Source organism: Lynx rufus, unplaced genomic scaffold (assembly GCF_022079265.1).
Source record: "Lynx rufus isolate CCGP_SWC_20201006 ecotype Redwood Valley unplaced genomic scaffold, mLynRuf1.p SCAF_28, whole genome shotgun sequence".
NCBI lineage: Eukaryota > Metazoa > Chordata > Mammalia > Carnivora > Felidae > Lynx > Lynx rufus.
In genome coordinates this window covers 396,679-506,262 of record NW_025814843.1, presented here as the reverse complement: position 1 = coordinate 506,262, position 109,584 = coordinate 396,679, and the positions used below count along the sequence as shown (strand labels likewise).

The 109,584-nt window shown below is 45.0% G+C and overlaps 2 protein-coding genes, 1 long non-coding RNA gene and 1 pseudogene across 5 annotated transcripts; 2 read left to right on the top strand and 2 right to left on the bottom strand.

The window, feature by feature from the left end:
• Positions 1–23,350: 23,350 nt before the first annotated feature.
• DHRS7B (dehydrogenase/reductase 7B) lies at positions 23,351–84,767 on the top strand. Of its 2 annotated transcripts, none has more exons than XM_047089836.1 (7): positions 23,351–23,402; positions 63,479–63,657; positions 68,187–68,296; positions 76,528–76,744; positions 77,379–77,471; positions 80,669–80,821; positions 83,463–84,767. In XM_047089836.1, exons 1-7 carry the CDS (start codon positions 23,383–23,385, stop codon positions 83,666–83,668), a joined length of 978 nt encoding a protein of 325 aa, XP_046945792.1. In that variant the 5' UTR covers positions 23,351–23,382; the 3' UTR covers positions 83,669–84,767. The 2 variants fall into 2 exon arrangements, with proteins under 2 accessions (XP_046945792.1, XP_046945793.1); XM_047089837.1 differs by lacking the exon at positions 23,351–23,402 and adding an exon at positions 33,356–33,778.
• LOC124519529 (60S ribosomal protein L31-like) lies at positions 74,340–75,892 on the bottom strand (annotated as a pseudogene).
• A 1,732-nt stretch (positions 84,768–86,499) lies between the features above and the next one.
• LOC124519532 (uncharacterized) lies at positions 86,500–89,368 on the top strand. Its single transcript, XR_006964129.1, has 2 exons — positions 86,500–86,995; positions 87,396–89,368. It is a non-coding gene; the product is annotated as an uncharacterized LOC124519532 (long non-coding RNA).
• TMEM11 (transmembrane protein 11) lies at positions 88,920–103,228 on the bottom strand. Of its 2 annotated transcripts, none has more exons than XM_047089843.1 (2): positions 103,129–103,228; positions 88,920–89,831 (listed from the first exon to the last, which is right to left on the bottom strand). In XM_047089843.1, the coding sequence occupies exons 1-2, from the start codon at positions 103,188–103,190 to the stop codon at positions 89,315–89,317; spliced, it is 579 nt and encodes a 192-aa protein (XP_046945799.1). In that variant the 5' UTR covers positions 103,191–103,228; the 3' UTR covers positions 88,920–89,314. The 2 variants fall into 2 exon arrangements, with proteins under 2 accessions (XP_046945799.1, XP_046945800.1); XM_047089844.1 differs by lacking the exon at positions 103,129–103,228 and adding an exon at positions 99,740–99,764.
• Between the last annotated feature and the right edge of the window lie 6,356 nt (positions 103,229–109,584).

The window sequence follows — 109,584 nt, the reverse complement described above, 5'->3', positions numbered from 1 at the left end:
ATGAAAATAGATAGCCAAATTTGGCCCACAGACTCTCATTTCTTGACCTCTGAGATGGAGAAAAACATTGTCACAATGAATGAGAAGATAAGAAATCCCAGTAGAGAAACAGAAACTGCAGAAAGAACCCATAGGAAGGGCGCCTGGGTGGCTCAGTCGGTTGGGCGTCCGAGTTAGGCTCAGGTCAGGATCTCGCAGTTTGTGAGTTTGAGCCCCACATCAGGCTCTGTGCTGACAGCTCGGAGCCTGGAGCCTGCTTCAGATGATGGGTCTCCTCTGTCTCTGCCTCTCCCCTGCTCACACTCTGTCTCTGCCTCTCAAAAATGAATAAAACGGTAAAAAAATAGAGAGTGGGTTAAACAAATGATGGTGAATTCATTTGTTGGAATACTACTCATCAATAAAAAGAAATGAATCACAACTACCCACAACAAAGATGAATCTCTAAAACCTTTTCCTGAGTGAAGGAAGCCTTACACAAAAAGCAGCATAGTATATGATTCTATTTATACGCAGTTCTAGAAGAAGCAAAATAAATCTGTGCTGAAGAAAACCCTCAGAATAGTGGCTGCCTCTGGGCGATAGTAGGCGAGCGTTGAACAGAAAAGGCATGAGGACGCTTCCGGTTTATGGTAAATCTTGCTATATTTTGACTTCTTTATACGTGTTTTTGTCAAAACACAGAATATGCTACCCGATATTTGTGCATTTCATTGTATATAATATGTTCTTTTTTATTGTGGCAAAATACATGTAACACAAAATTTGCCATTTTAACCATTTTTAAGTGTACAATTCGGCGTCATTGATCACATTCATAAGGTAACAGCCATCGCTACTGTCTTTATTCCCAAAACTTTTGCATCACCCCAAACAGAGATTCTGTAGCCACTAACCAACCAATGACTCCCACCTCCTCGTCCCCCACCTCCTGGTAACTTCGAATCTACTCTGTACGAATTTGCCGGTTCTACATGTCAGGAGGTTAGCTCCGCTGGGAGAGAGAGAGAGAGAGAGAGAGAGCGAGCTGAGCTGCCAGGTGTTGGAGCAGATGATTAGAGCAGCAAACCCAGAATGCAAGCGTTAAGCTTTAACCACTTACTGAGACGATCCAGGCGAGAATCTAAAACTGGAGAAGGCCGACTCCCCCCGTTCCACTCATGAAACAGTGTACCTGTTGAGGAGCAGGGGGATCGGCACAGGTGTGGGGGGTCATCTTACTGTGGAGGGAGTCCCAACAAAAGGCAGTTTTATTTTTATGAGGCCTGAATTCAGAGGCAAGGCGAGGGAGAGGGGTCAAAGTGGGAAAGTATTGAGTACTGAGCTCGGGTGGAGAAAGTGCCTTGGAGGTTCCCCTAACCTCCCTCCCCCATAAAGAGGCCTCACAGAAGCACCTGGAGATCTCTGCCCAAGGCCTCAGATAAAGAGATCTGACAGCGAAGGCACGAGGGCCAGGAATGCACACGGGCAAGGAGCGGGGCCAGCCAGGGGGCCTGAGTCCTTGACTGCAACTCTCCTCAGAGACTGAAGGGCGCCTGCCCATGCCCAAGGGCGCCTCCCCGTGCCCAGTGTGGGGAGAGAACCTTGACCCACACCACCCCCCTCCCACTACTTCACCCCCAACCACGCCAGTGAGGCCTGACTGGGTAAGCCTTTGTGATGGCCTGTGGTCAGGCCTCAAGGTCACCCCAAGGTTTCCAACCCTTCAGCAGTGTTTTGTGGCTTTCAGAAGAAGGATTTTCTTCTGCCTGTGATCTTCTCGTTTTCTGCGTGTCTTATGAGTTTCTTGCTCCTCAATTCTATGACTGTATTTTAGGTGATATAGTTTAGTTATTTATTTAAGTTAAGTAGTTAATTTATTGTAGCGTATCATTTGTATGTAGTGTATTTCCCTCTTCTTTCTTTTTCTGTATGTTTTTTAGTGGTTATCTTTTCGACTACAGTTTACATCTTAAACTTATTAGCAACCTAATTTGAAGAATACCGACTTTGGTTTCCATAGTACACATGTGCTCCCTTACTTCTCCCTTCCTCTCTCTTTATACTGTTGTTTTCACAGGTTACGTTTTTATACATTGTGTACCCATTGACAGATTTATAAATATTGTTTCAGGCATTTGCCTTTTAATCATAGGCGGGGGGGGGGGGAGGGAGGGGAGGGGGGAAAGAGGAGTTACAAACCAAAAGTACAATAACATAAGTCTTTATACTTAACTCCGTGGTTATCTTGTTTTTTTCTTACTTCATATGGCTTCAGGGTACTGCCCGTTTCCCTTTCATTTTAGCCCAAAGGGCTCTCTTTAGCATTTCTTATAGGGCAGATCTCCTAATGACTTTGAATTTCCACATGATTTTTTAAATATTTTTTTAAAAGTATTAATTTATTTTGAGAGAGAGAGAGAGAGAGCCCGCACGTGAGTGTGGGAGGGGCAGAAGGGGAGGGAGAGAGAGAATCCCAAGCAGGCTCCATGCTATCAGTCTAGACCCTGACTCAGGGCTCAATCCTATGAACTGTGAGATCATGACCTGAGCTGAAATTGACAGTCGGACCCTCAACTGACTGAGCCACTTAGGCGCCCCTCCTAAGCATAGTTTTCCCAGATGTAGAATTCTTACTTGATGGTTTCATTCTTCAGCGCTTTAAGTATGCTATCCCACTGCTTTCTGGTTTCCATGGTTTCTGATGAAAAATAGGCTGTTAATCTCATTTAAGGTCTCTGGTGCACGCTGAGTTGCTTTCGGCTGCTTTCAAGATTCTTTATCTTTGGCTTTGAGAGACTTATTACATTACATGTCAGTGTCAATCTCTTTGTATTTATCTCTTTAGAGTTCACTGTGCTTTTTGGATGTGGAGACTCATGTGTTCCTTCAAATTTGGGAAGTTTTGGGCTGTTCTTTCTTCAATTTTCAGATGTGTCTCTTTCTGAGACTCCCTTGGTGCATATATTGCCACTTTTGCTGGTGTCCTGCAGGCTTCTCAGGTTCTGTGCTTTTTCGTTCATTCTTTTTTCTTTCTGCTCCTCCGACTGGATAATTTTAACTACCTTATTTTCAAGTTTGCTGATTCTTCTGACTACTCAAATTTACTGTTGAACATTTCTAGGGAATTTTCATTTCAGTTATTGTACCTTCGAACTTTGGAGTTTCTAGCTCCTTTTTATAATTTTTCTCTCATTTACATTTCCTACTTGTTCGTACATTATTCTCCTGATTTCCTTTACCTCATTGAGCACATTAAAGACAGTTGATTTCATGTCCTCAAGTAATATAACCAATGTCTGGGCTTCCTCAGAGATAATTTCTGTCAAATTCTCCCCCCCCCCCCCCCGGGAATGAGTGATATTTATCTGTATGCTTTGTAATTTTTTAATTTATAATTGGACATTTGAGTATTCAGTGTGGTAACCCTAGAATTAAATGCTTTGTATGATTTGTAATTTTTTATTTCTAATTTGACATTTGAGTATTATAAGGTGGTAATCCTAGAATTAAATCTTCTCCCTCCTCAGAGATTGTTTTTGTTTCTCGTGGAGGGCTGCACTTGTCTGTTTGTAAAGTGACTTTTCCAAAATATTTTTTAAACTTTGTATTCCTTATTGTGTGTGGTCACGGAAGTTTTTGTTCAATTATTTCCGTGATCAGCCTGTGACCTGATAGAGATTTCCTTCAATGTCTGCATCAAAGAATAAAATAAGATAAACTAAAAGATGATCTCTCTTTAAAGCTTCTGATAAATGCCAGCTGATGGAGCAGCCTCTCCAGTCATCAACTACTCCCTTGGTTGCTGTAAATGTCTGATCACGTTGTGGAGTTCTGACATTATTGATTCTGATGATTTTTCCCAGCGTAATGGCTCTTTCAGTGGACCACATACCAAGCTCTGAATCTTCCTATCCACCATTTTCTAAGATGTTACTCTGTATGTAAATTCTACATGAAAAGAAAAAATGTAAAAAAAAAAAAAGATTCTAGTTAATGATGTGCACGGTAACGTATTTAGAAGAAAGTATATGATAGCTGAAATTTACTTTTAAATATATAACAAAATATACTGGCATAATGAATGGATAGAGAGATGATAAACATGTGATAGACTAAGTATATCGTTCAGGGTTCAACTAGAGAAGCATAACACGTAAAACATATATATTAAGAGATTTATTGCAAATAATTGGCTTACATGATAGTGGGGGCTGGCTGGGAAAGCCTGAAATCCAGGAGCAGACTGTTGGGAATAGCAGACTAGAACTCATGGGTGTGGGTTAAAGCTTCTCTTCTCAGGGAAGCCACAGGCCTGGTTTTAAGGCCTTTCAATAATCAGGCCCGCCAAGAGTATTCTAAGTTATTATGAGATTATTCTAGATTTAATCACATCAACCAGATGCATTCAGGCAACACCAAGATTAATGTTTGATTGAGTGTTTAGGAACGGAGTCTAACCAGGCAGACTCATGGAAAAGACCATCACAAGAACATTTGGGTGAATTTGGATATATCTGAGAACCTTGAGCTCATATTTAACCCAGTCTTCCTTGCTTGAAGGCCATGTAATGACCTCATTTGAGGTAGCTGCTTTGTAAGGGGTGAGTGATCTTCTTCCAGGGACTCCCTCCCCCCCATCTCTCCTCATTGCCTTCAGACCCTAACTACAGTCAGATCCCAGTGTGCCCCAAGGAGACAAGTACAATGTCTGATGCCAGAAGAAATATATTACGCCCTGGAAGAACTACAAGATGATGAAAGAATTATAAGATTTTACTAACTTATATGCCAAAACCTGGGAAATGCATGGAAATGGATTTTAAGGGCATTGGATCAAGGGGAAAAGAATTTTTTGTTTGATTAGACAGAATTTAGGGATATGGATTCAGTTGCCAGGATTTCTGGATTTGAAACATTAGCTTGAGTATCTGGAGGTGGCTTTAATGGGTTGTTTCATTGGCTGATTGAGACCCGAAATCATCTCAGCCTATATTCAATGAGGCTTCAGTTGTTCCTAGTTTAACACTGAACGGTTGTTCTCACACTCACGTGTGCCTATGAGAACGCAAGCTGGTGGTCTTCATTCCTGAAGATTCTAATGCAGGAGGTTTGTGGCAGGAGCCAACAATTTCCATTCACATATGTATGAAGAATACATATTCTTGATATGTATGAAGAATAAATGTAAACATATAAATATATATATCACCTATTTATCATCTCTCTTTCCTCTGTCATCTCTCACCTGCCAGCCAGTTGTTGAGAGAGCCAGACCCCTTTGTATGTTTTACACGGAAAGTAAAAACTTTCATTCGGTGCTCAAAACTAAGATATGAGACTTTGTCTTCAATATCTTTTTCTTTATCGTCACCGTATTACAGAAACTGGGACATAGAAAAGTTTGATAACTTGTCTGAGGTTACCCACAGCTAGGCCAGGGAAGCAGGCAGTCTGTTCCCTAAGCTCTCTTTGACTCTCCCTGCCATGTTCTGGCCACCACTTGACTTGGAAGTCCCTGCTACGCTGAAGGTGTAGCTGGCCCCAAGTGACTTACTAGCCCCTGTTTGTTTGTTTGTTTGTTTGTTTGTTTGTTTCTAGCTGTGCCCTAGTTATTAGGAATACAGAGGATGAAAAATGCAGTCACTTCCCACATGAGTTTAAAGTCTTAAATGGCGGCATCGGACAGTCAGACATTGATTATAGAGCATGGTGGAAATATGCTAGCAGAGGGCGCTGGTGGTCCAGATGAAGGGCGCCTCACGCAGCCTTAGAGGTCACAGAAGGCTTTCCAGAGGTGAGATACTGGAACCGAGTCCTGAAAACCAAGGATTATCCAAATTATCCAGACAGAGAGAGAGGGAAGGATTGTCCCATTAAAACTGTTCTGTTTATTGGGGCACCTGGGTGGTTCAGTTGGTTAAGCCTCTGACTCTTGATTTCAGCTCAGGTCATGATCTCATGGTTCATGAGATCAAGCCCCATGTTGGGATTCTCTCCCTCCCTCTCTCTCTGCCGTTCCCAGCTTGTGCATGTTCTCTCTCTCTCTCTCTCCCCCCCCAAAATAAATAAATAAACACTTAAAAAAAAAAGAAAAAAACTATTCCAGTTATCTATTGCTATATAACAAATCATTCTAAACCTTGGTGGCTTAAAACAATAAGAATCATTACATTCTCTCATGGTTACGGGAGTTGATTGGCACGGTTCTGTGTCAGGATCTCACCCAGTTACAGGGAGATGGCTGGAATCCTGGGCTGGATTCCAAGAGCGCACATCCCAAAGAAGCTGGGAGGAACTGATCTCACGTTGACTTGGAAGTGGCGTGGCCTCGTCCCTCCATAGTTACCAGCCCTCCCAGATTCAAGGGGAGACAAGGTCACCTCTCTTCTCATCACTCAGATGTAATTCAAACACAAACAACCCTAGACCATAAAATAGGTGCAATACAGCTCAATAAAGAACAGACTTTCCCATAATGACTCCTTCCATGCATTTTGGACTTTTTTTTTTGGAGGGGGTTTTTGGGGGATGTCCCTACTTTGCTGGTGCTCTATGCATGTGCTCAAACTATATGTTAGGCGTTCCAGGCAGAAGGAGCAGCGTATGAAAAGAGAAGAAATAGAAGAACAAGGTTAAGTATACTTGAGTGAACAAGTATTGACAGGTGAATGGGGAGATATCATGCTGGAAGGTTGTTAGGGGACAAAGGATGAGTGGCCTCGAGAACCCATAGAATAGCATGCATCCTTTTGTTCTTAGTATTCTAGGCACTTTTCATGTATTAATTCATTTAATCATTCAACAATCCTGTAAAGTGGGTAATATGATTACTTTATTTTACAAACGAGGAAAACCGGTTAAACATTTCTTCAGGTTCGTGTGACTAGTGGGAGGCAGGGATAGGATTTAAGCCCAGGAAATCCCGCCCCAGAACCTGCTCCTCTAACCACAATCATTATGTCACTAATCAAAGGAGTTTGTAGTGCAGCCCAGAGATGATAGGGAGTGATTTATCAAAAAGTGAAATTTGAATAAAATGAAAGTAGAGCGTTCCCACTAAAACCTTCTGACCTGATTTCAGATCCTATGGGAATACTGACTCAAGAATGAAGTGTTAACATCCATCAACAAGAACAATACAGGCCCCAAATGACATTGCTCAGGTCAAAGCCCCGAGTCAGTAAACCAAGACTTAATACTTAACCTAAATGCAGTTTCCGCCCCCCAGGAATGTAACCTTTAACCACTCAACATGGGAATTCCTGGTCAGCACTAGGAAGTTTGCTCATAGACCTCTTCCATTCCCTTTGGGAGGGTGACCTTGCCCAAAACCATGAGTTCTCTGCTAATGATTTCCTTTTTTTCTGCTCCCCGCTTTACCTTTAAAAACTCTTCCAATTCTGGAGCCCTTTGGCATTCCCCTCTACTTGCTAGATGAGATGCTGCCCGATTCACGAATCAATAATAAAACCAATTAGATCTTATAAATTTTACTCAGTTGAACTTTTCTTATTTAACATGCTTTACTTTTTTGCAGCATAATACACATACAGTTGTTATAATAAAGTGCACTAATCTTAAGTGTACATATGAAAAATATTCACATACGTATGCATGTATTCCCAAATCAACATGTAGACTAATTCCTGTACCATCAGGCTTTCTCAGCCCTGCTCCCCATCACAATACCAGCCCCCAGGGAACCACTATTTTAGCCTCTGCCGCCTCCATCGCCTGTTCCTGGACTTCATGAAATGGTACTCAAATTTCTCTTTGTGAAAGATCACTCCTCGCTATATCTGTGATATTCATTTTGCCTGTAGTCAATTCTTTTCCGTTGCTTTGCTAACAATGCATTGAATGATTACACCACAAATTGTTGACGAAGGTTTGGGGTCGTTCCTGCGTTTTGGCGATTACTGATAAAGTAGCTGTGCACATTCTGGTACATCTCTCTCGGCAATACACCTACCAGTGGAATCACTGGGTGGCAGGGTGGGCTACATCTTCACTCCCTCAATTCCGCTGCCTTGCCCGCGGCAATCCCTGGCCCAACATCCAAAGGCCACGGGTTACTTTCTGAACCCTAGGACCTTTCAGCATCAGCACTTAGGGAAGACGGGAGGTAGACACGGAGCTCAGCACCCCCTCCTCGGGACGCCGGGGCTTGTCTCCTCTCGGGTACGGACATCTCATTGGCCCTCCAGGCTGCAAGGCATCATGGGAAGTGTAGTTTTTATTGAAGATAGAGTGACCTGCTAAAAACTAGGGGACTTTTACTCCAATATCGATCGAAAGGATCAATATTTATTACTGTTACAATGACAAAAAGGGATTTTAAAGGAAGGAAAGAGCAGGGATTCAGGGAACAGAAGTTAACGGACAACCTCACGGGACAGGATGCTAGAAAGTATCAGCCAAACTTCCTCCACCCATTTTTTTTTTCTTTTTGGACTTAAAGTCACTTCTCGCAAAAGCCCTAGAGACAGAGCCTGATCGGTCCAGACATGACAGAAGCCCAACCTTTGATGAAGACCTCTTGATTGGAAGAACTACCGATCTCTAGACTGATGGACAATTCACAGACGGGTGGACTGACTCCCGCACGTGACCACAGTCGGTAAAGGGAAGGAGAAAACAATTCCTTGCGAGTGGATCCAGGGGGAAAACACTACCCAGACCTAAATCGAAACCACTCCTGTGTCTCCGGCAACACGCTTCCTAACGCTCTCGGAGAGAATTTTGCAGTCATTGACACCCGACCAGCTACAGAGCTGGCTGGGTGGCCGGGGGAGCTGCCTCCCATGAGGGGGTCAGAAGTTGCATCTCTCCTCTTTTAATTTAAGGTGGAAAAGGAGAAAAACCAGTATCTCATCGGAATCCAAATGTGACACGTGATTCCCCAACAATTACCAGGAAGACGGTATCCATTTCACACAGAGCCAGAAACTGCGCAAAGAGAAAGTCAGAATTTACATGAATTCCAGGCAGCAAGCATTTTCTTATCCCTCAGTTAAGAGGCTTGCCACTGTCTGTTGGCGTTCAATAATAAACTAGTTGACATTTGGACCGCAGAGCACTTTACAACCTCAAAATAACTCTAGTATTATCCAGATTCACTTTATAGATAAGTATCCCTATGGCTGACACATTAGTACCTGAATTACAAGGGGGAAACTAGGCATTCGTAAGCACAACTTAAGGTAAGATGCTTTAAAGTTTCATATCTTTAAACTTTCCTCAACAAAGGATTAATAGAAGTGGGTAGAAGGAGGGATAAATAAACAGAGTATAGAGGACTTTTTTGGGCAGTGAAAATACTTTGTGTGATATTATAGTGATGGATGTATGTCATTACAGTTTTGTCCCAACCCACAGAACGTACAACACCAAGAGTGAATCCTGTTGTAAACTGTTGCCTTGGGTGGTTATGATGTGTCAATGTCAATTCATCTTGGTTAAAAAAAAAAAAAAGTATCGTTCTGGTGAGTCATATTGATAATAGTGGAGAGAGTGTATGTTGTGGGGACAGGAGGTAAGTGGTAAATCTCTGTACCTTCCTCTCAATTTTGCTGTAAACCTAAACTACTCTTTGTAAAATTGTCTTTTTAAAATGCTTATTTTATTTTGAGTGGGGGAGGGGCAGAGAGAGAGGGAGAGAGAGAATCCCAAGGAGGCTCCTTACTCAGTGGGGATCCCACCACAGGTCTCGATCTCATGACTCTGAGATCATGACCTGAGCCGAAATCAAGAGTCGGACACTTAACTGACTGAGCCACCCTGGCACCTCTGAAAAATAGTCTTTTTTATGTTTATTTTTGTATACATTTATTTATTTTTGATAGAGAGAGAGACAGAGCCCAAGTCGGGGAGGGGCAGAGAGAAGGAGACACAGAATCCGAAGCAGGCTCCGGGCTCTGAGCTGTCAGCACAGAGCCCGACGCGGGGCTCAAACTCACAAACTGCGAGATCATGACCCGAGCCGAAGTCGGATGCTTAACCGACTGAGCCACCCAGACGCCCCTGAAAAATAGCCTTTTTAAAAATATTATTATCGCTTAATATGTGCCAAAAAGGATGAGATACACAAATTCAATTCCTGTCCTTGAGAATCTGTTGGTTGAAGTGGAGGGAAGACCAAGGGTGGTTTGGATAATTAACACAAATATATGGCTAATTTAAAGTATAACACGTCATTCAGTGACATTGTTCTCTCTCATCCTTGTCCCTGCCTGTCCCGGTGGCTGTGTCTCCCTCCTTTGGATTCCCTCTGAGCTTGGTCTCATGTGCATCTGTGTTTTGATTGGGCTTTTGCTCAGAATGCTCACTCTTCTCCCCCCACCCCCCATCGTGGTAGAATTTACTTCTCTCCTGCTGACTTTGAACTTGACGTTCCTTTAGTTACTAGAAGTTGGGCAGAAGTGAACGTGCGCCATTTCTAAGCTGAGGCTTTAGGAGATGTGGCAAGTTACCTCCAGGACACTTGCACGCCTGCCATCTGCCGTGACAAGAGCTTGTATTTTTCAGACTGGGCCCAGAAGGAAAGACATGTGGAGTTTACCGGAACCTGACTGACAGGCTGAAGCCGTCTGACCCCCAGATCCGCGAGCAAGAAAATGTTGCCGTTGTTGTAAACCAGTTAGAATTTGGGAGGTGGCATATTTGTTTGGTAGTAAAATTAGGCAGCAAAATTAGGCAGTTTCATTTTGCTTTTTTTTTTTTTTTAATTAAAAAAATTTTTTTTCAACGTTCATTTATTTTTGGGACAGAGAGAGACAGAGCATGAACAGGGGAGGGGCAGAGAGAGAAAGAGACACAGAATCGGAAACAGGCTCCAGGCTCTGAGCTGTCAGCACAGAGCCCGACGCGGGGCTCGAACTCACGGACCTCGAGATCGTGACCTGGCTGAAGTCGGACGCTTAACCGACTGCGCCACCCAGGCGCCGTGCTTTTTTAACTTTATATAGAAGTCACTGAGATATATAGTGACTTTGCATATTGGAACATAGATTTTCTTCTTGAGTTTCTTGAGATCTGTGCCCCACTGTATCTAAGCAACCTTCCACTGATGAGTGCTTGGGTTGGTCCAGCCGAGCTTGGGAAACTGAAAGGACTCTGTCTTGGAAGGGCTTCGTCTCTGCTGTTTTTCTGCTAGGCCCCATTTACTCATGTTCTATATTCTATCTGGTGATTGAATAAACCCAGGAAGCCATGTTCCCATTCCAAGGAGGAAGCAAGAAAGTTAATCATTCTCTGAGTTTTGTCCTAGGCCTCCAAACACCTGATAACATCTAAGAAGAACCAGATCCCAAACATGTTCCAGTACATTGACTTTGAACAAACCTCGGCCACACTGGCACCAATGCCCCCTACCTTCAATGATGCGTGAAATAACACCTGTTATTCACCCATCACTCACCTTTGATTGGACACTACCCTGGATTCCTGAAGGAACACACACCCTGGACCCCTTTCCCATGTAAACCCCTCACTCGTAGTGATGATGAGACTCATTCTTCTCTCGTTTCCGAGTCTCCCACTCAGTCTGCTATAACCTGTCGCTGATGCTATTCAATAAACTTTGCTTTCACTTCCTCCTGAGTCGCATTTGACTTCTATCCTGTGCAAATCTACTTCCAGGCTGGTCCTGCGGGGCCCCCTCTGAGTCCTCAGACCCGGCCTGCCTACATCGCAACCTTTTGCTGTCACAAATAAGGAGGCACTGAATAGTCTTGTACATATGTCATTTTGCGTATGTGCAAAGGTACCTTTAGAATCTTGGAATTTCTGGTAAGGAGGGAATATGAAAATTGAAATGCTGAAAGATATTGCTCAATTGCCCTACGTAGGAGTTTATCAGAAACAATGACATTGATCCTCAAATGAAAACCGGACAGGATTAAGAAGACACTTTAGTTTCTGTATCATATGTGTTCCCATTCTCATCTTCTTTCTCGGAGAGTCCCCTTCTACATCTTCTTTTCCTCTTTTCCCTTAGTTCACCAGATCCTGGGTATCAGGCAGGACGAGCCGGGTTATGCTGTGTAAGAAATGACCCGTGTCTCAGTGGAAAGTTTGCTTCCTGGTCACGTACACGCCCATGGTGAGTCTGTGTCTTGTGCAGGTCTCAGCCTATTAATGACCAGTTTTGTGATTCTTATTATGATCGCAAGGTGCCCTCCAGCAAAAGCCATCAGGAAACCTTGAAAAAACAGAGGCTTATTCCTTACAAGACCTGGAAATTATACAACACATCTGGAGTCACACAGTGAGGTTGAGGGAAGAGACAGAAAGAGGGAGCATGGGCCTTGAGTTCTCCTTTTATTGGGGCCAAGGGGGCGGGGTTAGAGTTTCACAGGTTCACTCCTTATTGGCGAGTTGAAGACATAAGAGGGAGAATTTAAAGTGTGGGGAGGAGGGGCCCTGAGTGGCTCAGTCGGTTAAGGGTCCAGATTTCAGCTCAGCTCACGGTTTGTGAGTTTGAGCCCTGCAACGGGCTCTCTGCTGTCTGCACAGAGCCTGCTTCAGATCCTCTATCTGCCCCTCTCTCTCCCCCTCCCTTGCTCTCTCTCTCTCTCAAAAATAAGTAAAAACATTAAAAAAAAAAAAGAAGTGTGGGGAAGAGAAAAGACAAGTGGCCCAAATAGTTATGAAATCAATCAAGATTTCTAAATCAAAGGGCCCCCAGTGGGAGGGAAGTGGCCTGGCTTTTTATGTTGTCCTGTGGCTGGCAGTGTGTTTATTGGCCTTTGAAGTGGATGCCTCTTTGTAATAGACGCCTTGGCAATCAAACCTTAAGCCAAGCACTTGCACTGAGAGAGGGAGAGCCACCCTCAAGGCTTATGCTACAGTCTGCTAAGGTCCCCACCCCTCACTCTCCTCACGCCAGGACCCACACTATTGGAGATGCCTCTATGTGGGACACTGCTCATATTAAGGCAGGAAGAAAAGGGGCATGATACACCGCACACTGATTTCTACAGTTTCTGCTTAGGAGTGATACATGTCCCTCGGCCCACATTTCATGGTTGATGCAAATATTAGGGCCACTCCTGAGTTCTACAGAGCAGAGATGTTTAATCCGTCTTCAGGTGGGGTTCCACATATGAGTAAACAATAATTCAATCTACCATGGCCCTATTCTCTTCTTACGTTGCAACGTACACCTGGGGCCCACGCCCTCTCCCTTTCCCGAGGGTGACCCTAGGAACTCCCACGGTCTCTGCTCTGTCTCAGGCCTGACAAACCGACAAATTCAGTGCATGCTGGGCTGCTCTAGTGGGCTCCCTTGCCAGAACCTCAAACCCAACACATCTAAAATGGAGCTCATTTTATTCCCTGTGCCCCAGCCAAGCCTGCTTCTTCTCTTGTGCCTACATCCCCCTGGGTCATGCTTAAGTCACGTTTGCCTCTTTTGACTCTCCTGTTCCCTCCCCTTCCATCCAGCACTTTGCCAAGTCACACTGAGTCTTACACGTACCTTGTCTCTGCATTCCAGCCACTCTCTGTTCCATTTCTATCTGCGCTCAGGGCCTTAATTTTGAAATCTGTTCCCTTCATTATTACTAAACCACCTGGAACATGGGAGGTATGCACAAAATATTTATTAAATGATGGATTAACTTTCTTTATTTTAAAAATTTTTTAAAAATGTTTTTATTTATTTTTGAGACAGAGAGAGACAGAGCATGAGCAGGGGAGGGGCAGAGAGAGGGGGAGACATAGAATCCGAAGCAGGCTCCAGGCTCTGAGCTGTCAGCACAGAGCCCGATGCGGGGCTCACACTCACGGAGTATGAGATCATGACCTGAGCTGAAGTCGGACGCTCCACCAACTGAGCCACCCAGGCGCCCCCCCCCTTTTTTTAATGGACTAACTTTCCATAAATCTGTAATTGTTTTCAGCAAACTTGCAATAAGTTCGGGGCTGGGGATGCACCTGTGAACAGTGTTACTCGTGTGTTCTAACTGGGCTATCCGCCTCCTCTCTCAACCCTCTTCAGTCATGTTTCAGAGAGAGGTTGTGGAGATCTTCCTGATGCGGTATGCAGAACTGCTCAGTTGCCTGCTACAAAGCCAGTCGTGGCTCCCCACCTCCAGCTGGACAGAGTCCAATCTGATCCTGTCTGCTCTCCAAATTCTCATTTTCACCTGCCTGCACAGTAGCCAAATCAGACGACTAATCATCCTCTGTGCCCTTGCTAATGTCGTAAGAGCGCAACGGACGTATCCAAAGACACGCAAATATCTACTTTTCCACGAAGCCTTCCTGGATGCCCATCGCCACTCATCTCCTTCAAAATTTCCACAGCAGTGTGATTGAAACTCTTCTATACTGCATGCCATTTTCTCCTGTTACAGCTAAGTGTGTTCATGTCTTCTCCCTCCCTCGGATGGTGAGTTTCTTGTGTGCTAGAGCTGTGTCTGCTGTATCCTTATACCCAGCAGTACCCTACACGGAGTGAACAGTCCATAAGCATTTGTTGAACGGATGCAAAGGAAAGAGGAAGTAAGAAAACGAGGTGCTTTTCTCCACAAAGGTACCTTGATCCAGGCGGATGCCTGGTCGGTACTCTTCCGAGCACTTACAATATACTTCAGGACTTCAGGCCTGGGCTCGAAGAGCTGAACCCACAGGCTGCTGGGCTCTCATTGTGTGATCCACCACCCGCTCCTGGGTAGGTAATGGTGAGGGCTGTCACCTCCCATTTCACCTTACAGAGCCTACGGTTCAACCCGGAAACGTCGCAGACTGTGTGGCGCCATGGCTGATGGGGCTGCACGCGGGCGGTAAGGGTGCAGATAGCTTTTCATAGATCCTTAAACAGAAATTTGGAGAATCACACGTGTTTTCAAAAGCCAGAAATACCTTCTCCACGGCGGAAAGGCTCAAAGCTGCAAAACGGCCGATGCTGCAGTTTTGAGTCCCCAAGACGATTCCGTTTCCTTCCTGGGAGGAACCTTGAGATCAAAGCTTATTTGTCCGCCTCAAAGAGGGATGTGACCACCTCAAATATACAAACACACCCAGAAATCCATGGCCTCTGTTTTATCTGCACCTCTGTGCTAGGGCAACAGGGGAAGGGCCAACTGACCGAAGATATCCACCCTCCTGACCAGAGTTATTTACACACAATTCTAAAAAGAGGAGCTTAAAGGGTAGGGTAGCTGGCAAGAAGGTAAGAACGGCACAGACCGGTCACGCCTCTCGAGAACATCAGCAGCACAGCCGCCTCCCAGGAGAAAATGGAAGCTTGGAAGCGCAGCCCGCGCCAAGATGTCTCCTCCCGCGCCAGCGCGCCGCTCGCGGGCGCCACCTGCTGGAAGAGTTCGGAACACACCCTTCTTCGGGCCCTGCTTTCCTGATGGACGAGGCTGGTAACCCCCGGCCGCAGGGCAAAGCGTTTGTCCCCTGCCTGGTATTCAACAAGGTCCTCAGTTTTAAGACTTCTGGCTCTATGGCCCTGTGAGCCCACAGAGTCACAGAGAGACGCTGACGGGAGAAAGATGTCTCTCCTCATACTATCTACCTTCCCATCCCCCCACCACCTCTAGGGCAGCGGTCAGTAGATTTCCCCATGAATTCTGGAATTGTAAACCACACACGTGCATCACATTTTACTAAAATCATTGATTAGTTAAAGGGAAACTGAAAAAATATTCCATAACTGTTGTGATCCCATTTGGGGAATTTTTTGTTTTTTAATTTTTTGAACACACCGGGAAGTTCAGAAAGTGGAAGCCCTGGGGTTGAGTACAGAGGAGAAAGGCAAGTGAGACTACCTCCCATCGAATCAGGATTGACACGTTGCAACCATTGAATAGATATGTTTTGATTCACACGAAACCCAAACGGTTCTGGTGAACTAAAATGGAATTGGTTTTGAGGCAGGGTGTGTGTGTGTGTGTGTGTGTGTGTGTGTGTGTGTGTGTGTGTGTGTTGCAGGGAGGTGCTTTAGTGTCCAGGGCCCAGAATCAGAGAACTCAGTCCCTGGACTAGAAGAGAAGACCGCTGGAGAGCTGTGCTCTCTCACTGGAAAAGCTAAGTGGCATAACTATTTCCAGGGATGTGCCCTGGAGTAAGACTCCCCAGGTTCAAACTCCGGTGCCTGAAGGTTGTTTTTTCCATTTGACGTTAGCACATTGCCTGACACACAGATGTCTTTGACAGGAGTAGAGGTATTTGGTGGAAATAATGGTGTGGAAGGAATGTTTTTCAAAGTTAATGTGCCCTTGCCATGACTCATCTAGTGCTGTTCCATAGAACTCTCTGAGAGGGTAGAAAAGTTCTGTATCTATGAACACTTGAGATGTAGCTGGTGTGACCGAGGAAGTGAATTTTTCATTTTATTTTAATTGATTTACATTTAAATAGCCATGTGTAGTTAGTGGTTACCGTATTGGACAGTGCAGTTTTAGCCCCAAATGCCACCAGCTTCCTGTAGAAAAATCAATTGTATGAAAATGGTTTTCCATCTGACACTCAGCCTTTCATGAATGTTCCTCTTGAATGTTATATCTGATTAAAATTTTGAAGAAACACAGTGTCGGTATTATTAGTTGGAATAGGCTATAGGATCCTACAGGAATTTTTACTTAAAAAGTTTTATATCCAGGGCACCTGGGTGGCTCAGTCAGTTAAGTGTCTGACTTCGGCTCAGGTTATGATTTCACAGTTTGTGAGTTCGATGCCTACATCAGGCTCTGTGTCTCCCCCTCTGTCTGCCCCTCCCCTGCTCATGCTCTGTCTCTCTCTGTCTCAAAAATAAATAAACATTAAAAAAATAATGTTTCTTATAGATCCTTCCTCCCAGGGAAGAAATATAGGCTTTCTTATTTCCGACGGTCACAATCTCTCTTCAGCAGCCACCAGCCCTTGCTTTTCTCATAAGTTTCAGTGAGTAGCAATAAAACTCCCCTTCCTGCCAGGAAGAGGAACATTTCCCAGGAACCACAAACAATAGAACATGTTGTACGTGTTCCAGCTTTCTGCTTTCTGTTCTTAGACGGGCAACGTTAAAAAGTGCATTGCCTTTCTTCTGCTACCACTTCCCAGTTGTCCTTCTGACCATTTAGTATCTTTGGCGTAACATTTACACACACAAGTTCATCTCCAAGGGGGAGAGGTCATATGATAACTGCAAACTACCAATTCAATCCCAAGTGCTTTGGGAAGGTGGTGGTCTTTCCTTGCAGCTCAATTCGGTGGAGGAGTTATGGAAGGGTCCTTTGTATCTCCCCCAGCCTTCAAGTAGCATCATACAAAGCACAAATCAGAAGGAAACATTATATATATACACATATACATATGTGTGTGTGTGTGTGTGTGTGTGTGTGTGTGTGTGTGTGTGTTTTGAGAGAGCAAGTTGGGAAGGGGCAGAGAGAGAGGGGGACAGAGGATCTGAAGGGTGCCCTGAGGTGCCCCAAAGGAACCGATTATATTTAAAAAAATACATGGGGTGGGGGGCAAGGGGTCATGTTAGAGTTCATGTCACTGATAGAAAATTTCTCCTTAGAGCTATACAAAATCTGTGTGATTACCATTGAAACATTTTTTTTTTCTTTTTCTGCTCTCATCAGAGGAAGATATGGGTATGTATCCTTGTATTCTTGCAACAATTCCACCACTGACAGCAATGAAAACAACAGCCACAATTTACTGAGCACTGACTTATGTGGCACTTTACAGGTGTTATTGCCTTTGGTTTCATACTTTATTATCTTCATTTTAAGATGAGACTGCTGAGGTGTTAAGAAATTCAACATTTGTCATGTGTGTGTGTGTGTGTGTTTAAATTTTAAACTTAATTTTTTTATTTTTTAAATGTTTATTTTTGAGACAAAGAGTGAGAGAAACAGAGCACGAGCGGAGGAGGGGCAGAGAAAGACGGAGACACAGAATCTGAAGCAGGCTCCAGGGTCTAAGCGGTCAGTCCAGAGTCTGACATGGGGCTCGAACCCACAAACCATGAGATCATGACCTGAGCCAAATCATGCAGTGTAGAGCATGATTATAGTACAACATCAAAACCAGGAACCTGACAGTGCATGTGTGTTTGTGTGCGTGTGTGCAGTTCTGTGTCATAGGAGTAGATTCATGTAACCACCGGTGCATTCAAGATACAGAATTATTCTATCACCACAGGGATCTCTTACTAGCACTTTATAGTCAAAATCATTCCCCTTTCTCCCATTCTTTTTTTTTAAAGATTTTTTAAAATGTTTTTTTTTATTATTTTAGAGAGAGAGAGAGAGACAAGAGAATGAGCAGGGGAGGGGCAGAGAGAGGGAGACACAGAATCCAAAGCAGGCTCCAGGGTCTAAGCTGTCAGCACAGAGCCTGATGCAGGACTCGAACTCATGGACTATGAGAGCATGACCTGAGCTGAAATCGGGTGCTTAACCAACTGAGCCATCCAGGCGCCTCCCCCTCCTAGCTTTCTCCCATTCTTAACTAACCCTGGCAACCACTAATCTGTCATTCCAAGAATTAATGTTATATTAATGGAATCATAAGTAGATGACCTCTTGAGGTTGGCTTTTTTCACTCAGCATAATACTCCTGAGAGTCAGTCAAATTATTGCATGAATCAACAGGTCGTTCTTTTCCCTTGTTATGTATTATTCCATGGTGTGGATATACCATAGTGTGTTTAACCATGAGGGCATTTTGGTTGGTTCCAGTTTTTGTCTATCACAAATAAAGCATCTATGAACAATTGCATTCAGGTTTTCAACTTTCTGTAAGTTTCTATTTCTCTGGGATCAATGTAATTACCAGGTTTTATGTTCAGTTTTTTGTTTTGTTTCAAGAAACTATCAAACTGTTTTCAGGAGTGGCTGTACCATTTTACATTCCCATCAGCAGTGTATGAGAAGTCCACTTTAATTTCTTCTGTATGTCCTTTATTTCCTTGCCTTACCTTATTGCACTGGCTAGAACATCTAGTACTAGATTAAATAGCATCAGTGAAGTTGAATGTCCTTGTCTTGCCCAATTTTAGAGGGAAAGCTTTGGTCTTTATTAGGTATAAGGACAGCTGTGGGTTTTTCATAGATGCTGTTAATCTGATTGAGAGTTTCCTTTTATTCCTAGTTTGTTGAATTTTTTTTATCATTAATGGGTATTTGATTTTGTTAAAATATTTTTCTGCGCCAATTGAAATGATAATATTTTATTTTCTTCATTAACCTCTTATGGATTGCATTGATTTTCAAATATTGAAATAGCCTTGCATCCCTGGGATAAACTTCACTTGATTATGATGTAGAATTCTTCTTACATATTGCTGAATTGCTAGTGTTTTGCTGAGAAGTGTTTCCTCTATATTTATGAGGGATGCTGGTCTATAGGTTTCTTTTTTTTTTTTTTTTTTTTCTCTTTTGGTACTGTTTCTGTCTGGTTTTGGTATCAGGTTAATACAGACTGACTTCACAGAATGAGTTAGGAAGTGTTCCCTCCTCCTCTATTCTCTGGGAGAGATTTGTAGACTGGTATTACTTCTTTAAATGGTTGGTATAGGGGCGCCTGGGTGCCTCAGTTGGTTAAGCGTCCGACTTCAACTCAGGTCATGATTTCATGGTCCGTGAGTTCGAGCCCCGCGTCGGGCTCTGTGCTGATGGCTCAGAGCCTGGAGCCTGCTTCCGATTCTGTGTCTCCCTCTCTCTCTGCCCCTCCCCTGTTCATGCTCTGTCTCTCTCTGTCTCAAAAATAAATAAAAACGTTAAAAAAATTAAAAAAATAAAAATTAAAAAAAAATAAATGGTTGGTATAGCTCTCCAATTAAACTATCAGGGCCTGGACATTTCATCTTTGACAGGCTTTTAATTATTTCTTTAATAGTTAACAGGCTATTCAACGTTTCTATTTCATATTGGGTGAGTTATGGTAGTTTGTACTTTTTAAGAAATTGGTCCATTTCATCTAAGTTGTCAAATCTATATGTAGAAGTTGCTTTACTACTCCCTTATTATCCTTCTGATGTCTGTGGGTCTGTAGTGATACCTGCTTCATTACTGATATTAGTAATTTGTGTCTTCCCTCCTTTTTCTCAGTCTTGCTAGAAGTTTATCAATTTTATTTATCTTTTGAAAGAACTAGCTTTTTGTTTCATTAATTTTCTCGTTTTAAAATTTCATCGATTCCGGGGCGCCTGGGTGGCTCAGTCGGTTAAGCGTCCGACTTTGGCTCAGGTCATGAACTCGCAGTTTGTGAGTTCGAGCCCCGCATCAGGCTCTGTGCTGACAGCTTGGAGCCTGCTTCGGATTCTGTGTCTCCCTCTCTCTCTCTGCCCCTCCCCTGCTCATGCTCTGTCTCTCAAAAATAAATAAGTGTTAAAAAATTAAAAATAAAATAAAATAAAATAAAATAAAATAAAATAAAATAAAATAAAATAAAATAAATTTCATTGATTCCTGGAGCACCAGGGTGACTCAGTCAGTTAAGCATCTGATTCTTGTTCTCAGCTCAGGTCATGATCTTACAGTTGTGAGACTGAGCCCTGCATCGGTCTCCACACTGAGCGTGGATCCTGCTTGGGATTCTCTCTCCCTCTCCCTCTGCCCCTCCCCTGCTCACACTTTCCCTCTCTCTCAAAATAAGTAAATAAGCATGGTTTAAAAATAAAATGAAATATTATTGGTTTCTGCTATCTTTGTTATTTTCTTCTGCTTGCTTTGGGGTTATTTTGCTCTTTTTTTTTTTTTTTCTAATTTATTTTTAGCTTGTTTGCTCTGACACTGTTCCCTTTTCTAATGTAAGCACGGTGTTATCCCTCTCAGCACCACCTTGGCTGTGTCCCACAGGTTTTCATATATTGTATTCTCATTTTCGGTCATTTCAATTTATTTAATTTATTTTTTTACTCTATATAATTTCAATTCTTTTAAATTTGTTGAGGTTTTTTTTTTTTTTTTTTTTTTTTATGGCCCAGAATACAGTCTATCTTGGCCTATGTTCTGTGAATGCTTAAAAAGAATGTGTTTTCTGTTGTTATGGGGCGATGTTCTACACATGTTGATTAAATTCTGTTGGTTGATGGAATTGTGGAGCTCTTTCATGACATGTGGCATGGGAGTTGGCCTTGTTGAGGCCACTTGCTGAGCAGTGGTACTGGTCCTGACTCTTCATCTAGTTCCCTCTAAGACCAGCCCAGAAAGGAAGGAGGGGATACCTCCTCACCATCAAGAGGGGGTGGAAGTTCAGGTTCCCCACATGGAACCGTAACACCACATTGGGTGAGAGCCTTCTGCTCAATGGAAATGAAAGTCCAGCTGTCCACTTGGCCTTCTCTGACATCATATCAGCAGAGGGAGGAAAGCGGTAGTGCTGTCCCTTTATTGCTTACCTTGAGAAGAAGCCTAAGCTTTCCACTTAAGTTTTTTCTGGCAGGAGTGGGTGTGAGGCTAAAGTATTTTTCAGAGGTTTTGGCTGGAGTAGAGCCATTGTTGAAATTTTCTGTCTTCCAAAGCTGCCCCTTTCCTGGTCTTTCTAGTTAGAGAGAGCAGCGGTCTTTCCTTGGGGGCTTTGTCTTTGCACGTGGGCATCTCTAGGTTCCCTGCCCCTCTGGTACCAGTCTGGGGTAATGAGGCAAAACCAAAAACAAACCCCAGGGACTCACCACCATGTTGTTCCTCAGGTCCCAAGGTCCCTAGCCAGTCTGCCTTTTCTCCATTTTTCAGACACTGTTTATGCTTTTTAAATATATATTGTCCAGCATTTTTAGTGGTTCTTACCAAGAGGAATAGTGTGTCTATTCTGTCTTCCTAGAAAGTCCCTGTCCCATTTTCATTGAAAGCCATGGTGCTGTGCTAGCCTGGGGTCTATTTGTATAACATCCTGGCTGGGAAGTTAGAGTTCTTCACTTGGCATTTGACAGAAGATCCAACTCAAATTGGCTATAAAAACATTGGAATTTATTTTCTTGCTTCCAGAATGACTCCAAGCAGGACTGAAGTGTATGAAGGGATGGATGATAGCTTGGAAAATTAACCCTAGAAAACTGGCTCAGTCTTGCAGTAAGGACTCAGGATCATATTGGGTTTATTACTGGGACATTTGCACTTTCTGAACTAGCAAGTAGGAGTCTAGAGTTTCCAGAACAGTGGGCAGGGGACAGACGGGTCTACAAATTCCTGTGAAAATATCTAAGGAAAGCATATTATACACATTATTTGAAAAGATTAGCTAACATTTAGTTGAAAATATAATTTTCTGTTTCTAGATTGCCTGAGTACTTGTGAGGCTCTCCATGAAATTATTAGTTGATGAAAATGAATGAAAGCAATGTACACAGCAGTATCTACAGCATGCTGTTTGTACAAGGGACAGTGGGGAGAATGCTGAACGTATGTGTAATTGCTTGATTATGCATAAGAGAGCTATGGAAAGACAAACACATCTCGTGGCATTGTTACCTAGTGGGAAGAGAGCTGGGTACCTGGAGAACAGGAAGGGAGACTTCTCAACTTATACACTGTTGCCGTCTCTTGAGTTTTGAGCTATGAGAATTCTCAGCTTCTCTCTCAACATCCTCTTTTCCACAGTTCCACTTCAAACAAATTCAGATCTTTTAAAAAATCTACTTGCAAGAATTACTTATATCTTGTGAATAAAAATCATTTTCAGATATATGTATTGCAAATATCTTCTCCACTCTATTGCTTGCACTGTACTCTCTCTTGTCTTAAATTTCCATGTCTTAAATTTAAGGACGCCAGCTTATCAGCCTTTCCCTTTCGGGTTGGTACTTTTCTGTGTCCTGCTAAAAAGGATCTCCCCGTCCCACGGTCACAATATCACGCTGTTGTTTTCCAGAGTTGTACCTTTCACAGTTAGGTGTAGTCTTGAATTATTTTTTTGGTCCGAGGTAGAGGTCAAGGCTCATTACCCGCCCCCCACTCCCCTGCTGTCATTCAAGTGATCTAGCACTATTTACCTAAAGTAACTTTCCTATTGCATTACGGTGGCTCCTTTGTGGGGGAAAAAAACGCGACTACAAATCTGTGGGTTTGTTTCTAGCCTCTCCTTTTCCAGTGATCTCTTCATTTATCTTTGCTGTTTTAGTTATGTCTTTATAGTTTATAATAAGTCTTGATAACTGTAGCAGATATTCTCCACTGTCCCGACCACGCCCTCCACCCCCGACCCCAACACGCTAACCGAAAGAGCGCTCGAAACACAAACCACGACCTTCCGAATTTCCCTCCAGAAGATGGAAGGAAGGCAATTACGTACGCTTCGCCTCTCTGACCTCAGAGTCGGGCGGATCCGGCCTGCACCTTGAGGGAGGCAGCCCGGCACGCATGCGCAGCCTGAAGGCCGGGATTGGACAGAGCCGCATGGGCAGGGCGAGGGAGGTCTCGCGTCGCTTCCGAGGCGGGAGGATGAACTTGATTGACCATGGTCACTGAGGCGACCAGGTAGGGGCTAGGGAGGAAGCGACCCTGGTGGCGAGGGGCGGAGGGGCGCGCCCGGAGCTGAGGCGCGCGGGCCTATCCTGAGTCGAGTGCTCTCTGGGCCCCGGGCGAGGGGGAGGGAAGCGGGCGTGGAGGCCGCGGACCCCGAGGGGCCTCTGGCTGCTCGCCGCCCCTCATTCTGAAGGAAGGCTCAGCTTATACTGGCACTTATACTGGAGTTCCGCCTCTGGCACTTTCTCTCTGGGCCGCCGGCGCCTTCGCGGAGGTCCCAGCGGCGGTGTGTGCGGCTGGAAAGGGCTGTAGTGAGGCCGCGGACCCGCCCGGGCTTCGCCGAGCGCTAGGTGTGCGCCCCCGGCTCGGGCCTGTCCCTTTCCCGGATTCCGCACCCACGGACGTGGCGCCGCGCGGCAGGGCTCAAGCCCTGGAGGCTGGTGGCGCTGGAGCCTGGTGTTAGAGACCTAGGGTTAGCCGGGGAGATCCCGTTTTTCGCACGGCAGGGGAGAGTATCGCAGCAGGGGACTCTTACTTCTTACTTGTCCAATCCTTGTCGTGACGCATCCTGACTGTGCACCTTAGGGCAGGTGTCTTAAACTCTTGGCGCCTGTGTACTCAGCTGTAATTTTGGGAATAATACGCCCATATTCGTGAGGTTGTTGTGAAATGTAAATGAGATTGCCTGTAGAATGCCCCCCCCCCCCCCGCCAGTGTCTGGCACATAGTAGTTACCCAATAAATGGTACCTGTAGAATTCTCTTTTAAGTTCCCTTTGGTATAGTGATTTGAGAGTTGAGAAGTTAATTTTGGTGTAACTTCTGAGCTTCATATATACCTGTGTTTAGTGAGCTAATAATTGATTCTTGCAGTGGAATTACCGGGAAGTGCTTTTCACGTCCTCCGACCGGTATGGAGGTGGGGGTGGGGGCAGGGTTGGTTGGTGAGGAGAACCAAGAGGAAGTCAGTTTCTAAAGAAGTGGCAGGTGGAAAAAGGTGTCCTTAGCTTGGCGATCCAGAGATAAAATTAGTAAAATGATCGAATTCTTCAGCAGGATAGGGAGGGGAACTAGCTTTTTGAACACCCACGTAAATGTTTTCTGTTGTAGATAATCTCTCTTACTCCTCACCGCAAAAGAGTAAAGTGGGTGGTCTCTTCATATGCTTTCAGTGAAGTTATGCAACAAATAAGTGGAGGAGGCAGGGTTTTACAACTAGGCCTCTGTGTTAAATCTAGTCATTCTGGTCCGGGGGTTGCCTTTGAAGAGGTCCTTGTTAAAGAAGTTATATTCAAAAGGTAATCTGGAGCCTTGTCATAATATAGTTTTATGAACATACAGAGGTCCCCCAACTTTTTCCCAGGGTAGCTTTTTATTTCTCCTGAGGCTTATGATGGGAAGGAGTGGAGGTGGGAGGAAGAAGCAGGGTCATGACTGGGCCTTGGTGGGGGGTGATCAGTAAGACTGAGTGCTCCTTCTTGCGGGGATTTTTCTGGGATGGCATTCTGCCGTCCCCCAAAACGATATGATGAGGCTTCCAGATTAACAGTTGATGAGAGTTTATGTAGTCCCAATAGGGGTTCCTTTAAAAGGAGACATTATAAAAATGGATATGCATAAATTACATTTTGCTGAATTAATCTTTTTCAGTAGACAGAATTTGTTCCACCTGATTTGTTCCATTGTTTTCCTTTGCAACATTTGAAGCTTCATTAGAATGATTCCTTTTATTCCTGGGTGGGGGGTTTCTTTTATTGTAGCAAACGCAGGACTTTGGAAAAAAACCACATTTATAGCATTGAAAAGGATCTTTGTTGTGATTTTTTTTTCTGGATTGTAGATTGATTAGGAACCTGGTAGAAACACTGAAACAGTAGTTACCATATGTTTATTTTATGGCACATACCGAGCCATTTACCTAAGAGGGAAGTACTATTTTAGCTCCATTTTTACAGATGAAGAAATTGAGGCTCAGAGAAGTCAAGTGATGTGTTTAAATTTGGAGACTCTAAGAGAGAACAGAAATAATGTTTAAGGGGGGGTCTTTTAGGGTTACTCGGATGCCAGACAATATAAGAATGAAGGGACATTTTCTCATGAAGGCATGGAGTTTCCTACTGGGAGAGAAGGGCACTTATCTCAAAGGCAAAAGCCTGGTGTTTTATCTGCATGTTCTGGGCCAACGTCAGCACAGCTGGACTGTGGTTCTTTAGACTTTGAAGCCCAGGTCTGGAACCTACTGCCTTGCAGTAATGGGTTGCTGATGTGCTTTGCTTTGAAAGAGGCCGACACTGTACACAGGAGTGTGCAAGGCATATAGATGCGTGATCACTTCACATCCAAAAAGATTCCTGGCTTTATAAACAGATCTATTTACGCTTTTCTTTTTTTTTCTTTTTTAAATATTTTTAAATTTACATCCAAGTTAGTTAGCATATAGTGCAATAATGATTTCAGGAGCAGATTCTTTAATGCCCCTTACCCATTTAGCCCATCCCCCTTTCTTTTCTTTTTTATTTAAAATTGTTTTCTAGATTTTTAAAAGTCTTAATTCCAGTATAGTTAACATACAGTGTTATATTGACTTCAGGTGTATGATACAGTGATCCAACAATTCTGTATATTACTCGGGGCTCATAAGGTAAATGTACTCTTAGTTCCCTTCACCTATTTCACACCTCTCCCGCATACACCTCCCCTCTGGTAACCATCTGTTTGTTCTCTATAGAGTCTGTTTTTTGTTCTCTCTCTCTCTCTCTCTCTCTCTCTCTCTCTCAGTTTGTTTATTTATTTTGAGAGAAGGAGAGAGCAACCATGATTGGGGAGTGGCAGAGAGGGAGAATCCCAAGCAGGCTTTGCACTGTCCACACAGAGCTGGACTTTGGGCTTGAACTCACAAACTGGGAAACCGTGACCTGAGCTAAAACCAAGAGTCAGACGCTTAACTGACTGAGCCACCCAGGCACTGCATTCGTTTGTTTCTCTTTTTCTCCTTTGTATGTTTGTTTTGTTTGAAACAAACAAAAACATGGTGTCTTTTTCTGACTTATTTTGTTTAGCATTATACTCTCTAGCTCCATCCGTGTTGTTGCAAATGGCACGACTCCATTCTTTTTTATGGCTGGATAACACCCCATTGTATATATATCCCACATCTTTATCCATTCATCTCTTGATGGACACTTGGGCTCCTTCCATAATTTGGCTATTGTAAATAATGTTGCAATAAACATAGGGGTGCATATATCCTTTTGAATTCGTGTTTTCATAGTCTTTGAGTAAATAGCCAGTAATGTGATTACTGGATCATAGGGTAGTTCTGTTTTTAATTTTTTGAGGAACCTCCATGCTATTTTCCACAGTGGCTGCACCAGTTTGCATTCCCACCAACAGTGCAAGAGGGTTTTCTTTTTCTTCATATCCTCACCAACACTTGTTGTTTCTTGTGTTTTGATCTTAGCCATTCTGACAGGTGTGAGGTAACATCTCATTGTAGTTTTGATTTGCATTTCCCTGATGATGAGTGATGTTGAATATCTTTTCATGACTCTGTTGGCCTTCTGGATGTCTTCGGAGAAATGTTTGCTCATGTCTTCTGCCCATTCTTTAATTGGGCTATTGGTTTTTTGGGTGTTGTGTTTTATAAATTCTTGTATATTTGGATACTGACCCTTTATCAGATATGTCACTTGCAAATATCTTCTCCCATTCAGTAGGTTGTCTTTTAGTTGTGTTGATTGTTTCCTTCACTGTGCAGAAGGTTTTTATTTTGATGTAGTTACAATAGTTGTTTTTGTTTCCTTTGCCTCAGAAGACATATCTTGAAGGAAGTTGCTGTGGCTGATGTCAAAGAAGTCACTGCCTGTGCTCTCTTCTTCAGAGTTGTTTTAGATAATACGTTCCTATAGTATACTTAAAATATTGTATTCAGACTTGCCACTGTATGTTTGTATAAAGCAGCCGTGTTTGTGTTTTAGTCAAGAGCATGGAATGAATGTACCTTCCCTAACATATGCATTCCTCTCTTTCTCCATGCTTTAAGAATAATAATAGTTAACATTCATTGAGTGTTATGTGCCAGAGTTTATGCTAAGCATTTTATTGAATTATTCAATTCTCACAATAATCCTATAAAGTAGGGACAGTTATTTTTATTTATAAAGGAAGAAATGGGCTCATAGATGGTAAGAAATTTATACAAAGGCACAGAGCTAGTAAGGGCAGAGCCAACTCAATGTACTCCAAAAACTAGTGCTTATCTATGTATTTCATTCATTCCTTCTTTGAGCAGATATTTATTGAATATAGCTACTCTCTACCAGCAGTGTACTAGGTGTTGGGGATATAGTTATGGTCAAAACAGACACAGTCCTGTTGTTGGGTTGCTTATAAGTCTAACAGTGGAGATGGAAAGAGAATTACAAATTAAGTATCAGTTGCAGTTGTAGTACGTGCTCTGGAGGACAGTAGAGGGTGCTAGGGGAATGTATAATGGGGCCATTTGGCAGTGGGAGGGAATGAGGAGAGACAGGGAAGGTTTTGCTGAGGAAATATTTAGCTGAGACCTTTAAGGACTGAGTTGGATTACATTGGGCAAAGAGAAGGGTGAAGAGCTACCAGGGAGAGGGAACCTGGATTGGGGAAGGACTGTGGCTCTTGGAGTCAGCAAAAAGGAAGGGCCTCACCATGATGGTGTGGCCCTCCACCCTGTGTTTCTTACAACTCCAAATCCAGCAGGTCGCAATGCCTCGAGAATGGGAGCAGCTTGTGTCTTGTAGTTACTGAAAGACCTGTGTGGCCAAAGGGTGGAGGATGTTGCCCAAGTCAAACACACAAGGGAGGTAAGGGTCTTACCCTAAGAGCAGTATTGCTCCCCAGTCTTGGATTATTTATAGTCAGCTCCACAAACCATATCTACTTTCCAGTTCTGATTGGAGTCCACCCTCCTCCTTCAAACATGTGGTTAGACCTCTGGTTGCCTACAGGATGGATATTGGGGATGAGAGGAGGGATAAATACCTAAATATGAGATGTGATTGGCATCGGTAATTTGCCCTATAATGCTAAATAAAAACTGAGTGCCAATGTTTTGTTTCATCATATTGTCTCTGGTTTGCAAAATGATTTAACGAACATTTTATAGCCTCACTATGGTCCACACCCTGTGTTAGCCACCTATGGTACAAATATATAAGGACATTCTTTTCCTTCACCATGCATAATTTACTTAATGTTTATTTGCCTTCCATTTAGGATGCTACAGTTGTTTTATCAACATTATTTTTGGACATACATTTACTTTGCATTTATTATGTGCTGGACGCTGTGCTATGGATATAGCATGAACAAATAGTCATAGTCTCAGTTGTCATGGAGTTTAAGCTCCCAGTCGGGGCTGGAGGGCAGAGAGAGAGGGAGTCAGGAAGATGAGGTTGAAGAGGTAGCAGGGGTCAGACCATGCAGGCCTCATAGGTCATACCAAGGATTTAGGCTTATCCTAAGAATGGTGGGAAGCCATTGAAAAATTTCAGTCATGAGAGTAGCATCAGTGGGTCTGTGTTATTAAAAGATCACTTTGGCTCCTCAGTGGAGGCAAAAGTCGATGGATTTGAGAACTATTTAAGAGGTAGGATCAATAGTGCTTGATAATATGTTCACTCTGGGGTGAGAAGGGAGAGGGAGGTGTCAGGGCTAATTCTTCATTTTCCGGCTTGTGCTTCCATGATAGGAAACCGTGAAGGAAGAACATGCGTTCAGTTTTGGAAAAGGTGTCTTTGAAATAATCCAAGTGGAGGTGTCACAGAGGCAATGATATAGGAGTATCTGGCACTCGGATGACATTAATGGGCTAAATCCCTAACAAACTCTTGTCAGGGAGGAATTTTTTTTTCTTGTATTGTGGTCATCAAGGTTGGGAAAGTGGCAGTAAGGTAGCCCAGTAGAGAGTAGAATTTCTACACATTTATGTGGGGAAAATAAAATCTGCCTACCTAAGAAATGATCTTCACAAATATGTAATGAAAGAAACTAGTTTTATTACTGAATGAGCATTAACCCAGACTGGGATACATCACAAGTAGTGTGCTAATGAGATTACAAAAACAAAAAAGAAATTCTACCGTTTACAATCCATTACGTATAAAGTCTCAAGACGAATGGTAATCTTTAAGAAGACTTGACAGTGGCATTTGATGTACTTGCTTTCATAGTTCATCCTAAATTCAGCTGGTAATTGTGGTCATCTGTACTAATTAATTGCCTTTATCTGAAGGTAAAATAAAACATCTTTGATTTCTTTGTGCAGGTAATAGAGGTGTGTAGGCTAAACTCCTACCGTGATGGGGAGCTGAGGCACTGTCTTCCTAGATATTTACATTTATTTATTTAAAATATAATTTGTTGTCAAGTTAGCTAACATACAGTGTATATAGTGTGCTCTTGGTTTCAAGTGTAGATTCCCGTGATTCATCGCTTACATACAACACCCAGTGCTCATCCCAACATGTGCCCTACTCAGTGCCCATCACACATTTTCCCTTCTCCCCTGCTCCCACCATCAACCCTCCGTTTGTTCTCTGTGTTTAAGAGTCTCTGTTTGAAACTATTTTTTCCCCTTCTCTTCCCCATTATCTTCTGTTGAATTTCTCAAAATCCAGATATGAGCGAAAACATATATCTTTCTTGGACTTATTTCACTTAGCATAATATCCTCCAGTTCCATTCACGTTGTTGCAAATGACAAGATTTCATTCTTTCTCATTGCCACGTAGTACTCCATTGTGTATATAAACCACAATTTCTTTATCCATTCATCAGTTGATGGACATTTGGGCTCTTTCCATGATTTGGCTATTGTTGAAAGCGCTGCTATAAACATTGGGGTACAAGTGCCCCTGTGAATCAGCACTCCTGTATCCTTTGGATAAATTCCTAGTGGTGCTATTGCTGGGTCGTAGGGTAGTTCTATTTTTAATTTTTTGAGGAACCTTCACACTTTTCCAGAGCGGCTGCACCAGTTTGCATTCCCACCAACAGTGCAAAAGGGTTCCCATTTCTCCACATCCTTGGCAACATCTGTTGTTTCCTGAGTTGTTAATTTTAGCCACTCTGACCGGTGTGAGGTGGTATCTCAATGTGGTTTTGATTTGTATTTCCTTGATGATGAGTGACGTTGAGCATCTTTTCATGTGTCTGTTGGCCATCTGGATGTCTTCTTTGGAAAAGTGTCTATTCATGTCTTCTGCCCATTTCTTCATTGGATTATTTGTTTTTCAGGTGTTGAATTTGGTAAGTTCTTTAAGAGAGATGGCTTCGGGGCGCATGAGTGGCTCAGTCAGTTAGACATCTGATTCTTGATTTGGCTCAGGTCATGATCTTATGGTGAGATTGAGCCCCAAGTGAGCCCCACTCTGGGCTCTGTGCTAGTCTGTTTAGGATGCTCCCTCCCTCTCCCCTTCCTTGCTCACACTCTCTAAAATAGAATAGAATAGAATAGAATAGAATAGAATAGAATAGAATAAAATAAAATAAAATAAAATAAAATAAAATAAAATAAAATAAAATAAAATATAAAATAAAATAAAAGGCTTCTAGGACTCTCAGGAAAATTATTCCTGAGTTCTGCAGCTAGCTTATTTAGCCTTTAAAAAGATTTGCATACATATCAAAGGGACAGAAGAAAACTTTATAAATACTAGCTTTTAAAAAAAATGTTCTAAGAAAAAAGAGGGAGAAAAAAATGATCTCGTTCCCTTTTGGCAACAGGGAAAGGTCAGTTTCAAAAATTTACTTATACTTACAGTGTAGTAAAATGTTGGAGTGGAGCACACACAGAAGGGGGATTATTCTGAAGATGACTTTTAAGTGAGTTCCATGTAGGTGAGTATAGGTAGGATGCCCTCAAATGGCCAAATCTAGCCCACAATTTCTTATACATTGATTTAAAGAAAAATGTGGATCTGGATCCTGCTGGTAGTTTCCAGCCAAAACTATCATTTCTCAGTCCTACCCACTGTTAAAAAACAAAATTCAAGGTAAGTAAAATTTAAAGATCTTATTAGCTTGGGACGCCTGGATGGCTCAGTTGGTTGATCATCTGACTCTTGATTTCAGCTCAGGTCATGACCCCAGGGTTGTGGGATTGAGCCCTGCATCAGGCTCCACGCTGAGCATGGAACCTGCTTAAGATTCTCTCTCTCCCTCAGCTCCTCTGCCCCCTGCTCACTTGCGCGTGCTCTCTCTCTCTCAAAAAAAAAAAAAAAAAAAAGAAAAAAAAGAAAAAAAGTAAAGGTCCTATTAGTTTTATTCAGTGACCCATGAATCAGGCAGCATTGCATCTAGCAGACAGAGAGGAGCTCTGAAGAACTGTACAAAATGAAAAGACTTTTATAAGCAGAAGGGAGTGGGAACAAGGAAGTTATATTAGCAAAAAGTGGTTTGGTTTTGGCAAGGTTACTTTCCTTTAGGGGAGCTAGGGGTCTGTCAGACAAATTACGTCACTAATGTTCACCAGATGATTCCTGATTGGTTTAAGATTCCATTTCTGGCAGAGGCTGAGACTGTAATTAAGACTCGGTTTGGTGATGTGGGGCTTAGCTTACGTGACTCCATTTTGGGTCTGTTGTCTTATTTTTAACCCCAGTCATCCACATATGAGACCTTTCTTTTGTCGGTAATGTTATGATTTTAATGCAGAAATGAACTCTCCATTAATCTATTCTGGAAAACCATAAACATGAGGATGAAAATTGAGCCTGAATGGCATGTAAATTTAGCTTGGAAGCTTCTTGCCACCCACCAAGGTAGGAAATTGAATAAATGATTTTAGATTCTACTTGAGCTCTCCCTCTTATCTTAAGTTGGTGGTAACCTGAGACTTGTCTACTCATCTGCTTATGGAGGGAGAGGTCTGCTGATAGCAGCTGAATTAATGGAACATTGCTTACAGTAGTTTGAACTTATTGCTAAGGTCATGTTTGTACTAGGAACACGAAGTTTTGAAGAGAGAGGTAAGTTTTTCCAGGTTTATGTGAGTAGTACTTAGTTGTTCAACTGCAAGGTATATTAGGAAACCGCTGTTGCTTCACAATTCTCTGTGAGTATGGTATTATCGTCCAGATTGGCTTAAAACATTTGCTAAACTGAATCAAGGAAATTGTACTGAGTTCCTATTAGGCAATTAGCTTGTTTACATTCCATTCTTGCATAAAAGCTTTTGTATTTTGTTTGGGTGATTTCAGCTGAGTATAGGGATTTATTCATCTCCTAGACAGTGTTAAAATTTTTCCTGTTTTAGGCTCCAACCAAAGGATTATTAATATTATTATTTATACCTTATTTGATGTACTTAATAGTTAATGTGAACTTTAGAATCTGAATACCTGGTTCAAATCTCTATTCTGCCACTTGTTAGCAGTGTGATTTCAGGTGCTTTTCTCATTTAGCAAATGGAAATAGCTATCATACCTACCCCATAGGATTGCTACGAGGATGAAATGAGATCATGGGTATGGAGTATGTAACCCAGGACGTTGCAAACCTTAAAAAGTTAGTAATTGTTATTAATATTTTTCTTCATACAATAGCCAATTATGGTAGCAAGCTAAAAGTTACTTTTTTAAAGTATAATTTGGACACCTGTGTAATATTGTTTCACTCTATTAAAGTCGTGTGTTAGAAGGAATCACAGAATAGGTAAAAGATTATGTTAGATATAGAAACGTACTTCTGGTTTGAGGAGTTGGGATACGTAGTAATTTGTACCACATTTTCAAGGGAATGAAGGATTGTGACATTAGATTGTATAGCATTCTGTAACACATAAAAAGCATCTGAAAGCAGCACTGTTCCTCTTTTCCTGTCCGTTTCCAGATCTTCACGAAGGGTGAGTGTTTTTCTCTCCTCTCAACCTGGAGATTTACAAATTGTGACAAAGAGTGGTTCTCACATACCTGTGCATGCACCTCCCAAGGGCCCAGTCTGGTAGGTTGCACCAAAGTGGTATCGTTTTTGCTCTCCACTGACTCTTTGGGATGGTGATTGCGGCCTGACGTTCTAGCTCCTGAAAACTAGGAGGGAGCCCCAGGTGCTGTTAGGGCTCAGTTGGCTCATTTCACACAGGCTGTCCGTTTGTTCGTCATTCATTCAGCAGTATTTACCGAACATTCACTTTGTATCTGACACAGGAAACAGAGAGATGAATTGAGGGGCTTAGGCCACCAGGGAGAGACCACATGTGGGCAGATCACGTACAACCAGGTGTTCCAAGAACTCTGGCATGAGGTATCAGACAATTCTGGGCTTTCTTCTTCATCTCATTTCATACTTTCAGGTTGAGAAACACTCACATGAGGTAAACATGCAACAGCAGAGGATGTTTTAGCAGCCAGGGTAAGTAATTCCAATGGACCTCTCTCATCACTTTGTAGTGTACAAGGAACTGTTACCTCTTTATTCCTTAGCTCATAACTATCTCAAGATGTGTGTAGAATGAGGATTATTTCCTTCTTTTATTGGTAGGGGAGCTGGGATCCAAAGGGGATGATAAGTTCCATTGTGGAACAGAAAGTAAATGGTGGCAACATTTTGACTCCAAACCAGTCGCTCCACCATTGTAGTAATTACAGTGATTTGCATTTCATTTGTAATTCTGGACTGCCTGCGTTTAAGGAATCTAGACTTCTGCAAATCCAGGTGTACTAATTCATTCAGGTTTAAGAGGTGAATATTTGCATGGAAGAAGGACTTGCCAGCAAAGGTAGGTATTCTAACTTGTGTCCAGATGGACTCGAGGGGGTTTGTGGATCTCTTGATATCATTTACACAGTTTACCTGTATAAACTTGTACTTTAGCAGATTCAACAGTAATAAGGCTTTCAAAGGACTCTGTACTGAGAAAAGGTGGAGAATTTTAAAAATTTAGTATACAAGTTTAAAAACTATGGTACTTAAGTTTTTCTCAGACAATATTTCCTAGACAGTAAATGCTCCAAAAAATTGTTTAAAAAAGTAAAATTTAAATGCCACTTTGTAGGAAACTGTTATGTTCCTTACTGTGTGGTAGAATATTGTACTATGTAGAAGTGTCTCAATTAATGAAAAGGGGGATAAAAGAGAAGGAAATTAAAATAGTTAATTTGGCCACCCATGAGTGCTGGACATAGCAAGGAAGATTAATTTACCCATTTTGTCTGTTGGTTCTTTTCACCCTGACATTACTTAGCAACTTTCTAAGTAGGTAACCCAGCAATTGTAGAGATAAGTGCTATCATTTCTAATCCTTCCTGCAACTGTGTGAGACAGGTATTAGGCATATTTTGCAGATGAGGAAATTGGCTGAACTATTAAGTAACTTGTCTAGAGATACTTACCTAGTTAGTCTGATTATTGGTATTTGAACTTAAGTCTGCCTGGTTCCAAAGACAGTGTGCTGTATCATATAAATAATTTTAAGTTATTATTCACACCTCTCATTTATATCTCAATGGAAAAATGGTAGCTGGAAACTTGATCTTAGGTAAAAATCAAGACAGACTTAAATTTAAAGAGAAATTATTTGTTGGGGGAAAAACACTGAATCGTAAGAAACAAAATTTGGTTTTGAATTGTATTAGAAAGAAGGCATGGTTGGACAACTGTAGCAACTGAACCAGTCCAGGGATACTGGAGAAAGTGAGGAAATGTGAATTCTTACAACAAGAAGCAGTTTCGCAGTGATCTAGTCTCTTTTGTCTTTCTTCCCATAAACTTGAAATTTATTTTTTCCCCTCAACATTTTAAATTTAACTTGGCCACACATCACATCTTACAAGCCGTCTCTTTTGAAAGTTTTTGATTATGAAGTATTTGATCATGAAGACATTCAGATAGGATATTTGAGAGAAATAATTTCCATTTGATTAGGTTTGTGTTATCATCAGTTTTAATTTCTATCAGTAGAAAAAATTCTATTAAGTCCTTGGGATGGGCTGGGAAGACTTCTGGTATGGTGAAGAGGTTACAAATTTGCCCTCCCCAAACTAACTTTAAACAGGACAAAATTGTCAAAAAGAAGCATTTCAGAGGTCTGGGAATTGACTAAAGACAGACAATTGAGAAGCATTTATTCATGCAAAAGCACTGAACATTAGGTAAGACCAGTGAGAATCTGTGGCATTCTTGTCTGCACTACTCCCACCCCATACCCCCAGCTCAGTTAGTTCAGTAGTTCCACCAGGGTGGGGCAGGTGGTGAAGACCAGCTGTCTCACTGTCAGAGGAAGCTAACTATTTGGAACAGAGAGAAAACAAAAAACCATGCCCAGCATCTTTGTCAATAAAGCTAGTAATCTTGTTGGGAAGTGAATGAGGAAGGCCAACAGCTTACTTAGTCTTAGGTTGTGGCCCTGGTTGGGCATGCAGTGGACCAGTAGACTAGTTAGAAATTTGACAAGTCCTATAAGTGAGACAGCCGTAGATGGGTTTGATAAACCCCCAAATACCCTGGATGACTGGAAAGCTACATGTAGGAGCATAGTTGACTAGGGAGGGCACAAGCTATCTATATACATCCCTGGATGACAGTGTGCAAATACAGAGGAGTTAAAGAAAGCTTAATGGAAAGTAAAAGCTGAGGAAGACTTAAAATGTGCCTGAACTTTGAAGGTACTTCCCATACGACACACAGATTTATCTGCAAAGGGTAGAAGCTGTATTGCTTTGAGGTGTTTGGGCACAAACCCTGACATGTACTGTTGACCATTACGATACTCAGATACAGAGTCTACCCTCAGTAGGAAGCCAAACATAAAAATAAAAATGAGAAGAAGGAAAAAAAAAAAAAAGAAAAACTGGGCAGAGATATCAGTGGCCACACTGAGTGAAACAAAATCTACAGGTTTAATACAGGCAAGTTATTAAACAAATTTTAAAAGTCAGCTACTCTGGCAGTCTCCAGAAGGGAAAATGAGAATCTGGAGTCGCTAACAATGTGGTATCTAAAACAGCCAATGTTCAACAAAAATTTATAAGACATGTTGAAGAAACAGGAAAGGGTGACTCATACCTAGGGGAAAAAAGCAAAAAGAGCAAAGGTTGAAGACAGATTAATAGAGCCTCAGAAATCTGTGTGTCAGTATCAAGTGCTATCATTTGGGAGTCCCAGAAGAAGAGAGAATGGGACAGAAAAAATATTTGAAGAAATGATGTCCCCAAACTCCCAAATTTGATAAGGAACATTGTATTAATTTCCTATTGCTGCTGTAATAAATTACCACAAATGCAATAACTTCAAACTCAATAAATTTATTATCTTATAGTTCTGGAGGTCAGACTAAAATCAAGGTGTCAGCAAGGTTGTATTCCTGCTGAAAGCTCTAAAGGGAATCTTTTTACCTGCTTTCTAGCTTCTAGAGGCCATCAGCATTCATTAGCTCAGGGCCCCTTCCTCATATGACTCTATCCTCTACTCCTATTGTCACATCTACCCGTATGACTCAACCCTCCTGCCTCCCTCTTATGAGGACTCTTGTGATTATATTGAGCCTGCCCAGATAATGCAGGATAATCTTCCCATTTTGAGATCCTTAATTTCATCATATCTGTAAAGTTCCTTTTACCATGTAAATAAGGTAATATACTCCTAGGTTCCAGGGATTAAGATGTAGACATCTTTGAGGGATTTTTATTCAGGCTACCATAAACATCAGTATATGCATCCAAGAAACTCAGCAAACCCCAAGTAGGGTAAACACAAAGATTCACACCGAGATACATCATAGTAAAACTGTTGAGAGGCAAAGATAAAACTTAAAAGCAATAAGAGAAAAATTACTTTTTCACATACCGGGAACAACCATATGATTAATGGCTTAACTTCATCTTAAAGAATGGTGTTGGAACTTTTGGTTTCTTATTCAGCATGTAAGGAGCTTAGAAGCTGCCCTTCCAATCCCGACAAGCAAAAAGCTGAACAAATGGAAAAATCAGCCAATGCTTAGGATCTCTCAGAATCATGAGATCACAGAGCAAACTGTTGCCACCAAAATTGGTGAGACAGGTACAGAGAATCACATTTATTGGAGTGGTAAGAAAGTCTGAACTGTAATTGACAAATTGCTGGAGGCTCCGTGTGAATAAGTCTGAGAGTTAAAAACTGTGGAGGGACCCAGTCAGAAGAGGGCCCCACAGTTTGATGAGTTTTAACTTAAGAAGCTCCACAAGGCCCTCATACTGAATATTGGAGAAAAATTCCCTTGTGCTTCTGGTATGAGGAGGGAAAAGTAACTGTTTTGAAATATGTCACAGCATTCTGTTCTTAACAAGACCTGCCCCCAGGAGAAACTATTTTATCTAGAGAACTTACTTAGGGAAAGGGAAATCCTCAACTCCCATCTCCCTCTAGTCATCCTGTCCTATCTAAGGAGGGGAAAAAACCCCGAGAACCACTGACGAAGTTAACGGTTTGGGAGATGAGCTCACCAAAAGACTAGATAGAACCACAGAGCCATAGTATGCTTCCACTGCCTCTACATTTCTCAAGGCCTATTTACTGCAGTTCTTTTTAACCAGCACATCATATCTGCCTTTCAACAGAACATTACAAGGCATACTGAAAGACAAGATAGTTTGAAGACACTGAACAGCATTAGAGCTGGAGTCAGATATGGCAGAGAAGTTGGAATTATCAGACTGAGAAAGGAAAAAGTAAGCAACATGCAAGAACAGATGGGTAATGTAAGCAGAGAGATAGAAAATCTAGGCAAGAATAAAAAATGCTACAGATAGAAAACACTCTAAGAGAAATGAAGAATGTCTTTGATGGGCATGGCTGTGGAAAGAATATCTAAGCTTGAGCATGAAAGCATGAGAGCTTTCAAAACTGAAAAGCAAAAAGACAGAAAAATATACAAGAACTGTGAAATAACTACAAAAGATGTAACATACGCATAATGGGAATACCAGAAGGAAAGAGAAAGAATCAGAAGAAAGATTTGAAGCAATAATGATTGAGAATGTTCCCAAATTAATCTGAGACACCAAACTATAAATCCAGGAATCTCAAAGAACACTAAGTAAAGTAATGTCAAGAAAACCTCACAACACCTAGGCATACTATTGTTAGACTTCAGAAAATCAGAGATAAGAAAAAAAATCTTGGAAGAAGCAGAAAAAAAAATATGTATATATATATTACCCATAGAGGAACAAAGAAATATATCTAATTTCTCCTTAGAAACTGTGTAAGCAAAAACAGAATGGAGTGAAATTTTCAAAGTGTTAAGAGAAAAAAGCTGAGAATTAAAAAATATATATTTTTAAAATTTTTGTTTACTAAAATATTTTTAATTATTTTTTATTGTTTTTGAGGGACAGAGACGGAGCATGAGTGGGGGAGGGGCAGAGAGAGAGAGGGAGACACAGAATCTGAAGCAGGCTCCAGGCTCTGAGCTGTCAGCACAGAGCCTGACATGGGGCTCAAACCCAGGAGCTGTGAGATCATGACCTGAGCCAAAGTTGGACGCTTAACCGACTGAGCCACCCAGGTGCCTCAAATTTTTGTTTATTTAAAAAAAATTTTTTTTAAACATTTACTCATTTTTTGAGAGAGAGAGAGAACGAACAAGGGAAAGACAGAGAGAGAGGGAGATGCAGGCTCCAGGCTCTGAGCTGTCAGCACAGAGCCCAACGTGGGGTTCGAACTCACAAACAATGAGATCATGACCTGAGCTTAAGTTGGACGCTTGACCAACTGAGCCACCCAGGCACCCCAATTTTTGTTTATTTTTAAAGTAATCTCTATATCCAACATGGGGCTCGAACTCACAATCCTGAGATCAGGAGTTGCATGTTCCACTGACTGAGCCAGCCAGGGTCCCTAGAAGGCCTAGAATTCTATACCCTTGGGAGATACCTTTCAAAAGTGAAGGAGAAATAGACTTCAAACAAAAATTGAGGGAATTTGTTGCCACTAGACTTGCCTTGCAAGAAATGTTAAAAGAAGTTCTTCAGAAAAGGAAAATGGTATAGGTCAGAAACTCAGATCTACATCAAAGAAGGAAGAATGTCGGTGAAAGAATAGTGAAAGTAAAATAAAAACTTTCATTTTTATTATCCTTAATTGACCTAATAGGTAACAGTTTGCTCAAAATAATAACAGGTAAGATGTATCAATTGGTGTGTGTGTATGTATGTGTGTGTGCTTATGTATAAGTGAAATGAATGACAGCAATGATAGATGGAAGAAAGGAATTAGGAATATTTTGTCACTTGCATTATCTGTGAAGTGGTATAGCTTTGTTTGAAAGTGGCCTTGGGTTAGTTACAAATATATACTGCATTCTGTAGAGCAACCACTCAAAAAAGCATAACTGATATTCTAAGAAAGAAGAGAAAATGGAATTATATAAATGCTCAGTTAAAACTCCAAAATGTAAGGGTGCATGGGTGGCTCAGTTGGTTAAGTGTCTGACTCTTGAGCTCAACTCAGGTATTGATCTCAGGGTCATGAGTTCAAGCCCGTTATTGGGCTTTGCACTGGGTGTGAAGCTTACTTAAAACAAACAAAAAGTCCAAAATGTAGAAAAAGTGTGGAAGACAAATATAGGAGCAAAGAATGATTACAACAAAGAGAAAACAGTGACAAATATGATAAATATTAATCTAACTGTATCAATAATCCCTCTAAACATCAGTGGTCTAAAAATCAAGACCCAACCATATATTGCCTTCAAGAAACTCATTTTAAATATAAAGACACATATAGATTAAAAATAAAGGGATAGAGAAAGATATATCATGCTGACTAATCAAAAGAAAGCAGGAATAGCTATATTCATTTTAGACAGAACAGACTTCAGGGTAAGGAAAGTGATCAGGAATAAAGAGGGGCATTACATAATGATAAAGGGGTCAATACTCCCCAAAGACATAACATTCCTTAATGTGTATGCACCTAACTGCAGTGTGTCAAGGTACATGAGGAAAAACTGGTAGAACTACAAATAGATGAATCCATTATTACAATTGGAGACTTCAATACCTCTCTGAGGGGCGCCTGGGTGGCACAGTCGGTTAAGCGTCCGACTTCAGCCAGGTCACGATCTCGCGGTCCGTGAGTTCGAGCCCCGCGTCAGGCTCTGGGCTGATGGCTCGGAGCCTGGAGCCTGTAGCCTGTTTCCGATTCTGTGTCTCCCTCTCTCTCTGCCCCTCCCCGTTCATGCTCTGTCTCTCTCTGTCCCAAAAATAAATAAAAACGTTGAAAAAAAAATTTAATACCTCTCTGATCAGAAATGGACAGATCTAGCAGGCAGAAAGTAAGAACATATTTGAAGTTAATAGCACCATCAATCAACTATATATAATTGACATCTATAGAATATTTCTTTAAAATTTTTTTTAATGTTTATTTATTTTTGACAGAGAGAGAGAGAGAGAGCATGAGCTGGGGAGGGGCAGAGAGAGGGAGACACAGAATCCGAAGGAGGCTCCAGGCTCTGAGCTGTCTGTACAGAGCTCGATGCGGGGCTCAAACTCACAGATTGCGAGATCATGACCTGAGCTGAAGTCGGACGCTCAACCGACTGAGCCACCCAGGCGCCTCAACATCTATAGAATATTTCATCCCAAAACAGAAGATTACAAATTCTTCACGTGGAACATTCACCAAGATAGATCGCATTTTGGGTCATAAAACACAAAATTTAAAAGAGTAGAAATCATACAATGTCTGCTTTCAGGCCACATTGGAATTAAAGTAGAAGTCAGTAACAAAGATAGCTGGAAAATGCCCCAAATACTTGGAGATTAAACAACACACTTTTTTTTTAAGTTTATTCATTTATTTTGGGGGTGCCTGTGTGGCTCAGTTGAGCATCCGACTTCGGCTCAGGTCATGATCTTGCTATCCATGGGTTCAAGCCCCACATTAGCCCCACATGTGCTGACAGCTCAGAACCTGGAGCCTGTTTCAGATTCTGTGTCTCCCTCTTTCTCTGCCCCTCCTCCAGTTATGCGCCCCCCCCTCCATCAAAAATAAACACACATTAAAAAAATTAAGTTCATTTGTTTTTGAGAGAGAGCGAGCATGTACGAGCAGGGGAGAAGAGAGGGAGAGAGAGTCCCAAGCAAGCTCTGGTCTGTTAGCACAGAGCCGGATGCAGGGCTTGATCCCATGAACCATGGGATGACCTACGCTGAAACCAAGAATTGGATGCTTAACTGACTGAGCCACCCAGGTGCCAGCACACTTCTAAATAACAAATGGCTCAAAGAAGAAATCTGAAATTTAAAAATATTTTTAACTAAATGGAAATGAAAATCTAATTTACCAAAATATGTAGAATGTAGTGAAAACTGTGCTTACAGAGAAATTTATAGCATTGAATACATATATCAGAAAAGAAGAAAAATCTAAAATTAGTAATTTAAACTTCTACCTTAGGAAAAAGAAGAACAAATCAAATTGAAAATAAGAATAATGATAATTAGAGTAGAAATCAATGGAATTGAAAATAGGAAATCAGTAAAGAAAATCAACAAAACCAAAAACTGATTTTTTGGAGAGATTAATAAAATTGATAAGCCTCTAGCTAGGCTAAGGGGAAAAATAAGACATTGCTAATATCAGAAGAGAAAAGGGATATCACTACAGATTCCATGGACATGAAAAGGATAATAAAAATATTATCAATTCTATGCCCACAAATTTGATAACCTAGATGAAATTGACCAATTCTTTGAAAGACACAATCTGTCAAAGCTCGTACGAGAGGAAATAGACAATTTGAATAGACCTTTATCTGTGAAAGAAATTGGATTAATAATTAATGTTCCAAAGTAGAAAGCACCAGACCTGAATGAGTTCACAGGTGAATTCTGCTAAACATTTAAGGAAGAAATCATGCCAATTCTCTGCAGTCTCTTCCAGAAGATAGAAGCAGAGGGAATACTTCCTAATTCACTATATGAGATCAATATTACCCTGATACTGAAACCAGACAAAGACATTACAAGAAAATAAAAGTACAGACCAATATCTCTTACGAACATATATGCAAAAATCCTCAACAAAATATTACCATATCGAATCAAGGATTGTATAAAAATAATTATACACTATGACCAAGTGAAATTTATCTCAGCCTGCAAGGCTAGGTGAACATTCAAAAATCAATTAAGTAATCCATAGCATTAACAGACTAAAGAAGAAAAATTATGGGATCATATCAATGGATGCAGAAAAAGCATTTCACAAAATATAATACCCATTCGTGATAACAACAACAACAACAACAACAACAACAACAACAAAATCTCAGCAAACTAGGAATACAAAAGAACTTCAACTTGCCTGAGAACATCAAAGCCTCCCTGCTGAGGTCAGGAACAAAGCAATGATGTTCCTTTTCACAATTGCTTTTCAACGTAGTACTGGAAGTCCTAACCAGTGCAGTAAGATGAGAAAAGGAAATAAAAAATATACTGTTTGAGAAGGAAGAAGTAAAACTGTCTTTTCTTGCAGATGATATGATTGTCTATGTGGAAAACCCAAAAGAATCAGTAAGAAAACAACTGGAATTAATAAGGAATTATAGTATGTTAAGAATATAAAGTTAATACATAAAAGTCAATCACTTTGCTGTATACCAGCAATGAATAGTGGAATTTGAAACTAAAGACAATATCATTTATGTTAGCATTCTCCCCTTCCCCAAACAAAGTACTTAAGTATAAGTCTAACAAAATATATACGAGATGTATCTAAGGAAAACTACCAAACTCTGATATATGAAATAAAAGAACTAAATGAGTAGAGATATATTCCATGATCACAGATAGAATGACTCAATATTGTCAAGATGTCAGTTCTTCTCAACTTAATCTATAGATTCAACATAATCTCAATAAAAATCCCAGCAAGTTATTTTGTGGATGTTGACAAACTGACTCTAAAATTTATATGGGGAGGTAAAAGACCCAGAATAGCCAACTTGATAACTGAAGAACAAAGTTGGAAGATGACACTATGCAACATCAAGACTGACTATAAAGCTACAGTAATCAAGACAATATGGTATTGGTGAAAGAAGAGAAAGATCAATGGAACAGAGTAGAGAGCCCAGAAATGGACCCACAGAAGGTATGGTCAGCAGGTCATTGACAAAGGAGCAAAGGCAATACAATGGAACAAAGATAGTTTTTTTCACAAATGGTGCTGGAACAACTGCACATCCACATGCAAAAAATGAATCTAGACATAGGCCTTATACCCTTCACAAAAATTAACTCAGACTGGACCATAGACCTAGATGTAAATCACAAAGCTATAAACCTCCTGGAATATAGTGTTGGAGAAAACCTTGATGACGCCATTTTAGATGCAACACCAAAGGCACAATCCATGAAAGAAATACTTGAAAACCTAGGGCTCCTGGGTGGCTCAGTTGGTTGAGTGTCCGACTTGATTTCAGCTCAGATCATGATCCCAAGGTTGTGGAATCGAGCCCTGTGGTCCGTGGCCTGCTTGAGATTCTCTCTCTCTCTCTCTCTCTCTCTCTCTCTCTCTCAAAAAAAAAAAAAAAAAGATAATATGGACTCTGTTAAAATTAAAAACTTCTGCTCTGGGAAAAACAGTGTCAGGAATGAGAAGACAATCACAGATTGGGAGAAAATATTTGTAAAAGACGTATCTCTGATCAAGGACTGTTATCCAGAATACACAGAGAACTCTTAAAACTCAATAGTAAGAAAATGAACAGCTCAAAATTTAGGCAAAAGACTGAACAGACAGCAAAGAAGATATACAGATAGCAAGTAAACATGCGAAAACATGTGCAACATCATATGTCACTGGAGAAAGGCAAAACAACAGTGAGATATCAGTACACACCTATTAGAATGGCCAACATCCCAAACACTGACACCACCAAATGCTGGCAAGGATATGTAGCAACAGGAACTTTCATTTATTGCTGGCAGGAATGCATAATGTCACAGCCACTTTGGAAGACAGTTTGACAGTTTTTTTCAATAAAACTAAACATATTCTGGGGCGCCTGGGCAGTTCAGTGGGTTAAACGTCCGATTTCGGCTCAGGTCATGATCTCATGGTTCGTGGGTTTAAGCCCTGTGTCGGACTCTGTGCCAACAGTTCAGAGCCTGGAGCCTGCTTCGGATTCTGTGTGTCTCTCTCTGCCCCTCCACCGTGTTCTCTCTCTCTCTCTCTCAAAAATAAGCCTTAAGAAATTAAAAAAAAAATTAAACATACTTCTACTCTATGATCCAGTAATTGCACTCCTTGGTATTTACCCAAGCAAATTGAAAACTTATGTCCACACAAAAATCTGCAAACAGATGTTTTTAGTATCTTTATTCATAATTGCCATAACCTGGAAGCAACCAAGATGTCCTGCAGTAGGTGAATAAACTGCGGGACATACGGGAATATTGTATTTTATTTATTTATTTTTTTTGTGGTACAAAAGAATGTTATTCAGTGTGAAAGGAGAGTGAGCTACCAAACCATCAGAGGACATGGAGGAACCTTAAATGCATATTGCTAAGTGAAACAAACCACTCTTAAAAGGTTGTATACTGTATGATTCCAACTATCTGACATTCTGGAAAAGGCAAAACTATGGAGACAGTAGAAATACAATGGGTACCCAGCGTTGGGGGAGGGGGATGAATTAGCACAGAGGATGTTTAAGGCAGTGAAACTATTCTGTATGATACTGCAGTGTTGAACACATGTCATTATACATTTTTCAAAGCCCACAGAATATGCGCCGACAGTGAAGGGTAATAGAGACTGTGGACTTTGGTTGATAATGATGTGTCCATGTAGGTTCATCAGTTGTAACAAATTTACCACCATGATGGGAAATGGTGATAGCGGAGGAAGTTGGGCATCTGTGAGGATAAGGGATATAGTTTTATTATGAACCTAAAACTGCTTTAAAAAATAAAGTGTATAAATTAAACAATTGAAAAGAGAATGGTAGTCACAGAACAGTGGAGTTACATGTTCAAAGCAAAGAGTCAACACCAAATTCCATATTAAAATTTATATTTAAAACTATCCTTCAAACATGAAAGTAAAGATATTCTCACATAAACAAAGACTTGAGATAATCTATTGATTACAGACTTACCTTTCAAGAAACACTAAGCCAAGTCCCTTAGACCAAAAAGAAATGACTCCAGACTGTATATCTGCAGGTAGAAATAAGGAGCCCTGGAAATGACTAACTTTGGGTAGCTATAAAAGACTGTAGAGGCGCCTGGGTGGCTCAGTCGGTTGAGCATCTGACTTCGGCTCAGGTCATGAGTCCGCAGTCCGTGAGTTCGAGCCCCGCATCAGGCTCTGTGCTGACAGCTTGGAGCCCTGGAGCCTGCTTCGGATTCCGTCTCTCTCTCTTTCTCTCTCTCTCTCTCTCTCTCCCCCTCTCTCCCTCTCTCCCTCTCTCCCTCTTTCCCTCCCTCCCCCTCCCCCACCTATGCTCTGTCTCTGTCTCTCTCTGTGAAAAATAAATAAACTTAAAAAAAGTTAAAAAAAGACTGTATAAATACATTTTCTCTTAACTTTTGTAAAAGTCATAAGATCGTATTAAAGCAGCAATAATTATTAACACTTGGGTTTATAACATGTTTAGATGTAACATGTGTGGCAATAAATTCGCAAAGGAGAAAGGCGGTAGCCAGAATCGGGTGTTTGAAATGAAGATTGTAAAGGGCTTCTCTTTGGCTGTGGGAGTGGCTGAAGTGGGTGGAAGACAAGATAATAGAGGACAGGGTCACGGAACTAAGGCATGGGCAGGTGGAAGCCTGTGTATATGTGTATATACAATCTCCAGGAATTATGATGACAGAAAATGCCCTGAAGAGAGTAATAGTGAGTGGCTAAAATCTTTTAAGTAACGGTGGGGTGGGGGCAGTGACCAAAAGGAAAGCGGGTGATTATAAGGAGGGGCAGTGAGTGACCTAGTGTGACACAGAAGAGTCACAGCTGGGCAGTTTTAGGGAGAAAGAAGGAGTACTAGGGAGGAGCTAGTTCATGAGGGACGTGGGGGAGACAACAGCCACCACTGCAGAGGTCTGCAGGGGAATCTGTCCTCAGGACGAGCCAGACATTGCTAGAAGAGGAAGGTGAAGGAACTATTCAGAGTTGAAGACACAAGTGGTTTTGCTGCTGATTGACCGAGAGGACCAGGTGTTTAATATCGGGAAGAGTGGGAGACGGGATCAGAAGGGAGTGCAGAGTGGTTTGGGAGCCCAGGGTTGTCTCAAGGGGTCTGGGCTTCCTGTGGTGACTGGTGTAAACGGATAAAAATTATGATGAGATTGGTCTCAGTAGTTTCTGGGCAGATGGGGGTGGTAAGGTTGGGCATTGGGGTTGGGGTGGAGGCCTTGCTGGGAGCTTCTTCTGGACTCCTGTTGATGGAATCTAGAAAAGATTCCTGACCCCGTGAATAGAGGTTGGCAGACAGCCCTTGTCACTGCCCAGGGTGGCGCATCTCTCTTGGTAGACAACTGTAGAGATCTTCAGGGGCTTCAAACTTTAGTATCTATTAAAATCATCAGAGGAGGATATCAAGAGTCCAGATTCCCAGGTGTCACCCTTTCTGGTATTACTGATTTCAAAGGTCTACACTGGGTGGGGCCTTAGACCTGGATTTTAACTGGTGCTTCTAATGCAAGTAGTGATTATCAGACTACGATGAGTAATGTGGCTTGGAGCCAGCTCATAGGAAGCCTGGAAAAGTCTGGTGATTTACTCTGTAGTCACCTGGTCTCAAGTCCCAGGAATGGTGTAAATCAAGACCCCACCCACCATGCTGTCCCACATAGATGCCACTGTAACTTAACATTGATCAGTTTGTTCCTTTTGATGTTCTAGTTGATGGTTTTTATTAGCTAATTTTATTTTACAAAGTTGATACTTTCAGTGTAGCTAATTATTCATTTTTCCAACTTCATTCTGGCAAAGTTGAGTATGAAGTAGAAATTATGGAAATGCTCTTGTGTATCTTTATACACAAAACTAGAATAGTACAGTGAACCTCCATATACCCAGTGCCCAACCTCAATAGCCATCAGCATTTTGCCATGGAATGAAAGAAATAACATGTTCCATTTCTTGACTCATAAATTTGACTTTAAAATTTGTTGTTTTCACCTCATTCTGTGGCTAAGCTTATTAACGCTTATATCATCAGGAAAAAAAGCTTCGTTATGTAACAGCGTATATTTAAATGCAGTTTAAAAGATAGCCCTTATACAGTTACGCGCTGTGACAACAAATACGGTGAATGTGTAAAAGATGTCAATCTGAAGGATTTTTTCCTTTTAATATAGACTCTGGAATTTGCCAAGTATTTTCTTAAGACTAAAAAGGCTCTGAGAGAGAAATAAGGGGAAAAAATCTGTTGGGGGGTTGGGTGGGTGGGGGGAGTGGGAAAGCAAAGAGTGAGTGAAAGAAATAGTTTGTTTGACTCCCTACGGTGGGCCTGTCCTGAGGAGACATAGCTGTGTCTCAGGGAGCTATTTGCTAGGACACTATGAAAATAAGGTGATAGGGCACTTGCTGGGCTATTTTTAAATGAAATCTTAGAAGCTGGCTATGGAAAACCCCTCTCAGGTTATTATGCTTTCCTTCTCCTTTTGCCCTTTCAGTTTGTGAAGTTCCTTTTTTTTTTTTTTTTTTTTTAATGTTTTCTGGCATAAGAGTCCATGCTTTACAAGTTTTAAGTAGAAGCATTGTAAAAACTGCTTCAGAATAAAGGGCGTTTCCTAACTAAGTTTCACAATAATGTTTTTCAGTTCTAAAAATAACTTGGAATTCAGGGTGAAGTATCATCCTCCGTAAATTACAGTAAGGCAGATTGTCTGAAAGATGGTGGACAGGGACAGAGGATTTATCCAAATCTGTGAGGAAACTAAGGCAGTAATTTGTTAGAATTTAAAATAATCTGATTTCAACCACGAGCCTACTTGAAATTGGACAGCATTTAGTGTTTAATCCTTAGTGAATGACATACCTACTTTTCTTTTTTTGTTGTGATAAAATACACATAGTAAAGTTAACTGTCTTTTTAAGATTGTATTTTCAAGTAATCTCTACACCCAGCATGGGGCTCGAACTCATAACCCTGTGATCAAGAGTTGCCCTCCCCACAGACCGAGCCAACCTGGCACCTCACAGAGTTTACCATCCTGACCATTTTTAAGTGTACCAGGTCAGTGGTATTAAATACATTCGTAGTGTTATGCCACCCTCACCACCATCCATCTCTAGAATTCTTTTTATCTTGTAAAATGGAAACTCTGTACCCATTAAAATATAACTCCCATCCCTTCCTGCTCCCACCCCAGTCCCTGGCAAGTGCCATTCAACTTTCTCTAAGGATTTGACTGCTCTGAATGTCTCATATAAGTGCAATCATAAAGTATTTGCCCTTTTGTGACTGGCTTATTTCACTTAGCATAATGTCTGCAAGGTTCATCCGTGTTGTAACATATTGCAGAATTTCCTTCCTTTTTATGGCTGAATAGTATTCCATTGTATGTATACTATATTTTGCTTATCTGTTCACTGGTTGATGGACACTTGGGTTGCTTCCGTGTTTTATCTATGGTGAATAATGCTTCTGTAAGCATGGGTGTACACTTACCTCTTTGGGATTCTGTCTGATTTTTCGCGGTATATATCCAGGGGTGGAATGGCTGGATCATATGGTAAATCTTTTTATGTTTTTGAGGAACCTCTGTACTATTTTCTCAGCATGTCTATCATTTTATGTTCCCACCCACAGCACACAAGGATTTCAACTTCTTTACATCTGTCCAAACACTTGTCATTTTCTGGTTTTTGTTTTTGTTTTTTGTTTTTTTTGGTAGTAGTCGCCCTAGTGGATGTGAGGTACTATGTCACAGTTTTCATTTGCATTTCACTAATAAATAGTGATACTGAGCATCTTTTCATGTTCTTACTGGTCATTTTCATACCTCCTGTTGAGAAATGTCTATTCAAGTCCTTTGCCCATTTTTGAATCAGATTGTTTGTTTTGAGTTTTTTTTTTTTAAGTTTATTTACTGATTTTTGAGAGGTGGGGGGAGGGAGACAGAGACAAAGGCAGAGAGAATCTCAAGCAGGCTCTACACTGTTAGTTTGGAGCCCAAACTGGGTTTGAACCCATGAACCATGAGATCATGGCCTGAGTCAAAATCAAGAGTCAGGAGCTTAACTTAACAGGCACACCTGTTTTGTTTTGAGTTTTATGAGTTCTCTATATATTGTGGATATTGATCCCTTATTAGATAAATGGTTTGAAAATATTTCTCCCATTCTGTACATTGCCTTTTATTTTGTGGATAGTGTCTTTTAACGCACAAAATTTTTAAATGTTCATGAAGTTTAGTTTGTGTAGTTTTCTTTTGTTGCCTGTGTCTTTGGAGTTGTATCCTAGAAATCACTGTCAAATCCAATGTTGTGAAGCTATTGCCCTATGTTTTTTCTTCAAAGAGTTTTATTGATTTAGGTCTTACATTTAGGTCCTTGATCCATTTTGAGTTAACTTTTGTATGAGGTAAGGGTCCAACTTTGTTCTTTTGCATGTGAATATCAGTTTTTCCCAGCACCGTCTGTTGAAAAGACTGTCCTTTCCCCATTGACTGAGGTTGGCACCCTTGTCAGAAGTAAGTTGATGATATATGGAAGGGTTTATTGCTGGATTTGCTGTTGTATCCCCCTGGTCTATATGTCTATCTTTATGCCAGAACCACATTTTTTTTAATGTTGATTTATTTTTGAGAGAGAGAGAAACAGAGCATGAGTGGGGGAGGAGAGAGAGAGAAGGAGACACAGAATCCAAAGCAGGGTCCAGGCTCTGAGCTGTCAGCACAGAGCCCCACGTGGGGCTCGAACCCATGAACGATGAGATCATGACCTGAGCCGAAGTCAGACACTTAACTGACTGAGCCATCTAGGCACCCTAGGACCACATTGTTTTGATTACTGTAGCCTTGTTTTGAAATCAGGAAATAGGCGTCTTCCAGCTTTGTTCTTTTTCAAGATTGTTTTGGCTATTTGGAGACATTTGAGTTCCCATATGAATGTTAGGATGGGTTTTTCTATTTTGGAAAAATGTCCCTAGGATTTTGCTGGGTATTGCATTGAATCTATAGATCACATTTTAATAATATTAAGTATCCTACTCCACGAATATGGGATATGTTTCCATTTATTTATATCTTGTTTAATTTCTTTCAGCAGTATTTTGTAGTTTTCATTTTATAAGTCTTTACCTCTGTGGTTAAGTAAATACTTAAGTATTTAATTTTTCAGCTATCTTGTAAGTAGATTTGTTTTTGTAATTTCCTTCTCAGATTAGTCATTGTTTGGATATAGAAATGCCAACTGATTTTTCTGTGTTGACTTAATATCTTGCTACTTTGTAGTATTTATTTATTCTTACACCTTTTCTGTAGTCTTTAGTGTTTCCTATGTATGAGATCATATCATCTGCAAATGGAGATAATTTTACTTCTTCCTTTCCAATTTAGATGTCTTTTATTTCTTGCCTCATTCCAATACTATGTTGAATAGAAGGAGTGAAGTGGGCATCCTTGCTTTGTTCCTGATCTTAAAGGAAGAGCTTTCAGTCTTTTACCATTGAGTATGATGTTTGCTGTGGGTTTTTCATATATAATTTTTATTAATTTGAGGTAGTTTACTTCTGTTCCTATTTTGTTAAGGGTATTTCTCTTGAAAGTGTGTTAAATTTTGTCAAGTGTTTTTTCTGCATCAATTAAGATGGTTATGTGGTTTTATTCCTCCAGTTGATGTGGCATATTTTACATTGATTAATTTTCATATGTTGAACCATTCTTGCATTTCAGGGACATCTCAGTTGGTCATGATGTATATTTTTAAAAATATGCTGCTGAGTTTTGTTTATTAATATTTTGTTGAGGATTTTTGCATCAATTTTCAAAAGGGATATTGGTCTGTAGTTTTTTTTTTTCTTTTGGTTTTAGATTTTTTTCTTTATGTGTTTTTTTTCTTGGTATCAGTGTAATGCTCATCTCATTGAATGAGTTAGGAAGTGTTCTCTACAATATTTTTGGAAAAGTTCAAGGACTTGTATTAGTTCTTCTTTAAATGTTTGGTAGAAGTCACGAGTGAAGCCAACTTTTCTTTGTTGACTTTTTTTTTTTTTAATCACTGACTCAGTCTCCTTAATAGTTACTGGTCTATTCAGATTTTCTATTTCTTAGTAGTTGAGTTTTGGTAGTTTTGTGTTTCTAGGAATATGTCCATTTCATCTAGTTTATACAGTTTATTGGTGTATCAAGTTCATAGTACTCTCCTGTAATCCTTTTTTATTTCTGCAGAATCAGTAGTAATGTCCTCACTTTCTTTTCCGATCTTAGTAATTTGAGTCTTTTCTCCGTCTCTCTTTTTTTTTTAGCCCAGCTAGCTAAAGGTTTGTCAATTTTCTTGACCTTTTCAAAGCACCAACTTTTGGTTTCATTGATTTCTCTATTTTCTATTCTGTTTCATTTATCTCTGTTCCAATCTGTCTTATTTCCTTTCTTTTGCTAGCTTTGGCTTTAGTTTGTTCTTTTTTCTAGGTTTTTTTTTTTTTAATTGTAGTTAGGTCATTGAGATCTTTCTTGTTTTATAATGTATGTATTTACAGCTATGAGTTTCCCCCTTAGCACCATTTTTGTTATCATAAGTTTGATGTATGTGTGTATGTATGTATGTGTGTGTGTGTATAATATTTATTTAGCATAATAATATTTAATATATAATACATATTTAAAAACACACACATATATATGTGTATTTTTTAGCTTTATTTATACTGAGAGAGAGAGAGAGAGAGAGAGAGAGCGAGCGAGCACACATGAGCAGGGGAGGGGCAGAAAGAAAAGGGAGAGAGAGAATCCTAAGCAGGCTCCATGCTATCAGCACAGAGCCTGATGTAGGACTCAATCTCACAAACCATGAGATCATAACCTGAGTGAAATCAAGGGTCAGACACTTAACCACCTGAGCCACCCAGGCACCCATGGTATATTATATTTTTGTTTTTATTTATCTCTATTTTCTGGTATCTCTTCTTGTTGATTTCCAATGTTATCCTGTTGTGGTTCACAGAAGATACTTTGTATGATATCTATCTTTCAAATATTAAGACTACTTAGAGAGGGGTACCTGGGTGGCTCAGTCGGTTAAGTGTCCGAGTTCAGCTCAGGTCACGATCTCACAGTCCGTGAGTTCGAGCCCCATGTCGGGCTTTGTGCTGACAGCTCAGAGCCTGGAGCCTGCTTTGGATTCTGTGTCTCCCTCTCTCTCTGCCCCTCCCCTGCTCATGCTGTCTCTGTCTCAAAAATAAATAAAAACATTAAAAAAAAAAAAAAAGACTACTTGGAGAATTTGTGCCTAACATATGTATATCCTGAAAATTGTCCCATGTGTACTTGAGAATAATGTGCATGCTGTTGTTGTTAGCTAGTGTTTTATATGTCTTTTAGACCTAGTTATTGTGTTAAGTCCTTTATTTTCTTGCTTATCTTTTGTCTGGTTGTACTTTCCATTATTATGAGTGGGATATTTAAGTTTCCAACTACTATTGTAGGACTGTCTGTTTTGCCTTCAATTTTGTCTGTTTTTACTTCATATATTTAAAGTCTGTTTTGTCTGATATTAGTGTAGCCACCCCTCCTCTCTCTCTCTCTCTCTCTCTCTATTTGCATGGAGTATCTTTTTCCATCTTTTCACTTCCAACCTCTTTGTGTCTTTGGGTATTAAGTGAGTCTCTCGTAGGCAGCATGTAGTTGAATCATGTGTTTTTATTTATTCTGCCAAATTCTGTCCTTTGGAAAGTTTAATCCATTCACATTTAAGGTAATTACATAAGGAAGGACTTACTTCTGCAGTTGTGCTATTTGTTTTCTGCTCTCCTCCCCTTATTTCCTGTATTACTGTCTTCTTTTACATGTAGTTGATTTTTTTGTAGCGAAACGTTTTCTCTTCTCATTTCCTTTTGTGTATGTTCTATAGTAACATACTATAACTATAGTTCTATAGTGGTTGCCATAGGGGTTATGTTTAACATGCTAATGTTGTAACACTGTAATTCGACTTTATACCAGCTTAACTTTAATAACAGACAAAAATTCTCCTTTATAGCCCTTATCCCTTTTGGTTGTTGGTGTCACAAAATTACGTCTTTATACATTGTGTGTCCCAAAGACTAAACTAATAATTTAAAATGCGTTAATCTCCTAAATTATATAGGAAACAAGATTCAGAGTTACAGAACAAAGTTACAATAAGATTAGCTTTTAAACAAAACTTTTTAAAAATGAATCTTTTATAGCATGTAGAAAATAGAAAGTGGAGTTACAAACCATTGTAATAATTCCAGTTTTTATAGTTTTGCATGTATATAACTTTACTGAAATCTTTATTTCTCCATATGACTTTGAAGTACTGTTTAGTGTCTTTTCATTTCACCTTGTAGGAGAGGACTTCCATGAACATTTCTGCAGAGCAGATCTACTGATAAACTATCTCAGCTTTTGTTTATCTGGGAATGTCTTCATTGTCCCCTCACTTTTGAAAGACGATTTTGCCAGATACAAGATTTTGGTTGACAATTTTTTCTTTTAGCACTTTGAGTATAGTGCCCACTTCATTATATTTGTCAAAGTTTGTGATGAGAAATCTGTTGATCATCTTATTGAGGATCTCTTATATTTGACAAGTCTCTGTCTTTGCCTTTAAGGAAGTTTGATTACGATATGTCTTGGTATGGTTCTCTTTGAGTTCATGTTACCTGGAGCTCCTTGAGTTTTTTGGGTGTTTTATTCGTGTCTTTCAGCAAAGTGGGGAAGTTTTCAGCCACTATTTCTTCAAGTATTCCCTCTGCCCCTTGCTCTTTTCTGTTTTTGAAGCTTCTATAATGTGTATGTTGGTCGGCTTGATGTGTCTCGTGATTCCCTTATAACTCCGTTCACTTCTATTCAATCTTTTTTTTCTCCTGTTTCTTAGATTCAATACTTTCCATTGTCCTGTCTTCAAATTCGGTGATTCTTCTGCCTGCTCGAATTTTCCTTTGAATTGCTCTAGTGAATTTTTCATTTCAGTTATTATTCTTTTCAATTCCAGTGTTTCATTTTGCTTTCTTTTTCTGTCTCGTTATTGATATTTCGATTCTTTTCATACATTATTTTCTTTACTTTCTCTACATCTTTTAGTTTTTTTTTTTTTTTTTGAGCATCTTTAGACAGTTGTTTTAATATCTTTCTTTATAAAGTAAACCTATCTTTAGGTCTTTTGCAGGGACAGTTTCTGTTGTCTTTTTCCCTTTGAATAGACCATGGTTTCCTATTTCTTTGTGTGCCTTTTGACTTTTTTGTTGAAAACAGGACATTTGAATCTAATAACGTGGTAACTCTGGAATCAGATTTTCTCTTTTCCCTAGTGTTTCCTCTTTTTTGTTAGTTAATTAATTAATTAGCTTCCCTGTTTTTGTAGGATGTGTCTGTGCCAGGGATCAGCATGATATAGAAACTTAAGGTCTTCTCAGGTCTTTTCCAAGCCTGGCTTTCTAAGAGCCTAGTTTTCTAAAAGCCTACTTTCCTTGGACATGCGTGGTCACTTTCTAATTTTACCCACACATTCTGTTGCTTTTGAATGTCCAACTCTTTAATTAATGGCTCCCAAAAGGAGAAAAAGAGGAAAGTGAAGGGAGGATAACATGCTGGCAGCTCTTTAAATAGCCGGTCGTCACCTCATCCAGAGGTGGAGATGCTTGCTCCAATGGAGGGAGGTGCAACCACAATGGTGGCCCACCTCTGTGATCAGAAAGCAGCAATCAGCAGTCAGGCCCAAATCCATAATGCTGGGAGCAGAGGGTCTTTTTTGCCCACCCTCATTCCAGCAGGCTGTGTTGCGCCAGGATGTGGTGCACAGCTGCATGTCCCTGAGGTGGAGCCTGTGTAGCTGCTACTGTGTTTACAGCTGAAATTGACTGAAATTAACTACAACTTACCAGACAAGGCTTCTCAGAGAATTTGCAAGCCTTCAATAGATTCCAGAGTTCTAAAATACACAGTTATACCAAACATTCTGCCGGGGCGATTATTGAGGAGGTTAGCAGACAGATTCCTGGTGCTTCTTACTCCACCACTATCCTAGCATCCTTCTTCGTCTTTTTGTTCTTCTTCTTCTTTGTTTAAAATGTTTTATTTTATTTTTATTTAAAAAAAAATTTTTTTTTCAACGTTTATTTATTTTGTTTTGGGACAGAGAGAGACAGAGCATGAACGGGGGAGGGGCAGAGAGAGAGGGAGACACAGAATAGGAAGCAGGCTCCAGGCTCTGAGTCATCAGCCCAGAGCCCGACGCGGGGCTCGAACTCACGGACCGCGAGATCGTGACCTGGCTGAAGTCGGACGCTTAACCGACTGCGCCACCCAGGCGCCCCTATTTTATTTTTAAGAGGGGGGGAGGGGCAGAGGCGGCTCTGCGATGAGAGCGGAGAGCCCAGTGCCAAGCTCGAACTCACGAACCGTGAGATCATGACTTGAGCTGAAGTCAGATGCTTAACTGACTGAGCCACCCAGGTGCCCTGTCCTAGAATCCTTCTAGTGTACATTTTATTTGTTTTTTTACTGTTTGTCTCTCCCATTGATACGTCATCTCCATGAGGACAATGATTCACTTTGTGTTTGTTCACTGTACCACCGACCCTGGAAAAATCGACACACAGTAGGTGCTCAGTAAATGTTTGTAGAATGAATCTATACTGTAGCAGATAGGGAGGGCAATTGTGCTCAAGTTTGAATACAAATATTGTGAGTTACTGTGTTGTTTGATTATTTCTGAAGCTCATGCCCAGGCCCAGTTCCTGTTAGATACTCTGGTTTGAGCCCTACCAGCTCCTTTTAAACACACTGGATTCCTGACTTTATGTTTACATGGCACCTTGTTTGTCATATTCATATCGTTGTATGTAGTTTTTTAAGGTAATAATCTAAAACTCAGGAGTCACAAACTAGCAGCTGCCCTGGGCCAGGTTGTGTGTTGTGTGGCCAGCACAGTGGTTTGAATTGTTTTGACTTTGAATTAAAGCTTCAGGTGAGGCTTGTCCTTTAGACAGGCCACCACTATGTGGTTTTACAATGATTGTTTCTTTCATTATCACAGTTCTAATCACTTAATTTTTCTATTTCTTTGTTTGTCGTCAGCCTCCTCATCTAGGCTGTGATCTCCACGAGGTCAGAAACCATGTCTACCTCATTCATTGCCTTACACCCCAGTCCTAGCTGAGTCTGATACAGGATGGTGCTTGATAAATGAGGTGTGAATGAACATAAAGTAATCCATCTGGTCTCTTTACCACACGTACTTAAACACGAATAACCCTCGAAGCCGCCTGCTTGCCTGCCATTGCCTAGTTCCTTCCGCAGATCTTCTCCAGGAATTTCCTTTCTTCGGTGAGTTTAGGGGTCAGCACCATGTGTGTTCAGAACATTAGCATGTACAGGATGCTCCCTATGTGTTTTCTCATTGGAATAACCATCCCCATTTTGAAATTACAGTACACGTTTGCAGATGGTAAATTTGCCCATGTCACACAGCAAGTACACGACGTGGTGGACTCGAACCCAGCTCCCCAAGTGCCAACTTGGTGCCTTTTCTGCTTCACCCTCACAGTGAACTTGCTGTCTGGTTTCTGTCAGGGCCTCTCGTGTGTTTTCTAGGAAACTGGGTGAGATCACTCCTGCATCTCCCAGTAATACCTGATTCATTTTATAAAGCATGTTAGACACCGAAATTGTTTTGTTTTTTTTTTTTTATGTGTGTGTGTGGCAAGGTCCTAGGTAGGCATCATGAGTGCTGTTTTTAAAAAGCAGAACTAAGACTCCGGTTTCTAATAAACGTGCCCTGTCCTTGTGTAGGTAGCCTGCCCTGCAGGGTCTGGAGCTGTGCTTGGCTCCTCTCTTCCCGCCCTCCCTGGCTGGGGCTGCTGTGCAGCGTGTGTGCTCAGCGTCTCACTGGGGAGCAGGGCTCGCTTCAGCGTGGTTGTTCTTCCCGGGAGTGGGCGCTCAGGAGCCCGGTCTGAAATAGTCTCAGGCCTCCCTTTTGGTTTTTATCTTGACTAATGCCAGCCGGCACTCCTTTAAACTGGGGGCCCTAAGGCCGGCATCCCAAAGTACACCCTCCAGGTCACTTGTCAGTGGCCCGTTCCGGCGCTTTAGAGAGGGCTTGCTGACCTGAAGTTGTCCTCTGGCCTATACTCTTAGTCACTCTGTCCCAGGTCAAAAGACCAAAGAAGACGCTGGCACCAGGACCCGCCACTGGCAAAGTAGCTGTCATTTGAGGTAGGATATTGTTTTTTCTTTCCAGTTGAAGACAGCCTTAGCTGCTGCTGCTCATATGCTTAGACCAAAAAAGAGCAGCTTTCTCTGCTTTTACTTTCTGAAAATAGATACGTATTTTCAGATATGGGTCATAAGCATGACCCATAGCTTATGTCACCTTTGGTAGATCAGCTGTTTAGAGCTGGTCGTCAGTTATGAAATATAAGAGCGGGTGTAGGTTTGTGGGAACGGGATCCTAACTGCTTTTGGTGATACTAAGCCACTCCTTGCCGCATGATTTCAGCGTCCTGCCTTCCAGTTGGAACTCCTCTCTGCCCTTTAGCCCGATTTTCTTGTGCATAACATGGCACATTATTCCATGACTAATCCTTCTTTCAGACCTGAAATCATTTTTATTCTTGAACTGTGGAGAGCTTTTGGATACCCTCTTTTGATTTTCAGATGTGGCTGTTAATGGTTTAATTTCTATGTGTGGTTCTGAGTAGATTCCCACAACTTGTTTTTATTGATGGTTCAAATTATTTTTTATAATTGCTCGAGAGAAGAAAGGAATCTCAGGAACAGATTGCATCTGTGAAATGCAACGTAGAATTGCGGCTAAAGGATGAGGAATGGAATAACGCTAAAGTGACATTTCTGCGCAGAGTCGATTTCTTGGAGATCGTCTTGTTTCTAGTTTGAGGTTCCAAAAGGAATGTCTCAGTAGAATAAGGGAACAGCTGAATTTCAAAGTCACAGTGAGAACCCATGAACTTTCTGGCTGCCCAGGCCCATGTAACACTCACCCACGAGGAACTTTTCTACCTTTACCCTCTTTTAACTTAGGTCTAGAGCTCCATAGTCTGTGGTATGTGAAAATACAGGTGGACGAGCTTAGTGCGTGAATGCCTAAACTCTCTAACTTCTACATGCTGGTTGATGTGGCTTATTACTGGAAGGTCATGCTTCAGGTCACTTCCCTGTCAATTAAGAGAGTAGACATGACTGTGAGTGCATACGCTTCTATTAGGCAGTGCACTCGCACATCTAGACCATGTGTGATCTGTGGTTCCTATCCAAGGGAGGCTATCTTGCCTTTTTCCTTTTCTGACCTCACTCTCTTTTTGTGACTTGCCCTACTTTCTGCTCTGGCTCACAGCGATGCTGGGCTATCCCTTCTATCTACGAGCTGATCTCCAAATGCTAGAAATTGTGAGCTAGATTTTTTTTCCCCACTCTCTTTTATGCCGTCAGTCCTGCCTTCCCAGTTCTGTCTGAAACTAGCAGTTGAGCATTTTGGTATAAAAGGCAAAACTTGTAAACACATTAAAATCCTTTTTAAATGTCATTTTCAAAGTACACAGGCCCCCTTTGACTCCGTTTTACAGAAGAGATTTACTTCCTAATCTGGAAATGTGGCCAGCCAGGACACAATTCCTTTCTTCCACTTTGAAGTTGTCTCTTTGCTTGGAGAATGCCCCCGGACACCACAGCAAGGTGGTAGGGCTGAGTTACCTCCATGCCTTGCTCTCTTGAACATCCTGAGTGCTGAGGGTGAGACAGGGAGGAGCCGGCCCAGCTGATGCTCAGAGACTGGAGAGGCCTGGTGGCCCAGCGGCCCATCAGTATGGCCACGTGCACTGCAGAGTGGAATGCGAGGGGGAAGGTCTTTCCGAACTTGAGAAACTCCCGGAGAGTTGGGATCGTCAATATGACCGCCTTCACCTGGTCAGGAAAGTGACCTGAATACCTACCCTGAAACTGAATGTGATGCTGTCAAATAAATGGCTTGCTCTGGAATGTCTTTTGCCACCATCATCATCCTGAGTGAGCTGGGCGCAACTGGTGCTGATTTCTAATTTACTTTGCATTCTGACTCTAACGACTGGCCAGACTGAATGCAGATGTGCGCTCTCCCCACAGAAAGCCGGCCCGTGGGCCGAGGATGGATCCCATTAACGTGGTGCCATATTTGCCGCAGGCAAAGTGGTCCCCAGGGCCAGGAGACCAAGGCTGGCATGCGATGTTGTGTCAGGTGCTCAAGGAATCCCAGAAGTGTACCAGACGGTGTGTAGTTTTCTCTCTTTTCTTCGTGACCTAGATTGGATGGCTTGAGTTTTAAGTAGGTGCATGAAAACGCGGTTTGTTGGGAGCGTCGTTGTCCTCTGGGGGGAACCTCGCTAGATGGGTTTTCATCCCGCTCCTCCCCAGGCGCGAGGAAAGGGTGGCAGGGGCGGTTGGAATTTGTCTGCTCTCTCCTTGCTGTGTTGGCCTCGGTAACTCTTCTGGCAGCCACATTTTCTAATACAAACCTTGGCATATGGGATCCTGACTTCTGACAGAGTTGGGGTGTCTTTTTTCCTAGTTGTTAATGTAATTAAACCAAAGGGTTTATGAAGATATAAGAATTAAACTCCGGTGAGCTCTATGTTTAATGAGTTTCCTTCATTTGGAAGAAACCAGTTTTCATAAACCAGGGACTCTTTCAGACAACCTTGGGAACCTGACTGCGGTGAGACCAGTTCCTGGGTCAGGAGCTTTTAGTTGGTTGTGGGTCATGATGATACTGACGGCAACTACATTTACCGGGCACTTCCCCTTTTCTAGAGACTGTGCACGCTTTTCCACGTATTAATTCATCTGACCTCAGAACAACAACCTGCAAGGTGGGCACTCACATGCCCTCATTTTGCAGATGAGGATACTGAGGCCCAGAGTGGTGAGGTCCCGTACCCAGGCTGGTAAGTAAGTGGCTGAGCCAGAACGGGAACCCAGACAGGCTGCTCGAGGGTTCATCCTTGTAACTCCTGCACTGCCGTCACTTTGCCAACATTAGTGTTTTCCATGTGGTCTCTGCAGCCTCTGAATTTGGGGGGCAACAGGCCCCCCATAGCCTTCAGTGGAGTTCTGGTTCAGCCCCGGGTTGAAAGTCTGAAACGGGCAGGCTTCACAAGACTCTGGTCTCCAGGGTCTGTGGAGGAGTATGCAGACCTGTTTCCACCCAGCTGACCTAATGGAGCTCTGGGCCCCCTCCCACGGGCCGAGGCCTGTTTTCCCTTCATGAGTCCCTTCTTCACCTCCCTGGTCATCCTGGGCAGTGGCCGGGTCCTGGGTAATTCTGGGCCAGGCAGGGTGGTCCACCTGGGGACCTGCCTGATACAAGGATCTGGGATTACAGTGGAATCAAGCTCTTCCTAGACGGTCGTCCTGCTGGGTTGAAAGCTCTCTACCCCAAAATTTATTACATGAAAGTTCTGAGCTATAATTACCTTGGGGTCTACCTGTGTTTTCTAATTGCTATAGTCTTCTGGTAAAGCTACACTAACAGATTAGCAATCATTCCTGCCCCCTGAGAATTCATCCCTCCCATCCTTGGGAAACACTCCTACAGCCTCGGTCTTCAGGGGTGGGCCCCGTGAAGATCCCCAGGCAGCACTCACAAACCCATGAAACTGCAGAGGCACTGGTACCTGCTCTAAGTACCTGCTTCTGAGTACTTCCCAGGTGCCAGACAGAGGGTCCTAGGGTCCTAGCATTTCCCCCTGGGACTCGGCCTGACCTGTAAGCTCCAATACCTGGCCTCGGCTTCCAGCCGTGGGCAGGGGATGGTGCCATTAGTACCCTGGAAAAGAGCTGGGCACTTTAGAAGCCACTTTAATTGCCAGTCCATCCAAGTGTAGGCCTGACACAGTGTAGGGTGAGAGGGAAATGTAACCACTTAGCAGACAGTAGTTGGGGATTTTTCAGAAGTAGAATAAGTGGAGGTTGATGGGAAACAGTCATTTTTACAGGTGTTTGCTAAGAATGGTAATTTTTTATGGTGACCAAGAAATTGGATATATTTGGAAGGGCAGATGAAAAAAATAAACCAAATACTAAACTAGTTGAGTTGACAGTTCAAATCCGAGCAGAACTCTTTTGCAGTCGAGCAGTTTAACTTACATCAGGACAACTCACCCTGATCCTAAGGTTCGGGATCAAAGCCAACTCAGCCTATAAGTGGATCAGTGTTGGGGTTCAGTGGGTTCCTGGCTTCATGGTGTCCACGGAGGTGATGTTGTTTTGGGAATGGAAGCAGAAATGTATTTTTTTTAATATATGGAGTTGAGGACATGGGGCATTCAGCAGGTGAGTGATGGTTTTTATGTAGTTACTCCCAATCTGATGAATAATTAAAAGCTTTAGACTGGTTTGCAGGAGCTCTGCTTTTGGTTTCCAGTCTCTTCCTTCCTGGACAGGATTATTATGCTGATAATATCCCGGTCCTGGAGGTGGACTGGTGGGCCTTTTGTGTAATAGACTCAGCCTGTGTGTCAAATCGCCTTACAGGGCATCTCTTTCAAAGTGACAGACATGGTGTTGCTCCTCACTATTCTTGACCTTCCTTTAATCCTGTGTCTCCCTCCTGTCTTAGCTTGCTTTCGGCATAGGGGCATGGATGAGTGACAAGGAATCGAGGAAGGTTGGGGGAGCAAGGAAATTTGGGGGAGTTGTGTAAGGAATGGATGTGTTTCCTAAGAACTGACTGCCACTGATGCACAAATACTCCTGTGGCCCCCTGATTTCATCCGGCTGGCGGTGGCTCACCAGCAAATGTTCAGCGGGAACCTGGCTCGGTGCACGGCCGGACAGCCCACTTCACAGCCTAAGTCTGTGCCTATGCCTGGCAAAGGGCAGCTCCCCTGTGCACTGAATTCCCTTTGGGTGTCTGTGAGGCCTGTGGCCAGGAGGATGTTTGTGGGCCATCGCAGAGAACATCCAGAGGACACCCCATCCAGAAACATCTATCTGGTTAGGGAGGAGTATATAGATTGGTATAGTTTCCTCTTTCCCTTTTTTTTTTTTTTTTAATTTTTTTTTTCAACTTTTATTTATTTTTGGGACAGAGAGAGACAGAGCATGAACGGGGGAGGGGCAGAGAGAGAGGGAGACACTGAATCGGAAACAGGCTCCAGGCTCTGAGCAGTCAGCACAGAGCCCGACGCGGGGCTCGAACTCACGGACCGCGAGATCGTGACCTGGCTGAAGTCGGATGCTCAACCGACTGCGCCACCCAGGCGCCCCTCCCTTTTTTTTTTTTTAACATTTGTTTATTTTTGAGAGAGAGAGAGAGAGACAGAGTGGGAGCAAGGGAAGGGCAGAGAGAGGGAGACACAGAACCTGAAGCAGGCTCCAGGCTCTGAGCTGTCAGCACAGAGCCTGACGTGGGGCCTGAAGCCACGAACCGTGAGATCATGACCTGAGCTGAAGTCGGATGCTTAACCGACTGAGCCACCCAGGCGCCCCTTCTCTTTCCTTTTTAAAAAATGTTTTCTAGTTTCACAAATAGGGGTTGAAAATGATAATGGGCAAACCTAAGTTCCCCTAAATAGGCTTCTGAAGGGGATTCAGGTGAGCGTTGACGGGCCAGAGCCTCCTGGAAGACTCATAAGTAACTGGGTGCTGTGCCGAATGGCTCCCTCAGGTTGTTCTGGGGTTGCTGTGCGCCTGAGGGGCATCGCGAGGTCTGTGGCTTTGCTGTTTGCTCATGTCAGCCAGAGTGAGAAAGCAAGTTCCACGATGCTGAGCAGTCAGCATAGAGCACGGGGCCTAGAAAGACATTTGTTGCGTTCAGAACTAAAGTCCGCGCAAGAGAAATCTGGGCTCTGTATCAGTCTAGGGGGAGGAGGGCTGGCAGGTCCCTTGAGTTTTCCTATTTTGTCACAAATTCATTGGATTTGGGTTCTTTCAGGAAGAGTCTGCTGAAGGTGAGGGTCATGGATTTTATCACCTCTACGGCCATCCTGCCCCTGCTCTTTGGCTGTGTGGGAATCTTCAGCCTCTTCAAGCTGCTGCAGCGGATGCGAATGAAGGCCTACCTCCGGAACGCTGTGGTGGTCATTACAGGCGCTACCTCAGGCCTGGGGCGAGGTGGGTCCTGGGGGCAGTGCTGTCAGGAGGGGCAGGGAACTTGGCCCAGACTCGAGGAGCAGCTCGGCTGCATAGGTGCAAATAAGTGACACAGGCTAGGTGACTGGGGAACAAGAGTATGTCACTGTCTCTGGTCCACTTGGAAGAAGCAAGAGCTTAAGTGCAATGAGAAATGGTCCCTGACTTTCAGCATCAGTGTTGGGGGGTAGAATCCACGAGGAAGACTGTGGCGAACCAGACACTACGTGTCTCATCTAAGTGGGCAGCTGCTGGTTGTGGAAATAGGGATTTTTATGTGAAGGCTCCCTATTTTCAAATATGACAACTCATTAAAAAAACATTTTTATCTCTGTGAGGGCCAAACGAAATGTGCCTTTTCCTGGATTCAGCCAGCATCCCTAGTTCATGGCCTTGGTGTCCCCTTCTCCTCACCTTCCTGTCACTGGGGCTGTGCCTCTAGCTGAGCATGGCCTCGGCGGGACTGGAAACAGAATAAATGATACCTCAGCTGTGCCTCACCTGGGTTCTCCAGGTTAGTTCCATCTACTTTGGTGAACGCGGTGAGCCTCTCGGCCCCAGGAACTTTGTGCCGGGACACAGGCCCAGAGTCAGTCACCGCCCCCTGCCTCGTACGGATGAGTCTGTAGAGCTGCCGCCATTTCCCTTGCACACATGTGCATTGACTTTGGCATAGTACCAAGGACAAATGCAGGCACGTCCTATGGAGCTTCCTCCTTCTCAGCACCTGCACACGGAGCACACGACACCAGTATATCATCTGCATGGGGGCTCAGTTCCATGGAAGAAGGCCGAGAGGCACCCAGAGTCGTGGTAACCCCATCCCTGCTGCATCTGTCGGTTGGTACCATAGCACAGCCAGCGCTGATGGAACATCTCTGATTTATAAGGCTCTGGGCAAAGTGCTGGGACAAATAAAAGACAGGGTGCCTGGTCTCAGGTAGTTCACAGTCTGATGGAGAGGGGCAAGGACTTACCTCAGCATATTGACATTTCAGTAACGGATGCTCCCGTTGAGGCCCGGCAGACGAATGTGCTGGGTTGTGCTTTATCTCCCTGAATCCTTGCAGCTAAGATTCAGAGACTTGCCCTAGGACTTCTAGATTCAAACCCCATGTCTGACTCCAGGACTCCGTCTTGTATCACCTGTGGGGGGGATGGCCAGGGAAAGGAAAGCACGGGCCAACAGGGAGGGTGTTGCAGATGGGACCAGAGCAGGGAGCAGCATGGTTGTGCGGGGGTGGGAAGCACTTGGCGGTTGCAGGAACATAAAGGAGCAGACGGGGTCTCGTCTGCTGGGTAAGTGGCTTGCGGGCAGCCAGGGGGAGCCTGGGAAAGCTGCAGGTAGGTTCATCCGCATGCTGCTATGATGTTTTAGATGAGATCTCTGGGGGTGAACTCTGGGCCTGTCATTAGATATCTAGACCTGCGTGGGGACAGCTGCCTCCAGGCCCTTTGCCACAGTCGGTTCTCTGACCTTACTCAGCTACTATATATAGGGTAGTCAGCAGCCACTTCTCTTGATCTCAGAGAGAAGCATTTTTTTTTTAAGTCCTTGAACAGTATTTGAGAGTTGGCTGGGATGGAAAGGTAACTTGCAGGTACTCTGATATGGGAATGTTGGAGAAGGACACTGTCCTCTTTATCATTCTGCGGTTCCTCTTCTGGAAACCAAGACTGGGAAGGGAATAGAAAATATAACTGAAAGGAAAACAATACGTGTGTGTGTGTGTGTGTGTGTGTGTGTATCTCCTATATTAGGTCAGCCTTTTCCCAAATTCCAAATCACCCTGCTTATATTGTGTCCTATGTAACATGTTAGGGACAAGAGTCCATGGATCTCTCTCCACTCCAGCCAGTCAGAACGGGAACAGATTCTCACCCAGCCGTTGCAAGTACAGGCGCCACTGTTGGTGACGCCCAAGGAGGTGCTGCTGCACCTTAGCTTTCGGAGGAGGACGGCCACGGGTTGCCCTTGGTGGCTCTGCTCTGCCTGCCTGCCGTGTCAGCTGCTCTGAAAGTCTGAATTGTGATAGTCTTCAGATAGCTTTCTGTATTCCTCCCCTATTTTGTATATTTAAGCTCCATGAGCTTATCCTTGTAAAACAGTGAGACCATTGACTAAAGGAACAGAATGTTCTGCATACCCACTTTAGCCAGCGTCAGCCCTGAGGTTGTGAATAACTATCTTGATGTAGGAGGCCCAGAGTGCCTGCAGCACTGGGGAATCATCTGGCAGCCCTAGCTAGATAAATGGTGCTTTGGGACTGTTTTCCTTTTTCCCTTGACCCTCCTGCCTCCCTGTGTCAGCTTTTTCAAGAAATGAAAATGGAATCCTTGCAATCTGTTGTTTTCATTTCTGTCACTCCCTACACCGACTTTAATTTCCTCCTTTTTTTGGCTTTGCTGGGAAGCAAAGCTTAAGCAGCATGTACGTGACCATTTTCCAGAAGCTGTTTATATGCTAGTGTGCCTCTCCCCACCTTTGGTTCTGCGTGTCTGTACCCTGTGGTGGCACCTTACGACACGTCCATTGTGTCAGTCACGTCAGGATGAAATGGGGTGAGGAGGCTGGCCATGCCAGAGATTCCTCATCTTTTGGAATGATTTTGTAAACCAGACGAGCAGATCTAGCCTCAGGAATGCTGCTGTCTGGCTTTGAGGGCAGCCGCCACCCCCACCCCTGTGAGGCGTTTGCTGCTCTGCTGAGAAAGCACAGCAAGGCAGGCTCGGCAGGAGCTGTGATCCTGACCAGACCATGTGGGGACAAGCAGAGTGAGGGCTGCAGCCCTGTCTGGGTTTGTGCCCTTTGTCAGGATGAGCCAGTGAACAGACCAACCAGATCTTCAAAGAAGGTGATATAGCGCACCTGAAAATCCCTTGGTTTAGTCCACTTAGCACTTCCTTCCAGAAAAGTCCACCTGGAGACATACTAGGAGGTGCTGGTCTGAGGATGGTAAGTGAAAGCTCTAAGAGTAGCTAAAGGAGGAGCTGTAGAGTGAAAAGAGAGGGCTTTGCACAACAAGACAATCTAGATGTCAAAAGAACTTTCTCTGTTTTCCTGAAGGATGCTGGAGTTTCTTTTCCCTTCCTGTTTTGAGCCCTTCTAGCTTTTGACATTTTTGTGGGTGAAGGACTATCAGACCGGTACACCCTGTCTGGACTGACAACCTCCTCCTATCCCAACCGGGAATTGACAGACTTGATCTCTCAATATCCCCCACAGTCTAGTCCTGGTTCTGGAGGTCTCCCCTCCCTACACTTCCCCCTGGGCCTCAGGGGACTTACCTGTGACCCTTGCTGGGCTAGTCTTAGAGATGCCACCCCACCGCAGCTGGCCACAGAGCCTGCCTCAGTCAGAGGCCCCTCTCCCAGAGTCAGGGGAGCTGTGTTGATGAGGGGAAGCCAGGCCCAGGAGATGAAATGGAGAAAAGCCCTGCCAGCACCTGGTTCCTGCTGCCGGAGGCCCTGGGCAGCCACCACTCCTGCCCCTCCCCAGCCTTGGCCACTCTGCTCTTTTTTCTTCATTCTTGAGCAATCCCAGCATCCTCCTGGTCAGTCTTTTTGCTTTGCCCCAGTGTGTGTTGGGTCTCTTTTCTTGCCACCAAAAGAACGCTAATAGAGGTACCTTGGTCTCAGTTGATGTCCTCATCACTTGTTGCCTGGAATGTTGTAGTGGGTTCAGCAGAGCCTGATCGCCACAAGTCCTCTTCTCACCCAGCCGGAGGCAGCCTCTTAGACACAGCCTCCCTTACTGATCCTTTGCTGTTGTAGGCACCCGGCACGTTCAGCTCTTCTGACTTTGTCATTTCCCAGCCTAGCAAGGCTGACATTCTGTGTCCCAGATGTGTCTGTCCATGGCCCCTCAGGTGCTTTGCAAACTCTGCTCCTTTAGCCTTAAGCGCTTTCCAGAGAAACAGCCCCTCAAGGCCTCAGGACTGGGGTAGGGCCCCCCATCCCTTCTCAACAGAGTCCTGTGCCCCCTGTGCTTGTAGGAACCATCTACCCCCCGTAGATCTGTACCTGTTACATTGAAATGATTTGGGAAACAGCTTAGATTGTGCCAGAATGCAGGCCTCGGCAAACCACGGTCTCGCAGTAGCTGGTGCTGCCTGGTCGTTGAGTGTATCACTTGACCTCTTGGAGCTTCCTCAGCTGTGAAAATGAGGATAATGCTCACAGGGTTGTTCAGAGGTAAAGATCATTATGGAAAGTTCTGAGCATGGTACCTAACAAATCTGTCCACCAGTCTCGGCCTTCCACTTGGCTTGTGGATGTCTGTTGTACCACTGACCCTGAGCTCTCTCAGGACAACAACAGAGCTCATTTATTATTGGGGCCTTAACTCCTGGCTTCATGCCTGGTCCACAGCAGGGGCGAATACACATGTGTAGAGCATGTGAAGAAACAAATTCATATTCTGAAACATCGGGTAAGTTTGGACTGACCTGCACCGGGGAAGAAAGGCATGGAATCTCCTCAGCTGACAAGGTTCTTTCTTCTTCCCTTAGAATGCGCCAAAGTCTTCTACACTGCAGGTGCCAGGCTGGTGCTCTGTGGCCGGAACCGGGAGGCCCTGGAAGAGCTCACCAAAGAACTTGCTGCTTCTCTGGCCACCAAGGTGAGCCCAGGGGTGTGTTTGCCGTGGGCACGAGGTGCAGCGCATTGTCTGCAGGCATCTGAGGAGATAGCGGCCACTTGGGCTGCTGCATGTGCAGGGCACCCACGTGGTCACTCGGTGCCAGGGTAGGCAATGGGTCCCCACGGCCTGCGGAGGGAGAACGGTCAGACGGTTCAGATCCCCTCTCTGCCACTTACTAGCACTGCTCATTTAGGCGGTTCCCTCCGTGAACGCTTCCCCTCCGCCTTTACCTGGCTAATACCTAGTCATCTCTTTATGGTGGGGGGTCGGGGGAAGGTTGGCCATGACTTCTAAAGTTTTAATTGTGGAAAATGTACGTAACATAGTAACATGCATAGAAAGATGTACATTTAAATAAAATATTCACGTCATACTAATTATTTTAACCATTTATAGGTATACAACTCAGTGGAATTAAACACATTCAGAGTATGTGTAACTATCACCACTTTCTATACTTAAAACCTTTTTATCATCTCCAACAAAAATTCTATACCTATTAAACAATAATTCACTCTTCCTCCCCTCTCCCCAGTGCCTGGAAACCTCTATTCTACTTCCTTTCAATGAATTTGCCTCTTCTAGATGCCTTGTATAAGTGGAAAATACAGTATTTGTCCTTCTGTGTCTGGTTGTTTCACTAAGCCTTATGTCTTCAGGGTTCACCCATGTTGTAGCATGTATCAAAATTTCATTCCATTTTCATTCCAGTACTCCATGTCGGAGTGATATTCCAGTGTACGTATATACCACATTTTGTACATTTATACCACATTTTATTTCTCCGTTAATTTGTTCATGTGCATTAGGGTTGTTTCACCTTTTGGCTGTCATGAATAATGCTACTGTGAAGGGACCTGTGCACATATCTGTTTGGGTCCCTGCTTTCACTTTTTTTGACTCTGTACCTAAGAGTGGAATGGCCAGGTCATAGGTAGTTTTATATACAAGCTTTTGAAGAATTGTCAACTGTTTTCCACAGCAACTATACCATTTTACATTCCTACCAGCAGTGTACGAGGGTTTGCTTTTTCTACATCTTTGTCAACACTTGTTACTTTCCATTTTTTACTATTTTCTTAAAGTATACTCATCCTAGGAGATATAAAGGGGCATCTCATTGTGGTTTTGAATTGCATTTCCGTAATTTCATATGATGTTGAGGACCTCTTCATGTGCTTACTGACCATTTGTATGTCTTCTTTGGAGAAGCGTTTTTCAAGTCCTTCTCCCATCATTTTTAATCAGATTGTTTTTGTTGTTGAGTTTAGTTTTCTGTATATTCTGGATATGAATCCTTTATTAGATCTGTGACTTGCAAAGATTTTTTTCTCATTCGGTAGATTTTCTTTTCACTTTCTTAACAGTATCCTTTGATGAAGAAAAGTTTTTAACTTAATATAATTATTTTTAAAGTTTGTTTATATATTTTGAGAGGGATTGTTGAGTGCATAAGAGAGAGGGAGAAAGGGGGGCAAAGGGCAGAGAGAGGAGAGAGAGAATCACAAGCAGGCTCCACAATGTCAGCCCAGAGCCCAATGCCGGGCACAGTCTCATGGTGGTGAGATCATGACCTGAGCCAAAATCAAGAGTCAGATGCTTATCCGACTGAGCGACCCAGGTGCCCTAGAAAAACTTTTAATTTTAGACAGAGCTCAATTTATTTTTTTTGTCACCTGTGTTTTTGGTGTCATATCCATGAGGTTGTTGCCAAATCTAATGTTACGAAGATTTTCCCTGATATTTTATTCTAAGCAGTTCTATAGTTTGACACCAACATCTAGGTCTTTAATCCACTTGATTTAATTTTTGTGTATGGTGTCAGGTAAGGTTCCAACTTCATTCTTTTGCATGTTCATATCCAGTTTTCCCAGCACCAGTTATTGAAAACATTGTTCTTTCCTGCTTGAAATGTCTTGCCACACCTGTCAAAAATCACATGACCATGAATGAAAGGTTTATTTTTGGGCTCTCTATTTATTGGTCTGTATATCCGTCTTTATGCCAGTACCACACTGTTTGATGGCTGTAGCTTTGCAGTAAGTTTTGAAACCAGGAAGTGTGAGTCTTCCAGCTTTGTTCTTTTTTTTTTTTTTCAGTGTTGTCTTGGTTACTCAAGGACCTTTGAGATTCCACATGGATTTTAGGATTTTTTTCTATTTCCTCCAAAAAAAATGCTACTATTTTGATAGGGATTGCATTGAATCTGTACATCACTTTGGGTAGTATCGACAACAATGTTAAGTCTTCCGGTCCACGAATGTGAGATGTCTTTCCATGTATTTAGGTCTCCTTTAATTTCTAGCAGCCGTGCTTCGTAATGTTTATTTAGCATACAAATCTTTGACCTATTTAGTTAGATTTATTCCTAAATATTTAATTCTTTTAGGTGCGATTATAAATGGATTTTCTTTCCTAATTTCCTTTTCAGATTATTCATTGCTAGTGTGTAGAAACATAGCTGATCTGTGTGTGTTGACCTGGTACCCTGCAACTATGCTGAACTGACTTATATTAGCTGTAATAGCTTTCTCTGGATTCCTTGGGGTTTTCTAAATATGGAATCACATTCATCTATGAATAGTTGTCTTCTTCCTTTCCAGTTTTGGTGCGTTTTATTTCTTGTGTAATTGCTCTGATTAGAACTCTAGTACTGTGTTGAATAGCTGCAGTGAGAGCAAGCATCCTTGTCTTGTTTTTGATCATAGGGGGAACACTTTCCATCTTACACCATTGAACATATATTAGCTATAGGTTTTTCTTAAACATCTTCTACCACATTGAGGAATTCCGCCCCCATTCCTGGTTTTCTGAGTTTTTATCATTAAAGGGTGTTAGATTTTGTCAGGTCTCTTTTTTGCATCAATTGAGACAATCCTATGGGGTTTTTTCCTTTGTTCTATTAATGTGATATATTGATTGATTTTATTACGTTGAACCACCCTTGCATTCCTAGGATAAAACCCACTTATTTGTGGTGAATAATCTTTTTAAAATGCTGTTAAAATTGGTTTGCTAGTATTTTGTTGAGGATTTTAACATCTATATTCATAAAGGATGTTGGTCTGTAATTCTCTTGTGATGTCTTTATCTGAACTTGGTATCAGAGTAATGCTGGCCCCACAGAATGAATTAAGAAGTATTCTCTCCTTCCTCTTCAGTTTTTTGGAAGAGTATGAGAAGTGTTGGTGTTAGTTCTTTAAAGTTTGGTGAAACTCACCAGTGAAGCCATCTGGTGCATGACATTTCTTTGTGGGGAGGTTTTAAGTTATTGTTTTAATCTCTCTACCTGTTTGTTATATGTCTGCTAAGATTTTCTATTTCTTCTTGAGTCAGGTAATTTGTGTGTTTAAAGGAATTTTTTCGTTTATTCTAGGTTATCTCATTTGTTGGTATACAGTCATTCATAGTATAATCTTTTTTATCTAGGTAGGGACCCACTTCCATTTCTAATTTTTTTTAATGTTTTTTTTTTTTTTTAAGCAGAGAGAGACAGAGCATGAATGGGGGAGGGTCAGAGAGAGAGGGAGACACAGAATCCGAAGTGGGCTCGAGGCTCTGAGCTGTCAACACAGAGCCTGACGCAGGACTCGAACCATGACCTGAGCCAAAACTGGATGCTTAACCAACTGAGCCACCCAGGCTTTCATTTCTAATTTATTTCCATCCTATCTTTCTTTGTCTAGCTAATGGTTTTTCAGTTTTGTCGATCTTTTCAAAGAACCAACTTTTGCATTCATGATTTTCTTTATTTCTACTCTGAATTTTTTTTTTTATCTCTTCTCTAATCTGTATTATTTCCCTCCTCTGCTAGCTTTGGGTTTAGTTTGCTCTGTTCTAGTTCGCTAAGGTGTAAATTTATGTTACTGATTTGAAATCTTTTTTTTTTTTTTTTAATGTAGCCAACTACAGGTATAAATTTCCCTCTTAGCCTTGCTTTCTCTGCAACCCATAAGATTGGCTATGTGGTGTTTTCATTTTCATTTGTGTCTAAATACTTTCTAATTTTCCTTGTTATTTTTTATGAGTCAGTGGTTTTAAAGTGTGTTAATTTCTGCTTATTTTCTAGTTTACCTTCTGTTACTGATCTCTAGCTTCGTTAAACTGTGGTTGAATAAGACACTTTAAATGATATCTATCTTTTTAAATCTGTTGACATTTGTTTTGTGGCCTAATATATGGTCTCTCCTGGAGGATGTTCCATGTGTGCTTGAGAAGAATATGTATTAGGCTGTTGTTGGGTGGGATGTTCTGTATACATCTGTTAGGTACAATTGGTCTATAATGTTGTTCAAGTCCTCTATTTTGTAATTGATCTTCTGATTGGTTGTTCTATCCATTATTGAAAGTGGAGTTTTGAAATATCAAAATATTGTAGAACTGTTTGTTTCTCCCTTCAGTTCTGTTGATTTTTGCTTCATATATTTTGAGTGTCAGTTATTAGGTACATAGATATTTATAACTGTTATATCTGTCTGCTGTAATGACTATCTTTTTATTCTTACAGGCTTACCTTATTTTATTGTGCTTCACCAATATGGTGTATTTTACAAATTGAAGGTTTATGACAACCCTGTGTCAATCTAGTCTATCAGAGCCATTTTTCCAACAGCATTTGGCCACTTCATAGCTCTGTGTCACATTTTGGTAATTCTCACAATATTTCAAACGTTTTCATTATTATTAATTTGTTATGGTGATCAGTGATTACAATGCACTGAAAATTCAGATGATGGTTGGCACTTTTAGCAATATTTTAAAATTAAGATATGTACATTGTTTTTAGACATAATGCTATTGCACACTGATAGACTACAGTATAGTGTAAACATAACTTTTATATCCACTGGGAAACCAAAAAACTCATTTGACTTGTTTTATTGAGGTAGTTGCTGTCAGTGGTCTGAAAGCAAACCTGCAATATCAGGTATGCCTACATCCAATATCCTTTTTTGTCTCTTGTAACCTTTTATGATTTAAAATCTGTTTTGTCTGATATTAGTACAGCCACTCCAGCTCTCTTTCGGTGATTATTTACATGGAATATCCTTCTTTCATCCTTTCACTTCCAAGATAATTGTATCTTTAGATTTAAAATGAGTCTCTTAAAGACAGCGTACAGTTGGATTTTTTAAAGAAATTCCAGATTTTATCTGTCTTCTGATTAGAGATTTAAAAGTATTTATATTTAAACTAATTAGTATTAAGGAGGAACTTCTGCCAGGTTGCTTTTTGTTTTCTGTATACTTTACAGCTTTTTTGTCCTTCATTTCCTGCATTTCTGTCTTTTGTGTTTAGTTGATTTTTTTGTAGTGAAGTGTTTTTGATTTCCTTTGTATTTCCTTATGTGTATATTTGACAGCTGTTTTGTTTGTGGTTTCTGTTTTAAAAAATTTTTTTTAATGTTTATTTATTTTTGAGAGAGAGAGAGTACGAGCACGGGAGGGGCGGAGAGAGGGAGACACAGAATCTGAAGCAGGCTCCAGGCTCCAAGCTGTCAGCACAGAGCCCGATGTGGGACTCAAACCCACGAACTGTGAAATCATGACCTGAGCTAAAGTCAGACGCTTAACCGACCAAGCCACCTAGGCACCCCTTGTTTGTGGTTTCTAAGGGGATTAATAGCATACAAAAATTCTACTGTGGTACGGCTCTGTCCAAACCCATTTTCGTTACTCATGTCATAGATTACATCTTTGCATGTTACTTGCTCATTACCAGATTAATAATAGTTTTTAAACACATTTGTGTTTTAAATTATGTAGAAAGTAAAAAGTGGAGTTACAGACCAAAATTACAATAATACTAGCTTTCATAATTGCCCCTGCATTTACTCTCCTGGAGATCTTTATTTCTTCATATAGTTTTGGATTATACTGTTCAGCTTTCTTTTATTTCAAACCTGAAGGACTCCCTTTAGCATTTCTTGCAGAGCAGGTCTAGTGGTAACTAACTCCCTCAGCTTTTGTTCATCTGGGAATCTTAATTTCTCCCTCATTTTTTGAAGGATAGTTGTGCCAGATACAGAATTCTTGGTTGACAGTTTTTTTCTTTCAGCCCTTTTAATATATCAATCCACTGTCTTCTGGCCTCCAACGTTTCTGATTAGAAATCAGCTGATTATTGTATTGAGAATTGCTTTTATGTGAGAAGTAGTTCTCTCTTGCTGTTTTCAGGATTCTGTTTTTGTCTTTTGACAGTTTGATTATAATGTTTCAAGTGGGCCTCTGAATTTATCTAACTCAATGTTGAGCTTCTCTGATGTGTAGATTCATGTCTTTCATGAAGTTCAGAAAGTTTTCAGCAATTCTTTTTTTCCCCGGTTTTATACCTTTATTTGACCATCAGCAATTAGTTCTCATCTACATTAATGGTCTGTGGATTATTGGAGGTGGTGACAGATACATAGGTGACCAACATATAGAGCTTGTTTGGTGAATTTGCATCCTCATTATGTTTTCTGAACAACCAACCGCACATGGTTACTCATGTATGGAACATTTCTTATTCCCTTGGCCCAGATAGCTTTGTTGAGCCTGGTGTCAGTGTGCACATCTGGAGTTCCCATCTCCTTCATGGCAAATTTCTGGATCTCTTTGAGTGTCCAAGGGGCTTTTTGAAACCCACTCTATGCATGTGCTTGTGAATATTGATGATGTGTTCTCTGGTCCCTACCTCATTGATGAGAGAACGGCCCTTCTCGCCACCCTTCTTTGAGGGAGCCATTCTGCCAGGCCCCTCAGCAATTATTCTTCAAATATTCTATCTTCCCCTTTCTCTCTCTTATCTCCTTCTCAGATTTACACAGTGTGTTTATTGGTCCACTTGATGGCATCCCACAGATCCCTTAGGTCCTGTTTACTTTTCCTTATTCTTTTTTTCTTATTCTCAGAGTTAGTGATTTCAGATGTCCTCTCTTCAGTTTCACTGATTCTCTCTTCTCTGTGCTCAAATCTGCTTTTGAACTTCTAGGGTATTTTCCATTTTTGTCATTATACTTTTGAGCTCCAGAATTTTTTTTTTAATTTCTGTTTCTTTAATGATATTCTCATTTTGTTTATACATCAATTTTCTGACTTTTTCCATGTCTTCCTTTAGCACTTTGAGGATCTTTTAAGACATTTGCTTTAAAATCTGTGTCTAGGAAGTCCATTGTCTAGGCTTCCTCAGGTGTGTTTTCTGGGGACTTATTTATATTTTTGAATATCAGAATAATAAGTGTAACTCCTTTAAATCTATTGGAAACTATTTTAGCTAGTAGTGGTTAAAATAATGCAACTTGCATCCATACTGCGCCTCAGTGATCAGAGCAGCAATCCACCGTCAGAACACAATCCTGATTTTTGGAGACAAGGTCCTCATTGCCTACCTTGGCATCCTCAAGCTGCACCAGAGATGTGGGTAGCCTTTCCTACAGCGGCCTGCCACAGGGATGGGGGTGGGGAATGGAAAGCTACCACCAAGCTGATGGCTAGAATTGACCCAGATTATCCATAACTTGCTAGCCAAACACTGCCCCGGAAGCTGCAAGCATCAGATAGACTACAGAGTTCCAAAATTGTCATATCAGAGAGTTTCTGCTAGTACAGCGTCCAGGGGGAAAGACAGATTCCTAGAACTTCCTACTGTGCCATCTTCTCTCATTTCATACCCCCACTCCTTCTGCCTCTTGTTAAACTCACTTCCATTTGGGAAGTCCTGTAAGTTAGACGGCTCAGTTTTTCATTTCTCTGGCATCCAGTTCTTTACAATTAGAGAATCTGTCTGTCTTCCTCACTAGACAGTTTGCTTCTAGAAGACAGGAACCATGTTTGTCTTGCTTTTTGCCCTGTCCCCAGTGCCCGGCACATAGAAGATATATTAACAGCAACAACAAAAATGTTTCATGAACAAATGAATGAAAGTGACTTAACCTGAGAAGAATAGAGCCTCTGTTGAGATGTAATGGTACCATAGAGCACCATGCTGGCACAGGGCAGCAAGGGGAGGCTGGCTCTAGAAGTCATTTTCAGTTCAGGGGACAGGTTGCCCAGGTCAGGTGTGAGCACCATAGGCAAGATCCTTCAGGCCACATTTCTTTGGAAGACAGGTGCTAGAGCCTGAGCATGTCATGCCCAGCGGGCTACTCCCCACCCTCTGAAAAGCAGGGACATGTGGTTCACGTGCCTGTCACTCTGAAGATGCATTCGGTTTCTGTCATATTTGACCAGGTGCAGACACACAAGCCTTACACGGTGGCCTTTGACCTTGCGGACCCTGGGGCCATAGTTGCAGCAACAGCTGAGATCCTTCAGTGCTTCGGCTACGTGGATGTGCTCATCAATAATGCTGGCATCAGCTACCGAGGCGCCATTGTGGACACTACCCCAGACGTGGATAAGAAAGTCATGGAGACAAACTACTTTGGCCCAGTTGCTCTAACGAAAGGTAACAGTCCTGAAGTAAAAGAAAAAGGAGCAGTGCTATGTTGACGTTCTTTTTACTTTACTTGGTTCCTTTTTAGCTAAATGTTGCCCGTCTCCATCTATTTTACCCTGGAATGGGTGTTGTCATTAGAGCTTGGGTGTTTGTTTTCTCCAGGCTTTCACTTGCATTTTCTTTATCTGCTTTATAGCCTTAAATCAAGATGTTCTCCCCAGTGACACCTTTATTTATACAGCATTGTCCACCCCCCCCCCCGCCATTTCCTCTTCATGGTGTTTGGAAACCCACACAAAGTGGGGATATTTTTATGTTCAGCCATGGGCATCACTCAAGGGTAGAGGCTCTGCCTAGAAAAGGTGACTGAGCTGACTGACTGTTCCTAGTGATTAGGCTTCTGCCTGCCTCCCTCCTTGCTTCCTTCCCAGTCCTCCACTGGCCTCCTCCCTCCTGTTGGCAGTCTGCTGGGCACAGGGGACCTGAGAGTCCCAAGGAAGCGTGGTGCACCCCACTGAGAAGCCTTCCCTGTTCACCTCCCTGGCTCTGACTACATACAATAAGCAAGCTCGCCTCCTGTCAGTGTTAGCTGTGGTGACCAGAAGAGAAGTCCTGCCCTAAAGCCTCTGCTCTCTTTCTTCAGCACTCCTGCCCTCCATGATCAAAAGGCGACAAGGCCATATTGTTGCGATCAGCAGCATCCAGGGCAAAATCAGCATTCCTTTCCGATCAGCATGTGAGTACTTCCTAGTCTCTCTCCCTAGAGAGACTTTTCCCTCATGTTTTCTCGTGATTATAAAAATAACACATTTAGTGTCGCTGGGCAGATACTCAATACAGAGTGTGGGAGGGAATTGATCAGAATGTGCTCTGAGCAGGCCAGGCTTCAGATGGCAGCTCCACTCCTTACCCACCCCCCCCTCTCCCCCGCGTGACCTCGTGCGAGTGTCCTTGCCATAGTCTGCAGCTGCAGAAGGGAGACCGGGCCAGTCCCAGGCCAGAGGAGCCGCCGAAGACTGAGTTCCTCTCTGAGCGCTGGGGGAGAAGCGCCGGAGCGGTGCCGGGCCGAGGGCCGTGCGCGCCGGCCACCATCTCATTGTCGGTCTGCACCATCCTCACGGGCACTTCTGCTGGGTCACTTTGTGGCACGTGCCTCCAAACTTTTCTCGTGTGAGCAAACACACGGTAGCGTACAAACGTGGAATCACACTGTACATACCGTTTTGTGGCTTGCTGATTCCACCAGACGATACAGTAGTAATGCCTCGGGTAGATACGACGTGAGCTGTTGAGCCATCTTCCTGGATGCGCGAGGATCACGTGCCCTCAGTTCTTGACCGGTACCGATGATGTGCTACCCAGAACCTCCTTGAATACTTACATCTCTGGGCACTCGTGGGAGGGTTTCAGTAAGATAAACTCCCAAAAGTGGAAATATTAAATAGGACCAGGAAATTAACCCTGCCAAACTGACTTCCAGTTTGCACACTCACCTCCACGTACGAGTGACTGGGCCAGAGTTCTGAGATATCATTTCACTCCGCTGTCTACCGCCCTGTTGTACCGGCAAGCAGACGGAGTCTGGTTCTGTTTTGCTGAAAGATTTCAAAGGTGGTTTCACGGACCGCCCGGGGAACTCCTTCCTTTGCCCTGTGCAGTCAGTGCTGACGTCATCTGTTCTCACCTTCGAGTGCGGGCCTCCGCCTGGCGCAGCTGCGTGCTGGGCAGCGAAGGGAGGGAGGGCAGAGCCGGGTCAGCACTTTGCAAGGACCGTACCAGACATCCGGCCAGACGCTATCTGAACCGGAGCTGTGACAAAGACATCTTCTTTCTCTCCAGATACGAACCCCTCCTCTGCCTTGTGGTTCTAGTCGCGTATCCTTAGGCAAGTAACTTAAAGTCCCTGACCCTCTGTCTCCTTGCTTGTGAAGAGACTGACGGTTACCGCACACACTTCACAAGGCTGTGTTAAAGATGAGAGGAGACACCTGGAGACCAAGAGTCCTTTGTGAACTGTGGGGTTCTCCGTCCATAGCTGTTTCTGGGGTTGTTATTTCCCTGCTCACCAGCATTCCATTTTGACTCCCGGCAGCACAGGACAGCTCTCTAAGACAGCTCTAATGGTTCAGGAAGAAATATAATCACAAATGATAAAACAAATAAGGTGAAATGAAATAGATAAATCAGGGTAAAGGATATACAGTATTCTTTGTACTAAATTACTTTCAAACTTTACTTTGACTTAATCTTCCTGAATTTTGTTCTCCACTTGGCCTGTGGCTGCAGTAGGTCCCACAGAGTTGGTCTGGGCGCTTTATGACAAGCAGACTGAGTGTGGCGGTGTGCCTGGGCATGTTAGCTAACCCTGGTGAGCAGCAGTCTTCTTGACTATAAAATGGGAGAGCGGCCTTACCCGCTTCCCACCGCTGGTGGGATGATCCAGGTGGCCTGTCAAGCCCCGTGCCCTGCAGGTCAGAGAGGCTCACTAGTGACAGCCGTGGTGATGGTGGTAAGTCAGCCTGGCTGAGGACCTACGGCCTGGGACTCTGTGAGACTAGTCATCAGGGTGCAGCCTTCTATTTGGGGACCCCCCCCCCCGCCAGGGTGACTCTTCTCAGTCCTTGGGCCTGGGCTGCACCCCTGGGATCACAGCTGACAGGGGCAGCTCTCCCCACCCACCTACCCGCAAACTCCTCGTCCAGCCCCCAGCAGCTCGGCCCACACCAAAGGCGCTGGCCTGAGAAAGGCGCCGCAGGGAGGGCCGACGCTGGACTCTCTCACGTGCCTTGCCGGGACACTTCCTTGCTTTTTCCCTTCCTGCCATTTCAGCTGATGGATGCCCCTTTCCTATGGCTAAGCTACTTAGAACTCTGAATTGGAGGAAACTGATTTTCAGTGGAGATGCTGTGTGTTTCCCAAGAATGTCATTGTCGGGTCACTGTTGTCCCCCCTCAGAGCACCTTTCACCACACTGTGGAGCCGTGGCCGACAAGCTGCCTTGGCTCGACTTCTCCCAAGTGGAGCAGGATCGATGGCTCTTCCAGATGAAGCCACTTCATGGAAGTTTATCAAACAAAATACATAAGAAAGCTAAGCATGGATTTTATACACACACTCCCGTGCATGCAAGGATGCTCACTGGCAGCTCTGTTCAGTGACGAGACCTGGAGACAAGCCCGGAAGTTCCAACCCCTGAAGTCTCGTGGCCCATGGAGAGCATGGTGGGCCTGCACGGGTGCCACAGAGGCTATATGGTCTGTGTCACCAGGGGGAGAAAGCTACTGGCAGGAATAATATAAACAGTAGAGCTCGCTTCTGTTAAAAAAAAAATTAAGTGTAAAATCACATATATGTACATAGAGTATCTAAAAAGTAAATGCTGAGAAACCATTAGCATAGGTTATCTCTGGAGAATGGAATTGGAAGACAGAAGGAAGACTTTGGCTCTTATATCCTCTGTCCCACTTAAATGTTTCACTCATTAGACATTAAGTTGTGATATATATATGTTTTAACTCTTAATGTTAGAATAATTTCAGACTTAAAAGTTGCAGGAACAGTACAAGGAACTCCCATGTCGCCTTCATGTAGATTCCCCAGTTGTTAACATCTGACCATATTTGCTTTATCATATTCTGTATGTGTTGTGTGAATATATGCATGTATGTGTGTATATATGATTTATAATTTTTTTCCTGAATCATTTGAAAGAGGGTAAGGAATATGATGCTCCTTTACTCCTACACAGCAGGGTATTTCCTAAGAACAGGTATACACTGCACTTCCCTAAGTCAGGAAAAGAACACGGCTGTAATACTGTAATCTTAAATTGTAATATCAGTTTTTAAGTAAAAGCGAATGAATGGGAACGAATATGTGGGCCTGTCTCGGGCCCTCTCCCTCACCTGCATCTCTGGCCACAAACCTTTGCAGATGCGGCCTCCAAACATGCAACCCAGGCATTCTTTGACTGTCTTCGTGCCGAGATGGAACAGTATGAGATCGAGGTGACTGTCATCAGCCCCAGCTACATCCACACCAACCTCTCTGTAAATGCTGTCACTGCTGATGGGTCCAAATACGGAGGTGAGGCCCTAGTTTCTCTTTTCTTCCATGAAAAGTTGTCGGCTGGTGATAGTGAGATGTGCTTCTCTCACCTGATGATTCTTCGATTCTTTTTCATTTGGAATGTAATTTTTTTAAGTTTATTTATTTGAGAGAGAGAGAGAGAGAGAGAGAATGAGTGGGGGAGGGGCAGAGAGGGAGAGAGAGAGAGAATCCATGCTGTCAGCACAGAGCCCAACGTGGGGCTCCATGCCACGAACCATGAGATCATGACCTGAACCTAAACCAAGAGTGGGCACTTAACTTCCTGAACCACCCAGGGTGCCCCCGGAATATAATTTTAAAAAAAATTTTTAAAAATGTTTACTTATTTTTGAGAGAGAGAGAGAGAGACAAAGTGTGAGCAGGGTAGGGACAGAGAGAGGGAGACACAGAATCTGAAGCAGGCTCCAGGCCCTGAGCTGTCAGAAGGATGGGGGGCTCGAACTCAGGAACCACAAGATCATGACCTGAGCCAAAGTCGGGTGCTTAACCGATGGAGCCACCCAGGCGCCCCTGGAATATAATTTTTAAAACTAAAAAACTTGATGTATGGGTGTTGGTTATATATACTGTCGAATAATGGTCATTTACCACGAGCCATCCTTAGCCTGAGCATCACCATTGCAGCTGTTGGAACAGGGTCCCTGTTGGCCAGGACTCAGTCCTTAAAGGACTTTGAGGGCCAAGCTGAAATGCTGCCAGACTTTCCGCTCACCCATCCTCAGTGAATTAAAGTAAAATTAAAGTGGATTAATCGCATGGAAAGTATGGGTTGCTTGCCCCAAAAGATTCCCCACTCAGTGTGCTTGAGAAATGACTGATTTCAGGATACTCAAAGGAAAGAGCACAGTCTTCTGGGGTGACGCTGGGTGTACCGGTCTCAGATCTCCCATCTTGCTTCAGCCAAAGATGTGGTGAGCTGACCTGCAGTCACCACTAGTGGGCTGAATGGCCCGGCCCCAGCGTGCAGGCTCAGGCCAGCCTCCCGGGTCAGGTGACCCATGCACGCTATTGTCCTGGGAACTGAGTTGCTTTCCCACACTTGCGTGGGGCCTGCCTACCTCTTAAGTACTGACCTGCCATGTCCTGCCTCCCTGGATATGACCTTTTGGGCCTATGCTATGGTGTTCACCAGCGGCCTCCTGTTCCTGCACCCCACCTCGGCCAGACCTGAACTGCACATGCCCTGGATAGGCGCTCACTCAGCAAGTCAGCAGAAACCATATAGAGGCATAGAGCTAGAGAGGTTCATACTTATTTATACCTAGAAGAATCTCTTTTTTTTAAGTGTTTATTTTTGAGAGAGAGAGAGAGCAAGCAGGGGAGGGACAGAGAGAGAGGGAGACAGAGGATCGGAAGTGGGCTCCACACTGACAGCCCAGAGCCCAGTCCAGTGCTTGAACTTGTGAACTGCGAGATCATGACCTGAGCCAAAGTTGCCCCTGGAAGAATCTTTTCCAACTGAGCCACCCAGGAACCCCTAGAGGAATGGTTTTTTTCTTTTTAATGTAAAGCTCTTTTCCTTTTTTTTTTTTTCCAGTTTATTTATTTATTCTGAGAGAGAGAGAGCGTGTGCATGCGCACATGAGCAGGGGAAGGTCAGAGGGAGAAGAGGACAGAGGATCCTAAGTGGGCTCCAAGCTGACAGACAGCAGAGAGCCTGATGCAGGGCTCAAACTCACAAACCGTGAGATCATGATCTAAGCAAAGTCAGATGCTTAACCCACTGAGCCACCCGGGTGCCCCTAGAAGAATCTTTTTTAAAAAATTCCCTCTATGGCCTTTAAAAATCAGCAACTATCAGAAATCAATTCTGTGTTAACAAAAACACAAGGAGAATAGATATCGGTGAGGAGGCTCATGCGGTTTGGACAACTTACAAATAGTTTCAAATGGTCTGCACTAGTGGCCTCTCCTCTCTGGCTGCCAACTGGTTCTGCTTGGTCGGCAACATTGTCACATCACTAGGAAAGAAGGAACATCAGTTGGCGTCAACCTGCCTAACACCTCCTAACCTCCCTGAGCTGCCTCTGACACCGAAAACAAACCAAGGATTTCTTCCTGTTCCTTATCCGGTCACCACATGATGTGGGGAACTGGGACGTCTCTTCCTGACCCACCTCACTCTCAGTCTGGCCAGCTTGTCGTGCACATGAGGGGTCATAGTCTCCTCCTATCACCCGTCTGGCAGACCTCAGGCCAAGCTACCCCAGACAAATCAGTGCTGCAACACCCTTAGTTGGGCGTTCCGGTAGACAACAGTTCCCAAGGTCGGGAATCGGTGTGTGTGTGATTGCTCTTTGAGACCCCATCTGGGCTGGCCTTTGGCCTTTGTCGTGAGCCACCAGTTGTAAGCACTTACAAGGTCACCCATCTACCTCGTTTCCACATCTCCCCCACAGTCCCCTCTCCCCCCTCACACACACTGAGCTGCTGACGGCTTCCTCATTTCTTTGGAGTACGGAATAGTCAGGGATGGTGGCAAACCCCTTGCCTCCTGACAGACTGTGGCGAGGGCCCCATGATGGGAAATTCAGCCGACATCGGTTCATGTCAGCTCAAGTCCTGCGGAGAGAGACTTCTGCTTCTAAGTTCATGTGTTTCTTTGGTTTTATTTTAGTTATGGACAAGACCACAGCCCAAGGCCGAAGCCCCGTGGAGGTGGCCCGAGATGTTCTGGCTGCGGTGGGAAAGAAAAAGAAAGATGTGATCCTGGCCGACCTCCTGCCTTCCTTGGCCATTTATCTGCGAACTCTGGCTCCTGGGCTCTTCTTCAGCCTCATGGCCTCCAGGGCCAGAAAGGAGCGGAAATCCAAGAACTCCTAGTTGCACGTCTGAGCTGGGATAGGGGAGCAGCACCTGCCTGGGTACAGGTGCTGGACAAGGGACAGCTGTGTTTGTTGAGACTTTACTGGATGTTTGTCTTACGAGTGGGAAAGATGGAACATACATATGCTTGTCCCGAACTGAAGATCCCTGGCTAGGCCTCTGCTAATAGAATGAAAACCAAAAAGGCAACAACCTTCTTCCCAGGGATGAGGGGTAAACCTTACGGAACAAATGTGGAGCTCAGTTTAAAGTAAGAACCTGAAATAAATGAATGAGCAGTCAGAGGTGTAGTCCTCAAGGGCTGGAAGAACTATGCCTCCTTTGAATTCCAGCCTCCGCCAGCTCCTAGAAAGTGTTTCAGCCTTGAAAACAGAAGACATCCTGACGTCACCTGACCCAGTTCTCATATTTGACTTACCTGGACCACGTGCCTTATTGTTTTGGCAGAGGCACCTGCAGCACTCAAGGGAGAAGGCTGTCGTAAGAAGCCATCATCCATATCCATTTTCAGGGCTCTACAGTCCATCATCCAACATGACCAATGGGCTAATACGCCTTCTGTCTTCCAGCATAACCCAAGTGATGCCGGCTTTAGTTCCTAAAAGGAATTCCCTGTTTCCCCTGTAAACTCTCACCTCAAGCCCCGTAGACCAGGCCCCACTCCAAGCAGAAGACGAATTTATTAAGGAAACAGGCAAAAGGGAGAGGAAAACCCCACATGGTCCCGTGTATCCTCTAGGAAAGAAGACTCAGAAGCCTGGTCAGGTGGGGAGGGATTCTAAAGCGGCATCTGGTGCCTGGTGAGAGCAGTCATTTGCTAGCTGTGCCTGTTGGATGCCTGCTTCCACCTTTTTGATTTCTTAAAAATACATGCTTGAGGTTCAATGAGTGAATCAACTTCATATTGAAAGTCTAGGATGAAACTTTTCCTATTATTGAGGCTGAAAGTGGAAATTGTGGGTGCATTGTATGACTTTCCCAACTTGGAATAAAAATCTTGCGTATCATACCGGCACCTCGCACTGTGTCCCAACTCTGGTCCTATGGAGCTTGTGTTTTAAAAGCTATCCCTGAAATAAAAATGGCCAAAGCCACAGCCTGTGGTTAGTGTTTGAGGCCGTCAAGTTTCCTGAGAGCGGCAGCATGAAGAGTGGGGCATTAGATCTGGTGATCTTCCCCAGCTCCCACCATGGGCCTGAACATTCCAAGGGCCCCTGGTTGAAATGTGGATATAGACATATGGGTTGGCTCTTCATCTTCCAAATAAACCATCTACTTCCCTCCAGACATGGAACAGGGAGACCTTACTGTTCACATCAGGGCTCTTAGAGCCAGGAAAGAGCTGGACCCAAGACAGCAGTAGCAGCCACTCTAAAGCCTAGCGCGACATTGAGTTAAATGGCCAAGGGCACAGCAGGTGCTCAGGAAAACGCAGTGACAAAGAAAGCTTTTCCTCTAAATGGGAATGAGAGAACATCTCTCCTTGGACACTTGTTGATGGGCACTTTCAACAGGGCCCGTATCCAAGTGCTGCCCTTTTCTCTCCGATAAACAAAACGGGCAGCACCTGGAGGCCGATGCGATCTCCTGCCCTCAAAAGAACACACGTTTAGCAGCCACACGGTCTGTCATCAAAAGACGACGTCAAACGCACTGTTGAGGTGGTTGCTTTGGGGGCCACTGTGACAGTGGCTGAGAGCCCCCCAAGCCCTGACTGGGGTGCAGGTGGCACGCAGAACTTGGAGCAGACGTGCGGGGTCTCAACCTAGACACGACACTTGAGCCAGATCCCAAACCACTGCATGTGTCTTTACCGCACATTCTTGAGGACTCAACCAACTCACTTGCTAAAACTTACTTTAGAAACCTTATATTCTACCGTATGAATAGTGAATAATATAACACAAACAACCGTTAAATTTAGCTGGATCTGGCTGTCTGCCAAAGGCTGAGGCCCAGCTGCCCTTGAGGAGGTTGGCAAGGTCAGAGAGGTACTGAAGACGCGCTCGCACCGCAGCACGTGCTCTCTCCGGCCTTAGAAACTACGCAGAGGACTAAAAGGGCAAGCGATTCAGGGTTCTTCAAAAGTCCGTGTGGCACGTCAAGCCATGTTGGGGGGCCTCTGGAGTTGGGCGCGGCTCCCCGGAGACAGCACTGCCTGGTAAAGGCGGGGCTTGCTGTCTCCACCGGAATGGCAGCCGCAGCCCCTTTCCTGGGGACCAGGACCCCAACTTGGCATCTCTTTTTAAAAATGTTTTAAAAATGTAGATCCTAGTTACTTAACACATAGTGTACTAATGATTTCAGGAATAGAATCTAGTGGCTCATCACTTACATATAACACCTGGTCCTCCTCCCAGCAAGTGCCCTTAGTACCCATCGCTCATTTAGCCCATCTCCCCACCCAACACCCGAGAGCAACCCTCAGTTTGTTCTCTGTATTTAAGAGTCTCTTACGGTTTGTCCCCCTCTCTGTTTTTATATTATTTTTTCTTCCCTCCCCTTATGTTCATTTGTTTTTTATCTTAAATTCCACATGTGAGTGAAATCATGATTGGAATACATTTATTCCATTGAATGTATATACCACACCTTCTTTATCCATTCACCAGGCAGTGGACATTGGGCTCTTTCTATACTTCGGCTACTGTCAATAGTGCTGCTATAAACATTGGGGTGCATGTGCCCCTTCGAATCAGCACTCCTGTGTCCTTTAGATAAATTCCTAATAGTGTAATTGCTGGGTCGCAGGGTAGTTCTATTTTCAGTTTTTGGAGGAACCTCCATACTGTTTTCCACAGTGGCTGCACCAGTTTGCATTCCCACCAGCAGTGCAAAAGGGTTCCTCTTTATCTGCACCAACATCTGTTGTCGCCTGAGTTGTTCATCGTGGCCATTTGGCAGGTGTGAGGTGGTATCTCACTGTGGTTTTGATTTGTGTTTCCCTGATAATGTCACTCTTGCTTTCAGATCGGTGTCTGAATACGAACATCTGCCGCCTGGGGTGGTGGTGGTGCTGTTCCAGTTTCTCCTTTCTGTCCTCAAAGCTTTGTTCTCCTCTCTCTCTTGCATCCTGGGATTCTGGGTATGCTTGAAAAGCTCAGTTCTGGATTGCTTCTGCCTGCAGATGAAGTTCAAAGGCACTTTCCACTTTGCTCTTCAGGTCTCCTGGTGTTTCACTGGTCCGAGGGCAGAAGCAGGCGCGCCTGTGTTTCGTGCCCAAATCAGAGCATGGAAAGTACAACCAAGTGAGTTTCCAGATGGCAGCACCACACATCTGCGCACTGCTGAGCGGCCACGGCTCGCGAGTGACTGGATGAAATGGTGAGCGCGCAGCTGCCTGGGCGCACTGCCCGGCTCCTCGCAGGCTCCATGGAAGGAGTCTCCCTCCCCTTCAGCGGGGCCTGACAGCTGCTGAAGCAGATGTGAACACTTTGGAGGGCACAGATAGACTAACGAAGAGAGACCGTCCGTGAGTGCTTGCCAGGGTCTGCTCCCCCCGCATTCTTGACGAGTTGACCTTCACAAAGGCTCTTTGCTCTCCTCTGAAACTGGGGTGAGACTGGGCAGTTCCAACAAGACTCACGTAATTAGGTTAATTGCACGATGCATTCACAGAAATGGCACGCACAGGGCTCGTGTGTGGACTTTGCAGAGAAGGGCCCAGCCGACTTGGCCTTTGTTTCTCAGTTGGCAGTGACTTAAAAATTGCTGTTTCTTCCAGAGCATCGTGGCACGTCACAGAGGAGCACAACCCACTCGTCAGCGATGTCGAAGTGGGAAGGCGACGGAAACAGAGAAGCCGGCGCCCACAGAAGGGAATCCTTCCAGCTGCAGGAGGTGTGATCCTGCCGCTCCCCTTCCCAGCCAGTTTGGGGTGCGGCTCGCGTAGAGGCCTGGAACATGAGAGTCCTGCCCCGCGCTCCCCAGCAGTGCCGAGCCCTCACCCTGGCACGAGACCTGTAAGTGAGGTGGTGTCTCAGAACCTGGGCTAGTCCACCCGACAAGAATCAGTTTGTTGAGTGCAGCCTCAGGCACCTTGTTCGCACTTGGCCTCTTCTCCTGGTGAGGGCTTCTGCTCAGCCCTCAACCCACCGAGATGGCTACTTGTCCGCTTCTAGCCTCCTGCCCCAGGAAAGCTGATGTGCAGGCAGAGCATGGGGCTCCCTTTCCGAACCTGGGCCGTTTATTACAAAAACACCTACCATTCCGGCCCAGCAGGCTCGGGAGCCAGCAGCCAGACACCCAAGGGACCGCAGGCACTGCACAATTGAGACCAGGTCTATTTGTCTGGGCTCGCTACCAATTCATCCTTTTGCTCCAGACGGCAGACTGCCCCGTAAACGACACTGTGTACCCGACACCATTTTGCCACCCGGCATTCGAATGAGTGATTAGTACTTCTAGGCTCCTCGGAGTTACAGTTTTTCAAACTCTTTGTGGATGATGGACGGTCCATTTTGAAAGCTTTTCAAAGCTCTGAATCTCCCTTATAATAAATAGCCCAGTCACTCCTTTTGAGCTCTGGACACCTCCGCATGCACCCCTTCATTATTCTCTGGTATCAGCTCTTCCTGGTAGAGCCTTTAAAACTAGGTTGCTTCTTGAAGATGGACCCTTCAGAAAGAAGTACCATGTAGCTCTTCAGGGAGGACTGAGCAGGTCTTAGGAAGGCTGCGGTTAAGGCGGGGAACCCAGTGCCTTTGTGGAAAGGCCGGTTTCATTTATCCGAAACCTTACAGGGATATGGAGGATGGTGTGCAATCTGCCCTTTGCTGTGAGGGGGACACGGGACCTGACTGCTATGGAATGGGAACACTGAGACGGGCGCCGAGGGGAGGGTGCTTCCTCAGCCTAGGGCAGTGGGCTTGAACTCAGGGTCCGCCTCAGGAACAGCTCAGGTGCCGGATGTTCATTTGTGTGTCCTTCAAAATCAAAAGCTCTGGACAGGGGATCCCAGGCCTCAGTTCTCCACGTGGACCCAAACGGAAACCCAGTGACCTCTGGACCTCGTCACCTGATCCTACCACGTGGCCCGAGCAGCATTCAGCTGTGCTGGCCTTGAGAACGACGAGGCCGCCGTCAGAGGTGAACCGCTCTGGGAAGGGTCTGGGCCTGCCTTGTTCCGAGGCCCGTCCTTGCTGTGGATGGCGACACCAGGTGCCCACTGCTGCCCCGGGGCGAGCTACCACCCAGAGCAGACTGTGGGCAGCAGCTAGGCAGTCATGGAAAGAGAAGACACCCGAAGTTGAAATTCTCATAATTTTAATGGTCAATAGCTTCTGGTTGGCTCTGGATGGTACAGTTAAACAATATACTTAAAGACCTCCCCCCGCCCCCCGCAAGCGCATTCACATCCCCTCGGCAGCCGTGCCGCCAACGCGCACCGCCCGGTCTTCCCAGACTTCCACCGCTCGGACCCCCTGCGGGTTATGGAAATCCACATCTTAGTGTAAGGAGTTGAAAAACCCTTGGTACGCCTGTGACCTGTGTTATTTTTTTAAAATAACAGATATTAAACCAAACACCTTCCCAGGCTCCGCCGCCGCCTCACAGAGCAAAAACCTGTTACTGTGGCAAATCTGAACACTCTGTGGTCTCTCGTGGGCCGGGCCGATTGCTTCTCTCCCTGTTCTACTGAAATCATACGGCATAGAGTTCGTAAATCTTCTTTACACAGTACACCAGGGCGGCGAGTGCTATCGTGTTGTGCAGTCTCTTTCTGTGCAGGTCGTCCTTCCGGACCAGCACCACCGGGGTGGACGAAGTGAGTGTGTGCAGGGGCAGGCGGGACAGTTTATAGGCGTCGTACTCCACTTGGTACTTGCAGCAAGGGTCAAACTGCCAGGAGATGCCGTAGAGGGTGCAGCAGGCCAGGCTGAGCACGCCTGCGGGCAGGGAGATGTAGTGGGAGTAATCTAAGGGCAGCGCCAACGGGGTGAAGAGGCAGGCGGTGCCCGCCAGCACGGTGGTCTTGTGCAGGCAGTTGCCCACGGTGATCCAGCGGGCAGTCTCGTCGCCGATGCGCGTGGGCTCGATCACGATGTACTTGTACTGGGCTTCCAGGGCCTGCTCCAGCTCGTACTCAAACTGGTCTTGGGCGTTCTCCCCATTGTAGATCTCGTGCACGATGTAACAGTCTGTGGCCGACAAGCTCACCCTTGGAGTGGGGGTGGGGTGGGGGGGGAGAGAGAGGAGATAGTTAGGCTGAGGGGCACACGCACCACGCTTCGGCGCTGAGACGCTGCGAGAGGTTCGTGACTCAAGTCTGGGCCTGGCGCTCAGCAGAGAGCCTGAGCTCCTGAGGGCACCACATCTCACTTAGGAGTTAATCCTCCCTGGAACCCAATATGTAAGATAGGAAAGATTTTATTGTTTTTCTGAGAGAATGATTACTAGTGAAATGTAGAAAAGACACAGGAAAGAAGGGGTACCCAGCTCTCCAGAAGAGGACAGCCTATGATGTGTACTGGGCCCGGGAGATAGCCTGAGGCAGTGGACAGATCCAAGTTCCCTAAGGAGCCCCAAGGAAGAAAGAATGGTTTCAGCCCGGATTCTTATCAACACAGAGGCCCAAGGTCGGCAGAGTGACACGTGCTCTTGGTTAATCACGGCGATTGCAGGAGGAGGCTTCTTTGATGGAAACCAACAGACCTGAGACCAACAGTGCCAAACACTCTGCCCTTTGCAAAGTTTAGAAGGAGTCAGCCCTGCCCTGCGGGACAAAAGATAGATAGATAGGGTCGCCTTCGCCTTGGATGATGCAGCACAAAACTCCTCCGGCCGTCAACAGAGGACAAGCTACACAAAGCCCCCACGGCCCTCCCAAAGCCAGCAGCCTCAGGAACAGCAGTGACTCTGAAATTTAGTGTACGGATGACACAAAGGGCCCCAGAGGTTCTGGCCCATTCTGACCCTGGTCCTCCAGGACTCTGTAGGTGTTTACTGCCAGTAAATCCTCCTCTCGTTCGTATAAGAAACACTTCACAAAGACCCACTTCAAGTGGCTGAGCTGATCCGACGTCCCCCTGGGACTAGGGACGGGCGGCCTGACCCTCACCAGCGGAAGACAAATCTGGACGCTTACAGACAACTCAGCTCTGGGTCAAGGCCAGATAGCTGGCTGTGACCGTGGGCCACGGGGCAGCGCAGGCAGTTTCGGGATCCTATGTGAGGTCCCTCCAGTGCAGACTTTGCATCCAAAGCAGAGTCCTTCCACACCCCCTGATGGGCAAACCTAAATATAGACCTGTACGCGCCTTGTCATTTCCATTTGGCTTGTTTCAGCCTGTCCAGATCTTTCCAAATCTCCATACTGCTGTCTAGTATATACTGTTTCTCCTAGTTTTGTGTTCTCTGTTCATCTGGTAAAAAGCCTTCTTTATACCAGCCTTTGAGAGGGCACTGCTAGACACGGCTCAAGGCTGGATCAAGTCACTTAACCCCTGTCACAGGCAGTGCAGAGCACCTCTCACATATGCCTCAGCGGCTGTGAAACAAGGTCACCCCCAGAAGCTCTGGGTCCTGGCCCTCCTTCAGAGATGAAAGCAATTACATGTTAGATGTGGTGAAAATCAGGTTGTCATGGGCGCACTTCAAGGACAAAGGCCGGGCGATCAGAGCCTGAGACCACAGCGACAGACCCCTGAGCACTCCTTCCAGTTACTACCCCCAGGCAGGATTCAGCACAGTAGAAACTACTTTCAGCCAACAAATAAGCAAACCTAAGAGGCAGTTTCACTCTGTTAGGAAAATGCCTGATCAATACTCTCCTGTGGGCACATCAGAAAGGAAAAGTCACTTAGGGGCGCCTGGGTGGCTCAGTCGGTGGAGCAACCGACTTCAGCTCAGGTCATGATCTCGCGGTCCGTGAGTTCAAGCCCCGCGTCGGGCTCTGTGCTGACAGCTCAGAGCCTGGAGCCTGCTTCAGATTCGGTGTCTCTGTCTCTCTCTGCCCCTCCCCCGCTCATACTGTCTCTCCCTCTCAAAAAACAAAACATTAAAAAAAAAAAAAAAAAAACAAGAAAGGAAAAGTCACTGGTAACAGGCTGACCGTGCCCCCAGGGGCAGGGGGAAGGGCATCCTCCAGGAGGGGCCTCCTATCCGGTGGGAAGCACTGTAGCAAAAGGCACAGGCTGGGACTCGGGCAGAGGGAAGTCTTTATCCTGAAAAGGTAACTGTAATTAAGCTGGGCTCAAGGAAGCCTCCTAATTAAATCACAGGCCCTAATTAACTGGCGTGCACTGGGGAGAAGTCGTTCCCTGGGGGTCGGACAAGAAGCCTCCTAAACATGGGACGTTGCCAAAGCAGCTCACCAGTAGTCAGGGCTGCGTCTCCACGATGGGTCAATGAGCTGTTTCCACAAGAGTCCACCGGAAGTTGAGAAAACAGGAAAAGTGGGGTTTGCCCTTTCAAGGCCTCCACTTGGTTTTCGTTCAGAGAGAGGAGATGGGGCTGTTTCAGTCCTTCCTCCCAGGCAGGACTCAGCACTTTAGAAGCCAGTTAGCAAACACGCCAACCTGAGAGGCAGGGTTTCACGCTGGTCGGGTAAGTCACTGGTAAGGGGCTGACTGCGCGCGCGTGTGCAGGGGCAGGGAGAGGGCTTGCTCCCCAGCCGCACGTTCAGGTGGTGGAGAGGAGACACTTCCAAGGCCGTGTGTCCTGCTGACTATCAGAGCGAGGCCAGGGATGCCTTTCTGGCCACAAGGTTCCTCTAGAATGTTCAAAGCCGAACGTGGGTGTCAAGACTGGGATTATAGAATATTCCTGACCAAACCCAACTCGACCTCAGTACGGTGCCCTCTCTGCCCAGCAGATTGTAGCCATCCTGAACATGGTGGAAAAGAGTACCGTGAGGCCCAATAAGAAATGCCTGTTGAAACCCCACCGACCTAGAACAGACTGCTCCATTCTGGAGACCCGTCAGCAGGGACATCCCACCTCGCCCTCCCCCAGCTTCTGCAAGCCCCGCCGGCATCCCTATCCACACCGCCTGCCTTTTCCCAGCCCGTCGCAGGGGCAGGCGTGGTGGGCACGGTACTCTCCTGCCCTTTGTTGACACAGATGAGTAGGTGTGTCTACGGGTCCCTTCGAGCCTGACCCTGTACCCTCCGGGTTCCTGTCTCACCGCTGCTGTCACGCGTGCCTGGGTCAGGCCCGACGGCACAGGAACGGACAGTGAGGGGACATGGCCGGCCGTCCACCCTCTGCCTTCGTGCTGCCGGCAAGTCACAAACACCACAGGTCAGAGGAGTGGACACGGGTTTGCTCCCCCAATATACACATCCAGAGCATGCCAGCTTCCTAAAGCCGCCGCGGCTTTCTGTGGGCCGGCCACCCCACTCCTACCCATCACCAGTCGCCCACGGTGCAAAAACAAAAGAGCGTAAGCCACACTGAAGTAACATCCCAGGGGCCTTCAAACAAGGCAGCCTCTGCAGCCAGTCCAGCAGGCAGGCACTGCCACACCACTGCCCTGACCCTCTCGAATCCTCTCAAAGCCAAACTACTCGGCCCAAATTCAGGAAAGGGATTCTTGTTCTTGTTTCACTGCCAAAGGATATAATCTGAAGTCTGGAGAAGGAGATTTCCAAGATATACAAGGAGATAGCAAGGTTCGAAACACACACACACACACACACACACACGTTGGGGCCCCCATCTGTTAGAGGCCACCCCATCAAGTACTCAACTTCCACCTGGCTGTGGCAGCTGGGGTGCCCTATGTGCCTGCAAACATAGGTGTTAAAAGCTGCCTGGACCACAGGGTTCAGTTCACATGGCTGCCATGGGCAGTTACTTCAGAAACCTGGTGGCTGACTACTCCCAGGAGAGAGGCATGTCCATCACCACCCAGGTACCCCAGGGCCCACCCACGTGTGGCTTGCCTGTTTCCGGGTCAAATGTAACCAACTAAAGAAGGAGCCTAGTTAGAAGGTTGCCCTGAACGATTTCAGAGCATTACCAGCCAACCCCCAACTTGAACCCTGGTATACAAGTGCATATGGGGAAAAAAAAAAAAAAAAAAGCTAACTGGGAGTCTCTGGGGCTTAAGGGACTTCATTTGTGCTTTCCATGGCAGGTGTGTAATGACCAGTAAGAGTCCTAATAAAGAGTTCATGTAAAAAAAAAAAAAGAAGAGTATGAGAGGGAAAGAGCAGTGACGGAAAAGTATCTACGAGATCGGTGAAAAAGGCCAAATCCAGAACAGTGATTAGAGTATGCTAACTTTAGTGGACATGCTTGCTTTTACACGCATTTCTGGAAGTACAAAGACCTGAGAATTCTATCACTTGGGGAGGGCCATGGAGTGGCTCCAGAAAGGAGAGTCCCGTTTACCAAATGGCTTCTGAACCTTTCGAATTCAGCACGTTCCGTGGTACTTACCACGAGGTAAGGGTTACGCCCTTGCACACCCTCTGCCAGTGCTGAGATCGATGTGCACCGTTGAGCCCTTAACCAGCCTGTGGAGCAGAACATCAACCCATCTGAGCTGGGGTGGCTGCTACAGATGTGGCCTCAGGGTCACGGGCACTTGTGACCGGGGCTCTTGGATCCGCCTCCCTCCCTCTGCCTTTAACCACAGTGGGCCCGAGACCCTCCGCTCTCCTCCTCTGAATCTGTGCTCGCATCAGAGGGATCCCTTGGAAACACTGGCTTTGTGGTGAGAAGGTGGCCGTAATGAAGAAGCAACCTGACAAACTCCATTCCCTGGGTGCGGGCACCTTCTCTGCACAGCTGGCAGCCTGCCCGGCATGTGGCCCTGGGGTCCCCTGTACCACTGGGAAGCTTCTCTCAGAGGGATCTGAAATTACAGAAGTAGTCTCAAACATGGGATCCCCAAAGTCTGCAGATACCTCCCCAAAAGTCAGAGCTGCGCAAAAAAGTTCTGAGTGGCACTGTCCGAGAAGATCAGAACTGATGGGAAGGGATCGATAAATTGAGCTGTTCCTCCACGAGAGGGAAACCAGAGGTACAGCTGAATCCCTCCCACGCAAAGCGAAGGAGAAAGCAGGTTCAGAACACACGCAGACGGACAGACACATTCAGAAGCACACAGAACGCAAGGATACGGCATTTAGGAACGTTTTCGTGTGTGGTAACTAGGAAGAAAAACAAGGAAAGGACAATTCAGGAGCGAGGTGGCCTCTGCCTGCAAGAAGGGACATGTGCACCAGGGTAATGCTAGTTTTCTACTTCTTAGGCTGAGCGGCGAGCACGCAGGTTTAACTATCTTCAAATCACGGGGAAATACAGATGAAATTTCCTGTCCTAACCATTTGTAAGTGTGCAGCTCAGTAGCGTTAGGTCACATTGCTGGGCAACCAATCTCCAGGACGGTTTCATCTTGCGAAACTAAAACTCTGTCCCCATTAAACGACAGCTCCCAGCCCCCACTCCCCACCTTCTACTCTGCGTCTCTGTGAATCTGATAACCTTAGGGACCACACGCAAGTGAAATCATATAGTATTTGTCCTTTTGTGGCTGGCTTACTTAACATAATGTTCTTAAGGTTCATTCAGGTTATGCAGCATGAGTCAGAACTTCCTTTCTTTTTAAGGACGAATAAACAATGTTCCATCATATGTATACACCGCACTTGTCTATCCATCATCCATCCATCGTGTTTGGGCCGCTTCCACCTTCTAGCTATTAGGAAGGTGGCGAACGTGGTATAAACCTACCTGCTCAACTCTCCGCTTTTAATCCTTCTGGATACGTATCTAGAAGGACTGTCGGATCATGTGGTCATTCTTTTCATTTTTTAGATTTTTTTAGAGAGAGGGATCTGCGTGCAGGTGTGTGAGCAGGGGAAGGGCAGGCAGAGAGAATCTTAAGGATATAGACTCCAAGCTTGGTGCAGAGCCTGACTTGGGACTCAATCTCGTGACTCTGAGATCATGACCTGAGCCGAAATCAAGAATCAGACACTTAACTGACTAAGCCACCCAGGCGCCCCTAATTCTTTTCATTTTCTGAGGAACCACCACACCGTCTTCCACAGTGGGTGCATCATTTTAGTTTTTAAAATTTATTTACTTTGAGGGAGAGAGAACACGAGCACGAATGGGGGGAGGGGGAGAGAGAGAATCCCAAGCAGGCTCCGTACTGTCAGTGCAGAGTCCGATGCGGAGCTTTAACTCGTGAAGCCACGAGATCATGACCTGAGCCAAAATCAAGGGTCAGTCACTTAACCAACTGAGTCACCCGCGTGCCCCACGGCTGCGTCATTTTATATTCCCACCAAAAGAGCATGAGGGTTCCAACTGCTCCACATCCTCACCAGAAGTTATTATTTTGTTTTTAAAAAAATGTTTTATTTATCTTTTGAGAGAGCACGTAAACAGTTTGGCGGGGGGTGGGGTGGACGGTGGACAGAGGATCTGAAGCGGCTCTGTGCTGACACGCTGACGGCAGTGAGCCTGATGCGGGGCTCGAACTCACGAACCACGAGATCACGACCCGAGCCGAAGTCAGACACTCAACCGACGGAGCCACCCAGGTGCCTGTTGTTGTATCTCACTGTGCTTTTGATTTGTACTTTTTAATGACAGCGTTATTGAGACAGAAGTCATGGGCCACACAACTCACCCATTTGGAGTGTACAATTCGGTGGCTCAGCACGTGCACCAAGTTGTGTAACAAACAGCACAATCGATACTAGAATATTTCCATCACCCCAAAGAGAAACCCCACCCCTCCCCAGCCCCCGGCAAGCACCCGTCCCCTTCCTGACTCGATGGACTCACCTATTCTGCATGTTTCATATAAATGCAATTATGTTTGTGGTCTTTTGTGACTGGCTTCTTTCATTTAGCATAAGGTTCTCAAAGGCCAGACGTATGGTAGCAAGTTTATGACTTTCCACATGTTAGAAACATACTTTGGGTCTGTTTAATATACAATTTTTAAAAATCCAAGACAAAACATCTGGAGGGAAGTATCAAAGATGCTATACGTGAAAAACGGTCAACAATGGTTTTCCCTGGATGGTGGCCTAACAGGTGACTGAGATTTTATTTTCCTTCATACGTTATCTGTATTCGTCAAAAAAGAAAACAAAGAATCATGGGTTTCTCTTATAGCAGTGGGAAAATTAACGGTACGCATTTTCTTAAAAAGAAAAATCTTATTCAACACCCCATATCCCTTGGGGTGATGAGGGCAGACAGCCACGGGCCCTCGGCAGCCCGAGGGAGCCCAGTTCCGGCTCCAGCAGCGTCTCTGTGCCCGCGGAGAAGCCCACGCTACCAGGGAAGCACCCCGCCACCGCGAGCCTGGGCACAGGCGGCATCTCGTGGCTGCGGTGTCCTGCCGGGGTCACACCCGTGCGGTCCTGCCAGGGAGGAGGAGGAAAATTCCACTTCCCTGTTTGCTCACGCAAGCCCCCATCACCTTCTGGTCGTGGCAGAACCAGAAGAACCTAATCGAACTGTGGCGGAAGCGCCTGCTTCAGGCCTACGTCCCGGAGCGGGCCTGGGGCTCACAGGCAGGGCCCAGGCATGCGCTCCCTCCCACGTGACATACAAAGGATGTCAATCCTGAGCTCTGTGAAGGCAGAGTGTGTTTTCGTCACGGTATCCCCTGCACTGGGCCTGAATGTGACGGGTCACCGAAACGCATCGGCAGGGCGGGGCGCCCGGGTGCTTCAGTCGGTTAAGCGTCTGACTTCCATCTCAGGTCATGATCTCACCGTCCATGGGTTCGGGCCCCACGTCGGGCTCCATGCTGCCGGTGCGGAGCCTGCTTGGGACTCTCCCTCCCCCTCTCTCTGCCCCTCCCCCACTTATTTACGCTCTTTCTCTCAAAATAAATAAACTTAAAAAAAAAAGACAGTGGAAACTCATTTGAAATAACTGACAGGAGAAAATTACATGAAACTAGGTTCATATGTCAGGTTGCTCTCCGCCTAATAAGCACGTGGTCACCTATGCTCTGTGAGGTGCCGGACTGTCCCTCTAGCTCCCAGATCGAGGAGAACGCACTTTTGGCTAACCAAAAGGAGCAACTGCTCCCTCAGAGAGGGAGTAGAAGCCAGAGAGGTAGTAGGACTGTACGTTGTGTGGATTGAAAGCCCAACAAGGGGGCGCCCAGGTGGCTCAGCAGCTAAGCATCCGACTCCTGGTTTTGGCTCAGGTCACGACCTCAGGGTTCGTGGGGTTGAGCTCTGCGTCGGGCTCTGCGCTGACAGCGTGGAGCCTGCTTGGGGCTTTCTCTCGCTCGCTCTCTGCCCCTCCCCCGCTCACACTCTATCTCAAAACAAATACAAAAACTTAAAAAAAAAAAGTTGGAAAACTAAAAAAAAAAAAAACAAAAAGAATGGGGGCAATTAGTACAGAAAGACACAGGCAGGTAGCCCCAAATATTGAGGACGGTTCCAAACGGGCCGAGGAACTTCCACAGGCACCTGACATTATCATCTGTTTCAAAGGAAGCCACCCGCGAGACCACACTTTCCTCCTCTGTACTCTGGAAACCGAGCAGCTCTCTACCGTGGGAAGAACACAGCGCACCAAGGGTGGGAGTCAAGAGACCTGGATTCAAGTTCCCTCTCGGTTACTCACTGGCTTTGTATCCAAGGGCAAGACACCTGGCCGTTTCGAGCAGGGCCGCCCCGCGTCAACTAGGGCAGAGGCCTTACCTCTCCCCCAGGGCCACGGTGAAGGTGGAGCAGGGGTCAGGCGTGCACGCCAAAGTGACGGCCGCAAAGCACCGCCCCCATGTGAGGCCCAGGCGGCTGTTTACATTTAAATTATTTAAAACTAAAATAAAGAGGCGCCCGGGTAGCTCGGTCAGTTGAGCGCCGGCTCGGCTTTGGCTCGGCTTTGGCTCAGGTCACGATCTCACGGCTCGTGGGTTCGAGCCCCGCGTCGGGCTCTGTGCTGCTGAGCCTGCTTGGGATTCTCTCTGTCCCTCCCCCACTCGTGCGCGTGCTCTCTCTCCCTCAAAATAAATACATAAATAATCTTAAAAAGAAAACCGTAAAATAAAAAATCCAGTTGCTCAGACGCGGGAGCCACACTTCCAATGCTCACGCACACGTGGCTAACGGCTACCCTCACGGACAGAACAGATCGGCAGCGCTTCTGTCGTGGCAGAAAATCCTACTGAACAGCCCTGAGCTAGAGAACTCTTATGGCTACTGATTACTGGCTTTCCCAAGAACTCTGTGGCCCGTCCAGTGGCTGCTGGCACCGGGGACCAAGCACAGTGGCAGCCGGGAGGTTCCCCTGTGCCGGCTCTATGGAGTACCTCCCGCCTCCTCCCGCGGCCCCCGCTCACTGAGGCCCAGGACACAGAAGCTAAACTCAGGCCTGGCTTCAGCCGCCTCCTCCCGTCCCTGGGTACAAGGCTGCCCCTCTGTTCTTCAGAAAGTCGGGCCCGCGCTGGAACGTGGCCTACGGGACTGAACCACTGAGGCACAAGTCAGCGCTGCCGGAATCCAGACTGCTCACGTAGATCAAGGAAAAGGGAAAGTCGTGCCTAACTTAAGATCACCAGCGGGTGATCTTAACATGCAACATCCAATTTCTGCGAGCAGAACGTGTGGCCCAGCCGTGCCGGGCTCCACTTTCTGGCAGCCAGCTGAGGAGGACCCGCAACCGTCAAGGGCCGCACACCCAGAGACTTGGGGGCGGATGCCGTACCCGTGCGGCTCATCCAGACCAGGAGGAGAGAAACATTTTTACCACACGCTAGAGCCAGAACGGCAGTTTTCCAAGAGAAATAAAATACCCCAGACCCCTAAGGTGCCTCAGCTCTAAAAGGAAAGGATCAGACCAGAATGAGGAGAATGTCACTCCCGGAATGTGAGCCACCTGCCCACGTGGCTTGTGGCCCATCTGTTCGGCTGGCCTGGGAACTGCGCCCTCCACCAGCCATCCGGGAGCACGTCTGTCCAATTCACATATGAAACAAAGCGGCAGAAAGGAGGCCCAAGTCCTGGGGAATAAGGTGTGGTACGCAAAGATGGGGGAGCAGTCCCGTGGCACGGGCCGCCTAAACACGCCGACGGCTGCACAAGCCAGGGGAGAGGAAGGCCGCGAAAGGTGATCTCACACTACAACCTGAGCATTTAGTCCAGTTTGCACGGCCCTCTGAACACCCCAGGTCTTCGGACAGCGCCGCTGCCTCGTACCATGGTCAGAATCAGATCAAGGACATCTTCACATGATGAGAAAAACAGGAACTGACAGCACGTGGCTATACTCCCATTCCAACAATCACGGAGAACTCAGGGATGCTCAGAGGCCCTGAGGGAGTGAAGAGAAGCAGCCCGAGTGGGACAGGAGGGACCGTCTGTGAGCTGGTCCGCGTTGGCACCCGAGTGGCAGAACACACAGATGCCTGCACTGTGCCTTCCTAGATGGGCAAGCGTGTCTCAAAGACGCCGACGGGACAAGTGGCAATCTGTGTCGTGTGCTCGCTGCCAGGGTGCTGAATTTTGGACAAGAATTCAGGTTACAGCTCAGAGTGTGATGTTCTTCATTACAAACACTGTTGATTCCCTGGATTTAATGGAGTGGAGAGAAAAATCAACATGCCAGCAGCTATCATTTTGCTATTTCTTACCCCTCTCCTATTTTAGTCTAGACCAGTATTGTTGTATCAACAAAACTTTCTGCAGTGATGGATGTGTTCTCTATCTGTGCTGTCCAGTGTGGTAGCCCCAAGCCACATGTGGCTACTGAGCACATGAAATGTGACTAGTGTGACTGAGGAGCCGAATTTTTAATCACTTTTTACTTTTATTTTTTTTAAGGAATCTCTACACCTGACGTGGGGCTTGAACTCACAGCCCCGAGATCAAGAGTTGCATGCTTTACCGACTGAGCCAGCCAGGAGCTCCTGTTTTTAATTACTTTAAATTTAATTGCCACATGTGACTAGTGGCTACTGAATGAACACAGCTCTAGAGTCAAGAACCAGGTAAAGAATTCACACATTGGGTATTCTAAAGTGGACCGTCATTAACGCTGTCTTGTGGACAGTCTGGCACTAGGCAGGGCCTTTAAATACAAGCCGTGCTTTGGAGTTTGCAGGCCCTGGCGAATCTGGAAAGTTTGCCCAAAGTGTTGCTCTGCTCCAGCCCCTGCCCCAAACCAGGCAACGTGTCCTTCAGTTTCAGCATAAAGCAGACTCCAACTAGGTGTGTCAAGCAATTCTAGAAAGTGGTCTTACAATGTGAAGCTGAGATTTGAGTCAGCATGAATGTGACCTGGAACAAACTCATTTAAGAGGCCATAAACAGCCTATTTCCGACGCTGGAGCCAATAATATGCTTGGGCCTCTTAATCTGCGGTGCTGGGCAATCAATTAATCCAGCCTGCCCCACCCGAACACTCTTTCCGCCCACTGAGCAGGGATGGAGGTGTGCCCAGAAGTTAGCTAGCTGGCCCAGCAGCGGGTTATGTTTCCATCCCCTGCTCAGCGTGGGAGGATCTTTGGGAAACCGGGCTCCGGCAAATGTCCCCTCCAACAGAGCCCTGGTAGGGCCTCGCAGCAAAGGCAAACAGAGGGGCTCCCCGCAGCCACACCACGTTATCTGGAAGAAAGAGAGATGGTACCACCCGAATCACAAAACCTGACACCCCAACCCTGGCTCACATACAGCATCTGCATGAGTGAGTAGTTCCAGGCCAAAGGTTGCAATCTGAACACCTAAGGAGACTAGGCAGGTAACTGCAGTGAGTTGAGCTGTCAGGTGAGTAATGAACTAGAGAGTACTTGCCTTGGCCAAAAATGTCGGCCACCACTCAGCTTTTCGAGGAGAGTTTTATGTGAAATCTTTCAACTTCTAAGTACTGGCAACTAACTTAAATTCTTTTTTAAAACTGATGGTCAACAGTCAAGGGCTGGATTCAGCCCAAACTCAGTTTTGAATTAATGCTGGTCTCCAACCAAGGAGAAAAAAATCCCCAGTATCTGATTTCTTAGATCAATAAAAGCTTAACTTGTACTGGCACGACCCTTGGATGATGTCTGGGGCATCCCCATTTGGCCCTTTCAATTGTTTTTGTCCAGTAAGGAGAAATGCCTTTCAGATACTCTTGAGTTTTCTAAACAGGTTACTTCCTATTACTAAAGGATTAATGTTCAGATTGAAGACCTTGAAGACGTTTGCCAGGTTTAAAGACCATCTGGAAACCTTTAACTTCTTCCTATGGTCTGATCTAAGAAATACCAGATGAGAGTTGGAAAAACAAAAATATCTGCTTGCCATTCACTGCTTTTCCAAGGAAGAGGAAATGCAGAACTGATAACGTTGGATAACTCTGAGCTTAAGAATAAAATGCAAGCTGGTTTATCACAACTATCAAAAAGGAATCTTCTGAGCTGAGAAAGCCATCTGCACTAAACAGCAATGAACGTGATAGAATCAAAGAAAAGGAAAAGGAGGGTAGTTGAGAGAAAGAGGGGGGATGAGGGGAGAGAGAGAAAGATAACTTTTCTGTTTAATAAGCCTCTCCAAAAAGACAAAAAAAAAGCAAACACAAAACTTTCCTGCTGACCTCTGCTATACCAACCAAGCCATAACAAAATGGACTGAGCAGTCGAATCCAGGTGATTCCACCAATACACATCCTTTCCCAAATTTCTGGTAGCTGAACAGCTAGCTTCTAGTGGCTTCTACTAGGTGACACTGCTTTCCTGAAGCAAAAACTGTAAATTCAACACGAAACACGAAAACTATTCCAATCTCATCTTCTAGAAGTCAGTTCTACAAATCGAGATCCACCTTGGAAGACACAAGTCCCTAGCTCCGTACCCACACACCATTCATTAGGAAAGGTCACTTCAAAGGACTTCCACGGCAGGGGCGCTTGCAGAGAACCCGCGAAAAGTCGCAAACATCGAGGGTTCGAGGAAGCGGCCGGTTCTCGGCCCGGGAGACAAACTGGGGAAGGTTAAGGCTCCCCTGATAAACGTGCAGACTGCACTGCCCTGCCCGCAGCTGGCCCACTTAGTGAAGGTTTCCCCTTCCTTCTCCCTTCCCCGAGCTATTCCTCGCCACGTCAGGGGTCGCGGCCAATATGACCACGCTCGTGGCCAGGTGGGACGGGAGCTTCGGTCGCCGCTCGGCCGCGGGATGCTAGGCGGGTCCCTCGGGCCTGCGCGGGGCTCCGGATCCTTCCCGCGTGGCCCGGCCTCGATCCCCGGCCCGACCCCGTACGGCCGCGGCCCACTTCGCCCGGCCCCGCCATCGTCACCTCCCCTGAACCCTCCATGGAGACCGCCTCAGCTCAGCTAGAGGGGGCGCCGGCTCCCACCCAGATCCTGGGTCGGCCCGAGCAGGAACCCCGCGTGCCCCGCAGGGGTACGAGGAGGGCGAGTGGGCGAGAAGGGGGAGCCCGGGTACGAAGGCAGGGACAGCGGTGCGGCTCCAGGAGGCTTTACTGGCTCCCCGGCTCCTAAGCCACTCGTCCCGGGAGAGCAACAGGCCCCCGGATCTCACCTCTCTCGGGCGCTGCCGCCACTGCTGCCCGGGCCAAGACGCCTCCTTCCCCAAGCGGCCATCTTGGAGACACTCTGCTCGCAAATGTCTCGCGCCAAGACGGCCTCGGGATAGCGGGCGGACTGAAGGGAAATGTAGTCCGGGCCACATCCCCGGACTGCCCGGGAGGTGAAAATCGAGCCCCCACGGGACTACAATGTCCACGATGCATCGCGCGCGCCGGAAGCACCGCCTCCTTGACGTCGCCTGGGAAATGTAGTCCTCAAACCTTCCAGTAGAAGGAGGCACTCTGGGAGGAGTTCTATTCAGGACACCTTTTTAGAAATTAGAATTCCCAAAGTTCACAGGCTAGGAGTTACAGGCGCCCACCCGTTAGTACGGCTTTGGGCTTCAAGAGCAAAGCGCAGAAGGAGAGTGGAAAGGAAAGTGCCTACAACTCCCAGAGCGCCACGCGGGAGGCGTCCCGGCGCTGCCCGCTGCAGTCGCCGAGCGGCGTCGCGCTTTCTGTGAGGCCCGCCTGTCGCTTGCCGGTCCTACCCGCGCTCGCCGCCCTCGCGCCCGCCCCGCAGCCGGCGCGTCCAGCCGGCGCCTCGGTCTCGCCCTCCGCGAAGGCGGCCCGATCTGCCCTTCACAGCCGCCTCTGTCCACTAAGGTCACCGAGGGGCCCGAGGCGCCACCGGCCCTTCTCGGAGGCCCTCGCTACTCCCGCTCCTTTCCCCTAAATGCTCTGGACTCCCGGGATGCTCTGGGGACAGGACAGACGCGGTCCTTGTTGCCACGAAAGTCCCTGCTTGCAGACTGTTGGAATTGAGAATCTCAAAGCAGAGAAGAGGAAGAACTACAACACGCGATCATTGCTATGAAAGAAACATGGTCCCGTAGAGAGAAAAGCCGATTTTAGGTGGGCCAACTTAGGCCCTTTGGTCTCCACCACGCCTCCCACTCGTGTCTTGGTGCGGGGACGTGAGCACAATCGCATATTTCCGTGTCTTTGAAGGTATATGGGGGGGCAACACCCCCGCCGCCCCCGACGGGATCCCTGCACAGGACGTGGCATTTCCCTGCCTGGACGCTGCTGTAAAGTCAGGAGAGACTAAATGGAAACCACGGATTCCTAGATGCGGCTCCCGTGAACCTTTGGGCTATTTGGGGGGAACCTTTGCAGTGTTTGAACTTACAGTCCCTCTCCTGCTTTCCACAGACAACGTTGCCAGACACATTAAGGGGCTCCATAAATATTTGAGCACCTCTTAATATGTCAAAATGTCCAGATTCAGAGACAGGAAGAAGCACAGCGCTCCCAGCATCCAACTCTGGCGGAGCTCAGCAAGCCTGGGCAGGGGGTGGGCAGGTGTAGAAGGCACTTTTACCACTGAGGATTCATCAGTATTTCCTTCCAGCTCACATTCTGCGGTAGATTTAAATGCTTGAAATCCTCTCACAGCCCCTCATCACCTATACGATGAAATTCAAACTCCTTAGCACAATCTGGAAGCCCCTTCGTGGTTTGGAGGTTGTCTAACTGACCAGGTTCAACTGCCTCTCCTTGCCTGGAACTTGCCAGGCTCGCGAATTCAGAACATTTGTAGGTCCCTAGTTGTTTCATGTTTTCCCTAAAATTCTTTGTCTCCCAGCCAACAATCCTTTGTCCGTCCCCCCCCCCCCCCACCGCCAACTATCCTTTAGACTTGAGTCTGGTCCCTCAGAACTATCTGCTCTTCTCGAGGGTTTCTGGGGATTCTAGAACAGCTGGGTTTGAAGCATGGCTCCCCATTCTGGATCTGGGGCTGCTTCTAGAACCTGCTTCTCACAGCTTCCTTGTTGGCCAAGCAGCGGTGATATTAGTACCTCTCCTCACACAACTGCTATGGACATGATATAGGATGATACGGGTATGGAACTTATCCAGATAAATGTTAGATAAGGTAACAAGAACAGCTGATGGCTATGTGTGCCCAGCCCTGTTCTAAGTGTTAAGTGTTCCAAGTGTCATATGTTAAGTGATTTAACTCTTCTCATCTTCACCACAGCCTTGTGAAAGTGTTATCAGCATTCTCATTGTGCAAATGAGGGAACCGCCCAAGTGACTTTCCAGGGTCACCCTGCCGGGTCAAGAATGGTGCCAAGAATTGAACCCAAGCTGTCCGATTGCAGAGATCACACCATGCTATGGTGCCTCTCAGGAAAAGCTCTGGAAACGCCACCTTCGTCAACGAGGACAGGTCCCAGGCCAGTGTCTAAAGCACAGAGGAAATGTTAAGTGCTCCAATAGCTGTGGACCTAGCATGATCTTCCCATCTCCCTGGCTCTTGCGCTTAACTTCTAGCAGGCCATCTGCTTCCAATCTGCTGACTTGAGCTGAGATCCTGCCCTCATCCCCAGAATGTTGCCTCTTGATCACTGACAGTGCACAGACATCTTCGGGAAGGTTCATAGGGAGGCTGGTTCACTCAGCTCGTAGTAACTGAGCACCCAGTTACTGAGGGTACATCCTGAATGGTGGGAATTGAAATTCCTGTGGCCTCCCGCGCAGTGGAGCCTCCTGAAGAGACCCCTGAACTGCTAACAGACAACCAGCCGGTGGGAAAGGTGGGGCCTCGCTGGTGCTCAAAAATAATGGCACTTCTCGTGCACCCTTTTCACTCATTCATTCTTAGAGCCAACAAGTATTGAGTGCACATTCAGTGCCAGGTACTCTCAGGCACCAGACACAGCATTTAGTAAGGTAAGCACTGTTCCTGGTCTCATGGGCTTTCCAGTGTGAGTAAATATTTTCAGAGAATTTCTAAGAAGAAATCAAGCAGGGTGATGTAGAGTGGCTTGGGGATTGTGGGTGGCTACAGGAGCTCTCTCTCAAGAGGTAACGTTTGCACAGGACCTGAATGGAGAGAAACAGTGTGCACATGTAGACCTAGCGACAGAATGTTCTGCACAAGAGAAGAGGTGTGAAGGCTCTGGAGTGTGAGCAAGCTTGATGTGTTCCAGAAATGAGATGAGGATACCTGGAGCATGGTGAGGGAGGAGAGGTGCTGGGTTTGCCTTTGGTTAAGTCACTGCCTCTCTCTGAATTGCAGTGTTCTCATCTGTAAAATGGGCGTAATTTTACCTATGTGTTAGTGTCTAGTGAGGGGGTGGGGAAAGCCACCCTAGGTATTTCAGGCAGAAGGAATGTAATATGGGGCATTGTTTACAGAGGTGTTGGGAGGGCAGGAGGAGCCAGGGAACAATGAGGACACCCACAGATCAGTAACTGGAGGGAGCGGCTGTGGCCCCTAAGACCAGAGGAGCAAAAGGAGAAATAATGTTTCCCAGAACCGTGATTCCTGCTCGCTCGAGCAGGAATTGAGAGCCACACCCTCAGGGGTGCTACTGTCACACAGCTGCTGTCACCACCACGGCCTGAGGGGCCACCAGAATCCTGGGCTGGGATGGCTCCTCCCTCCCTCCTGTCTTCTGAAGCTCTGCTGGTGCCTCCTGGAGGCAGGGTCACCTGACCAGGGCATCTGGGAAATGAGGTTTGCAGGCTGCCGGTCCTGGCTGCGAAGAAGAGCCTAAAAAGGCAAGCGCAGGATGGGAACCACAGACGCCATTCCCACACCAGCCACTGCACACCTCTGTACGAGGAGGGAAACAAGTGTGTGTTCAACAAATTACTGCACGGATGCTTCATAGCACGTAGTAAGCATGCGGGAAAGGCAAACAGAAACACCTTTAGTATAATATATTATACTAAACACCTTTATATAAACACCTTTAGTATAATATTTTAACGTGAAGGTCTGAACTTCTGATGTGAGGCATCAAAAATGAGCATTTTTAAAATAGAATTTTAAATCCGAAAGGGTGATGTATTCACCCATCGAATTCAAATTGCAAAGCAATATGCGGCGAAAATAAGTTTCTCGTATCCTGTCTTCTCATTGCCTCATCCTTGACTCCTCCTAAAGCTATCACTGGTCCCTTTCTTCTGTGTCTACGGATCGTCCAGACCGGGGCAAGAGTATGCGTCTATTCAAAACAACTGTTTTCTTTGACCCACAGGGTGCGTGCCACGCACACAGCTCCGGGACTCGCGTTTCTCTCTCCACCGAATCTTGGAGGTCGCTCTCAGCACACACCACTTTGTCTTACCAGAACCATGATTTTCCTAGCCAGCCTCCCGTAGTCTTCTACCGTTTCCGAGAGGGCTGCGGTGCGTACGCTTGCACAACTTCCTAGTGCCCGTGCGCATGTCTTCCTGTGGGATCATTTCCGAAAGGGAACTTGCTGGGTCAAAGGCTGTGGGCGCTTGTCACTGTGATAAATACAGCCCGACCGCCCTCCGCTCCCACCAGCGGGGGCTGTTTTCCCGAAGCGTCACCGGCACCCTCTTCACAACGCCCCCATGGAGGCCCCAGACGTGGAGGGACAGAGATAAGCCCTCCCTGCTGTGCCCTGTCTGGATTCCTGACCCACAGACTGCATGAGCAGGATCAAATGGCTGCTGCTCTATGCCTCCGTGAAGTGGCTGGTTACGCGGCAGTAGGCAGCTGGAACAGCCCCTTCCTAAACTCCTTTTGGCACAGCTCTCCACTTGGTGAGACAAAAGTGGGCCTACCTGTGCTCCCTGCTGCAAAAGCGCAGTCGTTAGCCCAACTGCAGCTGGCCAGTGTCCTTCCAGGATGTTCCTGGGGAGCTTCCGTCATCCCACCCATCGGCAGGCCACTTCGGATGCAGAAAAGGCCCCGGTGTGTGTGCAGAAACCACACTCTTCGGGAACCCCCAGCACATGCCGTTCACGCCCGTTAAGATAAAACAGTTGCCACAGCTTCACACAGTGAGTCTGGGAAAGGCACAGATCGCTCCTAATTTATCTTCTTGGTGGAGACTGATAGCGGTCAGCATGAGCGGTGAGCCTACTTAGCAGTTGTGGTGATCCATGGGAGGTATGTCACTCGCTCATTTGTCACCTAATCCTTGCTGAGCACCTGCTCTGTGCCAGGTTGTGAAAAAGCCCTGGTGACAGAGGAATAGATGGATGAGGCTGCTGCCTTCCATCAGCCCTAGTTCAGGGCTGGGGCAGACGGGGCAAGGATACCAAAGGGTGACGCGAACGGGTGACATTCCAGTGTTGTTTTTTTAAGTTCGTTAATTCATTTAGAGAGAGTGAGCGTACATGTGAGCGGGGGAGGGGGGGAGGGAAAGAGAGAGAGAATCCCAAGCAGGCTCTGTGCTGTCACCGCAGAGCCCAGTGTGGGGCTTGATCCCGTGAACCGTGTAATCATGACCTGAGCTGAAACCAAGAGTCGGACGCTGAACCAACTGAGCCACCCAGGCGCCCCTATGGGAACGTTCCCATGTTGATATGAGGAGGAAATAGGCAAACTGGGCCAAGATGGTTTGGTAATAATAGTGCCTTTTTGCAGTGCATTGTATGGCCTGCGCCTCCCTCGGGAGCGTGAGGTAGGCGAGACATCCATTCGTATATTGATTTCGCAGCTGGACTGGGGCTGGGGGATGGCAGGGGAAGGGAGGCGATTCAGGATATATTCCCAGGACATTGAAACATACTGTGTATTCATTCGCTAGGGCTGCCACAACAAAGTACTACAGACCGGTCCTCACATGACCCCCTGTGCGCATGCGCGCGCGCGCACACACACACACACACACACACACACACACACACACTCCTCGTGTCTCCTTGTGGGTCCAGATTTTCTCTTCTTCTGAAGTAGCCAGTCAGATTGGGTCAGGGCCACCCATGTGACCTCATTTCACCTCACTTGCCTCTTTAAAGACTATCTCCAAATACAGCCCCATTCTGAGGTCCCGGACTTCAACATATGAATTTTGGGGTGACACAACTCTGCCCAGAAACACACTGTTGCCTAGTTTGGACTGAGGCCACCGTATGTAGCAAGTCTCTGTGTCCTGCGGTGACCGTTGCCAACATCCAGCCTAAAAGAAGTTGGAGATCCAAAGGAACATTGATTCGGGACAAGGACGTGTGGGGTGATGACACTTGCCCTGGGCCCCGTGGGTTGGGCTGCTGTGGGCTGGTGGGTGGCTGCACACGAAGCTGTCTAAAGGGCACCCGTGCTCTCGCCAGCACTATTCAGTCACCAAACGATGGAACTACCCACGGATGAATGGATAAACCCAAACGATGGAGTATTATTTGGCCATTAAAAAAGTGGGATGAAAATGTTCTGGAAGCAGGCAGAAGTGATGATCGGCATTTGTACCAGACCCTTAGTCCACCCTCACTAGTGCTCCTTGATGGGTTCACTCTTTGAGCACTGCAATATATTTATTTAAATGGGAAACTCTATGTGACTATCCAAATGTAATGTCTGTCTCATAGGCAGGACCTTACAAAAATAAATACAATAAAAACAACAAAAAAAAGGTTATTAGATTCTAGTTAGATATTGTCGCTCCCCTAAAGCTCCCTCAGAAAGGGGGGCGCTTGCC

Excerpts from the sequence above, each read along its gene's own strand:
- TMEM11 (XM_047089843.1), bottom strand. The coding sequence starts at position 103,190 with ATGGCCGCTTGGGGAAGGAGGCGTCTTGGCCCGGGCAGCAGTGGCGGC. Across the intron at positions 89,832-103,128 it reads GGCGGCAGCGCCCGAGAGAG|GGTGAGCTTGTCGGCCACAG; the intron begins GTGAGATCCGGG and ends CCCCACTCCAAG.
- DHRS7B (XM_047089836.1), top strand. The coding sequence starts at position 23,383 with ATGGTCACTGAGGCGACCAG. Across the intron at positions 77,472-80,668 it reads CATTCCTTTCCGATCAGCAT|ATGCGGCCTCCAAACATGCA; the intron begins GTGAGTACTTCC and ends AAACCTTTGCAG. Across the intron at positions 80,822-83,462 it reads TGATGGGTCCAAATACGGAG|TTATGGACAAGACCACAGCC; the intron begins GTGAGGCCCTAG and ends GTTTTATTTTAG.